The following is a 144,179-nucleotide window of genomic DNA, read 5'->3' as shown; positions in this document are numbered from 1 at the left end:
CTATGAAAACCTCGGAAACTGACCAGTTGGCTCAGTTGTTGGGGCAGTTACGCGCAGAGGTACATTCAGCCCGACAGGAAACCAATGCCTTGCAGAGAGAACTAATTGTGGCCAAAGAACGAACTGATGATCTCGGTAGACAACTCATTCGATCACACGCCGGACAGGCCCCGTTGCCCAGCATTAACCCATCAATACCAATACCCACGTGCAATTCGGTGCACTTTTCCTGGGGCAGTCTCACGAGCTCCACCGGAGCGTTTCTCGGGGGATCCCCGAAGATACGCGACCTTTATGAATCAGTGTCGCCTCCACTTTTTGTGCAGACCTAGGGCGTTCTCCAATGACCAGTCACGAGCGGCCTTTGTGTTGTCCTACTTGAGTGGCTGTGCAGCAGACTGGTCGGTACCGTTTATTAGTCGGGATGATCCACTGTTACACGATTTTGGGGGCTTTCAACAGGAGCCGGAAAAGCTCTTCGCCCGTCGTTCCCATGGACAGGCCTTAGACAACAAACGTTTGTCCCTCTGTCAAGGAAACCAAGATCTGTTGACATAAATAGCCACATTTAATAGGCTTGTGGTCGAAGCGGAATGGGCAGAGGACAAAAGGACCAGCTTGTACCACCGGGGCTTGCGAGGGGAGTTAAAGGATGTACTGGCCCAGGTAGTGTATCCACCCAAGGACTGTGCCGAATTCATTAATCTGGTAGTTCAACTAGACCATTGGTTGCAAGATCGGAGGACAGATCGAAGTAGACCGGATGCATGCCCCATGTTTGTGCGCCCCAAAGATCATGCTCAGCGGGGAAGAGAAAGTTCTGTAGAACCAATGCAACTAGGAGGAGTTAGGCCCCCTTTAACCAAAGCAGAACGGGACAAGAGGAGGGAACCGTAGTTATGCCTGTACTGTGGAAAGGCAGGCCATTTCCTCAAGGAATGACCGATAAAACTACCAAGAACCGTAGGAGCCACAGACAAGGAGAAACCAAGTGAGGAGTCGGAAAACTACCAAGCCCGGCAATTGTAGGGGTCCAGTTGTCGAGCAAAGAAATCCAATTACAGACATCCCATTTTGCTTTACCCATGATCCTGATAACCCACCAGCAGCCATCAAAGATGCATTTGTTAGAAGCTTACATTGATAGCGGAGCCGTGGGGAATTACATGTACCAGGATCTTGCAGCAAAGATGGGGCTCCCACTCTGCTCTAAGCCCACCACAGAGACTGTAACCACTGTAGATGGCACCGAAATCACCTCCGGTCCCGTGTCCGAATGTACCACTGAACTCACCCTCTTATGTCAGGATGGTCATCGTGAATCAATCACTTTCGACCTTATCAAAGCACCGCAGTTCTGATTCATCTTAGGGATGCCGTGGCTGGTCGCTCATAATCCACGGATCAACTGGCGTGCCCGAGAGTTGGTCTTCTCCCATAACTGCACACATACCTGCTATCCCAAAGGAAGGAAGGGTAAGCATGCCGACTCATCCGTTCAGGAAGGGGCGATAACTGTTTTAGGTGTGGTTGCTACCTTACCAACTCAATACCAGGACTTTCAAGACGTGTTCCAAAAAGAACAAGCAAATACTTTGCCGCCCCACAGACCCTATGACTGCCAGATCGATCTGATACCTGGTGCCCAAATTCCTTGTGGCCGCATCTACGCACTCACTGAACCCGAGAACCAACATTTGAAGTCATATGTGAAGCAACATCTGGCCAACGGTTTCATCCGCCCCTCAAAGTCATCAGCAGCGTCTCCCTTATTCTTCGTGCCAAATAAGGAAGGAGAATTGAGGACCTGCATCGACTACCGCACACTGAACCAGGTCACCATCAAGAATCGCTACCCCTACCCCTGATCCCAGAATTGCTAGACCAAGTCAAGGATGCCCAAATCTACACGAAACTGGACCTTAGGTGGGCCTACCACCTTGTGCACATTAAAGAAGGAGACGAGTGGAAAACGGCGTTCCGTACCAAATATGGCTTATATGAATATCAAGTAATGCCGTTTGGCCTGTGCAATGCCCCGGCTGCATTCCAGTATTTCATGAACGATATTCTGAGAGAGCTGATTGACGTCTGTGCCTTAGTCTACATAGACGACATCCTGGTATATTCGTCCTCAGAGCAACATTATGTTAAGCATGTACGATCCGTCCTTACCAAGCTCTGTCAACATAATCTCTATGCCAAACTTGAGAAATGCTCATTCCACATTATAGAAGTAGAGTTCCTGGGTTTTATCCTCACTCCAAAAGGGATACGAATGGATATGCACAAGGTCGATGCCGTCCTCAACAGAACAGCGGGACGGAGAGCGCACCTTATCGAAAATACAAGGTGAGGTAGACTCTAAGGGGATTGCTAGGGAGGCACTTGGGAGGCGGGCCCCGAGAGAACATGATTGTGGCTAAAACAGAACTCCTGTCTTCCAGAATAGATCCACAGCAGAGCGAGTCCCCGGGGGAGGTGAATCCAACTCAGAAGAGATCCAGCCAAGTCAGGTGGCGTCCCTGTGGATACAAGGTGAGCGTTACAGCACGTTGTACATTTCATATGCTGAGTATGTAGTTTTTGGAATGTTGAAACCAACAAAACAGCATGGAGTCTAGAACAAGACTTGTTTAAAGGATCAAATGTATTTTGTGTTTGTAATTTTAATAAGTGATTTTAAAGTCTCGACTGTGATCAGAATATGTATTGCTATAGCAAAGTATCATTGTAGCTTTGTTCGGTTGTTTTGAAATCACCCCAGGTGATACAATGTATAGTAAGTGTGTTGTTGGATATTCAGGAGGTATTCTGGTTATTTATGTGTGAATCTGAGCTATCAAGATGAATTATATTTCTTTCTCTCTTCTTTCTTTCTTTCTTTCTTTCTTTCTTTCTTTCTTTCTTTCTTTCTTTCTTTCTTTCTTTCTTTCTTTCTTTCTTTCTTTCTTTCTTTCTTTCTCTCTCTCTTTCTTTCTTTCTTTCTTTCATGCACAAAGCCCAAAAGCAGCTAGGTGCTGTGAATTGCATAAGGATATAGTTACTTGAATTACATGATAACAACTTAATTACATAATACATGATTGAAATGACATTAAATTTGTTACAGTTTACATATTTTAACAGTTATGAGGAAACCAAATTACGTTACGTATTAACACAATTTACAGAATTTACACGTTTGCACATTGTTAGGTTTCCTCTTTGCATCATGAGTTCTGGTCGTTGGAATAAGTGTGGGGTTCGGTCCTAAAGAGTAAAGTTTTTAGGTGTTTTCTGAATGACCAGAAGGATGTGACATTTCTCAGTTGGGTATGGAGGGCATTCCACAAGTTAGGGGCTATTACTGGAAAACGTGAACCTCCTGCTTTCTGTCTTCTATACCTAGGGCTAATAAGCAGGTTTGTGTAGGCAGACCGTGTAGGTCTATTGGATTGGACTTTGCTGATGAGATTGCTGAGGTATTTGGGTGCTTTATTCATGAAACATTTGTGGGTTATCGTCAAGATTTTAAATGTAATCCTATCATGAAACGGGAGCCAATGGATGCTCTTTCTAGTGGAGCAGATGTGTTCGTTCTTTGGTATATTTAGGGCAGCTCTTATGGCATTGTTCTGTACTACTTGCAATTTTCTTGATGTTTCTAATGCTTGTTCCTGGGAAGAGTGAATTACAGTAATCGATCCTCGACAATATCAAGGCTCTAGCCAGGGTGATAGCGTTGTTTGAGGAAAGGAAGTGTCTGCTGGCTCTTATCAATTTAGATGTGAAGGCTGCTGATGAGACAACAGCGTTGACCTGTCTGTTTAGAGTGAGTGATGAGTCTATATAGATACCTAAGATTTTTATTTCGTTGGCAATATTAACCAAAGCTTCCAGCTGCACAGTGCACTAACTCATAATATTGTCTCGCAATAGCCCCAAAACGGTGTCATACTCTTGCCAGATGTTCTGGCAAGCCATATTCTGCTAAAAAAAAACCTCTAGGCCAACAAAAGCCTGCATGTATGTGTGACCGGCAGGTTTCTGTGTTGCATAGCAGCATGGCAGCTTTTCATCCTGACCTGGTTAATACATTGATTGCCAATTTCTGTGGGATAAGAACACATTTTGCGAGCTGTGTTTGCACTCTTTTTGCTAACTCCTATAAATACTTGCTAATGGGTCCAGCCGTGTTGTGTGTGTTCTCACAGAACACGGCTGTGCTCACTAGCAAGTATGAGTGAGTGCGAAACTACTGCAGAGTGCAAACACTGCTCTTGCTGTGGGACTAGGCAGGGTGAAGAAGCAGGGAGTGGGTGACAGCGGACTAGGCAGGGTGAGGGAGCAGGGAGTGGGTGACAGCACACCAGGAATTTCCTTTTCCTTTTCATGGTAGGGATTGGGGGGCCTTTTGCATAGGGCTGTTCTTATGGGTTCTGGCAAGCGGTGGAAAAGCCACATTGCAGACGGAGAGGGTTGTAGGATGCCATGTCTTTGGTTTTAACTTTTTATGATGGCTAGGTGGAGTGTTGTCAATATTTCTATGTTAATGATGGTTACCTCAATCATCTCCTCCACACACCCTGCAGTGCTTTTCAATGTGCTTAATCATTATTATTGTTTATTTATAACTCGCCTACTACCCAGAGATTTCTAAGCGCTGACCCAGGAATTGAACCTGTGTTGCTGCGAATCGTCTTGTTTCCAAGGTGAGCATGTTGCCCCTGAACTATGCCCCCGAGACCTTTAAATATGTGTCACCAGATATCAAACTGATAATGTTCTCTAGAACCTTGAAGCATATTTTGTGCAAGAAGGAATTACCAGAACAAATAACCAGACAGACTCAAAAAATATGGCAAAGAACTACTTTATGCGCCCTGAGGCCTACGGGCATGTGTTCGCGGTACAAAAATGTATAATAAATTAATTAATTAATTAATTAATTAATTAATTAATTAATGTATTCTCAATTTAATAAAGCATGGTACACCAGCAGACATCGGCTGATGCTTGCACACACACACACACACACACTTGATTACACAGAGGTCTTATACCCCAATATGCGTAATCTGTGATGTCATCATACGTGGCAAACTGTAAAACCTACTGGCTGGAGTGATTGGTTAGGGGAACAAATCTTCTTATAGAAAGGTACAGGTTAGTACTTTATTGGTGGTCACTTATCTGTAAGACACACCACAAACTACCTCCAAATATGTGGACAAAATGGCAGTGGATTGGTCTATGCAACATTGCATAGCACGTTGCCCCACAGACCCACTGATTGGTTGGCATGCCCACCAAACCATAGACTTTCAGCTCAGCTAGCAGCATGTAAGGAAACCGAAGCCAAGGTGCTTGAGTCAAGTCAGATTACTCCCCACTTTCCCAATTAGTCCATCATCTCTAATCAGCTTGACCATAAGCCAACATTTCCCGTCTGTAGTTGACCTTGCTTTTGCTCTCTGTTCTGGGACATTCAAGGGAGTATTAGCGCATCACTTCTGTTCAATTGCAGCTTAATGGATAGCCCTTGTTTTCGATTTCTGCATCACGTGTGAGGAGACTGCAAATGTGTCCATTTCGACCTCCTATTTACTTCTGTTTGATTCAATTATGCTGGGTGTTATTGCTCCTTTGGCCTCTAGAGACTTGCTCACTCCATTTTATATGAGCCGTATTCACTGTTAATTGTCCAATACTTGGCTCTTGCACATTTTCATCTTCTTTAATCTAAGAGAAATATGTCTCACACTCATGACTTATCTGTTTGCCTCCCTTTGTGCTTTGCAGTTATTTCTTGAAATAGCATCCTTGATCTCAGGCCAGCATAGACTCCTCTTCGGTTGCACACAAAGCTGTTTTCCAGCAGCTCCTGACTCTGCAGCACTGGTCTGTTTCTCAGGTAGTTAGAATGAATCTTTGCACAGGCAGGTGTTCATTTTCCAATTATGGCCGTCCTAAGAACGCTATATATTCCTCTATAGCAAGCTTCTATATGTCTCATCTACCTTGCGTTGCTGTGTATTTACACTTATTGAACACAAGTTACTTTATCTTCTTGCATTGATGATTCTTTTATCATTTCGTACATGGTTCTCTTTTAGCTTCAGTTACATCGTCATTCATCATAATAAGTATTTTCATATCGTTTCAGTATGTCCTCGCATATCTTCTTCATGACATCATTCTGCCCTTGTCAGATGTCACTCAGTGCTCCATGATGTCCAATGGTGCGTGCAGAAATCCTTCAACTCCCTCAGTTTGAGGGTACATTCGATATAGTCGTCTAAGTGCATATTGTCTCTCGTACACTTGATGCGGTATGGGGACAACACAGGGTGTCCCACATGCTGCTCTTCTGCGGCTGTTCCAGTATGACGGTGGTAAGGGGGCAGGAGTTAGGGTATATGCGTCCAACTGCTCCTCTACAAAAACACTGAAAGTACAGCTCCACAGTGAAAAGTATAAAGCAATGAGTAGTTGACCTACATAACTAAGTTCGCTGGAGAATTTGAAAAAAGATTTTTAAAAAATGTTGCACACGTTAACACTTCCATTCTCTCATCGTCCTCTGAGTCGTTCTCTCATCTGATGTACATAAAGCACTGTTTCTTGAAGTAGCTGTGTCAATTCTTTGAAATTCTTGGACAATCTTTTCATGTGTTAATTACAATGATCTCCATGGACTGCTTACCAGCAGGAAATATCCTTATTTCCTCTCTGAATTTAACCCCAACAAACTGTTTGCCTTTGTCTATCATCCACCATTGGTGGATATGTGTGGTTTTCTCTGTTTGACATGACTTGAAGTCGTGGATTGGCAAATGGGAATAGGCCAGGATGTCACACCAGGGTGTAGTTCAACTCTTTAAAAGACATCACACCACTCTCATTGATGCCATTTTGTCTTGTTCAAGGTGTGTAGCTTTGGGTTCCATGGAACACTTGGATCAATGTTCTTATCAATGGTAGAGCAGCTCCAAAGCCAGTCAAGAATCTATTCACTTTTGCAGATAACAGTGATACACATTATGTGTCTGGCAGGACAAAGGAAGATAATCCACAAAAAGTTAAGAACTGCCCAGCAAGTTCAGCCTCCATTTTATATCACCATGTCAAAAGTCCAGACTATAAAATGGTAGTTGATTCCAAAGAGCATTCTTTACTTAATAGTCAATTGTGTACACAGTACTACCCAATAGAGCATTTTTCTTCTCCACCAAGCCCTGAAGGTGAGCAACTTTTGAATCCGTTTTTAGTCTATTATTTCATTGTGTTATTAATACTTCCTTCTTGTTCAAAATGTAATGATTTATGAGCAAACTGATTTAACTTGTGCCTGACTGGGACATAAGCATTGAGTTGTGATATTGATCATTAGTTCTAGAAAAGGATGTTTTCAAAATTGTATGAATATATATTAGAATATTGTATGTCCTCAATGTAAGTATTAGATCATATAGAAAGTGTATTTTCTCTTATTGTAAATTGAGAATGTGTTAGTAAAAGGCCATCTCCAGTCATCATCCCTTGTCCGAACACTATAGACATCAAAAGGCCAGGCTCCACACTGCATGCTTTCCTCAAAGACATTCAATAATCCGACAATGGATAATCCACTGTGGGGTTCAACCTGATGTCATGGGTAGACATACAAATGAAATCGAATTAGATAAAAGAGACTGTGGTTACCGTGTATACAGTCTTCATTTCAATGCTGGGATGTATGATGTCGGTCAAATTACCCCAAAACGCTATCCCAGAATAACTTCAAGATTACAACCTAATTCTGTACCAACACTGTTTCCACATAAAAAAGATAAATATGCCAGCACTTGATGCCCAATTCATATGTCTCAATTGCCGTTTTTCTTCTTGACCGATTCATTTTTATCAGTGTGCAATCTGTGCCTTCTGATTGCTTGAATGCAGGGCAGCTGGTTATTATCTGATCAATTTGTGACTTAGCCAATACCCAGGCGCCTGTACAATATTGAGATGTGAGAATTGCCCTTTTTCCTCTTGACCCAATAATGTCTTTTGCACAGGAGGATGTGGAGGAACCAGTGTGCTCTAGATGCCTTCTCACTCCTCACAGACAGTACAGGTATGCCTGGCACGGTTGTGGTGTTGAATAACCTAGCTGTTTTTTATAGCACTTGATCTGTGTCTAACATGTCTTTTGTAGTGTGTTGCATTATCCGGTCCTAAATCAGAGCACTCCATCCCATCCCTTCCCTCTCAGTCAGCCCTCTCTTCAGAGGTGAAGAAGACCAATAACATAGCTTGCCATCCCCCAGACCAGCGATGGCAGAAGCCCTGTTGCACGGGCTCCACAACCTAGCAAATGAGGGATGCTAACCAAGGGACTGCCCTTGTACTATTATTATCACTTGTCAAGAAACATTATGTTCAAGTGGCCACGTCTACGCCATCACGCTGTTACATTGGGCATTATTTTCAAATACAAATTCCCATTCCTCTTGATGTTTCAAGATCGTTTATAATCACAGAGACGTTTTTAAAAGTAAAAGGCATCTGAAGTTATCATTTGTCATAAAGGCCCAGGGAAAGGAAAGACCACAAAACAAAGACGTCACCACAATCAACATCCTGTCAAACAACACTTGCTTGGGCAGATTTGCTTTTGCAACATCAACAACCATCATCAACAACCATCAGCAGCCATACTCATGAAAAATGCCTGGCTGCAGTGGTCAGAATTTGATAGCGCTGATTGATAGAAGGTTCTTAAAGATCATTGCTGTTATCAAATGTCTCCCTCCCGGTAAACAGTACTGCCAGAAACAATTACAGAAGTTATCGCAGGTCAATCTGTTTTGCAGTCTACGCCATACAAGCCTATGTCGAATGGTGACATTAGAATTTTACCACTATCACCTGTACTTGAAATATCTTGTTTAGAAGCTTCAGGACTATTTGAAAGTATTTCTGATAATACTGAATTTGAACCGAGCTACTGTCTAGTGTTTAGGAAATGACTACAGGATTTGAACCTGAAGACAGTGAAATGCGAAGTGGGAACATAAATATGAAGTGTTCAAGTGCTGTCTGCTTGATATTTTGAAGATGTCAAAATGTGCCATTTCAATGAATGGTTCTCTTTGTGGGAAACCATTGGTCTATTTTAGTAACTTTTTAATTGGAAGCCACTTAAAAAATGCACGGGACGGGTCACGATGACTATTGGTCCACGTAGCCATTTGTTGGCCAATGTGCTTAGTTCATGCGCCTCTCTGAATAGTGAGTCTCAACCTCCACCGCAATACCAGCATGTTGTCAATGTTTAGGACTACAGTTCATGTTCAAGAACACTTAGCAGAAATACTGGAGGGAATAGCTCTAACGTGCTTTTGACGCAGAATGGCAACAGGAGCATGCAGGATTGGTCAATGCACTGGTGTCCAGTCATTTGGTCGACTACAAACTGGTCGACTGCAATTTGGTCGACATCATTTGGTCGAAAACCAAATGGTCGAATTTTTTTTTTTAATTTATATATGTGTTTTGTGGGTTTTTGTGTAGAAAAAAAAAGAAAGAAAAAAAGGGGGCTGAGGGGGGACCCCCCCCAAAAAAAAAAAAAAGGGGTAAAAATAAAAAAAAAATTCGACCATTTGGTTTTTGACCAAATTGATTCGACCAGTTGTCCAGTCGACCAATTGTTTTCGACCAAATGACTGGCAACCAATGCACTTGCAGGACAATGGCTTTGGCTGGTGGCTGATGGCCAATGTGACAGCCAAGGGTCGAGGGTTCAGTGCCAAATATCTTTTTCTGGATATGGAGAGTGAAGAGATGCTTAGTTCTGTGGTTGTCCGGGTTCCAGAATGTACTTTCTCTGTTGTATTGGACAATCATGGTTTTACCAAATCAATTGCACAGCTTCAATCTTGTGGTTTGGAAATTGAATTGATTGTGGCAAGTTGTGGTATGTCTTAGCCTTCACAAAAAAAAAGAAAGAAAGAAAGAAGGAAAGAAAGAAAGAAAGAAAGAAAGACAGAAAGACAGAAAGAAAGAAAGATAGAAAGAAAGAAAGAAAGAAAGAAAGAAAGAAAGAAAGAAAGAAAGAAAGAAAGAAAGAAAGAAAGAAAGAAAGAAAGAAAGAAAGGATTGACAAGCCAATATATGAAAAGTGAACTTTCAAATTGTGTATTACAATATATTTTATGTAATGCAGGGTGACCAGATAACCCGGTGTTCCCGGGACAGTCCGGAGGAATATCCCTCCGTCCCGGGGGTCCAGGGAGTTTTTTGATTTATAAACCCTGTCTGGGTTTTGCCAGGACCGATTTCTAAATCCTGAAATAGAGTCCCGTGCAACTCTTCCTGCACGAATGGGGCGTGAAATGCTTTTCACAACCCAATTTCCAACCCCTTACCCTCCCAGGTGCTCTCCTCCAATGAGAGGAGTGTGCCTGTGAGCACACCCCCTCCCCGCCCCCGCAACAGGCCAGCGACATAGAAGTAGGACTAAAGTTTTATGTGTATTTACTCCTACTTCTTCTTTAGTCCTACTTCTTTCCATGACCTGTCCCGTTTTTTGTTTTTTTTAGATGGTCACCCTAATGTTACGGCAATGGAGAGTCATGGCATTGAAGAATAATAGCGTCTGGGTACTGGAGAATTGCCACAGAATATTATCCTCCAAGACGCCGCTCGTAAGTCCGCCAACATCACCCAACATCCTACCTAATTTAAGTGAAAATCTCATGTTTTCTACTTTATGCCATGCTTTTGTAAATGGTTGCAAGTAAAGTCCTGTCTGATAAACTAATCATGTAAGGTGTAGTGTGTTCTATGTCATACATACAGATCATGCGTTCACTGCACTCAACTTGTGGAGCGTTTTCACCTATCATCTGGAAACATATTGATCACATGCGATAAGCAAAGAGAAAAGCATATTACGAGGGTGAGTGCCAAGATGTTTCAGACAATAGCTCGGTGTGTCATCCCATTCTGTGGTGATGTGTGATCTTGTGCCAGTATAGTGGGGTAGACAGGATTTCTTGACAGGGTGGACCTGCATCATATTGATGTGGGCCTAAGGAAGGGGTCAAGGAAAACTAAGGGGGTTAATTTTATGTTGTTGCAGCATTCTATTTAGCACACGCATAAGCCAATATTTGAGCTTTTATGATCTAATGTATTATTTAAACGAAACATTTTAGAAAAAGAACAAAATGCCCCCTTTCATTGTAGCACAACACAAAGAGACCTGGAGTGATCTACTGTAAGTTTACAAGGCACACACCAACAAACATACTTGTGATGCGGGCACCTGTGTGTAGTCAACGCATGGCAAATGCATACTATTTCGTGTGTGTGATCTGACAAAAATGTAACTGCTCCAAAGAAACAGACAGTTTTTTAAAGGTCTAACATGCAGAATTGGGGAAATAAAATAAGCACTTCAAAAAGAAAGCGTGAGAACCTTGTGATTCAGTGTGTTGTCTTGGTAGATGGGATTTTTTCGGGGGCAGTGTGTTGTCTACGAGGCCGTCACAACTTCAAGCACAGTCGTGTTAAAAAAGAACCATGTTCTGGCCCTGGGAGTACATGATGATCTTCATGTTGGAACACATTCTAAATGTGGAACTTCATTTCCCAGAATGCTCTCTGCGAGCCCAAATACAGGACTTTATTTGTTCATACCTGACTTGAAACACAAATTACCCTGTGAGTTGCCCTACAACCCCATGAAAGCCTGTACTATTCTCACCTGCTTGTAGTTATTGTTTGACACATGCGTAATGTGCATAATAACCTTTACTAATAACACAAATAATTTTTTTAAATCCCATGTTAACAGACTCCCAGCTGTGTATGGGCTGGGTATATCTAGTTATTATTGAACCTCTTTTCGTTAGCCTTTCTCTTCAGGTGCAACAAATACTTTACTTGATTGCCCAGTGCTCTGTCTGCAAAACTGTTGTGTGATCCTCTCTGCTTGTATCTATTGTAGAAAGAGCATCTAGTATCCTGCAGTCAGAGAAGGGAACTCATTCCCAATAAGATGTGTATGCCTTTAATTCTGTGTGTGTGCTCAGGAAGACTCAGAGATATGCGGCTAAAGTTTATTTTATGCCATGGAGGAAAGAGTTCTGTGGCTTATTGTGGTATTGGAGGATGCAATCCCGGCTCTACTCCCTGTCTCCTTTTATCTGAGATAGTTTCTGTCCATTTTAAGGGTGTTCATGTGTCTGCACACTGTGCACTATAACTTATACACCTCATCAGTGACCTCCTCCTCATTCTTTTTCTCTCCTGCATCTTAAGGTGGAGGTGTGGCCCTGGAGAAAAGAGGGGGAGCCTTGAACCCCAGACCCAAGTCCATCTACACCATTGGTGGCAAGTCACAGTTCGACAGCTACTTTTCGGTACACAAATTAATCAAATGTTCTTATTTTATGGGGGGAAAAAGTGATATGCCAGTGGTCACCCCATTAATTTAACAAGACACTTTGATGCCTATTGCTTGAAGCACATACATGCACCTTCGTGGGCTGGCCACAGGAGGCACTGTGGAGGGAGTTTGATATTGGCATCTATTCAAGCACCTAGGCATTGATGAGCACTAAACTATTTCTATAGCAGTGTGCTGTAAGGAGATGAAAGCTTCCTGGCTCAGCCCTAATAGAGTGTGGGCCAGGGTCCGGTCATGGCGTTCGCTCCATCAAGTTTACGAATGCGTATGAATTGGGAGACCGCTGGATTAACTGAGTCCCAGGATTTGATCCACTCACAGCTACTTCTTCTAAAGTTTTGGACAAAGCATTTTAATTATAAGTTGTTCTATGATTTCATTTTGACTAGGAGAAAACAATACAGCGGGTACTGTCACGTGTATGCTTGACACAGCCAAAAAGAAAATTCTCTGATTATAGTACCTCTGACCTTTTTGTAATTTACAGTTGCAAATTATTTTAACAAAAATAGGAGTATTTCTGGCCTTGACGTTCTATCTGATGAGCTGCGGAATTTCAGGGCCCTTGTGAGGGGTCTGACGTTTAATAATCCACACCAATGTATTTTAATATTCATATTCGATAAGGATTTGTTTTCCAGGGCTAGGTACATCACCAAAAGCCATGGTCTTCGTCGCGTACATCACCAAAAGCCATAGTCTTCGTCGCGCTCAACCCTCAAAAGCAGCTGTGTCCACTCGCTGAGCTGGTGATTTTCAGCAATACTCTACAAATCCCTCTGCGAGCGGTCAATGAAGCTATGGCCAACAGGGACACAAAACAGTGAAAAACAACCAACACGGCTGTCGATGATGTAAGAGAAATGATTAGTAGTGTTTTCTAATTTGGAAGATAGTTAAGTTTGGTCTTAGTAAAGCATACCTCAACCCCTCATTTGGGGGTGAGGTGCCTTGGGCTCCTTCTAAATCCCGCCCTCTTGCATGGACTTCAAGGGATCACTCATAAAGAAAACAATTAAAGCCTCAACAGGATTTCACATGATTTGAACAGACTCACCTGCCAAAAGAATCTCACTACATTTACCTTGGGCACGAAAAGAGTTGGGGGGAGATATTGTATGTCATGTTTTCGCCTATGCTGTGCAACCCGCGTGTTGGCTTTCTCCAATTAAATATTTATAGAAATACTACAATCACTGTGTCAACTGCGTTCTTTATTTCTTTGACAACAAAAGAATCTAAAAGGGATTGAGAATTTCTCTGTGCATGTGCACTGGACTGAAGAATGTCTTCTGCCTTTCCTTGCGATGACTGATTGCGTCAAGACGTTGTGAGAGTGTAGAGGTCCGATGGCCCCACCTGGCAGCAGCAGGGTGTACGATGATCTGTGCCCCGAGAGCACTCAACGTTAACTCAACCAGGTCCACTCCCTGTTGCGTCAAGACGGCTGCGCGGATCAAGGCTGGATCTCAGTGTTCAGAGTACGCAAAATTAAGTGATGCCCGATAGAAAGCATGATTATCTTACATGGCTAGTAGGTGCGGAGCGGTTATACAGAGGATATTTGGAAAAACAGTGAGTTGTGACCAATCCTTTAATTAGATCCTTTGGGAGTGGGCTTCAAGCTAATTCTTTGGGAGAATGGCCCTAGTAATTGAGGTGGACTGTTGATCCACTGTGCGGTTCAGCTCAGTCTGGCCGTGAGGTTAGTGCAAATGGAGTGGAGGTCACAAGACTGCGTGGTATGTTCCCCCTTTGGGTGAAGTAGCAACCTCTTGCATTGAACGATTCGCATCCTGTGGTTTAATTTTTGCATAAAGGTCCTTTCAACGGGTCTGATGTTGCGTGCATCGAGTGTGTGTTCTTATGGTTTTACCGGCATCACTACATATTATCCCCACCAAAAATATCGCTGTATATATGGTCATCAGGAACAGCAATAAGTGATGTTTTTGGGGGGGATAATTTTGGTGGTTTTTGGGAGCGGGGTTGTGGGGGTGTCTTCTGGTCCTTTTAAAAAAATGCAGGGGTTGCGGGGGTGTTCCCTGCAGGTTCCATGCCTTAATATCGCTGCAGAAATGTGGCAATATTTTTGGTATGACGATATTTTTGCGAGGATATTAACACATCGAACCGTTTAACCTGCAGAGATTCTGCTGTGGACCCATTAAGCAACTATGCTCTCAAGCCAAACACAGGTGGTTTACTTCATGTCAAGAGAAGTGCCAGAAGAAGCAAGTGTCATCATCTACACTTAAATCAAACTGAATGCAGCCTTTGTGGTAACATGATGAAACGTGTGCAAAGCATCTAGGCGGGAAAGGAGCGCAGTCCCTGTTGAGACAGCCGCGGGCAGGAGCTGCCAATACGCTCAACCCGTCTCATATCCGACGGACGGTCTCTTCTCTTCCCCAGAGGAAGGGACACCTCTCGCTGAGTTGAGGCTCTAGTGTCATAGCCAGCACTACGAGAAGTAAATTCTAGGCTGCTGCCTCGGGCACTACAAGCTGAGGTGGTTCAAGGACAGTTATTTGGACAACACAACTATCAACTTTGCTACCACTCTAAGGAACGGTGGGCACCAAAATGACTCTTTGGCAGCACATAGATCCGTGCACTGCAAGCCACTTCCTCCAGTAGTTGTGCAAGTAGGTTGTGATTGCACAACAATTACATTTCACATATGGAGCATAGAGGGATACAGGCTGTACGTAGCAAAGTTCCCAAAATTCTGATCACACAAAATTCCTTGGTTTACTGGACTGCAAAAGGTTATATATATCAGGCCCCTCTGGCTGCCAACACCTTGCATTTGACTCATCATTTATATGTAAAACACTGGGTTGAATCCATATCCAAAGAACACAGCCTACCAGGAGTGTATTACTGGTGGTATTGTGCCAGGAATGTGGGTCAGAATGTGAATATTGACATGATAGGTCTTTTGATTTACGTGTAGTTTATTACTTCCATTGATATGGTAAGCATTTTAGTCACGGGTAATGCATTACAAGAAATCTTGGCAATGCCTTGTGGGCTTTCCTCTTTGAGACAAGCACTAACAAAGCCAATAGTTTGGGCTTTTGTATGGTTAAAAGCTTTTCTGTCTGGACACAACACATGGGCGTGCTGGAGAAAAGGAGCACCATAGAGGAGAAGGCGGGCCGCGAGGAGATGGATTGGAAGTGAATGGAGGATGTGCGGGACACGAAAGCCCAGTATAGTAATAGAACACAAGAAGCCTATGCTAACTTGCGCTGGTCCGAAATCATTATAATACATCACCAAGGAAATTAAGAACGAAGAGAGCGTAAAGTGCGATGTCGATGTAATATGTGCTCAGCCAACACGTGTTTCAACCCTCATGGGGTCTTTATCAAGGCTGAATGTAGGATAAAACCATATAAGACCCAATATATGAATAAACAGGGTGTCACAGTACAAATGTTCAGCAATTGAACAGACGTGATCTACTAGTTCCTAAGAAGAATTCAGTAAATCGACAGACCAATACCATTTGATTCATCACCAGATATCATTCGGACATTTTTTGTGTTCAGAGAATTCTCAAGAAACACTGATATTTACTTAATTTTGATGAAGATTTTCGACCCTATATTATGAATACACCCTCCTTTCCATTTCAGAGGACTCCCACTTTGTGCACATTGCTTAGTACGCCCTACATGTCGCAAACAGCAAGTCATATAATGGATCGGCTGACCAAGTCAAGATGTGTTTGTTTCTACACATGTGGATCTTGCTCTATGAGTAGCTATGCTTGGAACACACAACATGTTTTGTTTAAGACAGTTGGGATTTATGTTATCAAAGAACATATTAATTGTCAAACCAAAATTGTAATGTATGCTATCAAATGGGTCTGTGAGCTCATGTCCATTGGCAGCACAATAAGAGAGCTTAGAGTTCGAATTTGGGAACATCTAAGCATGTTGGGGTCACAGAATGCACGGTACGCCGTCGCCATGCACTGGCAAGAACAACACCAACTCCACAAATAAAAGGAGATACGTCTCGCGGGCCTTGAAACTGTTGCGTGTCGGATCAGAGGCAGTGATTGTGAATTACCACTGAGACGAGAGGCCAAAGTAATTTGCAAGTTCCACTGTTTCACCAATGGACTCAATTCAGACCATGAGTTGAATGTGTTTTCATTGTACGTGTTCATGTGCTACAGATGTGTAGCACCAATTTGAGATTACCAACTTCATGAGCCCGTGGGCCCATGTTATACAACCTGGTCTGCACTATGTCACCAAATTTGTTTGATATAACAGCTATGTATTTATTTGCAATTGGTTGAATGGTTTGCAGCGATGTGAATTGATGTGGCCTGGACGGCTACCCTTTTATCATTACCATATGTACTCAATCCCCCACTGCTCGAAGGTGGCCCCACACAAAACACTGCATAAGTGATGCCCAGGCTCAGGCTCATGCCTACTACAATTTGCCTGCCGGCCCACACTCTTTATATTATCACTGATACCTTAGATGCAAAACATACCTGGCCACATACCCTCAGGCCATTTTGTCACCCTCAAGGCACCTGATATTTCCACTTAATGGTGCATGTATTTATCAGTCATCAGGTCTCATGTGACGCTCAACCCACGTGCGCAAGTATGTAACATGATTTTACTATTTAGCTTCCCAATATTCGCATTTTTAACCTATTGCACTTTGCCAAATGGATGGGACCTATTTATTAATTGTTCTTTCTTACTTTCACCCAACATTAATTCCTTTTCTGGATGGACCCCTCACCGATACGCTTTGTTCACATTAGTGATGTGATAAACAATTCACGTAGTGTATCTAATTATTACATTCTGTCTATCCAATATGGCGACTCGCAGATTGCGAGTCACCATACACTAGTGACGTGTGATGCACTGCACCTAGCGTCCCTAGTTACTATAATAAGTTGCCCGAACATGGCGTTCTTCATCGCTTGTGGAATGCCGCTGTAAACATGCTGCTGAAACGCAGCAGGTTGCCTAACTCAGTCACTCCCAGGTAAATATGACCCCGCGCTGCATGCTTCATACACGCACACTGGGGTTGTGGCCAGCTTCTTATCTCCTTATCTCCCCTTCATAGACCCCCGACCTGTCCACTGTGTTCATCAGCCTGTAGAGGAGGACCAGAGTACCTATACCGGAAGTTCCGCACCTATTCTGCCTATATGTTGGCAACCAAAAATTGCGACATGCGCAAAGCCAATAATCGTGCCTACATCGTGAAAGATCCTTGAAACAACGTATCCATTGAGAAAAAAAGCAATTCCGGAAGAAGTGTGAAAATGAATGAAAGAGAATACAGATGATGTCACATAAAGCAGAAGTGACGCACCCAGAAGAGATGCGAATGAAGAAAGAATATAGACCTTATAGAACCTGATGACGAAGTAGTGAAGTCAGCAACATTTCGGGAGTGAAATAAAGATTGCAGGTACGGAGAAGCACTGAAGAAAATACAAACCATTTTACAAATATACAGATGCAGTAATGCAAGTAGACAAAGTAATCATAAGGCTGGCTACACAGTGAATACATTTCAGGTGACGTGCCAATGTATATATATATAGGAATGTATAGAATCTGGATGATGCACAATGCATTTTAGAAAACTTGAACCCCATGATTTTATTTGTTTTTTTGGGTGGTGCAGCAGAATAAGAATAGCTGACGGTGAAAGAAGATTTGAGAAAGGCTTGTCTTGCCCAGTGTCAAGAGTTGGAGCCGCCGAGAGCCTTGCAATGTACTCAAGAAGATACAATATTAGAGAAGCAAGCTGAACTCCTGTTTGGGCTGCAACGAAAAAACCACTGAGGGTGCCAAGATTTCTTCATTTAATAGTGTTAAATACAACAAAGAGCTCAAAAACGTGGTCTCCAGTCACATGTTTTGATGAAAATCGGCTTTGGGGCGAGCTACACCAAGACCAGAAGATAAGGACATGCCACACTCCCTTATATTTTAAGGCACAGTGAGCCTCTGCAAGGCTGAGTTCAAAGAAGCTAATTGAATGACAGACCGCAGGAATGATGATGGTGTTGGGCTAATTGGGTGGGAAGAAATGACCAGCGCAACCCTCCCAGCACCTGGGGTACCAGCTTGCGTGCTGCTAGCAAGTGAAATATTGCAGAAGGGTACAAAAATGACAACCAATTGTAGAGGGCCACGTATTAAGGAGACTACAGTTTGAGAAGCCAATAGTATGTCGTGTATTAGTCTGACACAGAAGATGACTTGCACTTGGGATGGGCTTAGTTGTCCACCTGATCTTAGAGACCCAATCATGTCCCTGTATTACATAGAATGTATATGTAGATGTTGCCCGTGAACCAACCACAACCCCTAGTAGCTTTTTTTATTTGCCACGTAGTTTGCCGTCACTTATGATGAATATTTGCTATAAAAGTAATGTTTTTTATGAAATGTTTTGAGATCGTGCTGAGCGAACGGCTGTTGATGTTCGTAGTACTCCCTGTTCTAAAGACTTGTTATTAAAACAGCTTTACTTTTGGCAACTTCCTGAGTCCATCTAATTATTGATGTATGAGTAAGATCTGCATCCCCATCCATCTCAGATACTGTTACCTCATCTTAAAGGACCCGGTCCTCGGGTTCAAGCCCATTGAGGAGTTTACTATTATGCTGTGAGGAATTCAACCATCTGCACGGTGGGTGTGCGCTCAACTGGGCTTTTATGAAATTTTACATGAAATTAAATGATGGCAGATCAACCTCCTGAAAATGTGTGGTGCTAATTCACAGTCATTTTCCTATGCGCACTGCATGACATACGCATAGACATGTTTACTCTGGGTGGACAGAGCCTACATGGCCAGCATGATTAACTGACAAAGGCCCCATGGATCCACCCTGTTCTTTTGTTGAGCCTGCAGCTGGTGGCAGCAATTAAGATAATTAACATACAAATAGAATGTACTTCAAAGAGGCCCACATGGGGCCTGGCTGCACAGCCTTTCATATGCAATGTGTCCACCTGATGCCAGCTCCTGCTTCACTATCGATTGACAGGGAAATGTCATGTCTGAGACTGTGTGTATTACAGTAGTTATCCCCTCAGGGAGATCCCATTCAGAAGGTATGTGTATGTGGATTGACGGTGCCAGAAAGTCTGGTCTCCCGCAGCTTCAAGGGAGACCTGCTGCTTTAATCAGTAACCACTGAGATCTCTATTGACCAGAGAGACCCTTCGATCCGTAACAGACAGGAAGATGGGTGGGTAGAATTACTGGTTTTCACCCCTTTATCTTTTCTGTGCAAAGCACTCTGGTTATGACCTCATGCATACAGGAGATTGTTGGTGGGGACCCAGTATTGGTTCATTAAGATAGACTTAGCCTACATCAATCCCTGTGGTCAATTTGGCTTTAAAAGAGGGTTGAGCCTCTATTTTGGGCAGATTATTTGAAGATTTTGCAAGGAGTAACAAGAAGTACTCAGCATTGGACTCTGGCTGAAGGTGCAGTCTGCCTTACATCTTCCACCAGTGAAGGAAGGCCAGGACCTCCAAAGAGGGAAGCAAGAACCCTCCGCCAGACATCTCCCAGGGAACAAAGGGAAATTCCAAATCCAGAGGACCCTCCACAGCTCCAGAACTGGTACCCAGCCAGCACACAGCATTCCCTGCTGGGCTCTTCAGCAAGTTCCTGTGATACTTCTAATGGTTAGACTGTATGAATTAGTAAGAAATCAAGAGACTTCAGTCAGTAAGTAGTTTTCTTTGGACTGAAAGAGAGCCCAATTCTTTATTAACAGAATTCTTTCTGTTCAGAAAAACGATAAAAAGGATACTTCTGCTTCCGTGTTCTACAATCCTTCATGGGAAGGATCGTCTCGTCTGATACACCAAGTTTATAAGGGTAAGCTCTACTCGAAATTCTCCTTAATGTCCTTTTTTAGTTATCTTGGTCTTACTTCTGTCTTTGCCTCTTTTCTTTATTCTTTGCTTGTATTTCTGTTTCTCTTCTATTGACTCTATTTGATCTTCTTAGACTGTCTTTTCTTTGTCTTTTTCTGGTTCGCTCGTAACTAAGCTGATAAAGTTTATTTGTCCTCGTTTTCCCCTCAGACTTCGAGCGTTTTACCCTTTGTCTCTCATTAAACTTGCAGAGCTTTAGTTGGCTTGAATGTTTCTCAATCACAAGGCTGGCGTATGTTTCCCTTCAAAAAGTTCCCTTTTTCCTCACTATTCACTTAAGGAAGCTCATTTGTTTTTGCTTTTAAAATGTCTCTTATAGTTAAAAAACTTCTTATAGTTCGTAGGGTTTGACTCCTCCTTATTGATACCACTCTGCCCCTTTTAAAAATATCTGCCCCTTTTGGGGTTAACTTATCCTGTTCTCTCTCCTTGCCGACTTCCCTATGCTTCACAGCCCTTGACTCCTCCTTATGATACGGAGTGGTTACCTTTGAGTGGCGTCTTCCCCTTTCCACTCGATCGGTGAACGAGGGCTCATCTGCTGCTCCTCCTCTTCCGAATCTCCAACCTTCACTCTCTCTATGCTCTCGATACCTTCACTTCTCGTCGTGAAGACCGTCTCTTTCCCTCCTTCACTCCGCAGGCGGGAGCAGCTCGCAGCGGTCCACGCCTCCTCACAACACGGTACGCGGCACCAACCTTCACTTCTCGTCGTGAAGTCCGTCTCTTTCCCTCCTTCACTCCGCAGGCGGGAGCAGCTGGCAGCGATCCGCGCCTCCTCACAACACAGTACGCGGCACCAATTAACTATTATTGAACGTTTAACTTAACTATGCGCAACGGCGCAACGGGACTCTAGTAATCTCCTCTTCCAACCGCTAACCTAATACGCCCAGCTGAGACCGTTGGGCTCGACCTCCTCTTCCTCGCCCACCGTTTCCTAGGGAACGAAAAACAGCGTTAGAGGAAAGGTGCTACATGTTTTACTTCCTGCTTTTGCATCTCCACGTCAGTAAGACTTTATGGTCCGGCTTGTATTACATGAAAGCAGTTTCTGTAATAAGACATCCACATTGTCACACCGCCTCTACTAAACCCTTACGATCGGGAAGGGTTTCTGCCCTGGATAGATAATCAGCTTGGGCTAACAATCTTCCTGGTTTATGAACTGTTCTAAAAGAGAAGGGCTGGAGGGAAAGGAACCACCTAAGTATTCTCTGATTTGAATCCTTGTTTCGAGCAAGCCAGACCAAGGGAGCATGATCAGTTATTAAAGTGAACTCCCGACCTAACAGATAATATCTTAGAGCGTCTATTGCCCACTTTACGGCCAAACATTCCTTCTCTATAGTTGGGTAACTCAATTCATGTGGCAACAGCTTCCGATTAATGAAGAGTATGGGCCTTTCTTTCTCCCCTTGATCCTGGAACAGCACAGCACCTATTCCGGTACCCGAGGCATCGGTGTGCAGATAAAACGGGGCGTTAAAATCTGGACAGTGTAAGATAGCTCTCTCGGTGAGGGCCTCCTTTAAGGCGTTAAATGCTTGTAAAGTTTCTCGAGTCTCCCAAGTTTTCTTTGTCATCGAGTTCTTCTTTAATAGATCTGTAAGAGGGCTGGCGAGAGTAGAAAAGTGCGGAATAAATCTACGATAATATCCCACAAACCCTAGAAATGCCCGCACTTGTTTCGGTGTAGCTGGAAATTTTAACTGTTTTATGGCTTTGATCTTTTCCTCTTGAGGTCTGATGATCCCCTGACCAACAAAATATCCCAGATACTTTGTGTGAAACATGGCAACATGAGTTTTTTTGGGATTTATGTGTAATCCTGTCGTTTCCAGAGTCTTAAGGATTCCTGCCAGATGTTGTAGGTGTTCTGTCCATGTGTTACTATAGATTATGATATCGTCAAGGTAAGCCCCGACATACTGTTCATGTCCCTTGATTATATGGTTCATTAGTCGCTGAAAGGTTGCCGGAGCTCCGTGCAACCCAAAGGGTAGAACCGTAAATTGATATAAACCCGTAGGTGTGGCAAATGCCGTCTTTTCCTTATCAGCAGGAAGTAGGGGAATTTGCCAGTAACCTTTGGTTAAATCAATTGTAGTCAAAAACCTCGCCTTCCCTAAATTGTTCAGGAGATCTTCTATTCGGGGCATTGGGTATGCATCAAATTTAGAAATGTCATTTACTTTTCGAAAATCCATGCAAAATCTTACACTCCCATCCGGCTTTGGTACAAGGACAACCGGGGAGCACCAGTCACTGTAAGATGGTTCAATGATCCCTAGATCTAACATTTCTTGGACCTCTTGGTTGAAAGCTTTGATCTTCGATTCAGGAATTAGATAAGGTCTTTGTCTTACTACGGTTCCTGGCTTGGTGACTATATGATGATTTGTTAAATTAGTTTTCCCTGGTAAGGAAGAGAACACATGTGCAAACTTTTGTATGACATTAGACAATTCTGTTTTTTGAACTCCTGACAAATCTGGATTTACATTTAGGCCCTCCGCACCAGTTTTCTTCTTTATTTGGAGAAATTGTTCTTCTGTAGTTTCATTCACGGATATCATGGCCATTGTTGGTACGGGGGATCTCCATTTTTTTAATAAATTAACATGATATGTTTGATAAGGAAGTTTACAGTCTGTCTGCTTCACCTTGTAGGTTAAGGGTCCCAACACCTCTTGAATCTCATATGGACCTTTCCAAGTAGCTAGCATTTTGTTCTCTGATGTAGGTACTAACACGATTACTTGTTCTCCCTTCTTGAAACTACGCAACTGTGTATTCTGATTGTAGTATTTCTCTTGTCTTATCTGTGCTTGAAGAAGATTATCTCTTGCAACATTTTGTAACTTCTCCACCCTTTCTTGCAGTTGGGAAGCATACTCTGTTAGTGTAAACTCATGGTTCGGTTGTTCTTCCCAAGATTCTTTTAAGAGGTCTAACAAAGTACGAACAGGTCTTCCAAACAATAATTCAAAGGGGGAAAACCCTGTTGACGACTGTGGAGTATTCCTGAGTGTCATTAGAATCCATGGAAGTATTCTATCCCAGTCCTTATTCTCTGGGGAAGTCGTTTTCTTCAGCATCTGTTTGATGGTACTATTATAACGTTCTACTAGCCCATCAGTTTGTGGGTGGTACACAGCGGTTTTCAGATGTTCTATTTTCAAGGTCTCACAAACTTGTTCTAGAACCTTGGACATGAAATTCGACCCACGGTTGGTGACAATCTCCCTGGGTATCCCGACTCGTCCAATGAAAGGTATGATGGCGTCACAAATCTGCTGGGTATTTGTGGCTTTTAATGGAAATGCCTCGGGGTATCTGGTTGCATAATCGACCACTACAAGAATGTATTTGTGGCCTCTTCTGGTCGGTTCCAAAGGTCCAACGATATCTATTCCGATTCGACTGAATGGTTCCATCACTAGGGGCATAGGTTGAAGTGGTGCTCTTCTTACATTGGCTCGGTTCTTCCGCTGACACTCTTCACATGACTGACAGAAGCGAACTACCTGTTGGTATATTCCAGGCCAATAAAATCTATCGAGTATCTTTTTGGTGGTTTTCTCCGTTCCTAAGTGTCCTTCACCAATTTGGATGTGAGCCACCTCCAGAATAGTCTGATAGAATTTATGGGGAATCAACAGCTGTTTTACGTCTTCGCCATTCCTGGCCTTACTTAACCTATAGTACAACCCATTCTCCTTGATGAATCGTGGTCCTTCTCCCGTTACTTTTTCTAGAACTCGTTCTCGAGCATATTGCAGCAAAGGATCTAGTTCTTGAGCAGACCGGAAACTGTCTCCGTCTTCCTCGATTCTCCAATCTACTGCTACCGGGGAGACATTTTTGACTCTCCATTCTTTCTTCAGAGAACGTCTGACCTTTTTACTTTTTAGTATTTATGGGATTGTACTAGGTATTTCATCACTATGGAACGGGGCCGTTTCCAACCAGCTCTTCTCAATCTTATGTATTAACTCTGGAAATTTTGGTATATCGGAGCCAATTAGAAGTGGTTTTGTTAGATGTGGTAATACTGCTGCCTTGACTCCCATTGTTTCCCCGACTACTTTGATTTGTATTTCCTTAGATGGGTATGCCCTTACATCCCCATGTACACATCGGACAGAAATTCTCTCTGAGGAATAACAATCGTCACCTTCTGATCTTCGTAGCATTGAGTGAGGCCACCTTAGTGTAGAAGCAGACTTATTCAACAAAAGGGGTGGTTTATAGCTTGTCGGGTAGGTCATCACTTTCCCTTGTCCCGCCTTTTGGTAAGCCGAGGCCACTTCCACAGCCTCTGTTAATGACAGCCTGGGATGTTGTTTGACTCACCGCTGCACCGGTGCAGGGAGAGCTTCAATGAACTGTTCCAGAATGACTTTTTCGGTCATTTCTGCTGAAGTAGATGTACCAGGCTGTAACCATTTCTCTGCTAATTCCTTTACTCGATAAAACAATTGCCTTGGGGTTTCGTCCCCTTTCAACTTGAGCTCTCTAAATTTCACTCTATAAGTTTCCTCGTCGTGTCCCATCCGTTCCAATACCACCCTTTTCATGTCTCCATAGTTTGTATCACCGGTAGGGTTTGCTGCTTGATATGCACATTGCATTTCACCGGTCATCAATGGTGCGATGTAATGACACCATCTCTCGGCGGGCCATTGTGCATTCCGAGCTACTCGTTCAAAGTTCACGAAAAAGTGTCCTGGATCTTCGCCGGTCGAATATTTTTGTAAGACAGAGGTGGGGACCTGAGGATTGTTTCGTACATTGGTAACTTCGAGTAGTTGAGCCTGCTGTATTTGTAAGGCCTGCTGGAAGGCCAATCTGTCAGCTTGAGCTTGTTGTGATTGCATCTGTAAGGCTTGCTGTAAGAGTTGCTGACCCTCGCTTAGGGTCTTAATCAGGTCTTCCATGGCGTTCTCAGAATCCCACTTCTGACACCAACTGTGATACTTCTAATGGTTAGACTGTATGAATTAGTAAGAAATCAAGAGACTTCAGTCAGTAAGTAGTTTTCTTTGGACTGAAAGAGAGCCCAATTCTTTATTAACAGAATTCTTTCTGTTCAGAAAAACCATAAAAAGGATACTTCTGCTTCCGTGTTCTACAATCCTTCATGGGAAGGATCGTCTCGTCTGATACACCAAGTTTATAAGGGTAAACTCTACTCGAAATTCTCCTTAATGTCCTTTTTTAGTTATCTTGGTCTTACTTCTGTCTTTGCCTCTTTTCTTTATTCTTTACTTGTATTTCTGTTTCTCTTCTATTGACTCTATTTGATCTTCTTAGACTGTCTTTTCTTTGTCTTTTTCTGGTTCGCTCGTAACTAAGCTGATAAAGTTTATTTGTCCTCGTTTTCCCCTCAGACTTCGAGCGTTTTACCCTTTGTCTCTCATTAAACTTGCAGAGCTTTAGTTGGCTTGAATGTTTCTCAATCACACTGCTGGCGTATGTTTCCCTTCAAAAAGTTCCCTTTTTCCTCACTATTCACTTAAGGAAGCTCATTTGTTTTTGCTTTTAAAATGTCTCTTATAGTTAAAAAAACTTCTTATAGTTCGTAGGGTTTGACTCCTCCTTATTGATACCACTCTGCCCCTTTTAAAAATATCTGCCCCTTTTGGGGTTAACTTATCCTGTTCTCTCTCCTTGCCGACTTCCCTATGCTTCACAGCCCTTGACTCCTCCTTATGATACGGAGTGGTTACCTTTGAGTGGCGTCTTCCCCTTTCCACTCGACCGGTGAACGAGGGCTCATCTGCTGCTCCTCCTCTTCCGAATCTCCAACCTTCACTCTCTCTATGCTCTCGATACCTTCACTTCTCGTCGTGAAGACCGTCTCTTTCCCTCCTTCACTCCGCAGGCGGGAGCAGCTCGCATCGGTCCACCCCTCCTCACAACACGGTACGCGGCACCAACCTTCACTTCTCGTCGTGAAGTCCGTCTCTTTCCCTCCTTCACTCCGCAGGCGGGAGCAGCTCGCAGCGATCCGCGCCTCCTCACAACACGGTACGCGGCACCAATTAACTATTATTGAACGTTTAACTTAACAATGGGCAACGGCGCAACGGGACTCTAGTAATCTCCTCTTCCAACCGCTAACCTAATACGCCCAGCTGAGACCGTTGGGCTCGACCTCCTCCTCCTCGCCCACCGTTTCCTAGGGAACGAAAAACAGCGTTAGAGGAAAGGTGCTACATGTTTTACTTCCTGCTTTTGCATCTCCACGTCAGTAAGACTTTATGGTCCGGCTTGTATTACATGAAAGCAGTTTCTGTAATAAGACATCCACATTGTCACAGTTCCCTAGGTGGGAGGTGCCAGAGAGTCTCTGAACCAAACCAAGGACAAGGCAGCTTCCTGTAAGAATCTCCTCAGCTTTGGGCCGTCTGCCTTAAAGGACGAAACAAGCCCAGTGAATAAGCTAGGAGAAGTGCATCGACAAGTATCTACCAATGTCTGCCTTAAAGGACATTTTAGAGCCAGTTGAGCCCTCATGAGGTGCAACTGACTGCACTGCTGACTGTTGTTACACTGCAGTCACTAAAGCCGTCCGAGATGCCTAGACCAGTGCTTCAGAACCGCTGACCAGCACTGAGACAATGATTCCTGGCCTTGCGCCACCATGTAGGCCAGCCTGCATCCAGCTTCGGTCATCAAACTGCCTGCTGCCTGATGTCTGCAGATGTCTCCCGTCTTGAAAGCTGTTGCAGAAGCTGCGAAACTGACTCGACCCTGTCAAGCACCAGGAACTCCTACAGCACAAGGTACATTGTTGTTCTGTCCCCGTGGTCCTTCTCCAAAGGCCCCTAGTGACATTTTACAACCCATTGCTCCCTTTGTGTTGAAACCAGGCATCCTTGAACTATTGCCATTAACTACTATACTGACTGCCCTCCTGTCAGTATCCAGAGTGTATCCCTTTTCCTTCTTTGAAACTGTCTGTCCTCTGTATTCATTTACAGGGTGGGTTGTATTTCGTAGTGTGCTAGAACTGTCTTTTGTGATGATAATACAGTAGATGTTTTATACAACCTTAATTGGACAGTCCCTTTTACCATTGGGTAATAATTGTATTTTCACTGTGTTGCAACTAACCAACGATGCAACCAAAATTGGACAAGGAGGTTTCTAATTTGCTTGCATTTACAATTGGTTCAGATCCCTTCTGGTGTACTAGAAGTGTGAGCCTGATTCATGGTTTAGAAACCAATATTCATCCCTGGACCACTGGTGCCTCGTAAATTGATTCGTCACAATGGTGGCAAGCGGCCGGATCTTTTTGGAGCCTTGCACACAGCTTAGTCACCCAACAATAAAAGTACTGTTGCAGGCAATGTTTAGACACCGCTAAGTATTGTTAAATAATCATGGCTCTTGACATAGAGATGGTTAAAGCCATGACCAAGGATGTCCTGTGCATCCTGTGTTAAGAGAGGAGACTTCGTAACAGCACTAAGGTTGATATAGCTACGTTGCTGACCAGCCCCCAAGCTTGGGTAGAAGCGAGGGTGGTTGGGAAGAAGATCCCAGGAGATGGGCTAGGCTCTGTTTTTATTTATTTATTTATGTATTTATTTATTTATTTATTGCATTTGTTACACGCCCCGACCCTTAGGTATCATGGCGAGGTTACAGACAGCTTATAAGGACATTCATTACAGGGGCCAATTGGGCACAGTTACAGAATAGTTAACTACAAGATACACAGAGGATACGTAAAGCTATGGTGAGACACATGAGATTATTCAAACAAGGCAAAAGGAGGGCACAGTTAAAGAGGAGTATATAGTAGGAGATAAAAACAGATGCATACAACTATGGTGAGACATTGGGGATTTAACAGACAAGACATAGGAAGAAAGCAAGCATAATCAGAACTGTATACAGCGGTCAGAGGTACCGTACAGGTGTAGTTTTGTTTCCAAGTTCCTGTTAGGGATTATTATTGTAATTAGTTAAACAGCCAGGTTTTTAGAACTTTCTTAAAACCTGTGAATGTTTCCTCTTTTTAAATGAAGAGAGGGAGTGAGTTCGCTGCTGCCCCCTGCTCTCGTCTTTTTGTACCGGGGGATTGCTAGGAGTGCGTGGTTATTGCATTTTAGGGATCTGACATCATCTTTTTTGGCTATGGTGTGGTTTAAGTAGATGGGTCCATTTTTGTAGAGGTATTTAAAAGTGATGCAAAGGGTTTTGAAGATCACACTAGCTTTAATGGGCAGCCAGTGGTGGTCTCTTCTGTTCTTGGAGATGTGGTCAGATTTTTTAATTCCGAGGGCAGCTCGTGGGGCTTTGTTTTGTATTAGCTGCAATTTGTCAAGATCAGAAATGGATGTTCCAAGTAATAACACGTTGCAGTAGTCTAGTCTTGATAAGATCAACCCCCTGGCCAAGGTGATGCAGTTGGTGGGTGTCGGGCTTAGAGTAATTAAATTAGCGGTGTAGGAGGTGGAGGAGGAGAGGGCGTTAATGGTTTTAGTCATGGTGTGGTTAGCGGCTAACTACACACCTAGTGTTTTTACATGTTTCAGTACCGGAATCATGGTGCCATCAATATTGATAGAGGCGTAGTCAGAATAAAGTGTAGCTATTTTATACTGGGTCCCACGATGATCACCTCAGTCTTCTCATCGTTGAGGCAGAAGCTGTTTAGGGCCATCCATTTTTGAATTATAGAATAGATTTTATTGATAGTCTGAGTGTCTTGGGTGTAGTGCCCTGAAAGTGGGATGAGGATCTTGGTGTCATCTGCGAAGTTAGTGTAGATGACACCCATATTGTCTAGAGCTGAGAAGAGGTGCTTGGTATAAGCATTATAGAGAGTTGGTGAAAGACAGGAGCCGTAAGGAACACCAATGGGGACTGAGATAGGGTCGGCAGCTTCTTTGCCTATAGAAACCCTGGAGGTTTGTTTTGCAAGAAAGGATTTAATTCATGTGGTGGCGTTAGAGGAGAAATTGAAGTTTTCAGCCAGTGTGGAGCAGAGTTTGTTATGGTCTACTAAATCGAACACTGCTCATAGGGCTAGTAGGGGAAGGATGCCGAGTTTCTCTGTGTCTCTTATCGTATCCATCTGGATTTTGAGGTCCAATAGGGCCGTTTCCGTGCTGTGATTAGGACGGAATCCAGATTGTCTGGTTCCAAGGAGTTGGTTCTGTTCTAGATGTGCTTGGACTTGGTTATAGCCTATTTTGTCGAGGATTTTAAGAAGGAACATAATTGTAGTTATAGGCCTATAATTAGTGGATACAGTGGGGTCAAAGGTGTTATTTTTTTAGTAGTGGAGTAACCCAAGCTTCTTTGATACTAGCTCGGACCAGATTAGTGTTAAAAGAAGCGTTGACAAAATTGGTAATGATGGGAGTCAAGGTGTGGACACAGGATTTAACAACTTGTGCTGGGACGGCGTCTTCATTGCAGTTGGAGGCTTTGAGTTTAGTAATGGTATCAAACACTGTTTTCTGAGAGACTGGGGTGAAGTGGAAGAGGGAGGTTGGTATTCTCATGGGAGGTCAGAGGTTGCTTGGGATGGGTGGATCTGTCCGCTAGTAGTTGTTTTTCAGTTGAGACTTTGTTCTGGAGTAGTTCGATCTTAGCTGCTAAGGCGTCTTGAATAGTGGTGCACCACTCTTTGCTAACATTGGTCAGGCAGGTTATAGGGGAAGGGTTTTCTGGTTCTTTTAAAATAGAGAACAATTCTTTTTGAGTCAGAGGCGGCATTGCTGATTCGAGCATTGCACGCATTGGCTTTTTGGGTGATAATGGCTGTTTTGTAGGATTTATTAGCCATGTGAAAGACTTTTTTAGACTCTGTGTTGGGGTGGTTTTTGAAGGCGTGTTCAGCACACGTTTAGTTCTCCTAAGTGAGATTAGAGATTTGATCATCATTGAACCAGGGGCATGATCGTTTGTCCGAGCATTTGGTTTTAGTGGTGAGATGCACTACAGCGTCAATAGTAGTGGTGAGTAGTGGCGAGACAGTGGTGAGTAAGTGTCTGCTAAAATACTCGAGTTATCACTATTGGTAGAGACTGAGCCTAGTGCTTTGGAGAGCAGTGGTACTGGATTTTCAGGAGTAAGATTACAAGAGTTTCTGGTTTTGTAGGCGTTTGCAATACTAGGTTTGATTAAAAGTGGTTCAATGGGACTAAGGGTGAACTTTATGTTATAGTGATCCGTCCAAGTAAGAGGAGAGATAGAGTCAATTGACATGGTCGTGTTAAGCGAGAGGATCCAATCTAAGGTTCTTCCTTTAATGTGAGTGGGGGCATTCACTAATTGGGTAAATCTCATATCTTTGAGGGATAAGTATACAGCTTCTGCTTTAGAGTCATGGCTATCATTAAAACCTAGATTCAGGTCTCCCAGGAGGATGCATTTGGTGTTCGGTTTTATGAGTGGAGCTAGTAATAAGGGGATGTCGATTTCTGGATGACTTTTAGAATTTGGAGATCTGTGTACCTGAATGAAGAAGACCTTCCAGTAGGGGTAGTGGAAATTAACGAGGAAGACACTATGAGCAGTGTTTCTCGCCAGCCATCCCGCCGGGGGGCAAGCGTGGTTTCTCAATACTCTAGAGTGTCAGTGAGGTCAGGGACTAGTGTGGCATCCCGCAGGTACCAGGCCTCAGAAAGGTCTCTAAGTGGCCCAGTAATTGTTCTGGCTGTTAATGAGGTAGTGGCTAGAAAGCTCCTGCTAAAGGAGAGGAGACTAGTGCTAGAGAAACGGAAACAGCAGGACAAGGTCGCCATAGAGCTGCGCAAGCTGGAGCTCGAAGAGAAGAAGGAGGACAACAGATCCACTGCTAGCGAAAGCAGCAATAATGGTTCAAACCAGGGTGCTGGGAATAAGCCTCGCCATTAGATCCCCCAAGACTTAGTGCAGGCTTACAAAGTGGGGTAGGAAATGTTTTACTGGTTTGAAGCAATCAAGCTTGCTTTTCAGCTACAAGGGGTGGATGGAGTACTGTGGGGTGGACCCTTGATGAGTCACTTACCGACACCAGGGACAGATGCAATTCTTCAGTTAACTCCAGTGGAAAGGCCTGTTTATTAGAGCATGAAGGCGACCCTCCTCGGGAAGTTCTGTAAAACCTCAGAACAGTATTGCAGATCTTCAGAGAGCTCGGAAAGAAAAGTGGGCAGACATTTGAAGCGTTCACACACTTGTTGAAATAACTGAGCGGGTTGGTGTCTGGTAAAAAAGTCGACACATAGAAAGGGATGTACACTTTGATTGCGTGTGAGCATGTATTGAAGAATTGTGAGTTTGACCTACACCAGCATCTTGTGGACAAGACTATTACAGACCCTGGGGAGCGTGCAAAGGCTGCGCACAGGTTTGTAAGTATTTGAGTCCAGAAAAAGTCTCAGGTGTACAAACCTAAACCAGAAAAGAAATCTTCGGGCAAAAAAGTTAACAAGGATGGGAAGGACGAAGGTCCAACCCCCTCCTCTTCAAAGTCAGGTCCCCAAAAGACTGAAGGGAAATCCTGAAGCTTTAGTTCAGCTGTACACACTGAAAAGAAGAGTGCAGGCACTCCTAACACTGGTGCAATTAGTTCTCACCGCCCAAAGGTTGTTTGTGTCTATGGAGCTAGGCCATAGGAAAGGGAATCTTACTTGCGAGGGCTTACCCAAGCAAGCCATAGTGCATGTTGGACGCATGGAAGAGGCCATCATTAGTGTGCGCCGCCTAGAGGAGGACTTCCTACTAGGCCAAAGAATGCCGGAATGTGGATTGAATGCACTGAGCGGGAATCGTACTGAGTCTCCAGAAGAGATCCCAGTTCCCAATAAAACTCAACTATTTAGAACATGTGTATTTCAATGGACACAGAACTCCCGCTGTTCGAGACACAGCAGCTAGCCTCACTGTTGTCACCCGGCAGAGGGTAGAGCCAGTTCAGTAAACAGATGGGCCTGATTGTAGCATCAGTGGGTTTGACAGAAAGAGTAGTTGCCCCTTGGAATGTGTCCAGTCCTGCCCGACTTGTCAAGCTTGGGGCAAATCAGGTGATGCCACAAAGGCCCCCTTAATTCCACTACCCATGGTTGGGCGCCCTTTCAAGAGAATAGGCATGGACATTGTGGGACCTTTGGATCCTCAAACAAGCTCAGGAACAGATTCATCCTGGTGGTGGTAGACCACGCCACAAGGTACCCTGAGGAATTCACTCTGAGGAGCATCAAAGCTCCTGTGATTGCGAAGGCTCTGAATGGGATATTCTCCCATGTTGGATTCTCCAAGGAAGTCGTTTCTGACAGGGGATCAAACTTCATATCAGCTTATATGAAAGCTATCTGGGAAGAGTGTGGAGTCACCTACCGGTTCTCTACATCCTTACATCCACAAACAAATGGGCTTGTTGAGTGGTTCAACAAGACCCAGAAAGGTATGATAGGTGGCTTCGAAGAGCAACTGAGAAGAAAATGGGATATTCTCCTGCCATCTGTGCAGGGAGGTGCCAGAGAACCGAGAAGGGTTTGGCCCCTATAATATTCTGTTTGGACTCCCTGTATGAGGTCCCCTCAGTCTAGTGAAAGAATGATGGGAGGGAGACCCTTTATCCCCTACACAAGATATGGTGGAATATGTACTTGGCCTTCGGTCTAGAATGACAAAGTACATGAAACAGTCGACATAAAACCTAAAGGCCAGTCAGGAGCTAATGAAGCACTGGCACGACCAGACGACCACAGATGTAGTCTATTTTCCAGGCCATTGGGTATGGATTATGGAGCCTGTCAAACCCAGAGCCCTTCACGACAAGTGGACTGGGCGTTACTGTGTGCTGGAAAAAGTCAGTGAGGTGAATTATCTCATTGACGTGAAAGGACCTAAACAGATGTGCAGGTACTTTCATGTCAACCAACTAAAATCCCATTATACCCGGGATGACCTGATCATGGCATTAGTGACTGATGGAGAGACTGAAGAGCAGACCAATCCTCTCTCAGACCTACTGCGCACTGAAGCTATAGATGGGTCAGTTAAAGGTGTCAACCTTGCAATGGACCTGTCAGTACAGCAACTGACAGATTGTCGCCGTTCAATGGGACAGTTTGCTGGTCTGTTTTCGCTGACTCCAGTTCACGCAGATGTGGACACTGGAGACAGTCAGCCAGTGAAGAGTAGGATTCACTGGATGTCCGATAAAGTCATGACGTTTCCAGGACTTTGTCCCTAGGAGTGATAGAGCCATCCCACAGCCCTTGGGCTAGCCCAGTGGCACGGGTGTTGCTAGGTCTGGAAAAGACGCCGGGCTATGTTAATGTCGGAACTGTCAGGACTCGGGGCTAGCTAACCTTTTGGTTATAGCTCCTGATATTGTATCTGGGGCTACAACCAAAAGACCAGGGGCTATAACTCCCTTAGCCCCCCCCTAGCTATGCCTCTGACCAGTGGTACTGGTCCCTAAACAGAGCAGTGGTGGGAAGACTGAAGTCTGCTTTTGTGTGGACTACAGGGGGTTCAATTATGCCACAAAGACAGATACTCAGCCCATTTCACAGGCAGACAAGATCATTGACAAGCTTGGTGCTGCCAAGTACATGACTACCTTTTACCTCATAGCAGGGAATTGGCAGGTCGGATTGACATATGGAGCGAGAGAGGTCAGCAGTCTCAATCCTGGAAGGACATTATCAGTTCACTGTGATGCCCTTCGCCTTCGGTTTGAAGAATACCTCTGCCACTTTTCAGTGGATGCCTAACCAGGTTTTGGCTGGTCTATAAACTTCAGTGTCGCCGATTTAGACTACATTGCTGTGTTCAGCCACACCTGGGAGGATCACATATCCCACCTGAAACAAGTGCTTCAGGCGCTCCAGAATGCAGGTCTGACTATCAAGGCCATGAAGTGCCAGATAGTGCAGGGCACAGTGACTTACATAGGCTACCTAGTCGGTGGAGATAAGAAGCAACTTCTCGAAGCGAAGGCAATGGCTGTGAAGGGTTGGGACATCCCCACAGTCCCCCGCGTCCTATTTAGTTGGGATCCAACAGGTGGAGTACACAAGGCATCTCCAGAAAGTGGAGGGCTAAACCTTCCCCCTGCCATTGCCAGTCTGATTAACTGACAAAGGCTGCAGGGATCAACTTGGTCCTTTTGTTGGGCCTTGAGCTGGCGGCAGTGATGAACATAATTAACATACACATCAAATGTATTTCAAACAGGCCCACGTGGGGCCTGGCTGCAGAGCCTAACAAAGGAGACAGGAAACTCCCAACACCCTTTCACATGCACTGTGTCGACCTGATTTCAGCTCCCGCCTTCAATATCGATTGACATGGAAATGTCATGTCTGGGACTGCATGTATTACAGTAGTTATCCCTGCACGGGACCCCGTTCAGAAGATAGCAGTATGGGGTTGACGGCACCAGAAAGTCTGGTCTCACCACAGCTAGAAGGGAGACCTGCACTTTAATCAGGAACCACAGAGAGATCCATTGACCAGAGAGACTCTTTGATCCTCAACAGACAGGAAGATGGTTGGGACTTAGTATTACATGTTTTCACCCCTTTATCTTTTCTGTTGCAAAGCACTCTGGTTATTACCTCATGCATACAGGAGATTGTTGGTGGTGAGCCAGTATTGGTTCATTAAGGTAGGCATAGCCATCACCAATCCCTGTCGTCCATTTGGCTTTAAAGGAGGATCGAGAACCTCTTTTGGGCAGATCATCAGAAGACTTTGCAAGGTGTAACAAGAAGAACTTGGCATTAGACCCTGGCTGAAGGTATAGTCTGCCTTACATCTTCTGCCAGTGAAGGAAGGCCAGGACCTCCAAAGAGGGAAGCAAGATCCCTCCCCCAAACACCTCTCAGGGAACAGAGGGAGATAATTAATCCAGAGGACCCTCCGCAGCCCCAGAACCGGTACCCAGCCAGCGCACAGTGTGCACTGCTAGGCTCTGCAGCAAGCTTCCTAGGTGTGAAGTGCCAGAGAGTCTCTGAACCAATCCAAGGACAAGGCAGCTGCCTGCAATACACTCCACAGCCTTGGGTCGTCCCCTTAAAGGACGAGCAAGCCCAGTGAAGAGGCTAGGAGAAGTGCATCAACAAGCATCTACCGACGTCCCCCTTAAAGGACATTTTCGAGCCAGTAGAGCCCCTTGAGCAGCAACTGACTGCACCGCTGACTGTTCTTACGCCACAGTCGCTAAAGCCATCCAAGACGCCTCGACCAGTGCTTCAGAACCCCCGAGCCAGCACAATGATTCCCGATCCTGAGGCGCTGTGTAGGCCAGCCTGCTGCCATTCGTCCAGCTTTGCTCACCAAACTGCCTGCCGCCTGATAGCCGCAGCTGTCTCCCATCTTAAACTCTGTTGCAGAAGCTGCAAAGCGCCCTGAAACCGACTCGGCCTGGTCGAGCACCAAGACCTCCTACAGCACAAGGTATATTGTGTTCATGTCCCCCTGGTTCTTCTGCAAAGGCCCCTCGTGACATGTTATGACCCATTGCTCCCTTTGTGTTGAAACCAAGTATCCTTGAACCGTTGCTATTAATTACTTTACCAACTAGCCTCCTGTCAGTATACAGAGTGCATCCCTTTTCATTCTTTGGAACTGTCTGTCCTCTGCATTCATTTACAGGGTGTGTTGTGTTTCTTAGTGTGCTAGATCTGTCTGTGGGATAATATTTATATATATATATTTATAGCCGTATTGATCAAAATGTGACTATATAGCATTACCAGATAGATAGTTTGACAAAATGAAGGGATGTCCCTAAACAACCAAGACAGATGGCTATCCTATTTGTCTGGAGTTGCCATGTGTTGCCTGCGGGCCTGCCGGCCTTTGGACGCTAATGCAACCCCCTTTTGTTTCATGCATATATGTGACCCTCTTGTATCAAGTATATATGTGGCAGCTGAATGAGGTCATCAAAGGACTCATCTCATGCAGTGCTTGCATTGTTCTGATGGCAACATTATCGCTGGGTCATTCCACCTCAAGCCTGACTGAAGGCTATGTCCGGGGCCAGTGTCCACCTGGCCAAGGACATGGCTAGACCTATGACAGGGGGAGTGGGACCAGCCACTAACTCTAAGGTTACGGAAGTTGCTTTGTAGTGTGTTACACATCTATGAAATAAACACCAGGACCCATGATTCCTTGTCTGTAGTCAAACCATGCATGTTGAAGTAGCCCTGGTGGTCAGGACAAGGTTTTGCCACCTTGTGAACCTTAGGGATGTATGCACACTCCTGTCGATGCTGCATGTGTATTAACTGTTCTCAGCATTTGTGTTGCCAAGACGACACCATAGGAAGGTGATACATACAAACCTGCCTAGGTTTATAGAGAGAAGGCTCCAGCTTGTACAGGGCACTGCAACCCGCATGCCAAAAGGAGTTTCTCACTTATACCACGTAATCCACACCTTGTGCGGTCACAGTCTCCGGTGATGTACCACAAGGCCACCGTCTACATTTACGACGCCAGGGGATGATCCGCTGACTGGACCAGGGTAGTGGTGCCGCTGAGTGCCACGCTGGAGGAAGGGAACACTTTCTGACCTACAAATATGAAAATGCGTTTGCTGGTTATTAGACAAGATATTATAAAGGTTGAATTGGCACAAAACGTATGTTCTGTTTCTGCAGGGCCCACAACAAGGCTGAGTTGCAGAGAAAATGGTGAGGTTGAGTTTGAAGGCAAATGACACATCATATTTGTGAGTCAATATATTTGAAGAAAAAAAAACAAAGGAAGACAGCTGTGTATTTTTCAATGGCACTTACCATCCTGTTAGCTCTGGCCGACTGAGAGCCTGGAAGGAAGTAATTGACAGAACTGGCTCGCAGGAAGGGAGAGGGATTTATCTCCCAACTAATCGAATGTACTTAAAAATAAAGGGAAAGACCTGAGATGTAGCCAAGCCTTGCACTTTGCAAGCCTGACTTTCTGGCTGTGTAGTCTCTCTTTAATCTTGCATTGCACCCATGGGTGTGGCTACATGACCTTGTGGGGCAGCTGCTGACCTCTTGCCCGAGGACTGCAATGATAATGGTGAATGGAAGCAGGGAATTGGTTGGCCCTGGTCCTCCAGGTGCACGCTCCCTGCCCCCAGTTACTCTTTGCAGGAGGTGACTGGAGGTTGCATGCAGACGGAGGAACATGTCCAACCTCTGCTGCTCTAAAGTGTCCCAGGGTAAGTGCAGCAGCAGCTTACCCTGGGAGGCGAGTGCGCCTCTCTCCTCGTGTCAAGGTGCAAATGCTCCGCGCATCTGGGCCAGCAGCTGTCTGCAGTGGCAATTACACGGGCTCCTTTTTTTTTGTTTTTGTTTTTTGCGCTTGGAAACCTTTTTGTGACTATCACCTTCAGGGTGTGGCTGGCATGTTTCAGAGCTTTGCAAATAGGAGCCAAGCCAGCTAGGGAGGGTCCCTGTGTAGCCAGGATAAGAGAATCTGGCAGGGTGGTGTCCAGGCGGCGCTGGGACTCCTCTGGGTTGGATTCTGCCTCGATCCGAAGAGGGAGGCTCCCTCTGTGGAGCGAGAACATTGGGCGATATAAAGGCCCTGCCACCCTCCGCCCCTCATTCCTGTTTACCTGACACTGGCTGAACGAGGTGAGTGCGAACGGAGGTGCACGGAAGGCTGGCGGGGAGTTGGGGGGCACCCCGTTAAAGATAGGGGTAGTGCCTGGGGATGCAAAGCATGTGCGTTGCTGTTTTCGAGCAGGTGAAGCTCAACATTTTTCCCTTTTTCCTTTGTATCTTGGGGCAAACCTTTAATGAACTGGTAATGTTCCAGTCCTGAGAACTGCTGACCTCTACCCCTGGTCCATTCGTTGCGTCATGCATGTGTACTTTGCAAATGTATGCCACAGAGTAGGTGGGGCAGGACCCCACGCTTAATTGCGCACCAGCATAACATGTGGCATCCACTGGGAGTTATGTGACAACGGAATCAGTTGGCAAATGTCTAAAAATGAGTTCTTCAAACTCATATTCAGTAAATGTGGGTTCAGACCTACACACAATTCACCAGTAATCATGGTCAGTCGGGTGGCCCATTTTCCAGTCTGAATTCAGTTTTAAGCCAGAAAAGGTTCCTACGCCACCAAATCTACGATTTGCCACTGGCACAAACTGGCAGCACAGTTTGACGTTTTCAGGTGGAGACACGTTTAAACGCAGTTGCGATGGACCTCTTCCTTTAGTGCGTGTCGGTTTTATTGTGGATAAAAGGCAGTGAGTGTGTTAGCAGCGGGACACCGCAAAGGAGGGGGTGCGTGCAAAGTAAAGCGAGGGGCGATGTTACGGCAACTGAGACCTAGTTCATTTTCCACTGCTTCAATCCTGGCACGATTAAAAGGTTTGACTGCACAAGGGTGGGTTGGGGTGGGCTGAAGAAACCTTGCACTGCCACTTCAAGACTGGCACTTTTACAAGGTTTGACTGCACAAGGGTGGTTGGGGTGGGCTGAAGAAACCTTCCACTGCCACTTCAAGACTGGCACTTTTACAAGGTTTGACTGCACAAGGGTGGTTGGGGTGGGCTGAAGAAACTTTGCAGTGCGACTTCAAGACTGACACTTTTACAAGGGTTGAAGGCACATGGGTGGAGCAGTGTGAGGAAACTTTGCACTGCCACTTCAAGACTGGCACCTTTACAAGGGTTGAAGGCACATGGGTGGAGCAATGTGAGGAAACTTTGCACTGCCACTTCAAGACTGGCACCTTTACAAGGGTTGAAGGCACATGGGTGGGGCAGTGTATGGAAACCTTGCACTGCCACTTCAAGACTGGCACTTTTACAAGGGTTGAAGGCACATGGGTGGGGCAGTGTGAGGAAACCTTGCACTGCCACTTCATGACTGGCACTTTTACACGGGTTAAAGGCACATGGTTGGGGCAGTGTGAGGAAACCTTGCACTGCCACTTCAAGACTGGCACATTTACAAGGTTTGGAGACGTATGGGTGCGGCAGTGTGAGGAAACCTTGCAAGGCCGCTTCAAGACTGGCACTTTTGCTAGGTTTGAAGCTGCCAAGGTGGGGCGATCTGCAGTGTCGGAGGCAGCTTTTGATGCCACGAGGGGTAGACATTAGGGCGCCAGCTGGAGGCTGGGGGTCGCACTGGGCACCAGGGCAGAGCCAGGTGGGGGTGGCTGCCCCCTCTGGGCCCCTCCCCCTGGTTTCCCGGAGGCGGCCTGAAGAAACCTTGTAAAGTCACTTCAAGACAATAGAGTGGGGCAGTCTGCATTGTCGGAGGCAGCTTTTGGTTGAAGGGGCATGGGTGGGGCGCTGTAAGGAAACATTACAGTCACTTCACTACTGGCACGTTTGCAAGGGGTTAAGGGATATGGGATGGACTATGTGAGGAAACCTTGCACTTCACTGCACGACTGGCACTTTTGTAAGGGTTTAGGGAAAATGGGGTGGGTAGTAAGAGGAAACCTTGCACTGGCACTTCAATACCTGCACTTTTTCGGGGTTTGATGGCTGATGGTTGGGGTGGTGAAGGGAAACCTTGCACTGGCACTTCAAGAAACTGCCACTTTGCAAGGTTGTAGGCACATGGATCGACAGTGTTACTCAACTTGAGCAGTTGTGCAAGGGTTGAAGGGACAAGGGTTAGGCAGGGTGAAGAAGTCTTCCACTGTCACTTCAAGACTGTCACTTTTCCGAGAGTTGAAGGCACATGGATGGGGGGTTGAGGAAACCTCGCACTGTCACTTTAAGACAGGCACTTTTGCAAGGTTTGAAGGCACATGGGTGGGGCAGTGAGGGGAAACCCTGCACTGGCACCTCAAGAAACTGGCACTTTTGCAAGGGTGGAATGTACATGGGAGGGGCAGTGCGAGGAAACCCCGCAAGGTCGCTTCAAGACTTGCACTTTTGCAAGGGTGGAGGACACATGGGAGGGGCAGTGTGAGGAAACCTTGCAGTGCACTTGAAGAGTGAAACTTTTGCAAGGGTTGGAGATGAAAAGGAAGGATTTATTTCGTGAGGAAGCCTTGCATTGTCACTTCAAGACTCGCACTTTTGCAAGGCTGGAAAACACATGAGAGGGGCAGTGTTAGGAAACCCTCCAAGGTCACTTCAAGACTTGCAATTTTGCAAGGGTGGAAGGTGCATGGGAGGGGCAGTGTGAGGAAACCTTTCAAGGTCACTTCAAGACTCGCACTTTTGCAAGGGTGGAAAGTACATGGGAGGGGCAGTGCGAGGAAACCCTGCAAGGTCACTTCAAGACTTGCACTTTTGCAATGGTGAAAGACACATGGGAGGGGCAGTGAGAGGTTACCTTGGAAGGTCATTTCAAGACTTGCACTTTTGCAAGGGTGGAAGACATATGGGAGGGGCAGTGCGCCCTGCAAGGTCATTTCAAGACTTGCACTTTTGCAAGGGTGAAAGACACATGGGAGGGGCAGTGAGAGGTTACCTTGGAAGGTCACTTCAAGACTTGCACTTTTGCAAGGGTGGAAGACATATGGGAGGGGCAGTGCGCCCCGCAAGGTCATTTCAAGACTTGCACTTTTGCAAGGGTGGAAGACACGTGGGAGGGGCAGTGAGAGGTTACCTTGGAAGGTCACTTCAAGACTTGCACTTTTGCAAGGGTGGAATGTACATGGGAGGGGCAGTGCGAGGAAACCCTGCAAGGTCACTTCAAGACTTGCACTTTTGCAAGGGTGGAAGACATATGGGAGGGGCAGTGCGCCCCGCAAGGTCATTTCAAGACTTGCACTTTTGCAAGGTTTAAAGGCATATGAGTGGGGTAGTGTGAGGAATTCTTGCACTGCACTTCAAGAGTGACACTTTTGCAAGTGTCGAAAACAAATGTGTGGGTTGGGGTGAACAAATCTTTCGCTGACACTTCAGGACTGGCACTTCTTCAAGAGTTGAAGGCACCTGGGTAGGGTGGGGTGGGGTGCAAGCACGCTGCATTGTCACCTTAAGGCGCCACCTGTTGCAAGTGCTTGAGGCGCCTGATGTGGTGGGGTCAGGACACCTTGTACTGCCACTGCCCATGCTGAGAAGTCCTTTTTGCCTAAGAATGATTATTATAATATTATTATTATTATTATTATTATTATTATTATTATTATTATTATTATTATTAATAATAATAATAAAGCACAGCAATGCGGGGTCAATAGCAAGAAGATGGAAATTGGAAGGTGGCTGAGGCGCTGTTGCATTCTTTCCTCAAACACACAAGCGTCAGATCTATGCCCGGTACTGGCCCCCGCGCTCACCGCACCCCCGCAAGCACGGGACCGGGAGAACCCCTTGAGATTAGGGCTTTCACAGCACTGGCTGCTGCAGTGAGGGTCCCTCTATCTGGGCGACCATGGGGTTCTTTGGGGAGACTCTAGTTTAGAGGCTGCCCTCCTTTTTCAGTACTGTAACCTTCTTTCAGGATTGTCCTTACCTGTTTGAGTTCTTCGGTGCGGATGGAAGCACCTCAAAGCCAATTGGGGACCATCAACTCAAATTCCAATCTTCTCCCATTCCTTGTCCAGGGGGTCCCAAGAGCACTCCTATGGGGCGTGGGCCCTCTCTTGCAGTTCTTGCTCTTTGGGAAGACCCGATACTTTGTGAGTTGAAGGCTAACTCTCCACATGTACCACGCTGCCCTGGTGAACGATGCCTCGGCCGTCTAGTTCATGCAGTTATGTGAAGAGTTACGTTATGTGAAGGCCATGGAGAGTTAGGTCTTTCGGTGGCGCGGGCTGGTTTCAAACTGACTCCCTGATTCTGAGAAGCAGTGTGGCGCTCTCATGCCCTATGGATATGGTTAGTGCCAAGGACGATATTTGCATAGACTTGCAGAATAGCCTGGCCTGGCAGTGAAGGGGTTACTGGACATCCCGGGAAAGCTTGAGCAAAGGCTGCACGTTCAGGGTTTTGAGGCTGAAGCTGGACTCCCTCAATATCCTAGGAAAGTCCAAGTGAAAGCTAATGGTTTGGCAAAGTCTACATGCCTCGGTAAAGACTGGGTACACCCGGTGGCATTGTGGTCAGGTGTGAGATGGTGGGATGTGTGAGTTGGAGAGATGATGTACGTCTTGTGTTAGTATTGACATCTCTAATGGGCAGCGCTGCTAGCCCAGAGAGGGCTTAGAATACCGCAGGGAGAGTTGTAATGGCCTGCCCCGCCCAGTAAATAAAGTGAGTGCAATATTCAATAGGAGATATTAGCACCTGGGAGAGGGTCGCTGCAAACTCAGGAGGCTGGGAACGTCAGCGGAATCTGGCACTCAACTCCCACGCTCCAAAGCTCCCAAGCATCCATTAGCGCCCCCTACATCCCCCCCACATCCCCAGCGACACCTCTAACCCATGGCTACCTAAGTGTACGTGGCCTCGGACGTGTATCCCCCTCGTGACATCCTCCTGTAACCCCCGCACTCTGCACCGGAGCACTATCCTGCACACAGCATCCCGGCTGCCAGACCTGCCTCCCCGTGCGCCACCTGGGCCCGGGAATAGTAAAGGGATGTTGTGCTAGCAGAGATCAGCAACACGTTCCAAGGAGGGCAGGGTTGGTGAGATCCCTGAGCCCTTGCCAAGGCCCTGGCTTCACTCAGGCCCATCGCTCAAGCTGGTGGTCCATTACTACACTTGCCTGCCCAGACGCCGTCACTATAATTCAGTCCTTTTCAAAGTGTTTCCAATTTTTGAGGGATTGTTTTCCAATTTTTGAGGGATTGTAAATGGGGTGTGGGGGCGATGCATAGGTTTGCTGTGGAAGAGACAGTTTGGTGGGAATGGCATTTTAGCCACACCTGCCAGTATTGCTAGTTAGCCTTTTCTTGTGCTATGCATGCTCGATTGCTTGTTAGTCTTTTCTTATGCTATGCATACTGGTTTACTAGTTAATTTTTTTTTGTGCTATGCATGTTGGATTGCTAGGTAGTCTTTTCTTGTGCTATGCATGCTGGATTGCTAGTTAGTCTTTTCGTGTGCTATGTATGCTGCATTGCTAGTTAGTCTGTTCATGTGCTATGCATGTTGGATTGCTAGTTAAGCCTTTTTTTGTGCTATGGTGCTGGTTTACTAGTTAGTCTTTTCTTGTGCTATGCATGCTGCATTGCTAGTTAGTCTTTTCATGTGTTATGCATGCTGGATTGCTAGTTAGTCTTTTCTTGTGCTATGCATGTTGGATTGCTAGTTAAGTCTTTTCTTGTGCTATGCATGCTGGATTGCTAGTTAGTCTTTTCGTGTGCTATGCATGCTGGATTGCTAGGTAGTCTTTTCTTGTGCTATGCATGCTGGATTGCTAGGTAGTCTTTTTGTGTGCTATGCATGCTGGATTGCTAGGTAGTCTTTTCTTGTGCTATGCATGTTGGATTGCTAGTTAAGTCTTTTCTTGTGCTATGCATGCTGGATTGCTAGTTAAGTCTTTTCGAGTGCTATGCATGCTGGATTGCTAGTTAGTCTTTTCGTGTGCTATGCATGCAGGATTGCTAACTAGTCTTTTCGTGTGCTATGCATGCTGGATTGATAGTTAGTCTTTTCGTGTGCTATGCATGCTGGATTGCTAGTTAGTCTTTTCGTGTGCTATGCATGCTAGATTTCGTTCTTTGTCACAGTGATTGCACTCTGTAGTGACACAGTGTGCGAAATAATTGTGACCTATGGGGTAAGCTTCAAAAACTGATGATCTCCAGTTCACATCCTGGCTTCCGTACTTTTCCAAATATCACAGTAGTAAACAGCAGGTTGCAGGTTTTCGTGGTGGACAACGTACTCATTTTCAAGCGTGAGCTCTGGTGTGACCTGTTCTTGTTTTAAGAGCATCTCTAACGTCTATTAAAAAACGCTGAAGCAGGCTACATGGATTTTGTGTAAGGATAAACCTGATACGCCTTTCAGATAATGAAGAGTTTCTGTCTGGGAAGAGCAGTTATGAAATCTACAGGGCAGGCAGCTTTTCTTGGTGGACCTGAATTGAGTCCAACTCTGCACCCAGGCCGCCCCTCCTATTTATTAAACCCCAACTGCAGATATCATAATTCCTTGGCACTAGGAGAATTGGAACTATTATTTGCCTAGATAATCAAAGGCGTGTGTCCTAATCAGAGTAAATATTGCGCGGCCTTGGTCCGCGCCAAGAGCAGGTGACAGATTTAAAGTGCAGGTACTCACCCCTCTGCCTTGGGCCACCCTCGGGAGGAATGAATGTGCAGGTACCCACCCGTCTGCCTTGGGCCACCCTGGGAAGGAATGAAAGTGCAGGTACACACCCCTCTGCCTTGTGCCGCCCTAGGGAGGAATTAAAGTGCAGGTACCCACCCCTCTACCTTGGGCCACCCTGGGGAGGAATGAAAGTGCAGGTACCCACCCCTCTGCCTTGGGCCACCCTCGGGAGGAATGAAAGTGCAGGTACCCACCCCTCTGCCTTGGGCCACCCTCGGGAGGAATGAAAGTGCAGGTACCCACCCCTCTGCCTTGGGCCGCCCTGGCTTCGGGGATTGCATGTCCTGAATGTCGCTGGAGTTTGTTTATTAGCCCTGAAAGACTGCACAAGTTCAAATAATGACTTGTTGAAATGTTCAGCAGGATTTCAGAAATGCGGCCGAGCAGGTCAATAATGTGGTATTTCGTCGACTCGCCCTCTTTTCTATTAAGCCTGAAGGACCAGCCAATGGGAACGCCGTATGAGTGGTGACGTCGATGTCATTACTGGCACGTGATGTAGATGGATAGCAGTGTGTGGCATTCAGACCTCACGGCATCCGGAATAATAGGGTGTGTGTGTGTGTGTGTGGCATATCGCAGGGGTTTCCCTTTTCCCCATTCGCCTCCTCTAGATGTACCTAATACCTGGGGTGTGTTTCATTGTGGTAATGCAGAGAAGGGCAGGCGGTACCAGCTGAGGCACCTGTTGGTACCAGCTGAGGCACCTGTTGGCACCAACTTCTCCGGACAATGCAGGGAAGGGCAGGCGGTACCAGCTGGGGCACCTGGTGACACCAACTTCTCCGGGCAATGCAGGGAAGGGCAGGCGGTACCAGCTGAGGCACCTGGTGACACCAACTTCTCCGGGCAATGCAGGGAAGGACAGGCGGTACCAGCTGAGGCACCTGGTGACACCAATTTCTCCGGGCAATGCAGGGAAGGGCAGGCGGTACCAGCTGAGGCACCTGGTGACACCAACTTCTCCGGGCAATGCAGGGAAGGGCAGGCGGTACCAGCTGAGGCACCTGGTGACACCAACCTCTCCGGGCAATGCAGGGAAGGGCAGGCGGTACCAGCTGAGGCACCTGGTGACACCAACCTCTCCGGGCAATGCAGGGAAGGGCAGGCGGTACCAGCTGAGGCACCTGGTGACACCAACCTCTCCGGGCAATGCAGGGAAGGGCAGGCGGTACCAGCTGAGGCACCTGGTGACACCAACCTCTCCGGGCAATGCAGGGAAGGGCAGGTGGTACTAGCTGATGCACCTGATATGATATGATATATGGCATTTATAACGCGCCTATACACAAGTTTTCACCTGGTGGCACCAACTTCTCTGGGCTTGGCAGTCTGTTATATAGCCACCTGCCAGGTGACGTATGGTGTCTGTCAACTCTTACTCTGCCACATACCAGGTCCCGCCCCTTGAGTCATACAGAATCTAGACCGGTTGGTAAGCCTTTATTTTGCCATGAAAGGGACCTCTTGAGCAAACCGAACCCACTTACAAGTGACAAAACTAAACCTGAGACCTGTCTGGGGGAGGGAGTTGCTGGATCCATGAGGGACAGGGTTGAGCCCCAGAAGGAGCATGGATGGGCCCCAGAAACGGGTTCAGCCTCACAGCATCCCTTTAGTTGGCTGCTCTCTTGGCAATAGGTGGGAGTATGAGCACTCTTCCAGAGGGGCTTTGCTTTAATGTGACCCTGTGACATGTCATGGTGAGTGGGCTGGCTGCGGCCTATTTTAAACCCAATCTAAGTTGTTGTCTCCTTCTTTGCCTATGAGTCTAATTATTTCGGTGTACAGTATTCTGTGTGTTCAAATGCTATTTGAGTGCTTGAGCACTGGGGGTGGGGTGACAGCCGGGCTGTGGATGGGGCCTCCCCCCATCAATGTGTACTGTCACGTGGATTGGATCCTGGCGCACTGTGTGCACTGCCTCACTCCGCAAACACTTGAATATGCGATATATTTAGGTTGACAGCCTAGAGGGTAATCGGTTAAATGGTTGATTACACAAAGTGCCACCTTTAAAATGATGGCAGAGCCATGGCGGAGGAGGTCACGTGCCATCCTACTGAAGAAAGAGGTCAGAAGAGCTTAGGCTGGAGTTTAGTGGGAGTGATGGCAATTCAAAGGAGACAGGCACTGGAGGAGCCAGACACTTCACTGTGCAGGGCTGGGTCACCTGGGAAGGAGCATGATATTTGGGAGGCCACGTGTATGATCCCAGCACTTAAATATTAAGGCATGGGGGCAGGAAAGAATTGGAGTTTATAGGCATCATTGATGGAGCCAGGAATGCATGACCGGGTCAGCCTTCGCTGTATAGATCTGGGTCTAAGGGATGGGGGCCCTTTGTGCCGTGGCCAGCCAGTCGGAGAGTTTGGGCAGTGGGGGGAAGAAGATGAGCCCGACCCTAAGGCTATCTCCTCTCGCAGAAGGCATCCAGGTATCCCAAGCAGATGAAGCGAGTCAGTCAACATTCACGTGCACAGGTAGAACCCTGCGGGAGCCTTGCAATTGAGTAAGAGCGAGTTCTGAAAATGAGGACTAGGACTCCTCATTACACATGGGTGAGGATCACTATCAGAACTATGCCCGTGGTCTCACTTCTGGGACTGCAGATGTGCCTGCAGGCCAGGATTGAAGTGAGTTGACTTTAGTGGGCGAGCCAGAAAAAAGTGGGCCACTCTCGACAGGACCTCTGCTCCCCATTGACTCTGGAGAGTTAAAGGATGATTCAACCTCACCAATTTTTGCCAGGCGCTGTTGGGTGTTTTCGTTACACATTTCGAGGGTCAAGCAATCAGTGTCACCACTAAAGTGTATAGAGTTCCAGCCGCGGTGGGCAAGGTGAATGTTACTGGAGAAGCCTTTAAGCTTGCCAACGTATTCTCCTTCCATTCCACCACTCTTGGAAGTGGGCCCTGCAGGTGTTCTGTATAACACAAAGTTTCAGATATTGCTGTATTGGGAAAAGAGCTAGCTTTGAAGACTAAGGGGGCGTTGGAAGATCTACTGGACACACTGGACACTCTACGGCTACATTCCATCCTGCCGATTCAGTTTGTGAGGAACCATTTAAGAGTTTTGATTTGTTACATCTTTGGCATAGCACCGTTCTACTAAAGGAGAGTCTAACTCAACCTGAGAGAATGATACATCTGGGAGCTGATCACCAAGGATGCGCCCGGTCTTCTCTTCCCCGTTACCTGGTCCTCAAAGTGCCTGCTGAGTATGATGAATATTTGAGTAGCAGCCTTTTCCAGGACTCTATTGAGGTGTCCTCTGCATTTTTCCTTAAGCATCCTTTGCTTCAGGCTGAACCAACGGAACAGGTGATACATGTCTGCGTGGTTTGATAATGAGGAAGGGCGAGACAGGTTGTCTCCCCTCTATAAGGGCAAGGCAAATATCCGTCGAAACCAATGGGAAGCCTGAACATGTGCTCATTTGCGAGTGCGCTTCTTTTGTGCAAATCATACATTTCATTATGTTTCGTGGCAAGTGGGTCTAAAACATGTTTGAGCTGCACAGGTTGAGAAGTAAGATATATTTGGTCTCAAACAATGGACTTCAGATCTAGTTGGCTGATCCTTCTGTTGGTAAAAGCAAGTGGCCATCACTTGATTCTTATGACATTGTTATGGTTCCAATAGCACAGGTGCTTTACAACCAGTTCACCCGTTGCTCTGGGTTTCACGGTACACATTCTTTTGTATTGTGCAATTGTTTTTCTATAATGTATGGTCTTGTTTTTACCTTAATCTACAATGATGATCGTGCAGGGTCCCAGTGCTGGAGTATCACGTGGTGTACAGGCATGGAACAAGATGCACAGGCAGGTCTCAGCGGAGTTAATTCTTCTACCAAAGGAGATAGGGAAGGTTGGGATGGTGGGGACACAGCTAAGCAGCTTCGATGGCTCAAGGAGAAGAATCACAAAAGGTGCTTCAGGTTTGCATTAAGAAGACCTAGAAGTGCTGTACTGCAGTCACAATAATAGAATGCAAGGAGGTTTTGAGGGTTAGAATCAGGATGCATTGGTGTGTTCTTCCCTCACTGTGTTCTTCCCCCTCTGATTGTAAAGTACTCTGTTGCTTCCCAAAGCTCGGTCCACACTCAATAAATACCCTAATAATAATAGGAATGAGAATAATAGTAATAATAATAATAATAATAATATGTGCGGCACCTGATGCCAGAATGTAAAGCTGTTTTACCAGTACACAGTTGTGTAGTGTGCCAATAGTTCATGCACAGGAGGTACGACAAGTAAAGATGGAGATGCTCCTGTGGAATGCTCCCTCTAAGAATGAACTTCTACTGTACACTTGGCTCCAGCCAGTCACACTAGCAAGTACTTCCTGTTTGAAAACAATCTTTCTCAATTATTCATTCTCAATTTCTCTGTCTGAATAATTATGTGTTTCTTTTTAATATCCTTGATTTGCATTCAAGTGTTTTGACTAATTATTTTCTTATTTTACTTCAATGTTAACTTCTTTTTAATTCCTGTCACCTTTACCTACTTTTCATTTGTTATTTTGGGTAGTATTTTGTTACTTTTTTTTTTTTTCCTTTCATATGCTGTTTCTTGTCAGGTGGGGACCCCCCACAAAACAGAAGGCCCAGGGAGGCCTGCATGAGGTGCCCCCGCCACCCATTTGTGGTGCGGGTGGAGAGGGCCACCAAGAATTGTAGGACAGGCCCCCCAGTGGGTGGGGCAGTAAGGTTTGGGCACCCTGGGGCCAGATTGGCACACCAATGTGCCCCTCTGCACCAAGGGGAGTTGGGTTACCAAAGGAAAAAAGTTAAAATTGTGGACCGCATTTTAGGGGGGGCTGTGGGGCACCCCAAACTGACGGGGAATTTTCTAATGGGACGGGGTGGTGATTTAGTGAAGGGTGATATTTTTGAGAGAGTCGTTGAAGGCAATATTGAATGAGAGCATTATTTTTTGTGAGTTATTTTCACATGTTGAGGCAAGGAAATGTCACCTGGTGTGCAGGTTAAAATGTGATCTAGTTCCAATGTTGTTGTCTGTAGAACCAAGAGAACTGAGCTATGACCTTCCACATTTCAATGTGTGTGAGACAGGACAAACTCATTCTGCCCCCTGTGTACTGGTCTCCCTTTTGCCAACAATGGGAGCAATTATTATCACAATAGCACCCAGCATTGAGTTTATAAATGCTGGTGTTTAGGGTTAGTTGAAACACTCACCCTCTACACCACTGGGATGAATGGTGGAAAGAGGCACATTCTCCTCCCATCCGTATTTCCTCTAAAGGGATGTAAAATGCATTGGCCCTGCCTCCAGCATCCCTGATTGGGTAGACTGTCTGGCATTCCACCCAATCATAGAGGCAGACAGATGCTGGGGGCATGGATGACTTCCAGACAATCAGAATGTCCAGAACATTTTTTAAGCCGTCACCCCAGATCATTCCTTGACTGGCCTTGATGCCCTCCTTTGCAGCCAATCCTATGTACAGATCTCTTAGGCCACTCTGATTGGCTGATAAGAAGGGATATCCAGCCAAAAACGATCCATCTCAACCTCTCACCCCATAGGCTCAAAAAATGGAGGTGGGATTCAGGAAATTCTGTGCCGGTAGGCGGGCAGCATGTGAAATAGAATTCCCTCATTGCACTTACACCGCGAGGATTTCATCCACCCATACTGGTGATTTACTAGAAGTAAAACACCAATCTACTAAATATGAATGATACAAATTGTGCTAGAGTTTGTACAGGAACTGAGACGGCTCCAACCTGGCCCTATCTAAAGATGGGAAATAATACAGTGATTCTTTTTCAGATCAGCAGAGGCCTAGGAAGATGGCGAATCTACTCCGAGCTCTTAAACTCATCATCGACACCTTCAACAGCTACAGTCGTCAACAAGGCCACTTTGACAAGCTGAATAAGGATGAGTTCAATCTTCTGATCCAGAATGAGTTTGCTGATATTATTGAGGTACGCCCTTCAATATGTAACCCCTGGGGTCTAAGAAACCCTTTCACAGATGTTTTCCTATAGGATCACGCTGTTCTCTTTTGATTGTCATCTCCAGCCGATTGGGAGTGACTAACAATATTGTTTCGTTTCTGCTCCCTGCCCCTCACTGATGGAAGAGGCATTTCACACTCACGAATTGTATTTGTAGATATTCGCAGTTCTGCATGCACACACATTTGCTGCATCAAGGAACTTATGTTACAATTTTTGCCTTGAACACACATACATATTTTCACCAAAAAGAAGATGGAAATGGTACATTTAAGTACTAATGTGAAAGAACTCAACGTGCTTTCAAAGTCAATAAAGTGAGTTTTTACAATATAAAGCTGGATTTCAAATAAACAGCATTTTATATGTGTGAGACCAAGAGGTTCACGGCGTTGGTCCACAATAGCACGGATCTCAGGAGATCCTCCTCACACATCTACAATTCCTGCTCTCAAATAGGTTGTATACGAATTGTTTGAATGACAATTGACCGAATTACAATTGACCTTCTGAACAATTGACCGAATTTAAAAGGTCAATTAGGATATAATATATATGCTGGGCGAAACCCCCCACAACCCGCCACCCAATCCAATCCCCCGTCCCAATCCCCTTATATTATTATTCCCCCACCCAACCCATTATACATATAAAAATAACCATACGGTCAATTGTACAGAAGGTCGTACAGAAGCAATTAGGACCACTGTAATAGAGTCAATTGTGTCATTCAGTCAATTTTTCCTGAACAATTTGGTTAATACCCTCAAATAACCTCAATACCCGAAGCTTCCATACTCCGGTGTGAGTATTTATTTCAGTTCCAGTCTTTTTTTATTGCATTTTGGTTCTTGTTATATTGTTTTTCCAAATATAAGGGCAGGCCTACAAATACAGAAAAACACCAGGAGCTCTGCAAACCTAATATGGGGTGATTTAGGATGCAATACATCAATGGTCGGCCACCAAACCCTTTTTTTACAGATTCCTGGAATAGGGACACTCCAAGCTGATAATGCGCAAGTCCCACAGAAAGTGGAAGTGTATTGTTCTCTCTGGATTGGCTTCGTTCCTCTGAGGCTCTCGACTTGCTCACACATCCACATCCTGCTCCACCATGCGCCCTGTATCACGTGTTACATGACTACATGTTCATCTCCATCCCAATCTCTTTCAGAAATTCTTTCTGTATACGTTTGGTGGTGGCTGTTTTCTAGCCATTAGGATACTTGCACCTATTTAGTTGCTTGTAATTCATCGTATGCCTCTGAGAAGAACCGGTGTCATTTTTCACTCGTGCATCTGAATAATATTTCAGCCACATCAATTCATCTGATTAGGATTTCATGCTAGATTCCTTTCTTTTTTAAATATCTTTCATTGTTAAATTTGCTTTTCATTCCCATGTTCCCTCCCTGTTGCCCTGTGGGCGCTTTGATACACAATTTACTTGGTGTAGAAGCGCCTCACAAATGCACAAGAAATAAATAAATGACTCAGCATTTGCTTGCGAAAAAATAAAGGAGTAGTTGCATTCGGGGTTGACAACATCTTAAAGGGGAATCAACATTGGGGTCAGTTCCGGTTTCGTTTGTTTCTTGATTTGACTCGTTTTCGAATCATCAAACAAAATCGATAATCGCCTCGAGAATTGGGGGAGTGGTGGGGCCACGCCACAAACTTGCAAGTCTGCCCTTGATCTCACCTGTCCTTTGAGAACTGCTGAAAGGAATTTTCTAGAACAAGTATAAGTTTGAGCACATGTATTGTACTGTCTTCAACCCCCAGCCGCCTATTTGAGGACTGATCATAAAAATGACAGGTTTTAAGCTATAAGCCCCGGTATAAAAGTCCCCCTTCCCCTGGCATGAGGGCCAGTTCCCCTCATGCACACAGCACATCATTTATTACTCACTGAGGGTAAATGCACTCGCCAGTGCCCAGTGCCGAGTGCAAGTTAACGGTGGCTAACAACATCCTTATGAGAGCGTGAAAAGGTGCTCACAAATTGGAGCCAAATTTTAAAGCAAAACATGTTGAATCATTTCTGCCAAGATTAGAAACAAGTATTGCCAAGGCCAATAGTATTTGGCTGCCATGTGCCAAGAGCAGCCTTAAATGCCCCATTACACTGCCCGCTATGACCCAGGGGCAATACAGCTCACACATTTGCAAGTGCTAGTATGTTACACAAGCCAGGCACACACTTCAAACAAACACAAGTAATGCACAAAAACACTGGGCCGTCAACCCGGGGAGATCTGGGACTCTTGCCATGTAATTGATAACAGGGACAACTAATTGCAACGGAAGCACTCCCAGAATGCTTACCTCTCAATAAATCACAACGCCAGCAGCACACACAAGAAGGGACACATGGCACTACTGAGGCTGCCTACAATCCATAATCATAGTATTCGTTTTTGGCAATCTTAGTTTCTTAAGGTGGTGCAACCCCCAGAACGCCCCACTGGGTGGCTAGTGTGAGCAATGGGAGTCTTAGATGTCAACAGAGAAGGGGCATGTAAGGTTTCAGGGAGTCTAGCCAAGATTTGGCGACCTGCGCAGCTGAGGTGACGTGACGCTGTGGAAAGTCTGTGTTAGCAACTAGTGTGATGGCCGGCCATTTACATCTTGCATTAAGTAACACTTCCTATTGGCCTCCGGAGGGCACGTGACCCTGCTATCGTTGCTGCTTATATGGAATCGCTGTGTAAAAACTTGATGTTTCTTAACGTTCACTAACAAAATTTCTGAATGAAAAAAATACCCCCTTTCCCTGATCTTCAGTGACGGCTCTAGGTATGCCCGTTCTGGTGCACACACCTTCAGTCATGTAAAATGGTTACACGTCTGTGGATACACAGTGTACACACGTGATTAGGCATGTGCAGATAACTGGGCTGCAGTGAGGGTGAGCTGCGGCTCAGTTCACTCCCAAAGTTCGGACTAGTACACCAAACAACTTAAAAGTATGTACTGCCAAAGACATAGGTAGTAATTGATACGCACGCATACTCCTGCCATCTGCTGTGCCGACCAGATGCAACAGCAGATCCTTGCCACAAGGGGGAGTTCAACTGCTGTGGCCTGATCTGAAAAAAAGGCCTCATTAAGGTAAACACTCCACTTTTCATTGAGGACACATACTAGCTACATACAACGTCTGTCTACCAACAAAAATACTTACAGTCTAGGTTTAATCACCTAAAATCAATATGTACTCCGACTTTCAAAAGTAGGCAGGAGAGCACTTCTACCTATACATCCTCAGTGCTTTGAGGTGCAGTATTATTCTGTGGTGGTCTGGGGCTTATACTGTACCCGATGTAGAGCACAACGTCAATCTGATGTCATGAGAAAAACGGAAAGGAAGCCAGGGCTGCCATTTGACCAAAATGCCTGGGGCAGTGGAAGTGACATCAGATGTCAGGTGACATCATATGACCTTTGACCATTAATTTATTTTATTTATTTATGTTAATTCTTGTAATGCGTCACATGCCCATGGTCCTCAGCGTGCACAAAAACAACAAAGACAGTGGGGTCAGCAGGGGAAGTCAGAGATAGGGAGGAGAAGACATTTAGTCTACTGAGTTAAAGAGGAGGGTTTTAATGACCTTCTTGAAAACGTCCAGTGAGGGTGAGGTTCTCACGGATGGTGGAGGGGCAACCTCAGAAAGTTATGTCACATAGACTCTGACATAGGTTCCTCAGCCTACAGCGAGCGGTTCCGATGGGTCATCAAAGTGCACCATTGAAGTGGGGCAGGTGGGGCAAGAGATGGGCCAATTCTGAATGGCTCGGTGGTCTCCACACAACCACAGCTCAAAGGAAACAAAACAAAACAAAACAAAACACCAAAGCACTGCTAATGTGTTAGTTGTGCCCTGTCTCATCCCTGGCGCCCGTGTATCTCCTGCTTGCAGTGCTCATGAGACCAGGGGTTCCAAAGGCAGTAACACAGGTTGCAAATAGCAAGGTAGGTGTCGCAGCGGCTACCTCTGGCAACTCCCAAATGATATCCCTGAAGCAAGCTACCTGAGCTGGACTGACCTCACGAGATTGGGCAGGCTTTTTCTTCTGAAAATCCGGTAGGGCTGAGAAGAGTCAATCACTTGCTATGCCAATAATCTTTTATACTGCACCCGTCACAACCATAGGTCTGACCGCCTCAGGTTTTGTCTGAATAATGTCGTATTGTGTCCCTTCCCGAGGTAAACCAGGCCGGTTTAGAAAAGAAAAGAAAAGAAGAGAAAAGAAAGACAAGAAAAGAAGAGAAAAGAAAAGAGGGACTAGGTCAGAGGATCGGAGAAGTGGTAGTGGAATAGAAATGAGCATACAGGTAACCAGTGGAAGAAGTGTACAGAACAAAGTGGTGGAACTGTGGCCTGGGCAGGGGAGAGGGTAGGGGGAAGCATAGTGCAACATGTGACAAGGTGTTGCAGCTGGGGCATTGCAACAGTATAAGTGATTAGGAACCAAGGCTCCTATTACAACTTTACACTTGCACAGGGACATGAATGGACAAATCCCCTATATAGAATGGTGAATGTCGTGATAAAAAGTAGAGGAATGGTAAACAGATCAAAATAAAAGTAGTGGAACACCGTTCCTGAACGTTCCCGCTCACTTTGATCACTGCAGGTAACTAGAAAGGAACAAAGGGGTTGAGGGAAGATATATGGTTGTTGAAATAGCTGTGCGTGTGTCGTCATTGGTAGTGGATCAAGCACATTTTGATGGGAAAAAGGGTGATTAAACCCACCCTTGAAACCGAGCAATTTTCCGCGTGGGCAATGTCTAGTACGTTGACTGCGAGGTAGTAAAATTAGTCAGCGCAGGGGTGTGTGATGGACCCAGTGCTCAAGCATACCCTGGAAATGGGGAGGCTTCCTCGACAGATAACGCTGTGCGAATCATCTCTCCAGGTAAAGCAGAAAGGATAATCCGGGGTGGCCAAGCCGACTGAGAGAAGGGCCAGAACCAAAATGTGTCCATGTCAAAGTGTAAGCGGGGAGCACAAAAGGGCAAAAGGGGAGCGGAAGAAGGATGATCTTGGACCTCGAAGTGCTGAGCCCCCTTGGGCACTTGATGAGGGAACAGATTGAAGGATCAGGGGGGGGGGGATGAAGTGTGAAAGATGTAGTGCAGTAAATGGTAGTGGGTTATCAAATTCTAGAACTCTGCACCCATCTACTGTAGGGAAATGGACGCTTAGCTCCCTATCAAGGCTGACCTCTGCCGCCTACGGAAGCACCGCTCCTCTATTTCATCAGGCTCATTACAGCCTATGGACGACTCTGCCTCAGGTTCAGGAGACACCGGGGTGAAGAGGTGCACTACTGAGATATATAAGCTTAAGTGCAAATGCGTCAAAAACCTAACATGGTTAAATCATTTAAAAACATTCAGGTGCCAATGGGTAAAGTCCCCAGACCATATAGGACTCCAAAAAAGCCAACAAAACAGAAAGCCCGTTGTTGCCAACAGGTATCTCCGAATGCACTCCAATGGGACTAATCCCCAAAAAATTCAAATTGTAAATAACAAAAAACTAATTTGAAAACAATAGTTACTTATTAAAAAAAGAGAGAGTTTGACTATTTCAAATGGTCGATATGGAAATAATGTATTTCAATAAGTGAAGCACTAGCCTTCAATAATGAAAACAACAACTTAAACAGTGCGTTTTCAAATTTCGCACTCCGTTGACATACCTTGGAAAAATAAAATAAACATTACAGATAGAAACCAACATTTTATATCTAGTTTCTGTAGTACATACAGGTGAAAGCGAAAAAAAGCCTTTCAACAAGTGGTAGTTTACTAATAAAGCGAACACATAATCATATACCAATTAGAATAAATACATTCAACATATCACACAGTTTTAAAAAGAAGTGTCCAGTCTGTAAGATACAAATCGCTGACACTTTGCAATTGCTGATGCGTTTCGGATCGTAAATCTTTTATCAAGACTGTTATGCTGCTTTTTCTCAAATCTCATTGAAAATCTGTGACCTAAAAAATATATACATATATAGTCACTTGTTACTTATTCCTTCATCATCAAAAATGACCAGCTACTAACATATTGTCAAATCAGTTTCTAACCTCAATGAATAAATTCCCATTGTGCTGGTATAAACCTAAAGTAGGATATACGACAAATCAACTTCCAGGGCACCAGTGGTCTCAGGGATGAATATCGGTTTCTAAACCATCAATCATCCCCAATGCTCTAGCACACCAGGAGGCATCTGAACACAATGGAAACACAAGCACATTTTAAATCTCCTTGTCCAATTTTGGAAAACGTGGACGGAACAGCAGGCTTATTTCCGCAAGGTAATGGATCGTTGGTTAGTTGCAACACAGCAAAAATACAATTATTACTCAATGATAAAAGGGACTGTCCAGTCAAGGTTGTATACAAATACCTACTTTATTATTATTCAACAGACAGTTCTAGCACACTAAGAAATGCAACCCAGCCTGTAAAGGAATGCAGAGCACAGACATTTTCAAGAAGGAAAAGGGATGCACTCTGGATACTGACAGGAGGGTAGCCGGTAAAGTGATTAATCGCAATAGTTCAAGGATACTTGGCTCCAGCATAAAGGGAGCAAGGTGTAGTAAAATGTCACTAGGGGCCTTCTGATAAGGACCAGGGGGACAGAACCACAATGTACCTTGTGCTTGTAAAAGTTCTTGGTGCTCAGCCGCGCAGAGTCCGTTTCAGGGCACTTTGCAACTTCTGCGACAGAGATCAAGACGGGGGAAAGCTGCAGGTATCAGGTGGCAGACAGTTCAGCGAGTGAGGCTGGATGGACGGTTGCAGACTGGCCCACACAGCGGTTCGGGGTCAGGAATCATTGTCCCGGTGCTAGTTGGTGGGTCTGAAGCACTGGTTGAAGCATCTCGGATGACGTTAGAGACTGCGGCGTGACAACAGTCAGCGGTGTAGTCGGTTGCAGCATGAAGGGCTCGACTGGTCCGAATACGTCCTTTCAGGTGGACCCTGGTTGATGCTTGTCGATGCACTCCTCATAGCTTCTTCACTGGGCTTGTGTTGTCCTTTAAGGCGGATGGTCCAAAGCTGAGGAGAGTGTTGCAGGCAACTGCCTTGTCCTTGAATTGGTCCAGGGACTCTCTGGCACTTCACACCTAGGAGGCTTGCTGCAGAGCCTAGCAGAGCACACTGTGTGCTGGCTGGGTACCTGTTCTGGAGCTGCTGGAGGGTACTCTGGATTCAGTATCTCCCTCTGTTTCCAAGGAAGATTTTTAGAAAAGGGATCTTGCTTCTACCTTGGAGGTCCCGTCCTTCCTTACCTGGTGGAAGATGTAAGTCAGACTGTACCTTCAGCCAGTGTCAAATTCTGAGTTCTTCTAGCTACTCCTCGCAAAGTCCTCCGATGATCTACCCAAAAGAGGGTCTCAGCCCACTTTTAAAGCCAAATAGGCCACAGTGATTGGTGTAGGCTAAACCTACTTTAATGAACCAATCATGGGGCCCCACCAACAAATTCCTGTATGCATGAGGTCATAACAGAGTGCTTTGCAGTAGAAAAGGTAAAGGGGTGAAAACATGTAATTCTAAGGCCCTGATTCACAGAAGCATTTTATAATGGTGCAATCCCATAGGAAAACGTTCTGTGAATCAGGCCCTATGTCCTACCCATCTTCCTGTCTGTCGTGGATCATAGGGTCTCTCTGGTTAATTGAGCTCTATTTTGCAGCTTGATTAAAGCGGCAGGTCTCCATTGAAGCTGCCACGAGAACAGATTTTCTGTCTCATGCAAACCACATTCTCGTACCTTCTGAATGGGGTCTCCCTGCAGGGGTTGCCTACTTTAAACACCTAGGCCCAGACATGACAGCTCACTGTCATTTGTACTTTAGGGCGGAAGCTGACTTCAGGTTGACACAGTGCATATGAAATGGGTGTTGGGGTTTCCTGTCTCCTTTGTTTAGCCTCTGCAGCCAGGATCCATGTGAGCTTGTTTGAATTAAACTTTGATTAGTATGTGAAGCTGCCACAGCAGCAGACCTTAGACAAAGGGAAAGGGCGGATCCATGGAGCCTTTGCTAGTTAATTAGGCTGGCCATGGTAGGAGGAAGGTTTTGCCCTCCCTCTTCTGAGATGCCTTGTAATTTCCCAACTAAATATGATTGGGTGGATGGCGCCTGTAGGCTGTGTCAACCCAGAGTATACAGGTCTATGTGTATGTCGTACAGTGAGCATAGAAAAATATATGCAAATTAGCCCCGCACATTTTCTGGCGGTTCATCTACTACCCTACCATCTCTCTCCTCGGCTGGCTCCCTCCACTGAAACAGCATCCCCTTTCCCCTCCATCTTGAGCCGCATCTCCTCAGATTTGGGTAAACTCCTCAAGACTTTCCTCTTCACCTCCTCCTTCCCCCTCTCCCTCCCATGCTAAAACCCCAGAGTTGCTGAGATTGACGGCCTGGGCCCTTATGTGTCCTTCTGGGTCCTGGCCTTCCACCCAATCCCCCCAGCCCCAGGCCCTCTACCAGCACTTGACCTTGGGCTCCCACTGGCCTGTGTGCTCACAGGCCTGCACTTATTGTATTGGCAGGAGATCACTCTTTACCAAGTGATCTCTGCTAAGCACTTAGCTGTTGCTCACAACTGACTTATTGGCACTTCCATCTGTGGAACTATTAGCACTTACCCCTCCCCTTGTCCCTTCTCTCTCTCCGCACTTGCATGCTCTGAATGCTCACAAGGCCTAGTAGGACCACCTCTCTCTTGTTCATCAGTTTATTCTATCTACCTTTTGTTCCCATGTTCCCTCCCCATTTTGCCCTGTGGGTGCTTTGAAACACAGTTTCTTGATGTATAACTGCCTTACAAATGCACAATATATAAATAAAACCATTCAATTTTATTTAAAATTTCAAAAAAGCCCAGGCGAGCACACACACTGTGCAGATGGCCGAATTCCTCACAGGATATAAAGAGACTAATCAATCTTCTGAACTAATAAGGAAATGACACACCATTCACACCACAGTGGGGATTCACTCACCCACATCTGGATGTCATGTAGGGTGATGTAATGCACGAGAAAAATCACTTCATAGACTTGCACTGCAAAATCGGAAAAGGGCGATGTATAAGCGAGTGGGCTATCCCTCCCAGACTAGCAGAAATAATTGCTGCCCATGTGTACCCAGCTTACCATCACTGTAACACTAGGAATCGAGCAATTAGATGGACCGCGGAGCAACGGGTGGGGTGAAGAGGAATGGGAGGTGATTTAACACAAGGATTACTGCAAAAAGAAATTGTATGGATTGAACGCACCTGGGGGTATGAACTGTGACTGAGATCTGACATGCTATTTGCAGTCTGCAGTCCGTATCACAGTTTGATTGATTAATAAAGGTTGCCCGTATTAGATATTGATCTTCTGTCTCATTTGGTGCTGGTTTTAGTTGCAATTGAAACTGGGGGCAAACCTTTTATGTGAGACTTCAGTAATAACTTTATATGCACCGAGAATGTGAGCAGGCTCGCCTGTGAAAAGTCCGCCCGCATACTAGTAGCTTTTTCCTGGGCATGGTTGCTGTTGGTGGAATACTAGTATATCTGTGACTTGTTAAATGCATGTTAACCAAAAAGGTTTTTCAGCTTCCCATTCAAGATAATTAATAAAGAAATTATTTATTTTCATCCAGAATGTAAGCGGCCTCACCTGTGAGGGGTCTGCCCGCATACCAGTAGCCTTTTACAGGGCATGGTTGCTGTTAGTGGAATACTAGTATATCTATGGCTTGTTACATGCATTGGTTATTTGCCTTCCCACTTAAGATATTGTTTGCCATATTGATTCATAGCTTGGAGACCATTAACCTTCATTGACCTGAAGAATGTGAGCAAGCACGCCTGAGAGTGACTTGTCTATGTGATGAAGAGTTATGTAATACAGAGCTTGAGAACTTTACTATTCTGATTTTAGTTGTTACCAACAGACATGGGAAATCCCAGGTACTGGTAGGGTAAGGTGACCAGATTTTGAAAATAAAAAACCAGGACCAACCACTGAAATAGAAGTAGGACTCCAGCTTCAGCAGTGAAACTGTAGTCCTGCTTCTATGTGGGTTGCCTGTCCTGTGACATGTTGGAGGAACAGAATGCTTATTGGGACCCAGAGGAAGGTGGAGGGTATGTGGGAAGGGGTGAAAATGGAGTGAGGAGAGCGCCGGGGGTCCTGAGATTATTCTAAATTCAAAAACCCTGTTCAGGATTTGGGGATCGGGTGGATACCATCCCGGTTTTTGGGAAAAACGATGGAAAAATCGTAATATCGGGCCATAAACCGGGATGGTATCCACCCGATCCTCAAATCCTGGGACAGGGTTTTTAAACTTAAAAAAGTCTTGGCACCCCGGGACGTAGGCACAAATACCCGGACAGTCCCATCAAAAGCAGGACATCTGGTTACCCTATGTTAGGGTGACTGTTTGAACACTGTGATCACCTTTAGTATATTGATGGTGTTAGGGAATTTGGGCTATAAGTCATAGGATATAGACATAGCCGTCCCCGTGTTAGAGAGGGTGCTTCTTGCCCGTTTCCCTTATGAGATACTGTATGGAGCCTGACTTTCATGGCAGACATCGAATCAAAGTTGCCTTCATTAGAAAAGGCTTGTGTGGATGACTGACTATCTTGTTTGGGTTCGACCAGATACCCTCTTGTTTAATTAATTGTTTTGATTTGTATGAGCTCTTTAGCGTTGTTGGTGAATTTAGAATCATTTCTTGGTGGTTTTTGTGAGCACAACATTATGTTAAAAGTGCAGTTTTTCGGCCTGGTTTTACTTGAAAATTAATATCACACATTTGCTGAATGCTTAATTTCCCTATTAGGAATGCACCATACTTTCATGAGTAGATTCTGCAGTGTTTTCTGCACAGTCCCTAGCCATTCCAACATGGCCAATGAGCCAATCGCTCATCTCTTCACTCTGATACGAGTGCGCGGAATGAAACTGGCTACATAATATGGACGCATGGCACTCGACCAGTTTCGCCTGTCTGTTGCCGCGCAGTCCGTTTAATTGCATGATTCCTAGCGTTACAGTGATGGTAAGCTGGGTACAGATGGGAGCACTTATTTCATGTAGTCTGGGAGGGATAGACCACTCACTTATAATCGCTGTTTTCAGATTCTGTAGAGCAAGTCTTTGGGCCTCATTACACGGATGGCGGTAATGGTTAACGGTCACCGCTAATGGTAACGGTGACCGTTAACCGTTACCGCCTTACTACGAGGTCCCTTAGCGGGTTGGTGCTTTAACGCCTGCTTTTTGCAGGCGTTAAAAACCAACCTGCTAAGGGACCTTGGTGCTAATTACGGCACCGCAAAATTGCGGTGCCGTAATTAGCACCTTCCCCATTCCCATTATGCCCTATGGGGCAAAAATGGGAATGGGGAAGGGCAGTGGTGGAAGGGGGAATTACCGCCCCGCCAACCTTGGAATGGGGCGGTAATTCCCCCTTCCACCAAGGCGGTGCTGGTATTTTACCGGCATGGACCAAGGTGCTAATAGCACCTTGGTCCATGTGCTAATACCGCCATCCGTGTAATGAGGCCCTTTGAAGTGATTTTTCTCGTGCATTACACCAGCGCTACATGACATCCAGATGTGGGTGAGTGAATCCCCACTGTGGTGTGAATAGTGCGTCATTTCCTTATTCGCTCAGGAGATTGATTAGTCTCAAAATCCTATATATTTTTTATGAATTTAGAGAAAAAGCAGCATAACAGCCTTGATAAAGATTTTCTAGGATCCGAAACGTGTCAGAAATTGTGAAGTGTCAGCAATTTGTATCTTACAGACTGGACACTTCTCGTTAAAACTGTTGTTTTGAATGCATTTATTCTTATTGGTGTATGCTTATTTGTTCGCAGTATTAGGCAACTACCACTTGTTGAAAGGCTTGTTTTCCTCTCACCTGTATGAACAACAGAAACTAGATATGAAATGTTGCTTTCTGTGTGCAATGTTTATTTTATTTTTTCAATGTATGTCAATTGAGTGTGAAATTTGAAAACACACTGTTTAAGTAGTTGTTGTTTTCATTATTGAAGGCTCGTGCTTCATTTATCGAAGTACATTATTTTCATATCGACCATTTGAAATTGAGTCAGACTCTCTCTTTTTTTAACAAGTGACTATCGTTTTAAAATGTGTTTTGTGTTGCTTACAATTTGAATGTTTTGGACCAGTCCCACTGGAGTGCATTCGGGGATACCTGTTGGCAACAACAGGCTGTCTATTTTGTTCTGCCTCAGGTTCAGCCTGGCTTGCGATTGACGCCGCCTCTGCCGAACGCATGTTAAGAAATATCACAGTCTCTGTAGAGTGAATGACGCTAGAGAAAATTAAAGAAAGAAGTGGGAAAAGGAGAACAGCAAGATAATCCATTTGTGATGTTAGGTACAATATTTACAAACCTATTAAAATTTGCAAAAACCCCTTGGTGAACAGCAGGCACCCAACGTGAGAGTCTTATTTCTGTTTGCAGTCAATGGTATGCAGTTCATACCTTCATAGGTATTTTGAGTTATGTACATTATAATGCATTTATGATTTCACATATCAAGACTTGCATCCCAGCTGCAAAAGCCGTCTAACGAGTATACACATTGAGGTTGACACCAAAGGTTGGTGGATCTTCTGACAGTCAACGCAAATAATTAATGAAGCTATTTGTGGAACTGTACGTTTCGGCGGGTGGGCTAATCAGGACCGCCTTCCTCAGGTCTTCACTTAAGACCATGTATTGTGGAAACATAAGTGTGAACAATCTCTTTGTAACCCACTTGTCCAATGTGCCAGGACTCTAAGAAATGGAGCAAGCTAGAGCCAGTTTACCAAATGTGATATCTAGCTATGCTGCGTAACATCTTATGAACTATTTTCATCCAGGCATGGCTTTGTAGCCAGAAACCCTTTCCACGGGGGACTTGCTGTTTCACCTTTTCATTTAAACTATTTGCCAACAAGTCCCATAATGCCAAATTATTTTAGCTAAAAAGCTGTGATTGCTATGATGTGATCCTCAGCACCCAAGGCCAGTTGGTAGCTTTGAGATATTTTGCTTACCTATCTCTATGACCAGTGGTTGCATGGTCCAGGGTTTGTGGATTGAGCAGAACAGTCCAATGATTACAGTGTCTCCAAGACAAAAATCCTTATCTTACAACCTATCTGCTAGAAGAACTGAAACATTTGGTCAGTCCCTACTTTCTTTAGGGGGACCGTCCCCATCAAAGCCAAACTCATAAACCTTGGAATTATGACGGACTCTGCGGCCTCATTCTCAGGTCTCGGGTACAAGCAGCGGTCAGATCTCTGCATCCCAAACACCTCAAGCATTTCGAGACTTTCATCTCCCAAGAAAACTGGGCAGTGGCGTCAAACACCTTGGTCGACTCTTGATGTGATCGTGGCAATGCTCTCTCCCCCTACTAATGGCATATGAAGCCAAGAAATTACAAAAAAAACCGGAGTGCCCTTTTAGAGCTCGCCTTCGGCCTCAAGGAGAGTCAACCCAGTTCCTCCCACCCCTGGATCCCATTGTATTCCGGAATCAATTGCTTCTTGTTGCACACACACCTCCGAGGAAGGTACGCCGTAAAAGAATTTGCAAAAGATCCATTCAGAACCAGCAACTTTCATAGTCCTGGCAAAGTAAGTCTAGTTTGGGCGGTTTGATGTGGAGGAGTCACTTTCAGAAGTTGTGGGTTTTAACAGCAATGCAGATGTACCTGCAGGGGGGCGGTCCAAAGGCTGGGGGTGAGGGAGGAGAAAATCCCATGCCCTGGTGACCGCTGGTAGGGCAGGCCAGGAATGAGTGGGTGAGGTCCTCAGGTTTGGAAGGTTGGCAGAGACTGTACGTAACATTACACATAAATAAACCTCCACCTAGCCCCAGATTTTGTATTTAACCAACCGGCACATAAGCTGTGTGCGTAGCAGCCATTTCACACCTGGAAACCTGCACATCATCTCAAAGGGAGAACCTTTGCATGCAAAATAGGGTGGAACTGTGCAGGTCCCTTTCTGCCTTCCTTACTCACTGTAGACTGTGAAGTAAAAACACAGATGATTAAGCATACAGCAGGGCAGGGCAGGGCTGGGCGATGCCCAGCAATGGCTCTGCCATTAAACCTGCAGTGATAGTTTTGTGGGTGGGGTGGCCCCTGGCAGTGCAGCAGCTGAGCTGCAGAGTCACAGCACTGTCAGGGTCACATATTTCAGGCTCAACCTGATGGCTGCTGTGATGGCGCCCAAAGGGCGGCGTGCTGAAAGATTTCTAACAGGAGGGAGGGTTTCCACATGGCTTTGCCAAGGTTGAGCAAGACATGCCCACAAGGATGCATACTCACCCTTCCTGAAGTATTGCTATTGTTCACCCTCCCAAAAGAAACAATCTCCTCCGCAATACGCTGTAAAGCACGGGCACCGTGTTCACACATGCACGCCACATTCCTTGTCCTTTGAATATGCGCGTTATGTTCGTTTACTTAAAGGTGTTGCTGCATTGCAGGCCATTTTAAAAATATGCCCTCATAATCAATGGTGCTGTCAGTAATAGCAGGGTGGCTTTCAAATATTTCAGCCTATTGCTAATGGTGATCAATGAACTATCCTACCGGGGGTGTTGCTCCAATACATACGGGTGCCCTCAAATATCCCAAACTTTGGCTCATTGTGCAGCATGTCCCCTTCCACATTGCCAGGCCAATGCACAGATTTCAATGTCACTTTCACAGGGCCCCAGTCAGACATCTTGGATCTGGAAATCTGGCATGCCGCTTTTGCATTGCTTCCGGATCATGTTCAGTTTCACTGGTGCCGCCATGCCAGTGTTTACATTGGCCCGGCACGCTGTCATGCTGCATTGTTGACGTCAGAAATTAAATGATTATGCTGGTCTTATTGCTATTTATTTACTGTTTATTTAATAATGTGAAACAGTTTAAATATAAACTTTACACATATACATAATAATAAACGAATGATAAATTAAACAGATAATTAAAAAAAATAAAAGATAAGAGAAATAAGAATAAAGTAAAAATAGAATATTATTATAAAGAGAAAAGAAAAGAAAATCAGGGAAACTCAGGCATAAATTGTGAAGACAAAGATCTCATTTAAAAAACTAATAATTCTTGTCACAAAATTTCAAAGATGAAGAATCAATCTATTTAGCAAGAACATAATACTGCTATTATAGCAAAGAGCAAAAAACAATAAGTGCAGTTAATAGTTCTGTATCGTGCATCATAGGAAATATGCTTCATTACATTTACCGGGATCAGAGTCTTCCCTTCCCTCAGTCAGTGTAGCTGTAAATACTTTAAATTAGTTTCAGAGGATCGGGCATTGTACAGCAATAACCCTCAATTATATTTCTCCCGGAAAATTGCCCAGGGGGGTTTCATGTTGCCTTTAAAAAATTGTCATGTCAGTTTCAGAAATCGGATAGGATAGCTCATTGGAAGCAAGACGACGGGAGCAACAAAATTGCAATCCCTGTGTCTGCGCTTAGAAACCTCTGTGTATTAAGCGTGCAATAAATAACAAATTATACATATACATTATACAAATCCACTGCCAAAATGTGCCGTGCCAGTTCCAACATTGCAATGCCAGCTTCACATTGCCCACTAGAAAGAAGTAGCACCAGAGGGCTCTCGAAAGAAATTGAATTAGGTCCTAAAGACGGTAACGGTCAAGTCGTAGACAGTTGACGAAACATCACACCGAAAAGACAGATAGGCTAACCGCCATCGTCGCATGATCATTAGGGGTGTTTAAAAGAAGAAATCCCCCCCTTAAAAATAACGAACAAACGTTCTCTTTTTGACATAGACCTGCAATCTGATCTATCTCTTAGTCAGCCTGGACCAGTAGTGATCTCCTCCTGGAATCACCCCTTGCTTAGTATGAATAATTGACAGAAATGTCACACTAGTACATTATACAGTGTGGGTACTAGAATTTAAGTAACTATTTGCTTGATACTATGTGTTATGTATTGATGCTTTGATGTATGTATATATTTTTAAGTGTTTTTCACTATATGTTTGTTTGAGGCAATGTGACTTTGTGCCATGAGTTTCTTAGCAGCTGCACAGACTCTAGTTTTAGACGAATCCACATTGTGTGCATAGTGGTGGTCTACAATTAAGCAATAATCCCGAGCCGCGGGGGAATTACCAAGTCAGCTAATGCCCCGGGGCCCTTAACGAAGGCCCCGGGGCATTACCTGACTCGGTAATGATCCCCGTGGCTCGCGGATTATTGATATTAGCACCCCGGCCCACAAGACCAGGGTACTAATAGCATTGTTTTTCTGTTCCGAAATGCTGCAGCGTTTCGGAACAGAAACAAAAAATGTATTAAAAAAATGGCCGCCGGGGAAGGGAAAACAGAGTCCATTTTCCCTTTCCTTGGCGGACATGGGGAGTGGATGTGCTGGGGAAAGAAGTGTTGCCAGCCCACTCCCGACCGAAGAAGGAAAAAAAAAAAAGAAGGTAAGTGTGGATGGGAGGGCAGGGAGAGGATTGTTTGGATGGGGGGGGTTGGTGGGATGGTGAGAGGGAGGGAGGGACAAAACACTTACCTGAATCCCTGGTGGGGGACGATGGGAGCCTCCAGCAGTGTGGTGGCTCGGGACAGGGATTACTCCGTTCCAAGCCTCCTCATTGGCTGAGGGGCTGCCATCCCCCACCCCCCCACCCACAAGGCCGGAGAGGGATTTCCGGTTAGGTAAAGCCCCGGCGAGGGCCAGTCAGATTGCATTTTACAATCTGATTGTCCCTCGTCGGGCACTAATGAACAGTACACTACTTTCAGTGCTCAATAAAGCAGATTTACAAAGTAAGCACATAACGTGACAACGCATTCTGAGATTACATTATAAATCTGTATAGCTCAAGAGGTGCAAGTGTACAAAAAATGGATGTCTGCAGAATACTTCGGGTACACAGTTACCCGCATTCATTGAAAATGAATCTGTGTCCCTCTTCCCATAATGTAGGAGGGAAGGCACACCATAAAATGGATGATACGCCTCCCCACCACCCTGGAAAATGCAGTCTCCAGCTCTGCAATTGCTCTTATTGCCCACCATTTATAGGTGGGCTAGGTCAGGGCGGGTATGTTAAAAAACATGAGACGCACTTATTACAAGACTCCTTAAATGACAGAGTTTAAGACTCCACACTGTTTGTACTTGCATATGAGTTTCATCCTCTTTGCAACACCACATAAGCTCAAAGGTTGGACCCTTGCAGCATCTATTCCTTGGGTCGCACTTTTAGAAAGGGTTTTTTAGCCAGCGCTAGGAGCATAAAATAGGTACATGCAAGCAGTGCTTAATTTGTGCCGGTGTTCGCCACCGGGACTCATACAAGCGATGTCTGACTGCATGCCAGCTTCAGAGGTCTTGGTGCTGTGCAGCGCCGGCCGCCGTGCGTGTAGTGCGCTGTGTAGGGGCCTCTGTGCTTGAGACCGCAAGAGTAAACTACACTCAAGCAACAGAGCAAGTAGAGGAGATTAGCTCACGGCTGCTGCCGTTATTGAAGAAACAGCAAGTAACAGTTCATTCTTAATGGAGCGCGCAGTGCTGACTGTTTAATACAAACACTGTGAAGGCATCTGAGCAAAAGAGACTGCATAATTATTTGTAACCCTAGAATAGATAAGGGACTGGAGGAGTGGCTTATGGTGCTGCTATCGCAAGTCACACTTACTACCCACTAAGACAGCATGCATTTGGTGACTTCAAGTATCCGACTGCGGGAATGACCTCACACACGGTATTGTATAAAATATACCTACTCCCAATAGTTCAACCCCCAAAAGTCCGACCCCCAATTTTCCTCATATATATATATGTGGGGGGGGGTAAAGTGAATAAAAAATGTATAAATGTATACGGGGTAGGGTGGGGGGGATTTGCGGAAAATAAAACTGAAAAAAACCCAGACTTTTCAGTTCGGTAAAATCACGTAGATCCTCACACAAACACAGACAACACACGCTAACCTTCTATGGGCATATGCTAACACTGTGACACCATCTGTCTGAATGCATAGACAACCTCCTGCCATGATTTGTTCTATGGTTGAATGAATTACTGATATTAACAAATCAATGATGTCCGCCAAAACAATTCTACAATTTGACCAGTGACTTTTTTTTGTTAGACACAATTTACATTTCTTTTTAAATGCATGGTTACATACATTTGCTACTCGTGATTTCAAATGTCAACATGCTATATTTAATTAAAGAAAACACCCAGTTAATTTGTGCAAAACACACATTGCTCACAAGATGGACACTTCCAAAATGTGCATGATATGTAGTATGTATCCTGAGCATGAACAAAATGTACGGGTTTTAAACAGATGGGCGTCAAAAGGGCGGGTCATTTAAAACAGCAATGCTTCATAGACAAAATATCAGTGTGGGAAGGAGTTGCAGATGACAGACTCGTAATCTTAGAAAAATGCAAAAGAACTTTGGTACAGTCATTTGCAAAACAAGGAAAAACTGTTTTCTCCATTTTTCTAATTGAAGCATTATTAATCAAATAGCTGTAACTTGGAAGGCAACAACGTAATGTTGAATAAATATGTCGCAACAGATTAAAAACGCCCTTCAATTTGACTGAGCTCGGTTTTGTTTGTAGGGGCATATATAATGTCTTTTTCTTGATGAACTGGTGTAATAGCAAATTCACTGTTCTGGACCAGTGCTTAAGTGCGGGTGTGTGTGTCAGGGCTCAGCCCTGGCACTTCTTTTTGAGCCCCAGCACTTGTTGTCTCAGCCTCACTTTAATGATGACGTGGTGATACTCAGTGCATCAAGCAGCCACACTGAGCAGGTGCAAGCTGTAGTGTAACCCTAAATATTTGTCGACACTGAGGGGAGCAGCTATGGATGGTGGCAGCAGTGGTGCCCACCCGCAGTGTCACAGGAGTGCGAGAAAATATTTGGGCCCTGGCACTTAAGCACTGCATGCAAGTGCAATACTGCATGACACCCTGGAATTATATATGATGTTAACAAATGTAACATCTGTCCTTTTACACGCTGATGCACTCTGGCACAAAACACAGACACAGCCATGGCAACAGAAATCCCAGACCAATCAGGTCTTGTGCCAAATGTGAAGCCATTCCTGGTTTCTGAGCTCGGGATCACTTGGCCCATCAATATTGTTGGGGTGAATGCTCATACTTTAAAGATTATCCACATTGTAAGGGAACCATGTGAGGAAACTCTGGACAGCAGTCTCCCCGCAGAATTTCCGGCATCAACAGGAGAACCCAAAGAATTTCCACCGGGATTAGAATTTTAATCTTCATGCAGACACTTGATTCCGCTGGACGGTGCCTGCTTTTTCTATAACTTGAAACAAGGTTCAGCCCACAGGCAGTGGCGAAGCACAGAATTTGAGGGCCCCCCTGCAAGCCATACTGAGCCCCCCGACCCCATGCACAGCAACAAATCATGGTTGTGCCACACTCTGGGCCAGCCTAGACTAACACGCTTTTGCAATGCACATGATGATCATGCTGCTGCAGGGGCACGCCGCACACTGCACTAGGACAAACATATAAATATGTGTTTTAATGCATTATACAGCACACTTTCTGAGAACAATTGGCTAAAAAGCCAGATCGTTTGCAATTGTTTTGTAGGGTAACCCCAATCCAAAAATCCAGTACATGCAAGTCACCAACAGTGCATAGGACCATTAATGCTTCAATTAGTTTCATGCTTTCCTATTAAAAATGCCATGCCACAATGAAATCATGTCCAACTGGCTGCACAATGTAGACCAGTCTAGACATGTAATGAACATATTACAGTAAAACATGCCATGCCACATTAAGACATACTTAGACTGGTTGCACCATAATGTCAGTCGAAACAATAATAATCATCATGTTAATTTTATCACAGATGCCCAGAAAAATACCAAAAAAATATGCAGTGCCATAGTAAGAAATGGCAGTGGCGGCTGGGTAATTTCTTAAGTGGAAGGGCACACATATTTCGGCCAAATATGTCTTAGTGACCGAGTGTAGCAAGGGAGCCCAAAACAATTAAGGTGGGTGCTGGGGGGTTCTCTCCCGGCATTTCTTTTAAAATAATGGGTTAAAATGGTGCATTTTACAGCACACTTTTTTGAAAAATTGAATAAAAAGGCAAACAGTTTGCAATTGGTTTTGTAGGGTAGCTCATGAAAAAATCCAAAAGATGCAAGTTACCAACGTGCAAATGAGCATTTCTCCAACATATTTTCATGGTGCCTTTAACCACAATACATGCAAGTATAAAAACATTTTCACGCTGGCTGTGCACATACATTTCCATGCTGGCTTCACCAATATATGCTAGCATTCCAATATAAGAACATACTCATGTTTGCTTTGAGCATAATGCCAGTAATGATACTATAAGAAAATATGTCCATGCTGGTTCTGCCAATATATACCAGTAACCCCACAACATACTCATGTTGGCTTTACCAAAATGCATATCACAGTGTGAAAATATATCCAAACTGGCTGCACCAAAATGCCAGTCTAGATACATGATAACACGTATCATGCTTGTTTTATGAGAGATACCCAATATAACATGTCATACCACAATAAGAATTGGCTAGACTGGCTACATTAAAAAGCCAGTCTATCTACATAACACATATCATGCTTGCATTATCGAAGATGCCAATACAAAATGTCATGCCACCGTAAGAATTAGCTATATTAGCTGCACCAAAATGCCAGTCCAGCCACGTAATAATGCTTATCATGCCTGCTTTATCAAAGAAGCCCAATACAAAATGTCACGCAACAGTAGGTAATGGCTAGACTGGCTGCATTAAAATGCCAGACTAGCTACATAATAGCACTTACATAATAACACATACCATGCTTGCTTTATTACAGATGCCCAGTTAAAAATGCCATGCTTGCTCCCTGGGCCCCACAGCTCCTCACTCATGCACACAATCAATGTGAGTATGTGTGTATATGAGGCACTCGGGTGGCCATGGGGCAGGTATGATACTTTCTTACTAGGCATCTATGATAGATGTCCTGAAGAATAAATACCATCCCTGTCCCCTGGGCCCCACAGCACCTCAGAAGGAGAGCTGATTCTGGCCCATGGTGAGGAGGATTGTGCAACAACAACATTTTTAAAATGCCTTTGTTGTACAACCCTCCTCGCCCCACTCACCAAAATCAGCTCCAGAGACCAACACAAACACACACACATTCACACAACATTCACACAGCATGCACACACTCATTCACATGAGCACCCATCATCATAAACTGACAAATAACCAAAACATACATGCATCCATACACATATTTAAACATTAAATAAATTAACATAAACGTACTTCTGGCCCAGTCCTAAGGCTTTCATCCAGAGCTCCAGCTCCTGCGTAGCATGAGCAGGAATCAGAAAGCAAAAGCTTCCTGCTCCCTGCACATGTGCGCAGGGGCCTGAGCGTGGTTGATGAAATGCCCCACTCCAGCCTGAAGCAGAATGCCCCCGGCCTTGCATGATTCATTGAGCATTCGCAGCTGGGGAGCAGAACTGCTGGGGAGCAGAACTGCCAAAAGGAAACCACATTTCCCTTTGACAGTTCAGCCAGCCCAGGTGTGCTCCCTCAGCTGGAATAAGCAGCTGAGGGAGTGTTCAATATTGTGCTGGGCTGGCTCCTCCATAATGAGCAAGGGGGCTAGTGGGTTGATGCCCCTTGCCCATTATGGACGAGCTACCACTGAGAAACGGCTAGACTGGATGCACCCAAATGCCAGCTGGACTGCTTTATCAGAGATGCCCAGTAAAAAAAAGTCAAGCCACAGTAAGAAATGACTAAACTGGCTGCACCAAAATGCCAGTCTATCAACTATTAACACATATCATGCCTGCTTAGCCTGGACATGGATGACCATTAAGATTTAGCACACAACCCTGCCCCACACCACATGTCCCCTCTCCCTCCCATCCCTACCCAAAAATTTGCTTCTCGGCCCAGAATTACCTCAATGTTCTGCTTCCTCGTGCCAGTACTTGTGTATGAGGCAGTTTGCCACATGCACAAGTACTGGGACGAGAAAAGGTAGGGCTAGGAGTAATGAAGATTACAGGTAACTAAGCCAGGCATTACCTCCATCTCTCTCTACCTCATTCCAGTACTTGTTTATGTCTCATACACAAGTACAGGGACGAGGAAGAGTAGGGCTAGGAGTAATGCAGATTACCAATAAGTAATGCAGGCATTAAACACAAGCACACACACATTCACCATACACTCACACACACGCAGCCACCCATACATTTATATGGGTATCCTTTCACCATAGACTGACACAGGCACACCCAGGCGGCCACCCATACATCACTCACTCTTTCATACACATATACATATACACACACACACACTTACATGCAAGCACACACATTTAAACAAAATACCTTTTTGTTACATTTTGAATCCGTTGGTGCAGGGAACGAGACCTCCAGCTCCCTGCAGCAGGAGCGCTTGTCATGACAGAGGGGATGGAGGCTTCCATGTCATGGGGTGAGGGAGAAGCCCTATGACTTCAAAAAGAAATCGTGTCTTTTTGAAGTCACTCTACCTTCATAAAGAAAGCATTTCCATTAAGGGTCCAAACCATAATGGAAATCATTTTTTTATGAAGGCAGAGTGACTTCAAAAAGAAACGATTCATTTTTTAATCCATAGGGCTCTCCCTCTACCCCACCCCATAGCATGGAGGCCTCCAGGACATAGGATGGGGGGGCCCTAAGAAATTAAAAAGAAATAGTTTATTTTTTAAATCACTCTGCCAACTAAAGAAATTATTTCCGTTACGGTCTCGTAATGGAAATAATTTATTTTTGAATTTATTTTTGACCCCCCCCCCACCACCAGGACATGTGGTGTGTCCCCCCCATCCCCTGCACCCCGCTATACAACTGTCCATGGGAGTTTATTAGCAATAACAATCACCATGTTTATCATGGTGGTCGCCATTGCTGGCCTCTGCTGTGAGTTCGTTCCTATTCCTGTCACTGCTGTGAATGACGAGTATCCGACGGATCTCTGTGTTGGTGTATCTCCTCCCTGTGTGTGTGTGTGTATATCTCGGTTTGTGCGTACATCTGTGTATGTACATATCTCTGTGTACGTGTGTGTATCTCTGTGTGTGGATCTGTGTATATGTCTTTGCATACGTGTGTGTATCTCTTTGCATGCATGTGTGCATGTGTCTGTGTGTGTGTATCTCTCTCTGTCGCTGTATGTAGCTGTGTCTGTGTCTCTGTGTATGTGTGCATCTCTCTGTATGTGTGTATCTCTGTGTATGCGTGTATGTATCTGTGTATGTGTGTATCTGTGTATATATCTGTGTGTGTGTATATTTCTGTGTGTGTGTCGGATCTGACGAAGAAAAGGACCCCTAACAGTAAAGGAACGCCAGGAAGACACATTTCAGAGGCTCCCTTACACTTCATCCTCACTTGTTAAAACTGGTAAAACACAGTTGAATCAAGTATAAATAAAATATAATATATATATATATATATATATATATATATATATATATATATATATATATATATATATGTATCTATGTGTGTGTAACACTGTGTGTGTGCTTATCTGTGTGTGTGCATCTACGTGCATGTTTCTGTGTGTATCTCTGTGTGTGTATCTTCCCGTGTGTGTAGCTGTATTAAGCTGTGTGTGTATCTCTGTGTATGTGTGTATGCATGTGTGTGTGTGTGTGTGTGTGTATGCGTGTGTGTGTGTGTGTGTGTGTGTGTGTGTGTCTTTCTCTGCCTGTGAGTGTGTGTGTGTGTGTGTGTGCACGTGTGCCTGTGTGTGTCTTTCTCTGCCTGTGAGTGTGCATGTCTTTGTGAGAGCATGCAAGGCTGAGACCCAGGGATGGGCATTGGAACATGAGCATTTTTTGGACAGGGGCATGGCATGTTGTATTGATGTTTTTGAGCAAAGAAAACCAATTTAAGTGTTATTAAATGAAGGAGGGTTTTGGGGTCGGGGAAGGGTACTACAGTGGGACTGGCTGGGTACTGTGGCATGGAATTCTGCACTCGCAGCAAGGGCTCTGTGGATGGCATGTTTCCTTACTGTGGCATACCATTGTTTTACCCCATATTTAAAGGGAGAACTCCTCCAAGCCCCACTTGATTGGTGTGTGCTCCCAGCACATTCGGCCAGAGGCAGAACCTGCCTTCCTCCCTCTGCCGGCTCACCTACGCCTCTGGTCTATTGGTCTTTCCAGAGGATCAGTGTGCGGCCGAGATCGCCCAAGGGATTCCGGTCCAGAAGGCGAGACTGCTAGAGAAGGCGGCCTTCCTTTTCTCCTGGGTATTCCCAATTGCAGTGCTTGGGATATAACGGGTCTGTCCACCAACCCGCTCTTCCGTAGAACCGTCATGGTTGTCATTTTCATGTGATTGATGATGGCCCAGGGGATGGGCGTAGGTGGCCACCCGGACAGCGGGTAACAGCCATGCTCCAGCACGAGGAGTATTGAGGGATTCCAAGGCATGTCTTGGAATTTTCATTGGGTTATTTCGCAGTCCCGCTATAAGTTATTGCTGCTTCTTCTTCTTCTTCTTCTTAATTATCGGATGCATGGGCGGACCCACGCAGGCGCTTCCCCATCCTAAAGGATGATGTGCACCAGACCCACCAATCGATACTTAGCTTACATAAACTCACAACTCTTCCCACCGCCCAGTCTGCCTCACAAAATCCAACATCACACTGTTCCTCCTCCTGCCTCTCTCCCCGACACCTCCGAGCAAAGCCTTCCCACTCAGCTCAGCCACACCCAGCGCAGACAATCGAACCCTCATCAATTCTCTCTCCTCAACATGTCTCTCACACCTAAGCAGGAAATGTCCCACAGTCTCAGGCACCCCACACACCGCACAATCCCTCGACTCACGCTTCCCCACTGGAAACAAACAATCATTCAGTCCTGCATGCCCTATCCTCAACCGATTCAGCATCACCTCATCCCCCCTCCTCCATTCCAGACACCCCGCATCCATCTTCACTGACACTTTCCCACGAACACCAAACATCCACCTACCCTTCACCCCACTCACCCACCTCTCCTGCCACTCATCCATGACCCGTCTCACCACCACCACCTTCACTTCATCTACACTCAAAGGTAATCTCACATCAACCGCTCCCCTTCTCATACCCTCACCCTCCGCCAGATCCACCAACTCATTACCATTGCTGCTCCCCCTCCCACCACGGGCACGTCTTTTAACAGCCATCACAAGTAGAGTGACTCCCCCTGAGAATGCATGTGGCAACCGCTGAAGGGGATTAACTTCCAGAGATCACTGCTTTCAGGGCAAGGCAAAACCAGGCTTCCACCTATGGCGTCGCCATCATTGGGATGCCAAATTGCTCCCAGAAACAACTGACATGACTCCAGCAAACTTGCACTTTGCTCCTGGTGGGGCAGGACTGTGGCTGACTAGGAAACTGTATTTTTTTTTATTTTTTTTTAATTTGTTATAGTTGAAATTAATTAACCTTTCAAATATACATAATACAAATATATAAGAAAAAAGGAAAAAAAAAACCAATAGATAATACAAACCAACACAAAATATCACAATTACATAATACAAGAGAAGAGCCTAAAAAATAGTTTACAAATACATTTCATTACTGTGTTACAAGTGCATGACTTATGATTTCACTGACTTATGCTGACTTAAGCTTGCTTCCAAACTGTATTATGCAGCTGATGACTGTAGGGAAGCCTATGTTTCTTACCGTAGGATGAGCAGAGAGGAGTCAGGTGAAGCCTCTTTCCAATATGAATATGTCATTCACCAAACCACCTACAAATCAGCCTTTGATATAATGTCTAATGGTTAACAGATGGGTTGCATTAAACAACCGACGTGTTGTTATTAGTCAAATTAAAAGTGATCTTCATAATTAGAATATGTGGCATATAGTCATTCCAGAAAGTGTGTGGAGGAGCAAGTTCTTCATTTTAATTCCACCTTTAATGTGGATATTGCCATTTTGGTCATATATGTATTTATGTATTTATTTATTTATTTATTCAATACCATATGTGTAATGTTTTCAATGCCACAAGTGTCCCAGAGCGAGGATGAGCTATTGATTTAAAATAAAGATACCACTCAATTAGTGAGACGGCAAGTGAAAAAGTAATTCAATAAGTAGGTCACAATTAAATCAGGATGGATGCTAAACAAAACGTGTTTTGTTTTCCAGGATTCGGAGAATCCGCAGACTATTGCAGCAATAATGAAAGCCCTGGATGAAAATGACGATGGAGAAGTTGACTTTAAAGAGTTTATGGCTCTGCTGTTCAAAGTAGCCTTGGCTTATTATGAGGCGGAGCAGGCTGAACATCTGAAGGGTACAAGCCAGGTGAAAAAGCAAGAGAAGCAAAGCACGACTGCACCACACCAAGCTCCCACTCCAAAGGAAGATCCAACAAAAGTGCAACAGAAAACACCAGCAAAAGATGACCCTTTAAAAAAGCAAGATAAAAGCCTTTCAAAACAAGATCCACCAGAAAAGCAAATGTCCCACACAAAGGAAAAGCATGAAGAGAAAGAGGGTGTACTGTCCTCCAAGAAAGAACCACTGAAAACACAGGATCCACCCCAAAAGCAAATATGCTCCTCCAAGGAAAAGCATGAAGAGAAAGAGGGTACACTGTCCTCCAAGAAAGAACCACTGAAAACACAGGATCCACCCCAAAAGCAAATATGCTCCTCCAAGGAAAAGCATGAAGAGAAAGAGGGTGCACTGTCCCCCAAGAAAGAACCACTGAAAACACAGGATCCACCCCAAAAGCAAATATGCTCCTCCAAGGAAAAGCATGAAGAGAAAGAGGGTGCACTGTCCTCCAAGAAAGAACCACTGAAAACACAGGATCTGCCACAAACACAAATTGGTTCCTACAAGCCAAAAGATGTAGAGAAAGAAGGGGTGCTGTCCTCCAAAAAAGAAGCACAGCAAACGCAGGGTGCACCGCAAACACAATTAGGTTCCTCCAAGGAAAAAGCTTTAGAGAAAGAGGGTACACTGTCCTCCAAGAAAGAACCACTGAAAACACAGGATCCACCCCAAAAGCAAATATGCTCCTCCAAGGAAAAGCATGAAGAGAAAGAGGGTGCACTGTCCTCCAAGAAAGAACCACTGAAAACACAGGATCCACCCCAAAAGCAAATATGCTCCTCCAAGGAAAAGCATGAAGAGAAAGAGGGTGCACTGTCCTCCAAGAAAGAACCACTGAAAACACAGGATCCACCCCAAAAGCAAATATGCTCCTCCAAGGAAAAGCATGAAGAGAAAGAGGGTGCACTGTCCTCCAAGAAAGAACCACTGAAAACACAGGATCCACCCCAAAAGCAAATATGCTCCTCCAAGGAAAAGCATGACGAGAAAGAGGGTGCACTGTCTTCCAAGAAAGAACCACTGAAAACACAGGATCTGCCACAAACACAAATTGGTTCCTACAAGCCAAAAGATGTAGAGAAAGAAGGGGTGCTGTCCTCCAAAAAAGAAGCACAGCAAACGCAGGGTGCACCGCAAACACAATTAGGTTCCTCCAAGGAAAAAGCTTTAGAGAAAGAAGGATTGGTGTCCTCCAAGAAAGAACCACTGCAAACACAGCGTGCACCACAAACACAATTATGTTCCTCCAATGAGAAAGATGTATCAAAAGAAGGGGTGCTGTCCTCCAAGAAAGAACCACTGAAAACACAGGATCCACCCCAAAAGCAAATATGCTCCTCCAAGGAAAAGCATGAAGAGAAAGAGGGTGCACTGTCTTCCAAGAAAGAACCACTGAAAACACAGGATCTGCCACAAACACAAATTGGTTCCTACAAGCCAAAAGATGTAGAGAAAGAAGGGGTGCTGTCCTCCAAGAAAGAACCACTGCAAGCGCATAGTGCACCACAAACACAATTAGATTCCTCTAAGCAAAAAGATGTAGAGAAAGAAGGATTGGTGTCCTCCAAGAAAGAACCACTGCAAACACAGGGTGCACCACAAACACAATTATGTTCCTCCAATGAGAAAGATGTATCAAAAGAAGGGGTGCTGTCCTCCAAGAAAGAACCACTGCAAACACAGGGTGCACAACAAACACAATTAGGTTCCACCAAGGAGAAAGATGTAGAGAAAGAAGGATTGCTGTCCTCCAAGAAAGAACCACTGCAAGCACAGGGTGCACCACACACACAATTAGGTTCCACCAAGCAGAAAGATGTAGAGAAAGAAGGATTGCTGTCCTCCAAGAAAGAACCACTGCAAGCACATGGTGCACCACAAACACAATTAGATTCCTCTAAGCAAAAAGATGTAGAGAAAGAAGGGGTGCTGTCCTCCAAGAAAGAACCACTGAAAACACAGGATCCACCCCAAAAGCAAATATGTCCCTCCAAGCAAAAGGATGTGGAGAAAGAGGCAGCACTGTCCTCCAAGAAAGAACCAATGCAGGGTCCACCGCAAAAGCAGCAGGACACTCTGAAAACTGAACATTCACCTCAGAAGATGGACTTGGATAAACAAGAAACCTCCATGAAGCTGGCATGTCATGGAATGCCACAGACACAAAAAGAAGGCCACCAATCAAAAGATCTGCCAAAAGAACAGAGTCCCTTCTCCAAGAAGGAACAAGAGCCCCTTACTAAACTGGAGACATCTCAAAAGATGGATCAACTGAAAACAGGTCAAGTCCAAAAGCAAGATGATAAAAAGGAAAATCAGGTAGCATCTCATCCATCAAAACAAGGGATGTCGAAAAAGCAAGACGTACAACTGAAACAAGACCAAGGTACTGGAAAAGTACATGAAACCTTGGAACGTGAACCTTGCCAAAACCTGCAAGGGACATCCCACAAACAAGACCAATCAAAACAAGATGCATCCCAAAAGCAAAAAGACCTGCCACACAAGCACAAAGACGACGGGTTGAAGGAGGATCTATCTACCCAACACAATCTATCCAAAAAGGATCCTTTCCAAAAATATGAGCCATCTGGAAAGAAGCAAGATCCCATCAAAATAGAACCCCAGATTCAAGATGCTGGAAACAAGTCCAAAGATCTACCACTGAAACAAAAAGATACTTTAGAACAGCAAGTACCTGGCCTCAACAAAGAGCCCTCACATAAGCAGCAAGATCCTCATCAAAAACAGGATCTGACCCCAACACCTCAAGGTAAAGGCCTACCAATGGCGCAGGGGGCATTTCAACAACAGACTCCTCCAACGCAAGGGGAATTATCCACGAAACAAGATTCATCGCAGAAGCAACACGACAAGCTGCAAAAACATGACAAAGAACAGAAAGAATCACCCCAAAAGAAACAAGAACCCAAAGAAGAAGAACCATTAAAACTAGGTCAATGCCAAAAACATGAGATTACACAAAAACAGCAAGATGCATTACAAACAGAAAACAAGTTAAAGAAACTGGATCAATTGTCGGCGGGTCCTTTTGAAAAGTATGATGCTGCACAGTGGCAGCCTTTATCTCCAAAAAGTGACCTATTTGCACAGGACTTTGCAAATAAGCAAAAAGAGCCATTTGCCAAACAAGATTCATCGCAGAAAGAGCAAAGCCTATCTCAAAAGCATCAAACAGAGTCTGATATGCAATGTGCATCAGATAAAAAACATGGTTCCACAACAAAAAAAGAGGATACACCACAAAAGCAAGATGATTTGCCCACACATGGCACATCTCAAAAGCAGGATCCTTCAAAAACACAAGAACTATTTCCAAAACACCCTGGCATGGCAGATGTTGGGCAAAGCATAATACAACAAGAAGGCAAACCACAGAAGAAACAGGATCTTCCCCCAAAGGCAGATTCTGTTGATAAACTAAGCCAATCAAAGAAGCAAGAGCCAATTAAAAAAGAAGACAAAACGAAAATGCAAGATCCAGCTCCAATGCAAAAAGGTACGATTCAAAAGCAAGAGTCTACAAAGGAACTAGATCTCTCACAAAAGAGTAAGCAACCTCCAAAATCAGACATATCACTGAAACAAGATCCAACTTGTAAACAGGAATCAAACAAAAAAGATGAGGAAAAAATTAAAAAACAAGATCCATCAACAAAAGACCTGATTTCAGAGAAGCCAATGTCACCTAAAGAACAACTAACAGCAAAGGATACAGACCTGTCACATGCATTACAATATCCAACTCCTAAGGTGGACTCTAGTCATAAATCAGAGCCAGCACAAAAGCAGGCACCATCCCCAACGCAACAAGACCACCACCAGAAACAAGACACAGACAAGCAAAAAGATCTATCTCCTACAGATAAAGGAGTACATAAAAAACAAGGTTCATTGAAAAAACCAAAATCATCACAGAAAGATGATCCGTCCATAAAACAGAAGGACCAATCAGAGGCACATGCACCATCCATAAAAAAGGAGCTTGTACAAACACACGACAAGGCTCAAAGGGAACACGACTCATTTCAACCATTAAAAAGTCCGACCCAAAAGACTGATGTTCTACAAAAGAAAGATACTTTGCAGAAAACAGAAAAAAAGGACATTGTAACAAAAGAGGACCCATCACTGAAGCAAGATGCACCTCAAAAACCACACGAGTCACACTCAAAGCAAGTCAAAGAAAAGGACTCATCACAAAAGCAAGACCCATCAAAAAAACACGAGCCTCCAGCTGTAACATTGCCACACCTGACACATGAACTAGATAGCATTAAAAAAACGGATTCCTCTCATAAAACAGATATAATACAAAATCCATACTTATCACAAAAAGAGCAAAAGGGTTTGATAGGAAAGGAAGGCACACCAAAGCAACAAGTTGAGACCACAACACCATACATGCAAGGCCAGAATCCAGATATGTTATCAACAGATCTCCCATTCATTAAAAAAGTGCATGCAGAGAAAGAACAAGCACCAAAGGATGCTCTATCACAAACACAGGATTCATCACAAAAACAAGCACACGATCTCAAACATAAAGGCCAAACAGCAAATCAAGAAAGTACACAGAAGAAAGATTCATCTATACTATCTACAACCCCAAAAGAAGAAGCCAGTAAAGAGAAGAATATGTTGCAAAAACAAGACCCATCCAAGAAAGGAGATGCATTACACAAACAGGAAGATCCCATTAAGAAAGGAGATATGTTAAAACCAGATACTTCCCACAAGTCAGATCCACTCTGTGGAATTCCCATGTCTCCCAAACAAAAGGATCAGCAGGGACAAGATGTTACTGTGATGCAAAAAGATTTGTCTCAAAAAGAGGATGCATCAAAGAAGCAACAAGAGATGTCTACCACAGAAAAACATGAAACAAAACCACAAGAGAAGCATCATGACCCATCAAAGAAACAGGGACCACCACAGAAAGAAGAACCAAAGGATAAACAAGCTCCATCCTTAAAAGACACGCTGAAAGAAGGTTTGCCTAAGCCAAATGATCCAGCAGCAACATCTCAGGAATACACCAAAAAAAATGACCAACCAATTGAAACTGGCAAATGTGTACAAGAGCCATTTAAAAAGCAACATACACCAGAAAAAGATCAAAGTCTATTATTCACACATTCTGGTATGCAAAAGCAAGATGAATTAAAGAAGCAGGATGCACTGAAACAGGGGTCCGCACAAAAGCATGATCTGGCTCAGAAGCATGAAGAACCATCTCTTCAAAAGGGCCCAGTCACTAAACAAGACGAACTGAAGCAAGGCCTCACACAGAAAGATGATGTTCTGAAAACAACAGAACAACTTCAAAAAATAGATTTACCCCAGAAACAGCAGGGCCCATCTTCAAAACAAGACCCATCCCCAAGACAACCAACTAAAAACCAAGACCCAAAGGCAAAAGATGAACCAACTAAACAATGTTTTGCTTCTGTACAACAAAGCCTTCCACCCTCTTATCAACAAGTCACCTCTTCAAAGCCAGATCTATCCATAAAGCTAGATGAGTCAAAAACATATGATTCACCAGTTAAGCCACACGCTTCCTCACCCACAAAGGATAGCTTGAAACATCAAGATCCATTGAAGCAAGACAGCTCTCAAACATATGATCAAGTGAGAAAACAAGACCCTGCCAAGCAACAACATGACACAAAACAGAGAGAACCAACAGGACTACATGAACCTGCCCAAGGTCCATCCCCTAAACAAGAAATAAGCAAAAAAAGAGAGTCTTTCAAGAAGGCTCAATCCCTTGATTGTGTTCCAGTACAACGGTCATATCTAATACAAAAACAAGAAGCATTAAAAGAAGATATTTCACCAATAAATGATCAAGCACAGAAAGTAGACCCACTGTTCAAGTACCCATCTAAAAAAGAACAGACAGTAAAAGAACATCAATTACAAAAAGATGAGTCAAAACAACTAGAATTCAGCAAAAAAGATAATACCCAAAAACATGATGTATGCCAAAAACTAGACTCAGCTAAACAGGAGACATGTCTAAAAGACCCTCTATTGAAACATGATTCGTGTAAAGAGCTAAAACAACCTCCGATACAAGATCCATCCAAAGAGTTGGATGCACTAAAAAAAGATTTAACTAAAAAGCAAGAACCATTAAAAAAACAAGATCTGGGTAAAACACAAGATGTGTCAAAACAAGACTCAACCAAAAAGCAAGAACTATCACAAAGACAGGAAAAAGAAAACATAGATTTGTCGAAACCACAAAAGCAGGATCCAATGAATGTTGACTCATCATTAAAACAAGAATTGTCTCAGAAAGAAGATGCATTTCAAGGAAAAGAACAAGGCCTAACACACACATCAGACCTGGGAAAGAAAGATGTATCTAAAACACAAGATACATTTAAAATACAGGATACAGTTTCTTCCCAAAAAACAGATTTAGTCAAACAAGGTAAATTACAAGAAGATCTAGTGAAAGATCAATCAAAAAAACAGGATGCAACGAAGCCTGATCTATCAAAAAAGCATGATCCAGAAAAAAAGGAGGAAGATAAAAAACAAGACTCGTCTTGCAAACAAGATTTACTGACACAAACTCAATCTCAAAAACACGATTTTGTGAAACCATCTTTATCTGAAAAACAAAGTTTGTCACACAAAGAAGACTCATTGAAACAAGATCTCAAAGGAACCCATGTTCTAGGTGAAAAGCAAGATCTAGTTAAACATAATCTGCCCAAGATGCAACCCTTCACAGAAGAAGGATCATCCAAAAGTCTAGACCTAACGCAAAAACATGATAAAGCTGAAACACAAGATTCAGTGAAACAGCACCTGCTTAAAACACAAGATCCACTCAAAACAAATGAGGAAAATAAGCAAGACAAAGCTCAAAAGAAAGATGCAGGGAAACAAGATACAGTGCACACATTAGATCAAGTAAAAAAAGATTCACTTCAAAATATTGGCTCTACCCAAAAGCAGGATTCAGATAAAAAACTAGATACATCCCAAAAAGACTGTTCGGGGAAGAAAGCCCATCCACAAAAAGTGGGTCTACTTCAACAAGAGCCATCAAAAGAGCAAGATCCAAATAAAAAACAAGAACCACTCAAAGAGCACTCTCAAATAAAAGATACCCAGAAGCAAGATCAATCACAAACAATAGTTCAAGGCGCCTCGCAAAAGCATGATTTAGTGAAAGAAGACTCAATTAAAATACAAGATACAGTCAAGCAAGGGACATCACACAAAGAAGATCAAGCTAAAAAGCAGGACCAAGCAAAAAAAAGTGATCCTATAAAGGATAACAAAACTAAAGTAGCTCAAGATTCAGAAGCTAAAACAACTTTTAGTAAGGAAGCGCCAGAGACACAAGACCATTTGAAAATGAAAGACCCAACTCAAAAGCAAGATTCTGCAACACAAGCCTCTTTACAAAAAATAGATCAAGCTAAAAAGCAAGATCCAATGAAACCAGAATCACCACAAACGCAAGGGCCAATTCAAAAACAAGACCCACTTAAAACAGATTCAAAACAAATAAAAGAGTCTTCGAAACATGATATATCCAAAAAACAAGATATTTCTGAAAAACAAAATCTTGTGAAACAAGAGCCAACTGAAAAGGCTGATAACACAGAGAAAAGGGATTTGCAAATAAAAGAGCCAGTGAAACCATATCCATCACAAACAAAAGATGCAAGCACAATAGCACTGAAACAAGATCAGTCTCCAAAACAAGATCTACCAATGAAACATTCAACAGAAATAAAAGAGCTTTCAAAACAAGATCCACCTCTAAAACAAGATCAACTGAAACAGGAAATATCTCAAAAGCAGCAAGATCCAATTAAAAAACAAGGTCAAGTTGAAAAGCAAGATGCATTACAACAAGACGTATCTCAGGTATTGCAAGATGCAATGGGAAGGCAAAAAACGCAACCCAAACAAGGTCCTACGAAAACGCCAGATGTTTCACAACACATGCTGCATACAGAATCATACGGCTACAAGGAAGGTTCATTCCCAAAACAGGGGCTTCCCCAAGATTTCAGCAAACCAGAGCTAATGCACCAGGGAGGGGCACCCACATCATATGGTTGGCAGTGGGAAGTTATAAATCCAGCTGGTGAGCCAGTAGTTCCTCTTCAGGAACATCCTCCCACTGAAGCTAAAGAGCACTCCCAGTCGCTGGCATCAACTGAGAAGTTGCCACATCCACCACTATACGAAAAGGAAGCACCCCAACAATTTACACATCACATTCAAGGGCCCCCACCAGAACAAAAAGTAGAGGAATGGATATGTCAACATCAACCATTATATTCCCTCTCACGACAACAGATTCCATCTTCACAACAGATCCCATCCCCAAAACATCCCCTAACACCGGAACCAAAAGAACAACAGCATGAATGGCCATGGAATCAACAGCCATTGTATGAACTTTCGCATCAAATCCCATTGGAGCAATATGATGCATCAAAGTCCCAGATGAAGGCTGCTCCGCCATCTCCACATCTTGTGCCACCACATCCACAATTACCACCTACCCATCTGGGGCCACCCCAATCAAAGGAAACCCCATCACTGAATCTTGAGTTGCCTCCACAAAAACAACCACAATTACCACAGTCTGGCACCCCACAAGATAAGAAACCAACATCTCCACATATTGGGTCACCTCAACTAAAGGAATCGCCATCTTCCAATCTAGGGTCAACCCAGCGGAGTGAAGCACCATCTCTAGGTCTTGGGCCACTCCCACAGAAAGAAAGACCATCACCACACTGTGAGCTTACACAGCAGAAGCAAGCATTATCTTCACACACTGAGTTGCCACAACCAAAAGAGTCACCCATTCCAAATCTTGGACTAACCCAGGAAAAGCAACAATCGACTCCACTTCTTGAGTCTGCCCAAGGGAAGGAACAATCATCTCAACATCTTGGGGCACCTGATAAAAAGCACCCACCACCTCAGGAGCCCTCAACCACCCCCCAAACTCAAAGTCCATCCCAACAGCAGCAGGAAAAACCAAAGCAGTTTAGGTGGCCATGGCAGTCATAAAATACATTCAACTTAAAAGCAAAAGTGGACAATAGAGTCGGGCTTGCAATGACAAAGGTGTTTGGGCCTCCATGGTACTGTAAAGAAGCAAGCTCCAAATTATATGCAACGTAAAATGCATTATAACTACTCATTGTTAAAAATTGTGCTTGCAAAATACGTCATTCTAGTTTAGAAACCTAAAATCTGATTTATCTTTAAGGAAAAATTAAGAAGTGGGCCAGGGTTGTTTGTGAAAACCAACAGTGCAGAAGGTTTTAATGACTTCCATACCAATCTGCAATCGTGGTGTGTTTTGGCAGACTGTGAGAACTTTGCTGTTTAAAGAGGCTCTTCTTAGACAAAGGGCCCTTGCGGGGAAATGGGGCACTCTCGGCACTGACAAGTGACACTATTCTACGGTGCTCGAGGAAGTCCCTTCCTTGACATCTCAGTTTCTGCAAAATATGAACATCTTGGACATGTTCTCACCAGCTTTGGTCTATTGCCCGAAAGGAACAACATAGCATTCCTTACAAGTGGATGGGCATAGGCAGGGCTGAGGGCCAACTAAGTGGACACATATAACCTTTACTAAACATCACAGCCCGTGTGTGGAGCGATCCTTTTCACCATTTCGTTTCAGGTAAAAAAATCTCTGGTTTGTAAAGAAAATCACGCTTATTTAGGGTCCCAGCCATAGGAAGGACATTTGCCTGGAAGGACATGCAATCGGTGACTTCAACTGCATTATCTCTCAGTCACTTAAGAATGTTAGCCTGGCTGAATGCTCACTGTGGGTGCTGGTATGTAACCTCTGCCACGGGTTCGATTCCTGGTCGGGTTGACCCAGCCTTTGCAATGCAATGTAATGTACTTTAGTTAGATGTTACCACAGGATGCAATGCTGATGAAAGAATACAAACTCAATCAACAGCAATATTAAACGACGTGACTAGTTTACCCTGGAGGCCTTGCTAAGCTTTGCTCATCCTATTTGCATTTTTATTTATTGAAGAACAGGGTGTCATTTTGAACAGAAACTGAGGTAGTGGAAGGGGTAGGGGGTTGTTAAAAACACTGTTGGATTTATAGACGATTATGAGGAATTTAAAGAGATAGCACACACAAAATGGATGCTATTTAGCTACCAAACAAATTCACATAATAAAAAAATACAGATTTAAGAAAATGCAAGCTGTGTAGCCGGTCAACGTCTGAACGTTCAATGTTTCGATGTTCAAACGTGTTTTTGTGGCTTGCTACTTGTGGCCTGATACCGTTCGATGCTATTTCTAAGCTCGTGCCTAAAGTGTTAGATTCGGAACACTTGGCGGTCACACATTCTGCAGTGGCCAATCACAGGTTAAGACGTCAATGCCTTAACGTGTTACGTGGGGTCCTTTCTTTTGAGGTTACTCCTCGTGAAGACACTGGATAGATGTATGAGCATAATAGCCACCAGAGGCGTTGCTAGGGGGGGCTGAGGGGGCTATAGCCCTGGGTCTTTTGGTTGTAGCCCCGGATAGAAGGTCAGGCGCTACAACCAAAAGTCTATAGCAAGCCCCGAGTCCCGCCAGTCCTGACATTAGCTTAGCCCCTGATCTTTTGCAGACCTAGCAACATCCCTGATCGCCACTGGGAAATGAATGCAGACGTGGGGATGGTTGGTGATAATCTCTTTTTTTATGTGGGCGTGGGGGTGAGGGGTTGTATAGGCACGTGCAATGTGCTTGATAATTGGGTCTTCTTTGAGCCTGTCAATCTTGCCTTTCTGACACTTTTGCTGAGTTGTTTACTGCATACGGAAATATGCTGTTCTGTTTCCTACTCTGTACATAGTTCATAAAATATAAATGAATTGTAAATATCCAATCTTGCAGTCATTCTCTGTTTGCAGTCAATTTGTATAGTTTGGAATTTCGATGACCTGTCTGCCAACTGATGAAAACAAGTTTCTTGTCACAAAACGAACTTATTACCAATAGTTCCGACTCTTCCATTGCTTCTGCAATTTGCTCTGTGATCAATACTAGCCTTTGAACAATTGTTTCACAAAGAAATAGGAATTAAAGTGACTGTTGCTCACTAAAGTCCACCAATATTGTCCATGAGATAAGCTGGCTGAATCTGCTGCCACCTAGTGGTGAAGCATGACACTGCTTCTAAAAACGCACGTGCGTAGGGTGACCAGATTTTCAAGACAAAAAACAGGGACAGCCAACAACATAAAAGAAGGACTCCACCCCCCCACCCACCAACCGGACCTCCCCCACCCCCATTCCCACAGTATATGCATACAAATTGTTCAGCTTTGAGTGTTGATAAAAGCACATACATACCAAGCATGATACTGATTGAATTATGTATTTTAATGTTATATTTGTACAACGAACTTGACTCTTATTCGCATTAGTGTCAAAATGTTGAGCATCTAAACTATAACATACTAAAACAAATGTAAATATTATTAAAAGAGGTGTCTTTGCTCTGTTTGACATTACATATCTTGCTATATACTTTCCTCTCAGCCTGTCTCTGTGGTGCAAGCAGGTAATGCATAAGGCTTGTACCTGGAGGGTTGGGGGATTCGAACCCATCCTAAGATGACAGCATTCTTAACGTCTAATACTGTTGGTAATTGTTGTGATGAAAAGAAACGGGCCTGTCACTCTCCCCTTGCCCAAAACCGGATCCTGTTTTTAAAACATAAAAACTCGGGGGGACAGACGTGACAGTCCTGACAAAATCGGGACGTCTGGCCACAGTGCACGTGCATCTTTCTGTGTGAATGGCCACACCTCTTCCAGCTGCACCCTGCAGGACTGCGTGTTGGGAGTGGGAGCGAACACAGGTCCTGGGAGTGCTGAGGCCACCATCAGCATACGGTAGCTTTTCCTTACTCATACCCCCAGCTCCCTCACATTCCCAGTCCCTGGAAACAAATGACTAAGCAGAGAAATCAGAGGCTCGAGCCAGGCTACAGGTAGACATGTTTCTTGCCCAAATGCTGCTTATTATGGAAACGCTGTTTTCAGCCAGGGAATTTCAATTTTTGTTCTCGAGAGGCAAATTCACTCTTTGTTGTTCGGATATCCAAACAAAGTACATGTGAATGCAGTGGTTCTAATTGGGAGGTATTTAGATAAGTCAGCGGTGTAATGGTGGTTCTCCAGATACGGAACGGATGACCCCTTAACATAAATAAGGGAGACCTGACTATGAATATGCTAGGAACGAGAAAATCACCTGCTCTGGGTCTGCTGTAAATTACGTGTGTATAAACGTGAGCCCCGCAGGACCTGCACCCGTAAGGCCCAGCAGCAGAATGGCTAATAAGACCCAATCGGCTCAGCTCCTGTATACCCTCAGCACTTGCCTTGGCACACCCACCGCCCTGGAGGTTCGCACTTACACCTAATGCGGCCCCAGGCCGTGGAGCACTCAACAATCCAAGCACTTAATCTGACTCACCCATGAGCTCGGACTCCCCAGCACTTACCCCCTGTGACCTCTTCCTTGCTGCACTTGCACGTTCAGAATACTCACAGGGCATAGTAGGTTAATCGTTTTGTAATGTTTTTCACTCCTTTGTTCCCTCCCCTCACCCCGTGGGCGCTTTGACACTGCATTTTACTTGCCGTATAATCACCTGATAAGCAAAAAATAAATAAATAAATAAATACCTATGCGCATGAAACTAAGGTTGTTGACAAGAAGAATAAGATGTATTGTATCATCACAAGCAATAAGCAGGGTGTGACATCTGTACTAGTCAACCTGCATGTGACAAGAAATATTTAACAGTGGACAGCCGACACGTGTTTCGACCTTGATGCAGGTCTTTATCAAAGCAAGAAGGATAATTCAAAGCGAGCTGCTAGAATGGTAAGTCAATATATCTCTCAGAAGAAGGTAATTGCAGTAAATTGAAGCCCATATGGGCCAATACTGAGGTACTGCAATGATTTGCAGCTGCCAGAATGCAGCGTCGCAGTCCTTGTTTTGTGCGGACAGCTAGAAAAAATGCAGCTCGGCGTGTAAGCCTTGTAGTGTGGTTTAAAAGCCACACATTTTTTTAGCTGGCATGGCTCAGTAAAGCTATCGTTGAAATAGGTGTATGTTGCAAAACAGCGCAGTAGACTCATAAGTTAGAAATATAGTCAATGAGTGATCAACAAGATTCTAAAATCTATTAAGAGTCCAATGCTAATCCAATTATACAAGTAGTGTTTGTATTGCTGTTTACAGCCGACACGTGTTTCGGCATTCGGTTGTTCTCAAGGCTTTAGTGAAATTCAGATTCACATCAGTAAAAAAACATATAATTCAAGTATCATTTCCATATATTGATTGACATAAAATGTATGCAAAAAAAGCATATACAGGAAATAAATGTTCACAGAAAGATAGAACAAATATAGAATAACATTCAGGAGAAAAATAAATAAAAAGAATTCACATACCATGATAAGTGTCAGGGGTGGGAAGGATGGGCAGAGAAAAAGGGATTGTAGAACATAATTATTCACAGTCAAGGTATTCACAAAATTACGTTTTAAAACCATGCCAGTATCATGATTAGTGTATCAAAATATATGGTTGTTCATCAATTGGAAGTCATGCTGGTGGTCTCATTTAAACAATATTGGTTGCCCATTGGGGCACAGTGATCTATTGTCATAATGATTGTGCATACATGAAGGAAGTGCCAGTAATATTTTCAAAGAGAGTCTGGTAGGTACCAGTTGTGATGACCTAGTGTGACCAGTTAACCATTAATGAACAGTCTTCGACTCACTATCAGCGAGAAAAGATAGGATGGTGTACAAGAAGGAGACACCAGAATGCCCAAGATCAGCCAGCGAAACCACTAAGTCAGTGAGAGTATAGGATCAACATGAGGTAAAAAAACTCCCCAAATTGGTCTTGAAAAACAGTCTGGTGAGATTCAGTAAGCGGAAGAAAATGTTAAACAAGAAATACCTCTGATTAGTAACAAAAATACATTACAGGTTCAATACATAAGATCCACATGCGGGAGGAACTAGAATATATATGTCGTCTCCTTACCCTAATGCTGTTTAAGAGTCCACCTGTGTTCGGGAGATGCTGTGAGATGCCCACTTCATTAAGGGGTCCATACTCGAGGTGGTAAGGTTAACCAACAAATGTACACGAGCCCTATAATACCAAGTTCTATGTGAGTTACAATTGTTACAAGGACCAACTGCTAAACTGGATCGCTAGTGGCTCGAAGCAAATCTTACCTTAAATTAACTTTACTAGGTGAAATCTTTCATAAGAATCAAGGTATGCTTCACACGATTAAAGACAAGGAGTCTCAGGTTCCAATACCTAAAACACAGCCAAATCAATGGGTCAGACCCAGGAACCCTTCCCTATTCCCAGAGAAAAAGGAGGAATTATTTAGTAGGTAATACTGCACTCTCCCAAAAATACGTTATGCCAGGATTAAAATCCCACAGTCATCGTTCTGAGCATGGAGCGGCACCATTAAAACTTTCAGTTCGGGAGGTGAACAAAGTGCACAACGTCATGCGTGGCAGATGACGTCACGCGTAGATGTAACAAATAGCACACACAGCTCAATCCTTACAACGTGTGACGCGGTGGGTCAGAACGAACGTCACCAATGTAAATAAATGGATATATTGCTTTGAAGGTGCCACACCGGACACGTGATGGAATCCTAAGAGTAAAATACGGAATTGAGTAATCACGGATTCCATGCAAATATGGTAAAGACCAGAATGGTTGAACTGAGAGGCCATCCCGAGGTTGGGTTAAAAAATTAATTACTAATGATGAAAGTTTCAAAAGCAATAGAGAAATTTGAAAGACATGTTATTGTAAGTAATTTAAACATAATTAATCAGTGCATAGTCCATAAGCACTTGAAAAGTCATGAGAGCTAAAGTGTAAGTGGTTCATTAGACAAGTCATACATGGGTTTAGAAATTGGACAGGTACAAGGGAAAATTACCCAAAAGTAAAGGGAAACCGGACTGTGTTAAAGATCCTAGGAGTTAACTCAGTGCAACTCAATAAGGATTAACCAAGATCAAGAAAGAATAACCCTGAAATATTGTGGATAGCTTGTGCAATTGTAAGCCTACAGTTTCACCTTTGGGGAGACTGGCATTCCTTTCATGCAGCATTCAGAAATAATAATCAATCATAATAGGTAGTGAGTATTATCCCATAATCATAAAAAAACATTCATCTCATGTTCAGAATTTAGACCGTGCACGACACATCGTAAATTACATATGTACCTGGCCTCAATGTGTCTGAGCTTTAATTGTAAATCACCTCCTCTCTTGCTCAAATGGGCCTTGTTAAAGCCGATGAATCTGATGTCATTAATGTTATCCAGCTGGTGGCACTCTTGCCAGTGGAGTGCTAAAAATTGCAATCTGATATCTTGTTTTTTGAGACTTGAAATGTGCTCCCTAATCCTGGTCCATAATTCCCTGATGGTGCTTCCTACATACACCTTCAAGAAGACACAGATAATAGCATAGAACACAAACTTGGTCCGACAGTTGATGAAATCATGAATCACAGTCCTGCTGCCCAATTGGTTAGTAAATTCCCGACAATCCGGGTGCGCAGACCTGCACATAGTACAGGTGCCGCATTTGAAAAATCCTTTAGCTGTTTGCTACCATTCTGTGCTTTTAGGCTTGGAATTAGCTATAAGCGAAGGACAAAGTTTGTTTTCAAGAGTTGGTGCTCTTGTAAAAACAAATGATGGGTTCTCATCCAGAAAGGGTAAAATATCCCTATCAAGTCGCAAAGTTTCCCAATATTTATTTACAATCTTGTTTAACACATGTGCATCAGATGTGTATTGCGTAATGATGTCCATATTTATTCTGGGAATTTTCGTTGTTGCGTCAGTATTTTTAGGTCTGAGCATGTCTGCTCTATATTTGTTCTCTATTTTAGTAAAGGCCCTGGAAAAGGTGTTACCTTGGTAGCCCCTTTCCTTAAAACTGTTGGCTAAGAGTTCACTCTCTTGGAGATACGCCTTGTTTTCACTGCATTTACGGCATGCTCAAAAGTACTCACAAACTGGAATATTTAAAATGGTAGATTTACGATGACAGCTATCTGCATGTAACGTGCTATTGACCTGCATGGGTTTGCGGAACGTTTTGGTTTCACTTCTGCCCTGTGTAATGTAAATTGTCAGGTCAAGAAAATTAATGGAGAGTCTGTTGCAATCACCAGTCAATTTTATGCCAAAAGAGTTAGTGTTGAGTGATTTTTCAAATGAGTGGAACTCGTCAGCAGTGCCTTTCCAGATGAGCAAAACATCATCTATATATCGCTTCCATAGAACCACATTGTCTTTGTATATATTGTTGTTGAAAACATGTATTTCTTCATAATTAGACATAAAGAGGTTGGCCAATGGAGGTGCATACTGTGCCCCGATTGCCACCCCTTTTGTCTGAGTGTAATACACTTCATCAAAAAGTAACACATTGTTGTGATGAGTGAATCTTAGAAATTCCTTTAACATTTCAACATGAGTAAGATAAGAAACAGAGTGATTTCTGAAAACAAAGTCAATGGTGTCAATGGCAAATCATGGCTAATGGACGTGTATAAAGGGGTCACGTCCAGTGTGGCCAGCATGTATTCATCTTTCCAGTCAATTGTAAGTAAAGTCTGGAGTACATGAGTACTATCTCTCAGATAGGTGGGCATCACCATCACGTATTCCATAAGTAGGTTATCTATGTATTTGGATAAACCTCCGTGACCCACCCTATCCCACTCATTATGGGCCTGACCTCTGGTAAACCATCCAAACTCTTGTGTATTTTACGGAGAAAGTACATAACTGGCATAACTGGATTCTTGATTTTTAAGAACGCTCTTTCCTCATCAATGACATTACCCTTCCTGTGCCAGTCATCCACTAGCTCATGTAAGCTTTGTGTAATAGCACCAGATAGGTTACCTCTGGCCTCTTCCTTGCTGCACTTGCACGTTCTGAATGCTCACAAGGCATAGTAGGTTCATCGTTTTGTAATGTATTTCATTCCTTTGTTCACTCCCCTCACCCCGTGGGCAATTTGAAACTGCATTTTACTTGCTGTATAAGCGCCTGACAAGCAAACAATTAATAAATAAATAAATATGCATGTGGAACTAAGATTGTTGACAAGAAGAATAAGATGTATTGTATCATCACAAGCAATAAGCAGGGTGTGACATCTGTACTAGTCAACCTGCATGTGAAAAGAAATATTTAACAGTGGACAGCCGACACGTGTTTCGACCTTGATGCAGGTCTTTATCAAGGCAAGAAGGATAATTCAAAGCGATCTGCCAAAATGGTAAGTCAATATAGCTCTCAGAAGAAGGTCATTGCAGTAAATGGAAGCCCATGTGGGCAAATACTGAGGTACTGGCATGATATGCAGCTGCCAGAAAGCAGCGTTGCAGTCCTTGTTTTGTGCGGCTAGCTAGAAATAATGCAGCTCTCTGTGTAAACCTTGCAGTGTGGTTGAAAAGCCACACATGTTTTTAGCTGGCATGTCTCAGTACAGCCGCTTGCACCTGCAGCCTTTTGCCATTGCTCTGGCGTTCAACCCTTTTCAGTCAGGGAATTTCAACTCCGGTTCCCGACGGTCAAATTCACTCTTTGTTGTCATGATATCCAAACAAAGTAAATTTGGATTAAGTGGTTTGAATTTCGAGGTATTTACATAGTCAGCGATTCTGCTGAAAAACTGGTGTAATGGTGGTTCTCCCGAATCGGAATTGATGACCCCTTAACATAAATAAGGGGAAAGCGGATTATAAATATACCATGAAATAAATCTATACGCCACAGTTCTCAAATAATAGCACACCTGAAATCATGTCAATATTTCTAGCCCTACTCCCCCTGCATATTTACTGACAATTAAATAATTTGAATACAAATGTAAAGGAGAAATATATATTAATTAAAATTAAAGAAATGGGAACTGCAGTGAATGCCCTTAATGTGTTTGCCTTGAATCAAGCGAGTCTTTACAGAATGTTATTTAATGATTATTATCTACTGAACAATTTCTGGAAAGTGGGTATTGTTCACAATGCTCTAACCATGTGGTCAACTGTATCCTAACATTGAAAAGGCACCTTCAGCCAGCAGACATCGACTCCGTTGAGTTTTGATTGACACTGCCTGAAGATAACACCAAAACAAAATGATCAGTGCCTTATTTCATTTTTTTTATGGCAAAACATAACATTGTGGCATTAGGCTTTGAGGCTGTCTTCCCCAGCTTCATGCTGCCGGATACAATTCAAATACCTTCCAATGGTACTGTCCATAGTTCAATCCCTGAATGCTGCAAAACGTTTTCTGCTACCTCGTAATCACCTCGGCATGTGTCCTATTGCTTAGGTTTAATCTTCTCTTGTCTCTCTGGAATCTACGGGAAGCCTCAGAAGCAAATCTCTGATTCCATCTATACACAATTGTCTAAAGTGTGTCCCTCACCTAAGGTACCGAGACTCATTCAAAAGGTTTGCTACCTAAGAACTTAGTGTGACAAAATAGCCCAGGGCCACAAAGAAATTCCAATAAGACATCCAAGGGTCCTAGAGGTCTTTCTAACAGTCCTCAATGTATTGCTCTAATTTCCAGAGACAATCTCTATTTGCAATTCCCATTAATTGATGGAGAACTGGCTGGGTGTTGGAAAGATTTGAAAAGCCACCACCCTAGAAATGGTTTCAGCTGCAAATCCTTCCATAGAAACGGCCAGTGCCAAGTGTGGTAGCATGGTTCTCCGTCAAAGTTAGAAAACACCCGGCACTTGAATTGATTGAAAAGGAAAAGAAGGTAAGAAAATAGCTATGGGGAAATTAATAATTTTAATACAATTTTAATACAACAAACTGTTTTAGGGTCTGTGAATTTGTCTCTGCTCTATCAAATTTAGTGCAGCATGGCGATGGAGGTGTGGACAGCGATGACGGAGGAAGTGTTGTGGGATACTGTACTGAGCCTCTTTCATTAGGCTAAACAGTGAGGGCGGACACTTGTAGCTTTTGAAATTATTAGGTTGCAAGGAAGAAAATATCTGCAATGGTAAAGCACAAACAACAGCCACGCTGAAGGGGCTGTCGGGTCCAAAGACGTCTGCAAAGGTAGGTGGAGAAATCCGGGACTATTGTAGCAGCAATGGAAAAATGGTGAGGGAGGTATTGCTGAACACAGGAACTAGCATGCAAGAGGCTGATGCCAGATGACCCGAACCTAAATATTCCCTAGCACGAAGGCAGTAGAACAGGTATAGTGACTGGATTAAGAGCATTGCACCTTTGTTATCTTCAGAGACCAGGACCGATTATCTGCCAACCTTGAAATTAGGTATACAAAATGGGTGATCAGCTCTAGTTTTAGGGCCTCATCACAAGTTGGGCTGTATTCCCAGCTGTAATACCGCTGACTGTAATAGCCCTAGCACCGACCGGTCCCGTGGTATTACCACCGGATCACGGGTTGGGCTTTAATGGTAAATCCCCATTCCTAATTGGGTCCATTGGATCCAATGGGAAATTTTCGGTGCTAATACTGCGGGCTAATACAGACGGCTGTAATACAGCCGAAAACAGGGATTTTCGCCTCCAGAAAAATGCTGGAGGTAAAACCACTGATTTAGCGCCCAACTCGCGATAGGGCCAGCCCTTAATTGTGGCAGTAATACTGTTACCCCCGCATTTAAGGGCTCCAGCCCAACTCATGATGAGGCCCTTAGTCTATTGAATCAAAAAGGTAGGGCTTTTGTGTTCTGGCACCAATTAAGGGCAGAGAGAGGGATTAAATACAAGGCAGAAAGGGAGCAGGCACAATTGACCACACATTATTAAACTAGGGAAACAGCAGAACACTCATACTTTTTAAATGTACAGTCACAATAGCACATGCTCCGAGGTTATTCAGAATCTGTCCTGAGATCAAATAGAGGCTCCTACTGGTGGATGTTGTAAGGCAGTCTAGAGGACTGGGGGTTCACACCACAAATCACAGTTTAGCTGAGTATCCAGGGCCCACCAAACCATCCCCTGGCAATTACAGAGGACTTAGCCACGGGGAAAAGTAGAACTGTCTTTTATTTTCCAAACAGACCGGGATCATACAGGGAACACAGCTCCGGAGCCCATGTCATGAGTTTTCATCTCGTAATGATGTCACAATCTCTAATCCTTCCCCAAAAACTTAAAAGTCAGCACTATTGAGTAGCTTGGGTAATAATCCCTATGGATGTCCCCTATATGAGCAGTATAACTGGTCCTTCCATGTCAGGGGGGTTCGCCTGAGACTTCCCCAAAAACGATCTATTACATTGTTGCAGTGTTGCAGGCCTACCATTGGCCCTTGCCCCATTACACAAAACCCCAGGATTTGTGCGCCCTGATTAGCTGGAGGGGCCTCCTCAGGCCTGGGACCCTGTTCTGTTCACAGCCCTCAGTGTACCTTTTCAAGGTACTGAGAAAGACTGTGTGTCCCCATTGTTGCCACTGGTATAGCCACCTAGCCTGGGAGAGTGCCTGCAGGTTGCAATGTTTGGTTGACAACACATGTAACAATTCTGTCTGTCTTCGCTGGGAACTAGGTCTCTTCCCACCGCGGGTTAATTGTCATTGTTTGGCTTGGCTGAGTCACGTGGGTGAGGACCACAAAACAGAGCTTTTCGTTCTGCGATTACTGAGGATTTATTCTGTAATTTTGCAGGTGGCTCCCTGCAGCGGAAGCCAGGAATGTTCCAGCCACCCTTGTCCTTAGCTGCGAGCACTGGCCTTGTGCTTCGAGTCTGCATCTCTTCGTCCCTTATTCTGAGGCCTGCGGCTTCATGTGAATTCACTACAGGCATTCTATGGTTTCCCTATATATATATATATTGTATTATTCTCCTTAGGGGTTAGTAGTATTCGGCTCTTCCGGGTTCCTTATATGTCCCTGTAGTTCCATATGGTTAGTTGCAATAAAGCGATTGCAAACTTGCTCTGTGTGACTCTTGCTTTCTTGTGTTTCAGCGTTTGGCTAGTGAAAATTAAAGGCTTCTAACAGTATGTTTATATATGTGTCCTCTACTGAGCTGTGTATGATTGGTCTTCGTGTCAGCATGTGTGTGTCTGCGTACATTCATGCAGGGATCTGAGTTTACTTCGTGACTAATGTTACTATGTCGTGTGGTCACTAATTACGTCAGCACAGCTGGATGTTTATCATTAGTCAACCTGGTTCAGTGATGGGGCACCTGCATCCGCGAAGACATCAGCTGGATAGGGTTTGAACATTTGCCTAAGAGAATATCGGCTCACATATGTGGAATTCACCTGTCCACCAGGGGGTGGGCCAAACAGCGACTGGTATCTGTCATTTTTTATCCTTCGGGCAGTCATGCAAATAGGGGACACGAGGGCCATTCCAGGCACACTCCCTTCAGTGTAGCTCTCAGTTACACAAGTTACACAATCTAATGCATGCACATTGAGAGTGAAAATCTGGGAAAATACTCTCCTTCCACAATCACGTATTTAGAACCCCAGAACAATTGTTTTTGTTCCTCTGGATCATGGAGCACTAGATTTCCAATCACTTCTTATATTTTTCTTTCACACTCCAGAGGATGATATCAAACTTTTGCTTTAATTGAAGTAGGTGAGAGATCCTAATTCTACATTTGGGAGGGTTGTGTGCCCAGAACAAATCTCAGTAGACTTACTTCCACTAAATCTCCAAATCTGGGTCCCGGTGTTCCAATAATAGCAAGTGAAGCTCTGGGCCAAGGCAGGATTCGGGAAACAGGGCCATCAGATGCAATAGTCGCCACCCATAAAAGTTTTATGCAGCAAACCTAAGAATTGACAAAAATATCTCTTATTGATTCCATTGCAATGATCAATAGATAAGCGATCCTGGGTTATATCCGTGATTGGACTCAGACAACCAATATCCTCTGTCCCGAGTAGGCATTAGGGAGAATAGTGGCTCAGAGAGAAGGATTCCCACTTGGGTGTCATTGTCATAAATTGAGCACTAAGCAAAACAGCACCAATTGGTATTGTGTTCATGTATAGGCAGACCAGCTTCCACAGCAGAGAAAGCACCAAGCATGGAGGGTTCTAAACTAGGTATGGACCCTCTGCTGTCTAGGGCATCCACACTAATCCAACCTTCAAATACAGGGTGGGTGAGGTACAGAAAAAGTGGGAACTGAATCTAGCAATTCTAATAAAAAGTCTGTCTGCCAGCGTTTTGTTTTAGCACCACCTTTCCATCAATGACACTATATCACACTGAGATCCACAACTACAGACAACCCCATATGGGGAAACAACTGATCTCCATGCTCCTCTAGGTGGATGGAGGTAGCAGTGCTGTCTGATCAGTTTTCTCAGAATGTGGATTAGCATCACTGGTGATGGTCCTCCTTCTGAGCAACCTCCCACCAGCACTGCTCACCGGCACCACTATTCCCTCCCCCCATCTCCTTCTGGCTTGACCTCACTGCATTTAGAGATATCAACTCAAGCTCATGGGGCATTACTAGCTTGTTTGGGTCTCACAGCGCTACATTATTGCCTCAGTATTTGCACTCACCCCTGTAGTATACTGAAAGTTGTTGCACTTCCACTTAGACTATTCCAAAGAACATTCCTTGATGATTCTAACCATTAATACAAAGACCATGAGAATTGGTGCCAAAACCCAAAGCCCTACGTTGTTGGTACAATAGACTAAAACTAGAGCATGCCACCAACTTTGGGTCCTGTTCTCTGAAGATAGCCGAAAGTACAAACACATTGACCCATCATGCTGGACCATTTAGATAATGTATTCATTTATTTACTAATGTATTTCTTTATTGTATTTGTTAATAGCACCCAGACACAGAGGTATCACAGCACTAGAAAATGGTACAGTAGAGGTGATAGGAGTTGCAGTATTTGTTTCAGGCAGTACAGTATAGTGTGGAAGTTACAGTAAGTAGGCAATTGTACGTTTCGGACACTACATTTCATATGGGTCAAACAATAAGTTCAAGCATATTTATTAAACAGGGCCGTTTTACTTTTCTCTGAAAAAGAAGATAGGAGGGTTCTTCTTGGATACAGGGTTTTAGGGAATTCCAGAGGGTGGGAGCAATAACGGTGAAGCGGGAACCTCCGGCTCTCTTTCTGTTGGATCTGGGGATGGTAATTGAGGTGGAAGGTGGAGGAGGAGCGCAGACTACGTATGTTTGGTTTTATTGTAATGCAACAGGTGGGGTGGCAGTGTTGTGAAGGCAGCAATGGGTGATGTAAAGGATTTTGAACTCAATGCGAGCCGCTCACCCTGGCTCTTCAATGTCTACTTGGCCCCTTTTGCCAACTTGATCTCTACTGTATCATATTCTTTTCAATGTTATGCGTATGACACTCAGCTCTCTTTCAGGCTCCCCTCATCCTCCTTTCCTCTCTTGCTCATTCCTGACCGTCTATCCACGATTCAGGATTGGTGCACCTCCAACGACCTCTGCCTTAATGCCAGTAAGACTGAGACCCCTGCTTGAGCTTTCCGTTTCTGAATCTGGCTGCCATCCTTGAGCCCTCTTCCTTCGACTTCCTGTGAGGCAAAAAACCTTGGTGTCATCTTCGATTCTGCTCTCTCCTTCTCTCCTCACAGACCTTGCCAAGAAGGCCCACTACCAGCTGCACCTCCTCAGAGGTATTCTCCCTTTCCTCACTTTCCCCCAGAAGCTCACTGTCTCCAGAGCCCTGGTTCTCTCTAGGCTGGACTACTGTAACAGCCTCTTTTTTAATCTGTGACAGGTTAAGTGCCTGGCTTCCCTTCTCTCCCCCCTCTGTCGAGCTCTCCTCACCTGAACTGCCGGAATTGCTGTCAGGGTCCTGCAGATGCCTCCGAGTCAGGTAATCTCTCTCCTTTTTCCGATGAGCTTGCTTGTCACGGAGGGAGGCCACCGTGACCGCTGAGGCAAACAGCTGTCCGAGGGCCCCCCTTCCGGAATCAAGCCGGAATGAGGGAAAAAAACCCAAATGGGGAAAAACCCTTGTGTCTCCTATGGTCCGCAGCAAGTAAGGTGTGTTCCAACGGAGAAATGGGATTCCAGGTGAGGCGGAGGAAGATCTTGCACAGGATCCGTCTGGTAGCTCTGTAACCAATACTGCCGGGAAGCAGGAGAGCACTGCAGCGTAGGAGTGGAGAGCCAGAGGGCCGGACACCCCGGAAAACACCCACCAGCCAAGGCAACCAGAGGGTGGAAGGCCAGCGGTAAGATAAGCAGCAGAAAGAGGTTCCCACAAAGAAACGGGGAGAGAAGAGGGAAACGAAGAAAAAAGGGGCGGCGCCTATCCGCGAGGACAGGGCCGCAACAGCAGAGACCAGGAACCGCCGAAAGGCAGCGAGCATAGAAAACTGGAGGAAAGAGCAAGGTAAGTGACAGGGAATTCCGCTAAGAGCGAGAGCGAGAGTAAACAAGGACAACGAGAGACAGGAGCAAAGGAACCCAGAAGAGCGAGAGCTTCCATGGTAGTTGCAACGCAGGGACCGCTGGGTAGGGAGGAAAGATATACTCCCAGCGGCCCCGCGTTACCAGGGAGGATCACGGCATAGACACAAAGAAGGGACTAGAACCTCCTACCTCTATGGCCCAAACTCCAAAGCGGAAGAATCCGCCAATCGGAACGCCTGCGGATGACACAATCTTCCTTCCTCTACTCACTGCCAAAACCTATCCTTGGCCTCAATCCCAGGGACTGTATCTCTCCAGTGGCTGCAAGGATCAATTCAAGACCCTCTGCATAGTCCACATGGTTTTCTGGGATGTATACGATGTGCCTGCGAACATTTTGGGATGTATACGATCAGACCAAGCAATTTTTGTCCCACAACTCCAATGTTATGGATGCGGGGGACACCCCTGCGACCCCCTGAGGCCACAGATACTTGCAACCCCCGCACCTCATGTTCAAGTAAGATCAAAAAGAAAGAAGGTGAAAAGTGAGACCTATAATTAGGTCAAAATTACCCAATGACCAAAAGTAAACGGTCAGATTGGGTAATACTGCTTTCTGGGGCAGGGGCCCGCATTACATACAACTCTCACTTCCAAACCACCTTCCTCCACGAGCCCTTAGCTCAGCTACCTCCAACTCTCTAAGGGTCAAACTCTTCTCCAGGCAGAGAGTGGGGGGTACATCTCTCTGCATCTGCCTCCCTTTGGAATGCCCTCCTTGCCCCTCTCACACTTGAGCCGGACCACCTGAAGTTCCGGAAGCAGCTCAAGACCTTCCTTTTCTCCTCTGCTTTTGCTCTATCCCTCCCCTGCTGATCTACCTGTCTGCTGCACTGACTGGTTGCATGGCTACCCTCAGAGCCTCACTGAGTACCAGGCTCCTCCATGATCAGGTGGTGGCTGGTTAAAGGGATATAAGGGTTACGGGGTGTGGGAAATCGGTAGTAAAACCTGGCAAAAGGGGCTTGGGGGAATCCCCCCAAATTAATAAATCATAATATTTTGATGAGTTTTTTCCGCCAAACATCAGAAGCAAAAACCCTGGTGATGGAATGACATAGAACCGAAACAACTTTCTTAAGGATGGAATGAAGAGCAAAGCTTCTCAGGAGAATGCAATACACTACTCTTTCTTAGTAATGCACCTGTTTACATAAAACACAGGATATTAAATGGGTCCCTGCGCACTGGCCCTTTCTGACTACTCTCACATATTTCCTACTAAGCAATTCTTTATTGTAATGTAACACATGTAATCGAGATAATGCTGTCACTGCTTTAAAGGTTTTGGAGATTTTTGATTATCTGAATCCTATTCAACCCGAACCTATTAGCTTGGAGGGAACTATCCAAGGTTATGTAGTGCTTAGACTCTCGCACGCGCTCACACAGCGCTAGCATCTTGGACGTCAATTCAAGCTACCGCTTCAGTTCTCAGTATTGAAATTCCAATCAGGCTTTAGACTCATACGTGCCCCTCTCGCTGTTATCGCAGGCAGCTGTGCTGGATTGTGCCAGCAGTGCAGATTAGTGTGTGTGTTGGGGAATGGGGGGAAAGAATAGGGACATATGCCCAGTGCACAGTAATACGAGGTGGCACAACAATACTAGAGGGGCTGCCTTTCTTTAGGTCCCCACCAGCAGCAGTGCACCGAATGTACCATCAGCCCTGCTCCGATAAAAGTAGGATAAAAACGTGTTATAAAAAACACAGTGACAACATTTGAACATTAAGCCTCCTCATTGTCACAGTGGTAATGACTGTGCGATTATTATAATTTTTTTGTTCAAATGCTATATTGGTTAGCATGTTCCAACCTTAATCACTATGTTAATCATTCAAACTAACATACATTAAATGTTCATGAATAAAAATACATACATTACGACAAATACATAAAATACATTAAAATGCCTATTTAAAAGCATCTTCAGTGAAATGCAAATTTCATAAATCTCAAAAGTATCTAAATCCCCATTTCACATTGGCTTTAAAAACATTAATAAAAAAGAGTTACTATCATGGAAGCAATCAATATGCCATAGGACCCTTTAACAAAGACCCTTTCACGTAGTGTTTAACAATTGTCCATTATTTCGTAACCTCAATGTGTTTTAGAAACTCCTTCCAAATATGAAAGGCTGCAATAGTCAACTGATTCTGCTCCTTGAAAAGTGCCCCAAAACTGGCCCAAATAAAATGTCAGAGTTTTATGCAAAAAATCTCCCATAACTCAGAGGCCGATTCATGGAATAATTAGCGCGGCGCAAGTGGGCAAAAACGTGCGAATCGCAGTGGAATAGCGAAAATCGCAGTGCAATTGCGAAAATCGCACGAAAAGCAGCGCACGTCGATTCATGGAAGGCCGTGCGCGAGAAAACCAGCGGATGTGCGCTAAAAAGTGCGCGGCGCACGTTGGCGCACAGGCCATCTAACAGCGTGCGTCAGGTCACTGCGAAAATCGCACAGGCCACAGCGAAAATCGCACATAGCGCGGCGCACGCAACAAAAGTAGGCGGAACACGGGCGTAACACTCGGAATGGGGAACAACTTGCCAAAACGTGGGCGTCACGGGGGAAGTACAGGGCACAAGTGCGCGGAACGCCCACACGTTCGCCTACAACACGTATTCATGGAATAGAATAGGGGAAAAAAGCGCACGCTCAAACCAGCGCACAGGCACAAACACGACCGCCACAAGAAAGCAGGCGGTAGCGTCTCTGCGGCTGTAAGAAATGTGCGCCAAAAGGTGCGCCAACAAATCGCACCTATATACTGCCATGATGAATGTCCCATACTGTGGCCCTCCAGGAAAAAAGACGTGCAAAGGGGTACCCACAAACACGGACACCCGCTGACAAAAATACGTGTGCGTGTATACCGGGGTGCGCGGGAAGTCTAACACGCGATTTCAGCAGGGTACGTGCATCACAGGGGTTCGCGTGAAGTTTCACACGCGATCGGGTCTGGGGGAGCGGGCTATGTGTATTTCAGGGGTGCGCGGGAAGTTCCACACGTGAACAGCCTGGGCGCGTGTATTCCAGGGGTGCGCGGGAAGTTCCACACGCGAACAGCCTGGGCGCGTGTATTTCAGGGGTGCGGGGGAAGTTCCACACGCGAACAGCCTGGGCGCGTGTATTTCAGGGGTGCGGGGGAAGTTCCACACGCGAACAGCCTGGGCGCGTGTATTTCAGGGGTGCGCGGGAAGTTCCACACGCGAACAGCCTGGGCGCGTGTATTTCAGGGGTGCGGGGGAAGTTCCACACGCGAACAGCCTGGGCGCGTGTATTTCAGGGGTGCGGGGGAAGTTCCACACGCGAACAGCCTGGGCGCGTGTATTTCAGGGGTGCGGGGGAAGTTCCACACGCGAACAGCCTGGGCGCGTGTATTTCAGGGGTGCGCGGGAAGTTCCACACGCGAACAGCCTGGGCGCGTGTATTTCAGGGGTGCGGGGGAAGTTCCACACGCGAACAGCCTGGGCGCGTGTATTTCAGGGGTGCGGGGGAAGTTCCACACTCGAACAGCCTGGGCGCGTGTATTTCAGGGGTGCGGGGGAAGTTCCACACGCGAACAGCCTGGGCGCGTGTATTTCAGGGGTGCGGGGGAAGTTCCACACGCGAACAGCCTGGGCGCGTGTATTTCAGGGGTGCGGGGGAAGTTCCACACGCGAACAGCCTGGGCGCGTGTATTTCAGGGGTGCGCGGGAAGTTCCACACGCGAACAGCCTGGGCGCGTGTATTTCAGGGGTGCGCGGGAAGTTCCACACGCGAACAGCCTGGGCGCGTGTATTTCAGGGGTGCGGGGGAAGTTCCACACGCGAACTACCACTCGCTGTAGTTGGACGTGTGCTGCCGGAGTTCGCTCGGAGCTAATTCCTGAATCCTGTTTCCCGGTTCCTTGAATCCTCCTCCTTTCCTTCCTTCCCTCAAACTTCCTCCGAACTTCCTGGATTTTCACCTGCTCTCGAGTCACGGCGCTCCGTGCCTCCGCGCGCAGACATTGTTCCTTCCTGGTTCCTTCCTGGTTCCGTCCTGGACAATCTGAACGTATCACGCTGGAATCCGAAGACCCGCAACCAACTCATGTCCCCTTGCACCCCCACCCCCCAGCACTGTGGGGCACCTGCCAGCAGGCCCCCACCCATGTCCAACTCATGTCCCCCACCCCCCCCACCCCCCAGCCACCAGGGGCACCCTCCACCAGGCCCCCACTCATGTCACCCACCACCCCCACCCCCCAGCAGTGCAGGGTCACCCTCCACCAGGCCCCCACTCATGTCTCCCACCACCCCCACCCCCCAGCACTGTGGGGCACCTGCCAGCAGGCCCCCACCCATGTCCAACTCATGTCCCCCACCCCCCCCCACCCCCCAGCACTGTGGGGCACCTGCCAGCAGGCCCCCACCCATGTCCAACTCATGTCCCCCACCCCCCCCACCCCCCAGCACTGTGGGGCACCTGCCAGCAGGCCCCCACCCATGTCCAATCCATGCCCCCCTGCACCTGGGTCCCAACATTCCCCAATCATGTCCGTAATGCCCATCCTCCCCTGCCAAAAGGCCCAACCAACTATCACACCCACCCACATATCAAAGGCAATTACATGTTACACCCCCAATGTAAATAATGCAATTTAACACATGTCTGTCACACACAATGGCTGCAAGTGAATGACAAAACACCCAACATGACATGCCTGAAAGCAATGAGATGATACGACACATTGAAGATTAAAAAAATAATATGTATTGAACAGCAAATAAGAAAAAACACAAAGCAAATCAAACAAAACAAGATGAATGTCCAAGAAAAAAATCTGAAAAATTAAAATAAGCCAATTAAGAAGATCATCCTGGGTCCATGAGCCCTACCAAATTAAACCTAACTGACTACTAACTAAAAAGTGAACTATATACAAAAAAGTGGTGCATTGTCCAATCGCAACCAAAAAAAAATCAAAAAAACAAAGGAAACCTAACCCTAACTATACAACTATATACAAAGGCAGCGGGCTATTCGGACGGCTCACTGGTTGTTGTCATGGGCCAGGGCATCATCGAACTCCTGGTCAATGGCTTGGAGGCGGGCATGTTCCCTGGCCCCGAGGTCCCGCAGGGATAACGCAGTGTCAAGCTCAAACTCCCTGCGAAGACCCTCGAGGCACTCAGCCCGCCTCAGCGCCCTCCGCATGGAGTCCTCCGCCCTGACCATCGTGAGCCGTTCCTCCTCTGCCCGCTGCCGCTCCGCACCTATCCGCTGGCACAACCTCTCCCACACGGAAGCCACTCCCATTCCAGGGTTCTCCTGCCCTCCGGCCGATGCCTGCACCCCTGATGTTGATGGCCCCGAGCCATGATGCCTCCCACGTTGAGCCTGCTGCTGCCTCCGACGCAACTGCCTGTGCCAGCACGACGGCATCCAGGCTGATGGAAACCACCGACGCCGTCGTGCACGTGCCCTGCCCGATGATGCCGTCACATCCTCCATCTGCTGGGGTCCAGTTGCTCTGGTGTCCACCCCTGCTGGATCTCTGACTCCCGACTGTGGCAGGGATGGGATCCCCACCGAGCTGGCTGCATTGGTCGGGGCAGGTCCACAGGGGGCCCTGGTGGCATCTGGGCTGGAAGACGGCAAGGAGAACGACTGGTGGATAGCCTGCACAGAGGAGGAGAGGGCCGCCACATTGGCCAACACATGCAGGAAACCCCCGAACATGGCCGATCCCAATTGGGCCACGTCGGCACGGTGCACTTCGTGATGACGTGCGTGCTCCTCCCGGGAAGCACGCACGGCATCACGAATCACAGCCGTGCGCATCGCGACCCCAATCAGGACCTTCTCCGCACGGCCAGGGGTTCCCACGTCCGCAGGTGGAGGGGAGTCAGGTGACATGGACATCCCCTCTACCTGCGGACAGGCCTGGGACGGGGCATCCCTGCTGGTGCATGGTGGTGCACTCACAGGGTCAGGGACAGCGACATGCACAGGCCCCTCCACGGTGACCTGTGCTGCCTCCTGCCCCTGGCCCTGGACTGCACCACTTGCACCAGCAGGGATGCCCCCACCAGGCCCCATGTGTGCCCCAGTGGCGGCCTGCTCCTCCTCTGTGCAAACCACCAACCTGGATGGCTCCTCACCGTCTCCCACCGTAGCAGGCCCCTGTGGGGGCTCACCCACCCCTTCCGCTGCAGCCGTGGGGGCATCCCCGCCGCCTTGCTCCACAGCGCCGTCTCCGCCCTCTTCTTCACTAGCCGCTGCGTAGAGGGAGACAAAGAACACAAGCATCAGGGCACTGTACAATGGTCCCCTAGACAGGAAGCAATAGCAGATAAGCACCACTGTCAAAGTACACTTCCATCATGTCCCTCCACAACACATGGGTCAGTCCAGGCAAAACACACACAGTAACAGGCATGGTGCATGCCATGGACATTTCCATGCATGTCCAATGGACTCTTGAAACATTCAATGATATGTAACTCACATGCATCATGCCTCATGCCCATCACATGCACACACTTCACCTCAGTCACATCCATCTGGCCCCAAACACACCAAACACAGCGCATACAAGGGTAATTTGCCTGCTTTACTGAATCTCTGCATTGTCACACACATGTGTCATGCATCCATGGCATGCACAAGTCACAGACACGCAGGTCAGGCACACAGACATGGCTACCATATATGTACCTGGCATCAGCACCCATCCCTCACCCCCACCCATGTCCAGGTACAGAGACTGGCATGCTCTCATGTTCAAAATCTGAATAGGGCTCCCCATGCGGCATTTCAACACATGCAACAACCATGTGCATCACACATCACTGGTCGCACATGCATTACCATGATGTCCCTGCACACATACATGCATACATGGCCTATGGCACACATACAGGCAAGTATCATAGAACCAGCACACCGCAACATGCCCTGTCTCACAGTAATGCATGGACACTTACCGCTCAACTCCAGACCGGCCTCCCTCTCAAGGATCTGGGCGTGGAGCGCTGGGCGTACGCGTTCCAGGACCCTCATCTGGATGGAACTCATGCGGCCCCGGCCCCCCTCCACGAGGCGCCGGGCCTTCACAAGGGTCCTGGACCTCAAGTCCTCCCAGCGCTTCTTGATCTTCAGGACGTCGCGGGTTGCCACCCCCTCCGCGTTGATGGCAACCACACAGTCGGCCCAGATCCTCTGCCGTCCTTCCTTGCTGGCGCGGGACGATCCAAAGAGGGCATCATACTGCCCCAGGACATGCTCCACCAGGACACCAACTTCGGTGACAGTGAAGCTGGTGCCCCTCTGCCCCTCTGGCCTGGGGTTGCCACTGGTGCCAGATGTGGAAGTGCCCGACATGGCAACCCCAGAGGCAGGTGTGGGTGGGCAACTGGGTCCTGGGGCTGGGCTGTGGAGCGATGTAATACCAGTCGGGAGTCTTCAGTTCCAGCAGGGGTGGACACAGCAACTGGACCCCTGCAGATGGCTGATGTGCAGGCACCAAATGGCAGGGCACGGTGGCAGCAGGCAGGCAGGCAGGCAGGCAGCAGCAGATGGCACGTGGGAGGCTGCTCGGGGCACTGGGGGGCAGTAACTCGGCCTTCTGGGCAGGAGCGTGGGCTTCCGTGTGTTTTCGCGTGGCCAGCTTGATACGGAATGATTTGGCACGTGAAAATCCTGCACGTCAGCGTGAAATCCGAGGAAAGGCCCTTAGCGCGTAAGCGCGTCAGCACGCATACGCGATTCTATTGGACCAGAGTCCCTCAGCGCGTAAGCGCGTCTGTGACGTGACCCGCACGGGTGTTCCCCACTCAGCACGTGATGACGGGGCACACGTGGAGATACTGCACGTCAGAGTGTCATCGCGTGTAATTGGACAAAAGTGCGCGTACACGCGATAGGCCTATGTACGTGTATTTAATGGGTGCGCGGCCACTTACACACGCAAGTACGTCAGCGAACCTGTATCACGTGGTGCGTGTGAATTTCCACACGCTATTGGACTGGGAACTGGATTCCAGGGGTGCGCGGGTCACACGCTGTATCCCGTGGTGCGTGTGAATTTCCACATGCTATTGGACTGGGAACTGGATTCTAGGGGTGCGCGGGTCACACGCTGTATCCCGTGGTACGTGTGAATTTCCACACGCTATTGGACTGGGAGCTGGATTCCAGGGGTGCGCGGGTCACACGCTGTATCCCGTGGTGCGTGTGAATTTCCACACGCTATTGGACTGGGAACTGGATTCCAGGGGTGCGCGGGTCACACGCTCGCCTAGAACACGCGCTAAGCATAAATTGCGGACTTTAACAATAACAAGCTCAGACGCCAGGATGAACATACCGTTCCTAGCAGCAGTGGCAGTGGGCTACCAAAGGAGGAGGAGGAGGATAGTCAGTGCCAGAATATTCACACCCAGAACCAGCCTTTTCGGGATGCCTGATGACCAGGTTTATGGGAGGTACAGGTTTCCACCACACATCATACTGGACCTGGTGAGTGAGTGGGAGGATGACCTCACATCACCCACCCTGTGCTCCCAAGCACTCAGCCCCCTGGAGAAGGTCCTCAATGTACTGCACTTCTTAGCCACTGGATCATTTCAGCGGACAAGTGCCATAGTGGGTGGGGTGTCACAGGCCACCCAGTCACGCTGCCTACACCAGGTCTTGAACATCATGACTGCACGCCCATCAGTCCGCAGGCACATGTACCTGCCCAGAACACCTGCAGAAAGGCATGCTGCCGCCCTGGATTTTTACGCAGTGGCACGATTCCCCAAAGTGCTAGGTGCCATCGACTGCACCCATGTGGCTCTACGTCCCCCCAGGGCATCTGAGCACATCTATAGGAACCGCAAGCACTGGCATTCCATCAACGTGCAGGTAGCATGTAATGCCAAGGGAATCATCACCTCAGTATATGCCAACTATCCCGGCTCCACCCACGACAGCTTCATTTACCGAATGTCCACCCTAAGCCGGGACCTAGAAGCTGGGCGGCATGGCGATACATGGCTGCTTGGTGAGTATGTATGCCACTGCACATGCATGCATGTTGGATACTGAGCAAGGTCACAACCTCACCAATGATACCAATCCCCACCTCCACAGAGGACAGTGCCTACCCTCTCAGCCCCCACATGATGACGCCAATTCGGAACCCCACCACGCCACCCCAGGTAAGATTTAACACAGCCCACATTACAACCAGGGGCATAGTGGAGCGCACATTCGGAGTGCTAAAGTCACGCTTTCGCTCCCTTGACCGTTCTGGCGGGCAGCTGTTATACGCTCCCCCAGTAGTGTGCAGGATCATAGTGGCAGCATGTGTCCTGCACAACGTTGCAACACGCCGGGGCCTGGCCGTGGACATGGTGGTGGCCCCACATCCCCAACCACATGCACAGCCGCTGCGCATGGGAGGGGAAAGGGCACGGGGGGAGGCAGCCTGTACACAGCTAGTGGCTAATTACTTCACATAGAAATCACACCCCTGTGGAGTGCACACTGCCCTGGCACATTCCATCTGACAATCAATGATGACTCAACCTGACACTGATCCTGAATGTGTGGAGAATGAACCGGGAATTCCATGTCAGCCTGAGATTGTTCACCTGGAAGTGTCACAATGTGTGCATCCCTACCCACACAGACACCACCAATGCAGTTTTGTGAAGTTACACATTGAAGCTGCTAAAATGAATACCCACTAGCAAAATGCAACAAGAGGACAGTGCCATGTCAGCCAACCCAACCCCAGCGCTGCCACACGACACACCGTGCCATGTCATGCTAATTGCAGGTAAACGAAGTAATCCCCACAACATGACATCACTCTCACTATGTACAGTGGCACTATTAGAAACCTGCAACACCTGAAATGCTCACAGCAATGCCGGACCAACAACATACTTGAGCACGTAGTACCATTAACATGACATCAAAAATGTTACATATTAGTAGTCTCACCACCTGGAAATGCCTGCACTCCCACCACTACCAACTGTGCAGTGTTGGCGCCCTGTAGAGTTGTAGGTGCACTGCTGCCAACATGGTCCCCATCGCCAGACTAGAGGTCCTTGTGTGGACTTGAGGAAGGGACCTGCAAATTGGGAGGTAGACACAGAAGAAGAGTTACACATCAATGCAACATGCAGTGTACAACACAACAGCAATATGCACTATGAATGTATACACAGTATTGACTACAGACTGGCCACACAGCTCATGGGAGTCCAACGTCACTGTGTAATTCACTGTCACTTGGGCACACCCTTTGCAAGCCCATGGAAACGGGAAGCAGGAGGGGTGTGTGTGACTCAAACCCAAGCATCTGAACCAAATACATTACAAGCCTGCATGTGCCCAGCCACAATGCAGCGTATGCCCACAGGAACCACGGAAGCCAACACATCGGAGCCAACACATCGGAGCCAACACATCGGAGCCAACACATCGGAGCCAACACATCGAAGCCAACAGATCGGAGCCAACAGATCGGAGCCAACAGATCGAAGCCAAAAGATCGAAGCCAACAGATCGAAGCCAACAGATCGTCCCAAAAAAATTGGGAATAAAAGAAATCAAAATAATAATAAAAATAAGAAACAATCAAAAATGGCCATTGATGGGCCCGGGGGGGTTGGGGAGGCCACCCAGGAGGTCCGAGGACAGGATGCACACCAGAACCCACCTGCGTGGATCCTGGGAAGATAAAACACCTCCATGGGCTCATGGCCCACACGGCTACCCTATTGTGGGAGTATCACTGCTGTCGCTATTATCACCCTGTGCAGCTGCATCCGGAGGTGGTTGCACTATGGGAGGCAGCCCACGCAAGGCCCTAGTCTGCTCCTCCATGGCTGCAAGCATGCGGGTGTGGTAGGTCTGGTTCTGGAGGATGAGTGTGCGGAGGTCCCCATGCAACAACTCACGGGATGCCCGGACCTCCGCCCTCGTTGCCTGCATCTCAGCTGAGAGCGTACGGGTGAGACGCTCCAGCTGCTGTTCTGTCCTTTGGTGTGTTGAAGCCTCAAGCTCAACAAGAGTCGTCCTGAGGTGTAGGAGCTCCTGCCTCAGGGCTTCCCTGTGGCCCTGGGACTCAATGGAGATGGCCTCCTGCAGAGTCGCCAGTGCCGCCCGCCTGTCCCTGTTGGACCCCAACATGTCCTCCCTGTGTGACTGGCAGATGGAGTCGGTTGCCTGCTCTAGTCGCTCCATCAGCCTTTCTGGGGGGACAATGGAAGTGGCCACCCTATCCATGGCCTGAGCCATCATCTCGGATGATGCAGCCTGTTGGGTAGCAATACCGTAAATGGATTGCTCCCATGCGGTATTGCCGGGTGGCGTACGGCCACCACGTCGGCGGGCACCACACCTGTCTGGGGCAAGGCGAACTGCGCCTTGCTGTGCTGGCACTGCCTGAGGCTGCAGGACTGCATTCCCCCTCTGATCTGCTGGCCCAGGAACAGGATCAGATGTCGCGGAGTGTGACCCTGCATCCGTAACCACCGAAGGCGTAGCTGCCAACACTGACATCCCCATGGAGGGTACTGACCCTGGTGCAGGTGGGTGAGACAGAACAGAATCCCTCCCTGGAACACTCACCAGCGACGGCACGTAGGTCTCATCCGAATCAACACCTGAGTACAGCTCGGGGGAGGTGCAGCCAGAGACACCCCTTGAGAGCACGACCTGCAGCACTTGTGGGTTCTCCCCCACCACCACACCACGTCCCTCACTGGTGGTTGGTCGGCCCTGGGACACCTCCTGGGTCTGCACCATCTCCACAACCCCAGCAGTATCAGGTGCGTCTTCCCCTGCAAAGACATGAAAACAAAGTAATGGAAACAGGCATTAGCACCATGGCACACATTGAGGGCTGAGTAGCAAGAGAACCAGTACTTGATTGACACATGTCCCACATGACTAAAACCCTCCCATGCATGCACCCTCACTGCGTATGAAGTGCAGGCAAATGGCACACACTGATGACACCAAGATGGAAGATGAACACATTTTCTGCATGCTGCCTGGCAGTGGCATCACACATTGGCCTGTGATTGGCAGGTGAAACACACATGCCATCACACAGATGGCATGTACCATTGCTATTGAGTGAAGATGGAGAGGAGGGCAGCACCTATTCATTCAGTCCAGTTCCCGCATGTAATAGCTTTTCTGATTCTAACAGGTCAGATTTTTCACCTGGAGCTGCCAGTCTGAAATGGTCAAATTGCACAGGGACATGTGTGTACAAATGATATCCAGGTAACAAAGTCACTCCACTTTACCATACCCATGTCAGACATGTGACTAGTGGACAGCGACATGCCTAGTGAAAGTGGTGGAATGCAAACAAACTGACTGAATGAACAGTGAAAAATAAGCTAATATGTTGTGTCAAGGTGACACTTCAAGGGCAACTGGCGTGCAGTTGTGCTAGATGTCTACTGTTGGCAGAAGGGATACTGCTATGGCCAAATGCAGCTGCGCAGGAAGTATTGCATGAAGCACATGGCTGACCCATACGACTGAGGCGCACACACTCTCACCTGGCACCCAAACAGAAGCCCTCACACACACACCATGCACATGGATGACACACACATGCATGTGCACTCACCGGACAATGCCTCGTAATCAGCCAGATCTCCCACGCCTTGGATCTGTTCCTCCGTGACGTAGGTCCCAGCGACTGACTCATGTGGAGTGAGTTCCATGTCTACTACTGGAGACCCACCTCCAGTCACTAGAGTTGCGGCATGACTTGAGGCCAGCTTACTCTTTGCCCTGCGCTTTAGGTCATTCCAGCGCTTATAGCAATCATTGGCTGTGCGCCTCACGATTCCAAGGGCACTTACGATGTCCGCAACGGTCTGCCAGTGTGCCTGGCGTTGTGCAGGTGTGGTCTTGGATCCTGCAACAATGACCATCTCGTTGTCATGTCCGGACACATACTCGACAAGTGCATTCAGTTCGTCATCCGTGAAGCTGGGCTTCCTGGACGGGCCGGACTGTGTAGCCGTGTCTGGGGCATCAGCCTGTGCCGGACGAGCACTCTTCCTCTTCCGCTTGGAAGGTGGTGGTGATCCTGAGTGTCCTGCGCCACTCTGGACACTAGGGGCAGGAGCCCTGGTGGACTCTGTATCAGGAGTGTGGGATTGCACACTCAGCATGGGAGTTGGTGCAGGCATTGGCTCTAGTGTGATGGTGTCAGGGGGAATGTCAGCAGCATGGACTAGGACCGACACTGTCCTGGCTGGGTGTGTGAGGGCTGGGGTGGATGGAGCCGCAGCTGCCCCTGCAGCCACTCCGCCCTGCCTCCTTGGTGCAGCAGATGACCTTGCTGCCCCAGATCCACGTGGCATGATGGCATCAACGTGCACCAGCGCACGTGTCGTAGCCCTGCTGACCTGGAAGTCAGCCATGGAGTCAGCCAGGTCTGGTGCCACAATGGGCTGGTCCAACAAGGGCTGAGCATGGATGGTGTCAGCCACTTCAGCCTCAACGGGAGGGGGGGAGGGGGGGAGGGGGGGATGATGGGTGCCCTTGACTGGTCCTCCACACATGGGGGGACACGCTCACCCTGCAAGTTACGACCACGTCCCCTACCGGATCCACCACGGCCACCACTTGTGGCTCTTCCACCTTTGCCACCCTTACGGAATCCTCGCCTCCCAGCCATGGCACTGATATTAATGTGCGTATGGGAGTGGCTGTAGACAATTGTCCTGGGCAATTGGGGGTCAAAGGGGTTGGGTACCAGATGGTAATTGTACCCTAGTGCTCTGGCACGGCTGATTGTAACCCCTGGGGAAAGATGACGGGTCACGCAACGCACAGGAGGCCCAAAAATGGGAGATGACGTGCACGCAACCCCTCCTAGACCACGTGTGCAGAAAGAAAAACCTGCACTACGCTGTGGCACCCAGTAACACAAGAATGAACGTATGCGTGTCACACGCAGCCTAGAATGACCTCTGAAGTGGTAGGCTACACACGGGGCAAGCACAGAAGTTGGATACGTGCGTGACTCACCGTCTGCCAGGTAAAAGAGCGTGAAGAATGAGCACGTTTGGCTGGCTAAACCCCCGCCAAAAGAAGATGTGTACGCTGTCTGAGAAGACAGGACAACAGTAGAAGGGGACACTGTTTGAGGGAACAGGCCCAGGTAAACCAGTAAAAGAGAAAAAAGAGAAAAAGCTGTCAGAGGTAACAGGGAATACGAACTGGAAACGCCGTGAAGTAAATCGCGTGTGAAACGACAAGAAGTACAGATTTCACCCACTCGCTCTCCACGAAAAGCACGTACAAGGAAATGGTGTTCTACATGTACCTTATATACAGGCCCACACGTACAGCGTCACTTACGCGGCGTGTACGTTCACCAATCACACGCTTTGTCACTTCTGCGTGTAGATCCATTTTCACCAATCACACGCTTTGTCACTTCTGCGTGTACATCCATTTTCACCAATCACACGCTTTGACACTGGGACGTGTCACGCAACAATTTCCTGCACGTGCAGGTGACTATAGGCGCGCATATGCTGTTGACGGGTTTGACGTGTGGGATTTCACTCCCTATCAGGCTGTCCACGCGTTCACACACGAGAGACCACGCTCCTGGCCAGGAGGCCAAATTACTGCCCCCCCCCCAGAGCCCTGAGCACGCTCCCACCTGCCATCTGCTGCTGCCTGACTGCCTGCTGGCCACGTGCCTCACAGTGCTGGTGGGTGGGGGTGTTGGGAGACATGGGTGGGGGCCTGGTGGAGGCTGCCCCTGGTGGCGGGAGGGTGGGGGTGGTGGGAGACATGAGTGGGGGCCTGGTGGAGGCTGCCCCTGCACTGCTGGGGGGAGGGGGTGCAGGGGGACATGAGCAGGTGTGCAGGGTAGTCCCCTGTTTTGTAGGCTGCCTGCAGGGGCCGTGGAGGGTGTACAGGGAACACCTGTGAGGACCCACCCAGCCTAATCGCGTGTGATGATTCCCACGCACCCCTGTAATACACGTACCCTGGCCAATCGCGTGTTAAACTTCCCGCATACCCCTGTAATACACGTACCCTGGCCAATCGCGTGTTAAACTTCCCGCGTACCCCTGTAATACACGTACCCTGGCCAATCGCGTGTTCAACTTCCCGCGTACCCCTGTAATACACTTACCCTGGCTAATCGCGTGTTAAACTTCCCGCGTTCCCCTGTAATACACGTACCCTGGCCAATCGCGTATTAAACTTCCCGCGTACCCCTGTAATACACGTACCCTGCCTAATCGCGTGTTAAACTTCCCGCATACCCCTGTAATACACGTACCCTGGCCAATCGTGTGTTAAACTTCCCGCGTACCCCTGTAATACACGTACCCTGCCTAATCGCGTGTTAAACTTCCCGCGTACCCCTGTAATACATGTACCCTGCCTAATCGCGTGTTAAACTTCCCGCGTACCCCTGTAATACACGTACCCTGGCCAATCGCGTGTTAAACTTCCCGCGTACCCCTGTAATACACGTACCCTGGCTAATCGCGTGTATAACTTCACGCGTACCCCTGTAATACACGTACCCTGGCCAATCGCGTGTTGAACTTCCCGCGTACCCCTGTAATACACGTACCCTGGCTAATCGCGTGTATAACTTCACGCGTACCCCTGTAATACACGTACCCTGGCTAATCGCGTGTATAACTTCACGCGTACCCCTGTAATACACGTACCCTGGCCAATCGCGTGTTGAACTTCACGCGTACCCCTGTAATACACGTACCCTGGCTAATCGCGTGTATAACTTCACGCGTACTCCTGATATGCACGTTCCTTGTTTGGCAGCCCTGTAAACTGGTCCAGGGTTAGCGCAGCCCTTTGCGATGATTTAGCGATTTTGATGGCTTTTCCTTGCGCGAGGGCGTTCTTGGGGGCGTTACTGGCGCTGCTGCAGGGTCGCTGCGATACTCTGCGCCACGGCTGGTTTGGGAGCATGAAATCCATGAATACGCTGTGCGCGGAAATCGGTTTTAGCGCACGTGCCTGGCGCAGTCAATCGCACGCGGACACTCTGCGCCAGCCGCTTGCGACACTTTTCTGCGAAATTCTATTAATTACCCTCTTAGTTTATAGTTTGGTAACAGGCTACTACATTGCGCGAGGACAGGTCAACTGACCTACCCGATTTCAATCTGTATTCATTTGTAACTAAGTATGCATAAATAGCTGTAACTTTACCTGCAATTCCCTTCTATGCCTGTAACTGCTCCTTTGCTCCACTGTAACAGATCTGATTCTTTGCCTGTTACATGTAACAGACTTTTTTCTTGTAAAAGCGCCAGGATGCCTGAGGGCTGCTGGGCGCTTTAGAAATGTTAATAAATAAAAAAGAAATACTGGTTTCAATGGCACCACCACACAGACAGCAACATCTTTGCTCTTTATTCACGCCCTTCCAACCACAGGTATAATCAAGAGTCAGGAGAGTATTAAATTGCAAGTAATTTGTAAAGCGTCTCCCCTCTGTGGTAGGTACTAGGTAGCAATGAGGGATGCTTGGTTGAAAGCCCTGGGTTTTGGTTTTATGGCACATTTTAGATTTAGTCGCACGTGCCATGCAAACCTTGTGAAATCCAACTTAATCATTTTACAAACAGGAAGCACTCATGATAAAGCAAATCAGACAGGCTTGGAATCAATATATTGGGTTGCAAGTTTGGTGGTGTGGTAACAAAGGGGCATTAAGCACTTTTAAAGCACCGCTAAATTCAAAGCTTTGACTTTGAAGTGGAGGTTTTCTGCAAGCAAAATCCCGGAGGTAAATCCTCCACTTTAAGGCCAAAAATCAGCAGATTTACTTTGGTGGAATTACCACTCATGGTAAATCCCCCAAAATCCCTATTGTGTCCTATGGATTTATACCGCCTTACCACCATTCATAATCCTGCGGTAATGCCGCCGGATTGAGTGGTGATAAAAGTAAGCGATGTTGACAGTACATTCATGGAATTACCCAGAAATGACTGTCAAACTAGTAATGAGGACCATTGTGTCATCCACCGTCCTACCCCAAAAATAACACATAAGAAAGGGTCAAATGTACTGCACTCACGACTGATGAAAAGAGATGTTAGTTTAGAGAGGGCGAAATGGAAAATGTGCTGCTAAATACTTTTTTTTAAACAAAATAACAAGAAAATGGTGCATATTGGACAGTCATTGTTTACATGTATATCACGTTAGACATGTTTTAAGAAGAACTTTGGATTGTTGCCTAAAGTACCGAGTAGGATGGTGGAACCTTTAGCACTTTTGTGCTGGGTTAGTTGTCAAACAGGCTAGAGTCAAAGATACACAAGTCTGTTAAAAGAATAGCAAAAAACGTGAATTCTAAAGCATCTTTAGTTGGCTACATTTGTTTTAAAAAAGCAGTCAATAAAAACAGAACTTACTTATAAGTTGTTCCTGCATGAACCTGAAATTGATTCATAGTTTGCATGAGATTGCCTCAGGGAATTTAATAAAACTAATAACATGACAATTTATGCTGGGTAGATGGCAAACCGAAACCTCTTTGGCCGGCCCTTAACCCCGGCCAATGGAACTCACTTTATCATCCTACAGAGGACGAAGGAAAAGCCAATATTGTCTGGGATTCAAACCTCACATCTGGAGTCTATACGGTCATCTCTTCAGCATAGAGTAGCCCTCCTCCCCTGGATTTAGTCCGGACTGACCGTGTTTTTGGTTTTGGCATAATTGGTGTCCAGCTAGTGCCACCTAATGCCAAAACACTGGTGCTGTAAGTACTGTAAGAGAGAAAGGGGAGCAGTCTCACGTTGGTATCGCAGTTGGTTGACGTGTACAGGATGAAACTGACCAAGCACCAGCAGTGCCTAGATTTGTTTCCTGGAGGGATGTGTTTCTGTCATGTTTCTTCATGTAGATCCTCATTTGGGTTCTGCCCCCAGTCACATCAGGGGCAGTCATTTATTGATGGCGAGCATCATAGGTAATCTTTAACAGCCTTTTGCCCTGGACTTTGTTGCTTTGGGGTAAGACTGTGGTAGATGACGTACCATTTGTTTACAAAACAACATTCCGAAAGTAGCGCACCATCCACCCTAGCCCAAATCTCTCTAAAACCAACACACCCACCCTAGCCTCACTCACTCTACCCCACCCACTCAACCCACTCTCTGTACCAACAGCCAGCCACCCTACCACACCACTTGCTCTGCCAACCCTACCCCCATCTACTATAGCCTCACTCTCTCTACAGCCACCGAGCCTACCCCCACTCTTTCTACCCCTACTCATCCTACCCCACTCTCTCTGCCGACACCCACCCTACCCCTACTCTCGCTATCACCTTTCTCTATAGCTTCCCACTCCACTTCCCCCCACTCTCTCTACCACCGCTCTCTCCACCCCGACCAAGCCCCACTCTCCCTACCCACAGACCCCCACACTCTCTATCACCACTCACCCTAGCCCCACTCTCTCTAAAGCCAACCCACCCACCCCAGCTTCTTCTGTCTACTCTACCCACTCAACCACCACTCTCTGTACTGACACCCACCCGACCACCACTCTCTACCAACCCTAACCCCACCCTGTGCTCCCTCTCTTTACTTATTTTACTTTATTAATTTGTGTAGCACTGCGAACAGCCACACAGGCATAGTAGCGCTAACCAGACAACATAAACTTAACAAGGCATGTGCAGGGGGAGAGCCAGACGAAAATCAGTTGAATACAACTGCCTTAGTCAATGTTTGACTTTGATGCGAGTGCCTTGCAGCGAGTAGAGTTTTGCCCTGAGCACCCTGGCCTGACCCGATTTGTGTTTGAAAATGATTTTCATTTATTTCTTTGCGAAACATAAAGTCCGAGGCATAAGGGCGAGAGACGGTTTTCCGCCTTTGGTCCCCCAGCGTGGAATGCTCTTCCGCGGAACCTTCGACGTCTTGTATGTCTCTTGTGGAAACAATAAAGACCTTATCTGTTTGCCTAGTTCAGACCGTTCTATCGTTAGCCTGAGCCCTTGTGACACCATGGTGCATTTTATAAGACCATCTCCCGGCATAGGTGCATTCATGCTTGGTCCCCTCATGGGTATGTGTGTTACAAATCTACAAATCAAATCAAAATCAAATCAAAGTTGGCATTTGCACACCTTGCAGAACTCCTGTGTCCTCTTCCTGGTGTTTCCCCTTGTCCCCACTTCCCATCCCACCCTTCCACAGTGATTGGTCCTTGCCGGCTATTCACAACACGAGCAAAGGTCTAGCTACCTCGCTGATTCTACCAAGGCCACTTTGGTGTGAGCGCCTTGCGGTGAGTAGAGTTTTGCCCTAAGCCACCCTGCCTGACCCGATTTATATTTGAAAAAAGGTTTCATTTATTTCCTTGTGAAACTTACTTCAAGTCTGTGTTTGCACACCTTTCGCCACTCCCTTGACTGCTTTCCTTGTGTTTACCCTGCACCCCGCCTCCCATTCCCCCCTCCCTCCCATGATTGGTCCTCGCCGGCTATTCACAACACCTGCAAGGGTCTAGCGACCTCGCTGATTCCACTGACGCCACTTTGGTGTGAGTGCCCTGCAGTGAGTAGAGTTTTGCCCTAAGCCACCTTGCCTGACCCGGTTTGTATTTGGAAAAAAGGTTTCATTCCTAACCTTGTGAAACTTACTTAAAGTATGTGTTTGCACACTGTGCGGCACCCCCGTGCCTGCCTGCTGGTGTTTCCCCTTGTCTCCACCTCTTATCCCACCTCTCTCCTGTGATTGGTCCTATACCCCTCTTAAGACACTTTTCCAGGGTAGACCATGCCCGGGCAGCCGATGCCTGGGCAGCACATGCCCAGGCAACCCAGGCTAAGGGCTCCAAGGCAAAGGGCAGCTACTGAAGAAGCAGCTCCAGTTTGAGTTTGCCCATGTTTGCCTGGGAAGCCTGCCACCTACAACCAGCAGTGACTGATAAGTGAAGTGTGGTCTGGGTGGGGAGTACAGCATTACTGTATTCCAATAAAGCCCTACCACCATTTTTGCTTACATAACATAACACAACAATGTAAGCCAGCTAATAAATAGTTTTCCAATCACTGCTGTGTGCCAATTTTTAGGTCGATTTCCATGTAATGTTTTCTATTAATTGCTATGTCTCCAATGTAGGTGTTTTTCCCACTTTCCAGGTATCTCAGATATGGGTGCTTTCTATTCACTGTTGTGCCTCCAATTTAGGTGTTTTTCCCACTTCTCAGGTATCTAAAATCTAGGTGTTTTCCATGTATTTGCTTTTTCTGCAATTTAGGCATTTTCCCACTTCACAGGTACCTCACATGTAGGTGTTTTCCACTTACAATTTAGGAATTTTTTCAACTTCCCTGGTATCTCAAATTTAGTTGTGTTCAATGCACTGTTGTATCTCCAATTAAAGCATGTTTTTCCTCACTTATCAGGTATCTCAAATCTAGATGTTTTCCATGTATTGGTATGTCTCCAATTTAGGCATGTTTGCCACTTCCCAGGTATCTCACATCTAGGTGTTTCCCATTTACTGTCGTCTCTCCAACGTAGGTGTTTTTCCCATGTCCCAGGCATCTCCAATCCAGGTTCTCACCATTTACTGCTGTGTCTCCAATTTAGGCGTCTTTCCCACTTTCCAGGTATCTCACATGTAGGTGTTTCCGATTTACTGTTGTGCCTCCAATGTAGGCATTATTCTCACATCCTAGGTATCTCACATCCATGTGTTTTCCATTTACTATTGTGTCTCCAATTTAGGTGTTTTTCCGATTTCCCAGGTACCTCATGTGTAGGTCTTTTCCATGTATTGTTGTGTCTCCAATTTAGGTGTTTTTTTCACTTCCCTGGTATCTCAAATCTAGTTGTCTTCAATTTATTGTTGTATCTCCAATTTACGCATTTCACCCACTTTCCAGGTATCTCACATCCAGGTGCTTTCCATTTACTGCTGTCTCTCCAATGTAGGCGTTTTTTTCCCATTGCTGTTTTTCCCCCACTCCAGTTGTTTCCCCCTAACACTGTTCTAAGTGTTTTCTTACCACAGCTGTCTTTCATTTCTAGGAGTTTCTTCCAACTGCTCTTTTCCCCAATTCTCTGTGTTTCCCCTCTAGCACTGCATTTCAGATCTGTGTGTTGCCTTACTACTGCTGTGTTGCGATTCTAGGTGTTTTGCCCACTGCTGTTTGTTCAAATGATAGTTGTTTCCCATCCTGCACTGCGCTAAAATTCTAGGTGTTTCCATGCTGCTGCTTTGTTCCAATCCTAGGTGTGAACCCTCCAAGCCAAGGTGCTCCACAACTAAGTGTTCCCACTAGTACGATGCCCAGATTTAAGTGCTCCACCACCACTGATGTGCTTCAAACCTAGCGTCGTTAGCTCCCCCAGCTTGCCCTGGTACAGAACCACGCCCCATGGCCACCTTCAAAGCAAAATATGTAGGATTATTATACCTCTGGATTGCTACCACAACCTGTGTGCACATGCAGCAATGTGCCTATCCCTTGTTTGCTAGGGCGTGCCTCTAAACATGGGGCATCAGCTTGCAATCTTGCTCTTTTATTTGGGTCCCTTTTGGATACAACTGTTAGACTTTGTGGAGGGTGGTGCACACTAATTCTACCGCAGGCGGTATCCAATATCCCCAAACCTTACCCTCTATGTATAATAAGACTACACATGCCACTCAATAACCAACCATGCGCAGTTTTTGTGATTCTTTAAATCACTTTTTAAGTTTTCTGCAAATCATAATAAAACACACATGGAGAGCAATATCATAATGTACATTCACTAGATGCATGTAAAACCTTGGACGAAAACTGTATTAGCAGATAATACAGTTTTCACAGCCTATCAATGTGATGCGTCTAAATTCACAGTTATTTCAGTATCAATTCCCCTGCTTCTTTCACACCAGGCAAAAACCTCTCCTCCATGCCCTGTGAAGAAAGCATCGATATAAGCAGACTTGGCATAGCACACACTTTTTACAAATAGCCTTGAGATATAACTATTGCTTTAGAGATGCAGTAAACTCCTCTTTTTCTACAAGTAGCTATCTTTGTACAGGAGAATACATTTGTTCTCCAATGAATGGAGAAGAAAGGGCTTTTGCTCTTTCGTGCGTAATTCTACTTTTCGCTCATTAGTGTAAGATCATATAAAACATGTAAGAATTTCTCTTTGTTTATTTGTTTGTTTTTTAATGTATTTGTTGGACATTTGTTTCCAGGCACCACAAGACAAGATGGGGGAGTGGGAAACATGGGAATCACAAAAGTAGAACAAAAAACAGTTATATTGGCCTTGTGGCAATCCTACCGTGCAAGTGCATGACAAGATGGTAAGTGCAAGGGGGAGGGGGTAGAGGGAGAAGTGCAGGAGTGGGGTACCCCCAAGGGTGGAGGCAGGCAAGTGTTGTGCGGGCCAAGGCAGTCAGTGCCAGTGGAAGAGGGGTAATGGGAGGATGAGTGTGTTGACAGGGAGGACCAAGTTGGGCTGGTCTGGGAAAGTGAGCCAGAGAACAAGTGCTGGCAAATGATGCTGGGGGGAATTCTAGGGGCGTCTGGCCCCTGTATGACTCAGAAGGGGCCAGGCCCCAGTCACAGCGGCAGATAGAGAGTTAACACGGGAGGGAAAGAGGGAAGGAAGACGCGAAAAGGAAAGTCTTGAGAAGTTTCCGGAACTTAAAAAGATCTGGCTGAAATCTGAGGGTAGGCGGGAGGTCGTTCCAGAGGGAGGAGTCAGCTGAGAAAAGGGGTATACCTCCCACTCTCTGCTTGGAGAATCGCTGGAGCTGCAGAGAGCGGGAGCCAGAAGACCGAAAGACTCTGGCCGGGAGGTATTTAGAGAGGGAAAGCTGGATGTAAAGAGATCCTAGGCACCATACAGCCTTGTGGATAATGTAAATGGTCTTGTATTTGATCCCTGCAATTACTGGGAGCCAATGGAGATATTTTAGGGCTGGAGAGGTTCAGTCCCTGGGCTTGAGGCCAAGGATAAGTCTCCCAGTCCTATTCTGGATTAGTTGAAGGGGGCGAAGGGTGGAAAGAGGCAGGTTGAGGAAGAGGCTGTTCCAGTAGTCTAGCCTAGAGAGAGAACTAGGGCTGCTCTGCACACATGGAGCTTCAGGGGGAAGGTGAGAAAAGGTAGAATGCCCCAGAGGAGGTGCAACTGAAATTGGACTTCTTGGCAAGGTCCATGATGTGTGGAGAGAAAGAGAGAGAGGAGTCAAAGATGATCCCAAGGTTTTTAACCTCACAAGTGGGTGAGGGGAGAGGACCCATGAAGTCAAGCCAGAGAGTGGGGTGTGGGAAACAAGGAGCAGGTGTCCCAGTGAGAAGGATCTCCTTCTTACTGGCATTAAGGCAGAGATCATTGGCAGATCACCATGCCGGTCAGGCAGTCCGGTATGAGGCATGAGGAGGAGGAGGATGTAGGGGAAGGCATCTTGAAAGAGAGCTGTGTGTCTTCTGCATAACACTGGAAATGCAGGTAGAAAGTGGAGATCAGGTGGGCCAGAGTGTCCAGGTAAATCTTGAAGAGCCATTGCAATAGGATAGAGTCCTGAGGGAGGCCACAGGTAGAGAGTGAGGCAGAGGAGAGAAAGGGACTCATTTGAACTTGGGAAGGTCTGTTAGAAAGGAAGGAGGTCAGCCACGCCTGTGCCCTGTCCGTAGGGTATCATGGAGACCGTTTATGAGGATGGAGTGGTTGACTGTGTCGAAAGCAGAAGAGAGATCGAGGAGGATCAGTACAGAAGGAGTGTTAAAGTCCAGGTTAGATAGTAGGTCTTCACCGGTGTTCAGGAGAACAGTTCCTCTGCCCTGAAACCAAACTGGTGGTCATGGAGGCAGCCAGCCATTTCGGTGAGGAGGGTCATTTGGGGTTGACCAGCTTCTCCATGAGTTTGCCCAAAAAAGGCATGATAGAGATGGGGCGATAGTTTCCGGGCAAGAAGTGTCAGCAGATGGTTGTTTTAGGAGAGGGTGCACAAGAGAGTGCTTAAGGGGTTGAGGGAGGGAGCCAGTGGCAAATGAATGGATGCAGAGGTCAGTCAAGGCAGGAGCATCAGAGGCGATGTAGACCATGATGGTTCTGGAGGAGCAACGGAGCACCTGTTTAGAGGAGACTTACATAGAGTGGACAACTCTAGAGATCTCATTTGGTGCAACGGTAGTGAAATATGAGAGTATGGTGTCTAGTGGGGGGCCAGTGGAGGCAGGAGAAGGTGGTGTGTGTGTGGGGAGCAGATGACAGGATGTCTAGAGCTTTGTTGGAAAAGTGGACGGCCAGTGCAGTGCAGCGGTCCTGAGAGGGAGGAGGAGAGGAGGAGACTGCAGTAGAATTGGAGAGTTCCTTACAGATTTTAAGGAATTCAGCTGTGTTTTCGGTGGCTCCAGATATGCAGGCTTGGACATGAGCAGATGGAGAGACAGTATTGCCTTTGGAGTCGACGCCAGGCCAGTTTGTCAGAGGATGAGCCAGGTGCCCGTCACTTCTGCTCTGCAGCTTTGCACTTGCGTTTCAAAGCGGCCAAGTCAGAGTCATACCAAGTGTTGCATTTGAAGGCAGGCTTCATGGGGATCCTCGTGACAGGGGCAAGGATATCCATGGTGTTATAGATGGAGAGATGGAGGTTAGCAAGAACAGATTCAGAAGGAGAGTCTAATGAAGGGGTGGAGGAGGGATGAAGGAAGAGGCAAATGCAGCGACTGACACACGCTTCATCAGTTGAATGACGGAGAAGGGGACTGGCAGTTCTGGCAGAGGTGTCAGGGGACAGGGGAGGTCAAGGTGGCAGAGGAGAGATTGGTCAGACCAGAAGAGAGGGGTAATGAGAGGGTTGGAGAGAGGGATGTCTGTTAAGAGGAGGGCATCTAAGGTCTGTCTGGCTGAGTGAGAGAGTTGGGCCATAGGGAAGGATTGTGAGGGAAAGAGTATCGCAGAGGTCACGGAACAGAACAGTGGCCACATCAGGAGAGTTGAGATGGATGTTAAAGTCCCCTTGGAAGATAAGTTTGGGGGAGGAGACAAGAAGAGAGGAGGACAGGGCGGCCCATTTTGAGATGAAGCGGGAGGACAGTCTGGGGGGTCTGTAGATGGTAGCGAGAGTAAGAGAGAAAGTAGGTGAGACAGACAGCCTGCCGACTAGTGTAGACATGGACCTTTAGTCTGCCCCTCTACCCAAATTAGGCCCACCTCTAGAATTAGTAAGTGCGCCTTTTGTCCATAAAGCAAGTTTATTGTACATGTGGCTGGGAGGGGACTTATATGACATCTAACAGTTACACTAACCATGGTCTCCCTGAACCACACAAATAACACATATTATATTCAGTTTGCAACAGTTAATACACACCCACAGATACCGCTACAAAGGCATTCCCCAAACATGATTGGCTGCCTTGTACAGGGAAATCTAAAACCCGCACAGTTCATTGGACACAGACATTATAAAACAATCCCCTAAAAACGTATAATTAAAAGCTTTACATTTTCAACACACCCCTTCCCAAAGACCTCTCCATATTTGGTGCCTCTTATTTGCTCAACAACAGAAGTTCTATTGATGACGCACGCAGACCTGCCCTAAAAATAACTAAGCACTTGGGGACGTGCGAAAGACATGTCGATTCCCTTTTGACCTATTCATGTTTGCTAACCGCATTGCCCATACATGTTCCATGTCCGATTTTTATGACTATTGACCTTTCCTATTCACATGAGTTCCGCCAACTCTCTGACAACACAATCGCTCTCCTGAACTGTATTACTACTGGTCTCCGCAAGTAGAAGCCACCTGTTCAAACAACCCTGCGAGTTGCACACATGCCTATTCCTTGCAACGATGAGCTCTCATGTTTACCAAAGATCATATCTTCCCTTCACCCTCCAGCACTTTAGCCATCTGCAAACTGAATGCAGCCACCCCATTGACCAACTTATGAAACCTGTTCCCTTGCTGCTGACGGACCTTTGCAGCCTTTGCCACGATTGCAAAAACCCCTTCTAATTAATCCACAATATGAAGATGCATGATACACAGAGCAACCACCCCTCATATATTTCATATCTTTTACTAAATTCAAAAAATACTTTCCGTGCATCCATTATGTGTGAATTTTATACCTATTATGCTCTCCTCTCATGACTGCCATTCATACAACTAAACTCCACATGCACATATTGATTGCCTGCTTCACCTGAGTGTTTCATTGTTATGTTTCTGCGTGCATGCAAATCTACAAATGTAACGCTTCTACACAAAATAACAAAAAGTAATCTAAATGTAACACTTATCCTATTTACCATACATATTGTAATAGTTGTAGCAATTTGCTAAAGTGACAGAAGTGACGATGATGACATGTCCACTCTCCAGTCAGTGGTATGGCGTATAAAATTCAAACGTTTCCAATTTCCCAACATTCCCCCCTTTAGTTAGCTAACAAACCAATTTCCAAATCATCAATCTCACTATCGTTATGAGCAAATCTTCACAACCATTTTCCCATAGTCCAATGATGCACAAACCCAATTTGACTCAACATTAGTTCTGCAATCTACTCATTGTTCTACACATTCACTCCAACCTTGGGAAGGACTGAAACCCCCCCTTCTATCATTGAAAAATCAGTTTGAGTGCCCATGTGAAGAGAATTGATCCTATACCTAGCCTTCGACAGGGTTACAAGAAACATGGCAGTACTCCTAGGCATCTGAGAAAAGCAGCATCGAAGAGATAACTGACAAGAACAAAAAAGTACTAGAGAAAAAATCAAAACAGGTGAAAGTACTTTTAAGATTATGTTCATCCACGATGGCATTCAAGAGAAAAGAGAATCCAAAAAAGTATGGTCAGTAATTCCCGCCTCCCTCTCCATGGCCCCCTTCAGATTGTTCAGTTCAGTAATTGTTTGAGCCAAAGTTCTGTTATCCGAGTCATTAGAAGGCACATATGTGCAACAAGTCTTGCCAAATGTATGGCACACTCCACCCTCCGAAGCTGTTAGGAGGTCCAAAATATAGTGATTCTGCAGGGCTACAAGACGCAAAGCCCTAAGTTCTTCTTTGATGGCACTGAATGCTAGCACAGAGGAATTGACAAATAATAGTAACTCAACTCGTAATGAGATTTTTGGAGCCATTTTGCATTGACAGAGAATTGCTCACGCCTTGGGGCCAATAGAGAGGATAACAAAGTTTCAGTACGGCTAAACATTCGAACACAACCATGAATGTTCCTTAGAGCATCATAAGATGCCGCTGACAAATAGTTAGATTCTTTCGATCTCCTTAGAAAGTCAGTTTTACCAGAGTCCTGCAAAGTTCATAACAATTGACCATTTCTGATGACACAAGGAATGCAAGGGGCCCAGGGGACAAAGGGGGTACCAATGTAGACTCAGACAGTGTCAGGTGGCTCTGGGAAACCATGAGGACGGGCACGTGCAAAGTGGTGATGCTACACACACCTCTCCATGCCGGAGGTAATTGTTTGTATGAAAAGAGCCAACATTAGCAGAATAAATCAAGAATCACCACCATACCTCCAGCTTTGCAACTCATTACCCCTTGCTCCCATTTGTTGTTCACGATAATCAGCCCCTCAAGGTTAAGCTGCACTCTTTGAATACAGTGAGTATCTTTGCGATCTTCCCCATTTGAAATTGAACATTCTTCATCGAACGGAAGGACAGAAGCTGATACAGATTCCCCCTGAAATTGCCCTCGAACCCTCTATATGGCTATGTGCACTAGACAAAGTGAATCTGCCACTTTGACCTCATAAGGGATACATAATCTAGGGACATCAGAGACGTAGGGAATGAGGGAGCAAATATAACATGACTCAGTTACTCTCTCTCTTCCCACGCTCTTCATGTGCTGGTACCATACATTATCAGCTGCAAAACTGTGTGGTTGATTTACAATTTCTAAAGACCCATCAAAATCATTAGATGCAAAATCAATATCAAAATTTTGTTGCCTTTCTGATAGTGCGTCCATTGTACCCAAATAACCCAATGTTTCCTTCCCCTGTACAAATCACATGTTTTGTCCAACACATATAACCCAAAAAGTTAAAAGAAAAGAACTCTATATATTGCTGAACACATTGTCAATGTTGTTCCTTCGGTTTGTCATGAAAAACAAAAAGTCCCAAATAATCCATTTACAACCAATTCCTAGTAAAACAATTCTAAATTGTAAGACAAACTTTTAAAACAATTTTCAGGTTTCGTACACTCTCCTCACCCCTTCAGCTGGAATGAACCGTGATTCCTTAGATTCCCCTTAATTTAATTATTAGTAGACTGCTGTTCCTCAGGTGTCAGTCTACTAGAAACACTCGTGTACAGCTGCATTATAAATGCCACATCATATCATATCATATCATATCAGTCTCTCCGAAAATCATGGAGATGTACCCATGCTTTAATGCCTTCAACTTTCACAGCTGTAGAAGTAGAGAAGATGACTCTATGGGGTCTGTGGAATTGACTGTCATTTCAGTGACAGACAAAAGAGTGTACGAAGACCCTCCCCAAAGGGAGTAACAATGGATGCAGATACTTGTTTGATCCCACCCCGCCTTCGATCTTGTTTTGTCGATGAGATATAGTATCCTGTGAGGACATAATACTGACACTCTTGGTTAAAGCCTTAAGATAGTCCCCAAATTAATTTCCCTGAATTTCTGCTGATTTATGTGCATCAGCACATATGCATGTGGGTGAGAGAGGTGTAAACCTTCTACAACCCATCACCAACTCATGAGGACAAAGGTGGTGATCCTTTCCATGCTTATTCCACAGACAAAACAATGCTAATGGAAGGCAATAGAGCCATGTCTTATGCAAATCAGAACACATTTTTGACAACTGAGTTTTCAACAAGCCATTGAGATGCTCCACAGTCTCATTGGCCTGAGGATGGTACACTGAGCACAACCTGTGCCATATCCCCAAAAGTGAAGACATTTCAGTGAACAAAGCATTAAAGAAGTGAGTCCCATTATCGGACCTTAACGCTTCACAAATAGCCCACTTTTGAAATACCTCCCTTCCCAAGAATCTGGGCACTGATTTGGCATCAGGGTGCAGGCAGGGTCCAGCCTCAAGCCATTGGGAAAATGCACACACAACCACAGTTAAATAATGATAGTTGCTGCACCTCTGTTCCATATCAATAAAATCTACATGCAATTACCCAAAAGGACCTGAAGGTTGGGGTATACGCCATCTTATTGCCCTCATAGTATTTCCTGGATTTAATTCCTTACAAAGTGTGCAATTACCAATAAACCTATTCACCTGATCAGAGAGGTTGGGAACAAACCAATCCTCCTGAATTTCTGCTGCAATTTATCGCTGAGGAGTATGTGCAACTCTGTGGGCATCACTACCTTCCCTGTCAGGTCCTGCTTCCACAACATATCAGTGGGTGAGAGTGCACACCACCTCTTTGACCAAAGCACCTTTTCCTCCTGTGGTGCTTTTCCCTGCAGTTCAACAATTTGTAAAAAGGGCACTGCAGTATATGGGACAGGCAACTGTGCCTGTTGAGACATCATTTATATTTTTGTGATATCTAGGAGGGGCAAATAAGCTGCAGCCTTCACCGATCGGTCTGCAGCATCATTACTAATTGCTGCAAAGTCAGTTTTGCTAATATACGCAGCCTAGTTAACAACCCCTACCTCCACAGGCATTGTTAATGTGTCAATTAATTGTGAAAGCAGCGCAGCATGCTGTACAGGGGTCCCATCACATCTTCTAAACCTTCTTCTCTGCTATTTAGATAGCCCAGAAAGTATTGTTGTGGAAACATACGCAGAGTCAGAGTAGATAGTGACTGCATTCCCCTTACTCATTTCGAGCGCCTCAATAAGTACCACCAATCCGGCTGCTTCCACACAGTAATGTGATGGCAATCACTTCTTCACCTTCATCAGGTACTCGCCACCAACAAGACATACAACTGCTGCTCCTGTATGTCTCTCACCAGTGTCCTGATCAATTAACCATCAACAAAAACTGTTCCTCCTGTCTCCAAAGCATCTTCTTTAACACTTGTATGTTTTGCCTCATGTGTCACACAATCATGAACATCATCACCAGGCTGCATTGGGTCAGCCCAATAAAGTCGCTGGGTTTACTACGTGACACCTCAATGGTTGTACGGAAGCATTTGTCAAAATAACATTGTACCCTGAAACTGAGTAGTCAAAGTTGATTTTGATTTTTCCAAAATTGCAAAAACTGCATGCTCCACGTACACTGTCACAGTGCAGCCCATAGTAATGGCTGAAGACATAGTAATGGCTGCCACAACAGATTACTCACACAGAAACCGACCCTGTATAAGTGAGTCTAACAACCCATTATAATGGGGCAAGGGTTTGTGACCTAGCAATGTTTTCTGTGTTAGGATTGCTGTCATTACCTTCCCATCTATATGTGAAAAAAAGAAAAAATTGCTTTTGATAATCTGGAGTCGCCAAAACTGGAGCAATACTGATTGCAGTCTTGGGCTCCTGAAACAAGATCTCATTTCATCGGACAACTCAATTGGACTCTTCTCTTTCTGTACTTCCTTGAGAGCTTGCAGCAGGGGCCGTGTGTAACTAGAGTAGTCAAAAATCCAAGACCTACCATAGTTACAGAGCCCCAAAAACAGCTTCATCTGTTTTAACGTAGTTGGTTGAAGTGTGTTCTGAACTGTGGTGGCTCTCTCAGGCATTACCCTTCTCCCTGCAGATGATAGTACCTTCCCCAAATACACTACTTCTGTTTGAGAATATTGCAGTTTTTCTTTGTCCACTTTGAACCTCCTCTCCGTGAGCAGGGTGAGGAGCCTGACTGAGTCTCCTCGACACTGTTCCTCTAAAGCACTGCAAACAAGTAAATCATCCACGTACTGAATTACAGTGCTGGGCATTTGTAAATTCCCCACATTTTCTGAATAACTGTTAAAAACACTTGGAGATTCAAAGTACCTCTGGGGTAACCTCGTGTGTTCAAATCTCTGTCTACAATACGTAAACGCTGTGAGGTACTGGGATTCGGGGTGCATAGAAACCGAGAAAAGGTTTTTTTTCATATCAATAACTGTGAAGTGTGTTGACCCAGTAGGGATGTTACAGAGAATGGTAGCAGGATTTGTTACCACCAGAAATTCTGCTTCAACAATGTTGTTCAGAGGCTGCAAATCCTGAACCATCCCCCAACTATGCCCCTTTGCCTTCTCCACAGGAAAAATGGCTGTGTAACATGGGGAAACAGAAGTTTGTATAATCCCTTGCTTCAACAATGCCATAATGGTCCCAAAAATCCCCTTGTCTGCCTCCTTAGACATGGGGAATTACCTAACCCTTGGTAAAAGTACTCCTTGTTTTAATTTTATTTGCACTGCCCCTACACGTTTCAATAACTCCACATCATGGGGATTGTTGGTCGATAGGTGTTCCGACACTTTCTCCAAATCCTCCCTCCAATATGGTGATGTTTTTCTCATGATGAGCATAGTCTGTTGTATTTCCGTTTGCTCCACCATTACCTGACAAGGCACCCTAATCTCAAAAACCATTTGTCCTGTGTCTTCTGTATCCTTGAACAATTGCTCATCAGACATGACGATGAGGTTAGATCAATACACAACATGTGCACCATTCACCTCCTTCCTCATAGGTGCCTGAACCACCCTGTCCTCACAACAACAGCTTCTAGAAGAATGGTAATAATAGTCTCTGGTGCTATTTCCTGTGATTCGGCAGGCCGGTAAAAACATTCTAGGGGTATCCGACCTTGTCCGATCTCTTATTCCAGGTACCCAACTTAACACTATCATTATTTCATACAAGAATAATAGAGAATGTACTGGCACCCCCTAATCACGCTGTGGTTGCAATGTGCGGGGAAAAGCGCTGCTTCTCTTAATGGGTACAATCCTGGAGTTGAGCACACTATGCAGTCATTTGAAAAATGAGCGACAAATTAAGCTTTGCTCAGGCGGTCCCTTCCCAAAAGGTTTGCCAGAGTATCTTTGCAGTATAACAAGGGAGCAGAAAAAATGTGATTACCTACCTTGATACACAAGTCTTCAGTGTATGCAATCAATAGGACAGCCCTAGAAAATCCCTGGGTGTCCATTGCTTTGCCTGATAGGGGATATCCACAGAATTTCGTGGTTCCTGTGTCGACCATGAAAGAGAATGTCTGTTTATCTACCTTTACACCTATCTGGGGTTCCTCTTACAGATCTGCAGTAACCGATACAATTGGACATGTCACTGATACCTGCGGGATGGCCTATTCCTGATACATCTGAGCACCAGGATGCGAAAAAGTGTTTCCTTTCAGTACACTTGCTCCAGTATAATGGGTAACTGTCCCATTCGGTAGAGGATTCTTCTCCCAAGCCTGTACTGGCACCTGGGCTGGCATGATCGGGGCATGAGTCTGTGTCATTCCAGTTCCCAGGTTCTGATCAACCTGGACTTGCTGCAATGGCACAGAGTTCGGGGCATAGGGCTATATTTGGATATTAATCTGGAGGGGACCTGCGTTAAAATACTGTGGTTAACTTTTACTATCCTGTGACACGTGCCCCATTCTTCCACATACCCATTGCACTCCATACATTCCATCATATACTCCTTCCATAGGCCCATTGACCCAGGGCCCCAATCCTCCAAATTGACCGAATGACCTGATGCCTTGCGAGAATCCTCCCTTACTCTGTGGAAATCCTCTAATCAGTCTTGGTCCAGGTACATACCCATCCGCCATGCTTGTCCCATTCTAGAGTCTATTTGTTCTTGTTGTCCCAACTGTCCTTGCTGCCCTTCTATGGGGCTGGTTATCATTGCCTCCTCTAAACAAATCTTTGCTAGTTTTTTCTGGACTAGCTTGGCCTCAACATGTTGTGCCTGGTCCATACTCTCCTTTTCCCTTTCCTGTCATCTCTTACAAAAATGTACCTATATCTCCTGCCAACTCTCCGCCTCTATCCCTACGACCTTGTAAGCCGCTCCATCGTGGGTGTTTGTGTCTAATTGAATTCCCAGATATCCCGCTTTCTCCCACATCTCGTCTGCCTGTTCTGACAAGACTGTAAAAAGCTTTTTCATGTCCCCAATTACCAACATGACATCTGCGGTTTGTTTTTTTTAGAGCATAAATCCACTTCCCTGCCACTGCAGTGAGCGAAGGAAGCATCTTCGTTAAGTTATTCTGGTCCATGTGTGACCACGGGAGAAAATACGCACTCTCCTGGCTGCAAAGACAGTAGAAGCACAGAGCACCCCAGTCAAGATTCTCTATGCGGTAGCGAAGGACAAGCAGTGCTTAATTTGTGCCGTTGGTTGGCGGTGGCCACCACCAGCAGAGTTATTTCGGCACCGGAACTCATTGTGCCCAGGGGATGAAGGCATTCATCAAAGAAAGTTAACAGGAAAGGGTTACACACACACAGCACAGAAGTAGCCGAGGAGATCCCCCGCCTCCCCGCCCCTGCTAAATGAATGAGAGGGGCCCGGCAGCATTTCATTTCTTCCCCAGACCAGAGCTATCTGCCCACTGCTATAGTAGTTTCCATGTACGTGAGGTAAGCAGAGCCTTTGTTTTATTGAGCAGCTCTCGCACTCGATTTATCATGAGGCTTGATTTAATGTTTAAGTAGGTTGCATGTTTAATCTTTATCAATCTGTGAACTCAAATGCGTTTATCCAGCAGATTGACGCTTTGTTCAACATGAGGCTTGATGTAATGCTTAAGCGGGCTGCTTGTTTGACCTTTTTCAACTTATGAACACGAACGCGTTTATCCAGCAGATTGCCATTCTGAGATATGCCGCTGCTCGGGTTACACTGGGTACAACCTCTGGTCGTGTTTAGAGATTGTCTCCATAGTTTATGGTGAATCTGCCGTTTGTTTTTAACTATATTTACAACAATTGCGGCACTAGCGATTTAGAGCTTGGGTGACAGCATATCTCTCAACTCACCCGCTTTTGGAGGGTGTCACCCGCCAAAGCATTCACACACCAGCCCACCCGCCAGCTCCTTTGGTTCACCCGCCTCCCTCACCTCATGAGAGTCACATTTACTGTGCAGGCGCTGGCTCTGGGCGCAGGGGCACTAAATGAGCCAGCGCTGTGGGAAAGTGAGTTTCTCTGCCATTCCAGGCAAGCGTGATTTGCTGCATCTGCTGCAAGCATTTTGCCTGACGCCTGGCTTCATGCGCACTGCTGAGAGTGCCTCGGATCCGCCGAACTATGGCTGTTCCAGGACTCTGCAGCCTTGAGGCTGCTGCTGCCTTTGAATACCGGCTTCTGCGCTTCTTGTGTGGACAGTCGTGCCATGCCCATGTAGACCCTGCTGAAGTAGACATGGAGCGCTGATTACTTCAGGAAACAGTAATACTCTCCCTCTTCTGGTCTATGGTTTGAGCATGCTTGCAGTTTCTAGCAAATAGATGCGAAGCACGATGCTAGTCAGATATGAATTTTGCAAATGTAGTTTACATTTGAAAAAGTGGGCAGAGAGAGTGACTGTCTGGCCACTTTTTCAAGTTTAAAATACATTTCTGATTTTTGGTAACATTAGCGGCAGATGGCATTTTAACACATAACAAAAAAAGAAACCTGCAAATCATTACAGATGCAGGGGACTCATCTATTAGAGCTCTGTCCAGGCGCTCTGGGGCAAAATACATATAAACCTCCTAATTTGCATATGCATTGCACCAACAGAAGTGACTTCACAGAAAATGACTTTGCATCAGTTTTTGATATTTGGAGGCATCATGGAAGTAGACTTTAGAATAAGTTGCCATAAGTAAACTAAGTGCCAAATAACTTTGTGGTTCAAAATACCTACATTGCACGATTGTTATATATGGAACCAGTCTATAGTATAGTCAGGCCTTTTTAAAATAACAGCATGATATATTAACATACGCTCTGCAGTAAAACACTTGCAGAGTAAAACACAGAGCTGCAGATCTGTCCAGGATCACACAGTTTGGTTAAATGGTGGAACTGGGATGTTGACAATTTAAACAACTGACCACTTCTTCACAGGTTTAGTTGATATACATATTTATTAAGGTTTGCCTTTGCATTTCATGTGCTTAAATAATACTACATTTGTAAACATGCCTTTCATAATTAGCTTTACATTATATACATCATTATAGAAATATGTTGAGCAATTAGAGTATGCCTTTAGTTTTATTCTCCCCATTCTGCATGCAAAGTCACAATAGCATGATGCAGGTTAATGTGTGCCTAACAAATCCCCCTTGGGTAAAGCCATAGTCATTATTTCAAACAGGCATTAAACACGCTGTTAAAAATCCCCACAAATAAATGAATACATCATGCACCATTATGCACCCTTTCCTTCTCACTGCTGACCACTCCCTCCCATGCACATTTCTGAAGGGACAAAAGTCCCTGCTAATAGTAGCCCCTCCATCCCATCAGTGCCTAATGGCTCACATTGAAATGCTCTGTTGACACAGAGCAACATGAGAGCTCTTCTGCTGCCCGGAGCGCCTTGGGACATTGTCCTGACAGCAGGACACCTCTCCAGTTCAGAAAGGGTAAGGTATCCTGCTGCCAGGGCAATGAGCATGCTGAGCACGAATTGCTCAGCACACATTGTCCTCCCAGTGGGACACCTTTCCCGTTGGGCACCATCATTGAGGTGCTGAATGGTAGAAATGACCCGCTGACAAAAAACCTGGTCAGGCTCTCAAAAGAGTTGGTGCGGGGAGCTTGCCACCCCACTCGGTACGCGCCTGGTGACAACGCACTATCCAACACCTGCCACAGGCCTCCTGTTCAGTGTTGGCCAGACAGAACCTGATTATTCCATAGATCCCAAGTGCTGCTTGCATAACATTACAATTTCCATCCCCATTGCTATTAGTGGCAAAAATGCCCTCTATCCACTGCTTCAGCACCGTCTTACAGGTGCTCTTCTAGGGAAAAAAATATAAACTGTACAGAATGAACATGGGTTTGTACTTTTTAACTGCATTTACTTGGTACAATGGCTGCATGCAAAAGGGACTAGTGTTGCAGCACCCTACTTAGTTAATGTTGGGATTTTTTGTGCACACCTTCCTGTGATGTCACTTCCTGTAACGCCGGACGCCACCTCCGGTGTCCAACCCAGGCTCTCACCCTCCAAGCAGTTGTGAAAGGTTGAGAGCTATGTGGCAGTGACAGGCTACACTATGTGTATAATTCCCTTGATTTCTGTCAGCCAACTTCATCCAGCCCTACAAACAGGACGTTACTTTGGAAATAGCTTTAGGCATTATACAACAATGAAATATGCCCTGGCTTCACTAAGGATGTTTCTCTGTAAACTAGAATGCTATAAAGGTTCATACACTGAATATTAGGTTTGCTTTTTCTTTTCTTTCTCTTTTCTCATGCCCAGCACTTGATGCACACATGATATGATAAACATCACCTCATTGGAACTCTTTGAGCTTGCTTTAATGGAGCCTCACCATCAAACTTTGCACTTGAAGCGCCTGCCAGTTCTTCTTAGAGTTAATGACTTAATTGGCACTGTAGGAGTGCTACTGGTGTAATAAAAACATGTTAACCAGGTTTGCCTCTAGGCACTTGATTTGTAAGCACTATACATGTCCTTCACTGAAGTCCTGTTAAAAACAAGTAATGGCAAAGCTAACAGTTTTGGCTTTTGTATACGTATTAGGCATTTGCCAGACACTACTATTAGTTGCCCAGCCCAGGTATTTGCACCATTTTTCACCTGCTACCATCTATAGCCAGGTAATACCACTAAGGCAGTGCCTGGCAAGTGCATTTCCCATGCCTTCATAAAAGCCCAAACTGTTGGTGTTGCCAATGATTTTTACCCATGGGGTGACGCTGACCTGGCTCTTTGTGACGATGCTAACATGTAAATCGATGGGCCCATATGGAAACTAAGTGCAAAGCAGAAAGAAGATGTTACACAAGCTGCTAGTCAGCAGGGGGAAACACTGGAACACTTGTGGCAGCTAAAATAATTGTAGGTAATTAGGAGGCATAGATTTCATTGGGTTGCTTATGGAGCTGCCAATCAAATGCCCATATGCTGTAGTTCCACCTTTAACTTCTGCGTAACAGCGGGACCTTTATTGTCAGGAGGTGAAGTGTGCATGGTGCCTGTTCTGTTTGTTATGTGCAAGGTGGCACTACGGGTGCTGAGGCAGAAGATAAGAGGGCTATCCCGAACATAACCTCCACTTCAATATGAATAGGAAACCTACATAAAACAGACATGTAGTGGCCAGTAGCCATATCCCAGGTCATAGCAGGGCATGTCGAGGGGGGAAGGGGTCTGACCAGGATCACAAACCTTGGCTCAAATAGTTGTATTTCAAGGTCTACAGTAATAATGTCTTGTAGAGTTTACTTACAAAAAACGCACATTTCTAATTAAAGCCACATGACAGCATGTAAATCATTATAGCAACATCTTAAGCCAAAAGAATATTGTTGTGGTTTTAATGTTAAACTATAACTCCCAGAATGCAAGTTAATGCCAACCTGAAAAATCTAGTTAATCCCACAGTACTTCCAGTGATTTAAAACATGTAATAAAATAAGTTGTGAAATAAACAAAGATAGATATGTGTGTTCCTTCCGCATCCATCCCACTACTAGCCGGTGCCAGCAGTTGCTGCAGTACCAAACATGTGACATGCAGCAGCAGCAGCAGCAATGTGATGGGCTGGTGGTGGGCCACTCTAGGTCTAGCACTGAACCGCCCCGGGCTGTGGCGCCCGCATTGCTGGCAGCGCCCGCCGGTCCCAGCCCCGGCCTTAGGGGGCCAATATTTCTTGGGCCCTGGCACTTATTTTTTTACAAATTAAGCACTGAGGACAAGCAATCAAGGCGTAAGCTCTCAGAAGGTGATGCAGGCTGATTCTTAAGTACAGTGTAGTCCCCAAGCCCCCACAAAGGAATGTCCACACTATATTACGTGATAACACGGTTATTTATATAAATAAGCTTCAGAATATATACACAATCAATAACACACTTTGTGCTTTGGCATTACTAATATGATAAATATGTACGTTGTCTATGTGGTACCACAGTTAACTCTTGACTCCTTAAAATGCACCAACTGCTGACGGTCTCAATGGCATACAAATCAAATAGTAAAGTGAATCAACAATAGACATGGGGAGGAAGGCAAGTTAGGTTAAACAAATAGCAGATTGCTTTGTCCCAACCAAAGACACAGTTCTGTGTGAGGATCCCCCACCTGGGAAACCTGTAAATAAAGTGTATTAACAAGTCCAGTCCACATAAGTTTGTTTCCTGCTAAAATGTTTTACAACCCAATGTACCTGGTTTAGATGAGTTTCTTCAATGGTTTGTCGACTTTCCCTCATGGGAGAACACCTTTTAAAGCAGGAGCCACAGGGCGTGGAGATTCCTCGAAGAAATGTGATCACTGTCATCGAGATAACAGCTTCGACCTTCGCGGTGCTCGTCAACAATTGGTTGTGGATGTCCTGTGAAGATGAGGCATGTGGTGCACCTCGATTGCAAGAGTTTGTTGCTGCAAAGATTACTCGATAAAGAACGTAGGCCCAGCAGTGGACATCGGGTGTCATCTTTGGCGTCGACGATCGAGACTCCACCATGGCTGGCTTTCGGATCTTTGTTGGTCTTTGTGGATTTAGAGTGTTGGGAAACCCACCAGTGGATTCTCCTTGGCATGTCGATGACCTCAACTTTCTCCAGTGGGACAAAGTGGTCGATGGTGAAGGCAAAGGAGTCATTTGTTTCAATGTCTTAGGCAATGGTGGAGTGCGCGGCTCCGGTCGTTGAGCAGCACAGCGTTACGCTGTCCCCACTTCTGGGCAACACGACTCAATAGGCTTCCAGCGGTTATGGCAAACCTCTGAACCCTGGTGGACGACGATGGACTTCGATATCCGGGTGCTTCACTTCAGGATTCCTCAGCGGTCTCCATTTCCAGTCGACAGTCTTTCGGGACTGGCTTCCAGGGCGTCTGGGTGAAGATCAGCTTTCTGCACAATGTTCACTCGTAGCTTGGGGAGAGGTCTCCTAGCTAGGTCCTCTCTCGGATCAGTCCTCCACATACTCAACAGTTTTCAGAATAGGTAGAAGGAAAGCGGAGCAATTATTCTTCTTCTTTCAGCTGGGCTTCAAGGATAAGCAGCTTCAAGTTTCAACTTCAGCTTCTGAACAATTCTGGTAAGTGAGAGGTCCCAAGATATACGGTTCTGTCTCTCGTTCACACTGCTGAGCCAGGCTCAGGCAGCCAATCATTCAGCAGGGCATTCGTGCAGACAGACAGCCGATCAGGTGCACAGTGCATTCTGGCCATTCACTTCCATCACTTCCATCCAGACAGACAACCTAAACAAGGAATGTGGATTGGGGCAAGCAACCAGCCTTTCAGCACACCACACTGCCTTCATGTCAGTTTCAAGTAGGGCTGTCTCATTGTTTGTGTCACACACACAGATACCAGACACTCATAACATGAAGTGCATATTGGTCACACACGCTATTCACCTAGGTCCCACCCCAAGTGTACCCACACCACACCATACAGTCACTGGGAAGGCTCCAGCCAGTCTGGCCTGGACTTTCCCACAATACCATATATGGTTTTTCCACCCAACAGCCAGTCAGGGGAAGGGACAGAGTCAGGACTTCCCTGGACTTTGGGAAAACAAGGTAACAGGTTATAGAAAGCAAGAGGCCCAAGGGGCCATCTTGTCTCCTCTCAGGAATCTACTGATTCCTATGGCAGGACCTGGGTATCACACAATGGAGGATACTCAGAGCACTTATCAAATTCAGCATGGAGCTGCCACCAGCCCATACCCTGCTCTATGGGCCACAGACAGGTTGCCAAAAACATAAACTAGGGGCACAGGGTTGTACCCCCACCCATGGGTGCCATAAGGGTATCCCAAGGGTCTGTTCACCACAACCAAAAAGAAGAATTGCTCTGCCAGGAGTCCCACATGGACTACTGTGCAGAAACAACACAGAACTCACATGATAAGGGAGTACAGGTCAAGGACATTGAGGACCTGTCTCTCCAATGCATTGCCAGCATCACACTAGTAGTGGGTATTGAGTCGCTTTTGCCTTTATTAGGGCTTCCCCTGCCTGTCCACACCCTCTCCCTATAGCCATGTGGGCTCCAAAGCGTGTCTGAAGACCCCATGATATACTTTATAGAGTCCTTACTAAAGTGGGAGGCGTAGCCTCTGCTTCCTGTCCTCTGCTCATTGTCTGTCTCCCAGTCATCCACCTCTTCCTCCCTCCTCCGTCCCTTCTATCACATTCCCTAATCCTTTTGTGGGGATTACCACACCCTCGGGGGCTGCCGTAGCAAGCTGCCTCTCTACCCCTTCGTTCATTCTAATTCAGCATCTTTAGCAGTGCTTTCTTTTTCCATGTCCACACATACTCTCTTTATGACAGATTTATCTAGTCGTATGAGAATCTGATCATGTCTCCATCTTCCTTCCTCCACTTCCTGTGATTCCCTGCTCTTGTCTCCCTGCTTTTTACTCCTATCCTGTCGTACCCCTGCCACTTTCATCTCTACTGACCTTGCTGCTTCTTCCAGATTATGCTGTTCTCGCCTTTTCACTACTCTCCGTAATCTATCCTCTATCCTGGAATTGGGGAGCAATTCTCCCCTCACTGACTCTCCTTCACGCCTACTCCTTATAATCCTCTCTTGCTCTGGCTCTTCTAGTCCCAAGGTTAATGCTGATTTATCCTTCAAGTATACTTTTCTTCTCTCCTCTTCCATTTGGGGCCCGCCAACAACCTTTACTAAAAAAGGTATTACCCTTCTGCTTCCCTCATAGTCCTGTTTCTCGAAAATTGGTGCCAACGGAAGTGTTACCCCGGACTGTCTCGTAACACCGGAGTAGTCACTGGAGAATATGGAGGTTCAAACTCTGGATTTGTATACCCTTCTGCGGGCGACAAAGGATAGCACCCATATGGTACACAAAAATTCCTTCATTCCTCATCCCTTCCTCCATAGTTATGACCTTCTGGGCCTTCCCTCCCTTCTCATATGACCTCCATAGCTCCAGGATATTCAGTCTATTGTCCAATTTCGCCCCCTTATGTTTGGTCCCTATGATTCAATGGAGTTTCCATGTTTCAACAAAAATCCCCCAAAATCTCAAAAATCCAACCTGTAAATACAGATATTACTACCCAAACATTCCTTTTCTCTCCTTTAAAAGAGTTTCCCCACACTCAGCCTCCAGAATCACTTCTTTATCATAACCACCTCAATAACTATGTATTCCTCAACCACGCAGAAAAGACGTCTTATTATTAAAACACGCCGGCCCAAATCCTTTCCATTCCTTTGACATTTCACCTTCACTCGAGCATAGAAGGAGGGCAATGTGTTCCAATACAACACCGCTGTACCTCTTCCTCTTTTCACTAGTATGGCCCTTTCTACTACAGAACAATCTTCCCCGAAACTACCAGGGGAGACCCACACTAAGTTAGACTAACCAAGAAACTTGAGGTTTTGGGTCCGCCCGCGCAATTAGTACAAGTAAGCCCTAAAATATGCCTCAGAAAGGTATCTACGTGTGGTCTTACCATAATATGCCACCTCACTCTCTTGATTGTTCCCTATTGGCAGAAAATCCAAAAGCCCCTACTTCTATCCCTCGCTCTCTCCCTTTTCAAACCTTTCCTCTGCCACCCCCTTTTCTTATGGCTCCCTACTGAAAGTATACTATATTCCAGTCCTGCCTGTAGAAGTCACAGGCTCTAGCACCAAGTCCACATTCTGCCACAATGAAAATGAGACCACCCCGGCAAATGTAAAGTTTGAAAAATGTGTCTCACACGAGCTTTTAAATTTATAACAATCCCATCAATCACTGAGGCACAACCTCACCAACAATGAATGCCAAGCACTCAAACAACTTACTGACAACAAGGAAATAGTTGTGAAAACAGCTGACAAGGGAGGGGGAATAGTCATCCAGAAGGGCAACCAATATAAAAAGATGGTTACTACACTATTGGATGAGGAAACCAACTATAGGAAACTGAAGAAAAACACTACCATGGAAATTAAGCATCACATTCAAATTATCACCAGTTATGCCTTGGAACATGACTGGATAACTGACAAAGAAGAAGCCTATTTAAATAACTCTGAAGGCAGAACCGCCGCGTTTTATGCACTACCCAAAATGCATAAGGATGCAGTTAATCCGCCAGGGAGACCCATAG

General features: G+C 45.7%; 1 protein-coding gene across 1 annotated transcript; it reads left to right on the top strand.

Moving 5' to 3' along the window:
* Window positions 1-37,844: 37,844 nt before the first annotated feature.
* Window positions 37,845-88,152, top strand: LOC138580420 (trichohyalin-like). Its single transcript, XM_069650958.1, has 3 exons — window positions 37,845-38,028; window positions 50,417-50,574; window positions 77,017-88,152. Exons 2-3 carry the CDS (start codon window positions 50,437-50,439, stop codon window positions 86,296-86,298), a joined length of 9,420 nt encoding a protein of 3,139 aa, XP_069507059.1. The 5' UTR covers window positions 37,845-38,028; window positions 50,417-50,436; the 3' UTR covers window positions 86,299-88,152.
* The last annotated feature ends 56,027 nt before the right edge of the window (window positions 88,153-144,179 follow it).

The sequence above is a fragment of the Ambystoma mexicanum genome, chromosome 1p, assembly GCF_040938575.1.
Source record: "Ambystoma mexicanum isolate Mex_15411 chromosome 1p, UKY_AmexF1_1, whole genome shotgun sequence".
NCBI classification, from domain to species: Eukaryota; Metazoa; Chordata; class Amphibia; order Caudata; family Ambystomatidae; genus Ambystoma; species Ambystoma mexicanum.
Note: the sequence above shows the minus strand (reverse complement) of the source record. Positions and strands in the feature narration are given on the sequence as shown.

Bases quoted from the DNA above. Each gene is read 5' to 3' on its own strand.
- LOC138580420 (XM_069650958.1), top strand. From the start codon at position 50,437: ATGGCGAATCTACTCCGAGCTCTTAAACTCATCATCGACACCTTCAAC. The intron at 50,575-77,016 runs GTACGCCCTTCA...TTTGTTTTCCAG, and splicing joins AGTTTGCTGATATTATTGAG to GATTCGGAGAATCCGCAGAC.